Source organism: Centropristis striata, chromosome 18 (genome assembly GCF_030273125.1).
Source record: "Centropristis striata isolate RG_2023a ecotype Rhode Island chromosome 18, C.striata_1.0, whole genome shotgun sequence".
NCBI classification, from domain to species: Eukaryota; Metazoa; Chordata; class Actinopteri; order Perciformes; family Serranidae; genus Centropristis; species Centropristis striata.
The window spans coordinates 24,669,057-24,813,235 of NC_081534.1; the positions used below are offsets into that span (position 1 = coordinate 24,669,057).

The 144,179-nt window shown below is 38.8% G+C and overlaps 4 protein-coding genes and 1 long non-coding RNA gene across 9 annotated transcripts; 3 read left to right on the forward strand and 2 right to left on the reverse strand.

Moving 5' to 3' along the window:
• Positions 1 to 410: 410 nt before the first annotated feature.
• Positions 411 to 7,718, reverse strand: srsf5b (serine and arginine rich splicing factor 5b). 2 transcript variants are annotated; one of them, XM_059356253.1, is made up of 8 exons: positions 7,612 to 7,718; positions 7,175 to 7,327; positions 5,948 to 6,018; positions 5,718 to 5,831; positions 5,084 to 5,156; positions 3,679 to 3,752; positions 3,457 to 3,564; positions 411 to 2,451 (listed from the first exon to the last, which is right to left on the reverse strand). In XM_059356253.1, the coding sequence occupies exons 2-8, from the start codon at positions 7,298 to 7,300 to the stop codon at positions 2,133 to 2,135; spliced, it is 885 nt and encodes a 294-aa protein (XP_059212236.1). In that variant the 5' UTR covers positions 7,301 to 7,327; positions 7,612 to 7,718; the 3' UTR covers positions 411 to 2,132. The 2 variants fall into 2 exon arrangements, with proteins under 2 accessions (XP_059212236.1, XP_059212237.1); XM_059356254.1 differs by lacking the exons at positions 411 to 2,451; positions 3,457 to 3,564 and having other exon boundaries at positions 3,698 to 4,760.
• Positions 7,719 to 9,958: 2,240 nt separating this feature from the next.
• Positions 9,959 to 45,227, reverse strand: susd6 (sushi domain containing 6). Its single transcript, XM_059356324.1, has 7 exons — positions 45,018 to 45,227; positions 38,846 to 39,025; positions 16,137 to 16,331; positions 14,891 to 15,085; positions 14,634 to 14,772; positions 12,492 to 12,973; positions 9,959 to 12,129 (listed from the first exon to the last, which is right to left on the reverse strand). Exons 2-7 carry the CDS (start codon positions 38,982 to 38,984, stop codon positions 12,104 to 12,106), a joined length of 1,176 nt encoding a protein of 391 aa, XP_059212307.1. The 5' UTR covers positions 38,985 to 39,025; positions 45,018 to 45,227; the 3' UTR covers positions 9,959 to 12,103.
• Positions 45,228 to 48,138: 2,911 nt separating this feature from the next.
• On the forward strand, positions 48,139 to 53,968 carry acot20 (acyl-CoA thioesterase 20). 2 transcript variants are annotated; one of them, XM_059355660.1, is made up of 4 exons: positions 48,139 to 48,246; positions 50,607 to 51,150; positions 51,239 to 51,441; positions 52,643 to 53,968. In XM_059355660.1, the coding sequence occupies exons 2-4, from the start codon at positions 50,694 to 50,696 to the stop codon at positions 53,231 to 53,233; spliced, it is 1,251 nt and encodes a 416-aa protein (XP_059211643.1). In that variant the 5' UTR covers positions 48,139 to 48,246; positions 50,607 to 50,693; the 3' UTR covers positions 53,234 to 53,968. The 2 variants fall into 2 exon arrangements, with proteins under 2 accessions (XP_059211643.1, XP_059211644.1); XM_059355661.1 differs by having other exon boundaries at positions 48,198 to 48,273.
• Positions 53,969 to 57,698: 3,730 nt separating this feature from the next.
• gpr176 (G protein-coupled receptor 176) lies at positions 57,699 to 84,042 on the forward strand. The gene is made up of 3 exons (XM_059356579.1): positions 57,699 to 58,370; positions 73,514 to 73,766; positions 81,609 to 84,042. The coding sequence occupies exons 1-3, from the start codon at positions 58,139 to 58,141 to the stop codon at positions 82,855 to 82,857; spliced, it is 1,734 nt and encodes a 577-aa protein (XP_059212562.1). The 5' UTR covers positions 57,699 to 58,138; the 3' UTR covers positions 82,858 to 84,042.
• An 11,512-nt stretch (positions 84,043 to 95,554) lies between these two features.
• On the forward strand, positions 95,555 to 109,762 carry LOC131991241 (uncharacterized). Of its 3 annotated transcripts, XR_009396117.1 has the most exons (6): positions 95,555 to 95,623; positions 96,671 to 96,941; positions 102,504 to 102,588; positions 107,629 to 107,787; positions 108,497 to 108,610; positions 109,351 to 109,762. It is a non-coding gene; the product is annotated as an uncharacterized LOC131991241 (long non-coding RNA). The 3 variants fall into 3 exon arrangements; XR_009396115.1 differs by lacking the exons at positions 95,555 to 95,623; positions 107,629 to 107,787; positions 108,497 to 108,610; positions 109,351 to 109,762 and adding exons at positions 95,642 to 95,912; positions 96,462 to 96,536; positions 103,680 to 104,567; XR_009396116.1 differs by lacking the exons at positions 107,629 to 107,787; positions 108,497 to 108,610; positions 109,351 to 109,762 and adding an exon at positions 103,680 to 104,562.
• Positions 109,763 to 144,179: the final 34,417 nt, after the last annotated feature.

The window sequence follows — 144,179 nt, forward strand, 5'->3', positions numbered from 1 at the left end:
TGCATACAGAATACTGATTTCACCCCTTTACATTAAATTTGATTATATTCTGCTAGAGATCAACCAAAATGAGGTTTTATAGCGTTCTACAGAGTGCCACCTGCTTGTTGGTAGACTTTGAATCTTTTAGAACCTCGATGTGAAGCAGTTTTGAGCACTTTATTCAAAATCCAAGAAGACTTTGACACTGCATTAAAAAGTGTTTTCAAGAATTTCCAGGCCCTTTAAGAAGTTTAGATAACCCACTGTTCTGTCTGACCCACAGAGAAATACCAGGCAGCAGTCACAGAGGACGAGCTGAAAGAGAAGACTGAGGGAGCTGCATGATGGAGCTCTAAACAAATGTATTTTTTAATGACATGGACTGAATCCAGTGTGTTGGAGAGAAAAGCACAGATGAAGAGGATCAATTACGATGTAGTTAAAATCATTTTATTGTTTAAGTCCACCGTTTTCCTACACCATACAAACGTCCATCATATTTTTCACTGAAAATAAAATCCTTACGTACAAAAATGTTGCTTTTTTTTGTCTACATGTTCATTTAAACCACAGTAACATCCGTCACAGTACCAATTGTACACTTATGTAAAACAAAAGTCTGCAATGCTGTACACAAAACCCTAAACCAAAAAAATACAAATAAAAACTTTAATTACAATGCTAGAATTCTTTCAGCAAAAAAAAAAAAAAAAAGCGTTGACCTTATTCCTAAAGGAGAGTTACAACTCCCAACAAAATAAAAACAGTCAACTGTAAGAAAATGTACGATCCGTGACATTAACAGTTAATTTACTGTACAGCTGCTGGAACAATGTGCGTCACTGTACAGTGTCCTTGATAATGCCAGTTATGACGGTGGTTTGTATTTGAGCCTTTAAGCGCCAAAAATATGTTCAATATAATAAGATCCTAAATTTTGATCAAATAAAAAAAATCACATGCAAGCATCTTCAGTTATAGATATCACACACACACACACACACACGCACACACCAGCTGTGGTGGGTCAGAAAATACGAAAAAAAAAAGGAGAGGAGAAAAGACTTGGAAAAGTACAGAAATGTGGAAAGTGATTTAAAAATTCTCACACTGACGAGCAAAAACAAGCAAAAAAAAAAAGTAAAGAAAGTGGTCACACGGCTTATCAAAAGCATCATAATGCTGCCAAAAAATACAGATTCCCTCTTCAAAGTGTTGAGATTAACGACTTTACAGACGCTATAACAGTGAAACCCCGATGCTGGTTCACTTTTTTTTTTGGGGGTGATTTTGTGAGAAGAAACGGTTCTGCAGTAGAAGTATAAATTCAAAGTGTAAACATACATATGGGCTCAAACTTGATGGGTAATAAAGAGACAAACGGCATCACTGTGTAAGAAGCTTCTTCTGTTGAAGTTATTTAACTATAGGGAGCAGTGTGTAGGATCTATTGGCAGAAATGGAATATAATGTTCACAATTATGTATTCTTTAATGTCTCAAATCATGGCTTGGTTCTGACAAGTGATACTTTTATGGGGCCCACTGAATTGCTTCAATACTAAAAAAATAAAAGTAAAAATAAAAAAGCCTTGTTATTGAATATAGAATTTAAATACCTACCCAGGGGCCTGGGAGTCAGGTTGGACTAATTTTCAGTTGATTCGGTTCCATTAAGCAAATTCAACTGTGGCAACTAATGCTGGGAAACTACTGGAATTTGTTTTATGGGACAGAAAAAAACTGAAAAATGAGATCAAGCAGGCTTATTTAGTCAAGGCTTACCTGAAGGCCACCGTAGGTTCAATTACACACTTGGAAAGGAAGGGGCAAGGCGTTTGAGCTGATTGCAATCTGCAACTTTGCCACTAGATGCCACTAAATCCTCCACACTGCTCCTTTAAATGCTCTAAAATGACAATAAAATACTTGAGTGAATATCCTGTCTGGTGATGTATTGGGTGTTTTAAAAGCTTGAGGATAGTTGTGACAATCCAGACAGGAAAAAGCAAACTTTACAGGAGGAAAGCTCTCGTCTCGGCTTTCAGAGACAGATCATGGGAGCTCCAGGTTTCCAACTCCTCCAGGCTGATTCTACTGCGGAGTCAAGTTGTTTCTACTGTTGATTCCCATTGAACTGAAACGCAGCGTTTAGCGCTGGCTGTCAGTGGAAGGAGAGCGAGAGCGGGATCGTGATCGAGAGCGGGAACGGGAGACGGAGGCTCTCTGAGCAGGGGGCGGGGAGGGCGGGGTGGCGGACTTGCTGGTTTTAGAGGAGCGCTTTGCAGGTTCCTTTGATTTAGGGGTTGGGGAGGAGGCGCCGCCGCCAGGGGACCCACTGGGGGATCGGGAACGGTTGTGGGTCTTGTGAGCGGGGCTGCGGGAACGTCTGGGGGAGCGAGATGGAGAACGACCACGAGAACGGGACCGTGAGCGAGAGGAGCTCTCAGACCTGGAACGACTTCTCGACCTGGAACGAGGAAAAAAAAAAAAGGAACAACAGGAGAATCATTATTATTACGTCGATGTATATGATGTACAGACATCCACTACTGGATTTCTGTTGCACAAGTATTTTCAATATGAATACAGTTTTAATGTCAGGTAATGTATAAAACCTACACACATTTAATATGTCATATTTCATAAATTCATTTTTATCTTATCTTGTCTCACATGCTGTCCCAACATGTGAATCTCCATTCTGAAATCAGAAGTCGCATCTCATCTCTCATTAAAAATAACTAAAAAAGTAAGTGAATCGCCAGTGTGATTGGGAACATTGCCCACACATATTATACCGTCTAGTTGAGCCAAGAGGGCTGTACCATGACCCAAGAATAGTGTTAGAGTTTTCTGTCACAAAGGTGGTTTTCATCTGGCTAGATCGGCAAAAAAAAAAAAACACCATCACCTCCTTTGGAAATAACTATGAGCAATAAAGATCATTACAGCTAATAGAATACTGAGAAAATTATATTGTTATTTATTACAGATTATAAATCAAAAATAATTTCACAGTGACTTCCACATCATTATAGGACAGTGTCAGACCTTAATGCAGTTCTCGAGAATAACTAAGTTTGCTGCATCAAGTTGTGAAATGTGCAGCTGTCACATTAGAGATAAACAGTGGACACTCAGTGGTAAGATACAGAAAACATCACTTTTCACACTTGTAATTTCCTGCCAGCATTATTCTGCTGCCTTATCTGCAGCAACAGTGTTGCTTTTTGGTGTGATATTTTTTTCATATTGTTGTTGGAAGAATCGGTTAGTCTAGTAGTAGAATTACACCAAACGCCCCTTTTATAGGAGTGCACACAGACGTTCCGAATACAGCCTGGGTTAAGAAAGAAAGTTGATAAGGACCGTTGTGGTGCCCGTTACATTGTGAGCAAGAGGAAACATAAGTGGAAAGTGGAAGCATTAATCTGTTTGCAGACAATCTTGAGTGAAAGGAAATGCAGCTCACCTCTTCCTGGCTGCCTCAATGAGCTTGATTTTCCTGCCATTGATTTCTTTTCCAGACAGTTTTTCCAAAGCGTTTTTCAGATCACTGCTAGAGGCAAACTCAACAACCCTGGAGGAACAACATCAGATAATATTAATTACAATCTAAGATACGTTTTTCTATTATAAATTGGTCGCAAGTTTCCTCAAATTGTAAGTATCAGCTTTATGTTAATGGTCTTACCCTTCGTTGAGTTTGGGGCGATGTGCGTCTGCAAATGTCACCTCTCCAGCTTGTCTCATGAAATCTTTCAGGTCCTACACACGTAAACATCAGTCAACTTACGGAGAGGCTCAGGACACAAGCACAGCCTGAGACATAAAACAGGACTCATTTACCCAAAAAGAGAGATGGTTAGATTGTCTGAGAGGACTACACACTCTACTGCAGATAAGAAAGATGAGTCCAAGAACCTCGGAGGCCGTTTAATCAGCCGCTCATTCGACAAAGTGTCTTATATTAAGAAATATAAAAGCTTAGTAAATTTGTGTTTGCCAATTTAGATCCCAGACAAATATGACATGTGCTATCATTGGATAGATAAGTTTTTGCAAAAGCTTTGAGATTCTTGGACTCATAACTACAGAGACATGAACACCATCTGCATCAACTGAACTGCAGTGGCGCCACTTGGGCAGCCTTTGGCACCAAGAGCCCCATTTTCCCCTGACAGAGAGGGCACAGGGCTCCACGCCGGGACCGCCCCTGTCTCGGCACCCTGCCTCAGTAAAGAGAGTGAACAGGGTGGAAGAGAGGAAACTACTACCTGAGAGCGAAACCCTTTGGGGTGGGCCGCAGGCTCTCCGAGCCCACCATAACCTCGGGATTACAGCAGATTTTATCCATGGGCACCTGGGAGGAATTCACACTCTCTCGCTCGCGATGTGCGGGAACACCAGAGGGGGGAAGGGAGGGGGGATTTCGATCGACCGAAGCCCCTCAAATTAACGAACCATCGATCAATACGCCACCACCATCACCATCGACTCTCGCTCTTTCCTCTCCTTTCTCTCTGCCAACTCTCTGTTTCCTCTCTCTCGCTCTCAGCCACACACCAGGCACACCCCTGCCTTCGACAGGGGGCGTTGCGAGCGAGCGAAGGGGCCGCCAGCGCCTCTAGTGTGGAGCGATCGCTCACATGACCAGCAGGCATCAACTAGGAGTAGGACAGACTGGCTGACACCACAGGCTCAACCCAGACAGAAGGACCCAGAAGGGGTTAACTCCACCATAAGCGAGCTCTTCCATATGACACAACAGTCAGGCTGGCAAATAAAGGGGTGAAGAATTGGTTAAAATTTGAAAAAAGGAACAAATTAAATGTTTTCTTGTTGTTACTGCTCTTTGCAGGTTAAATAGAGCGGCCATTTTTAAAGAACAATTTGGGCCTTATCACAATAAAAAAGTGTTTGTTTAAACATTTTAGCAAGCTAAATAAATTATGGATTAGATTCTATGTTTTTTAGCAGCATGGTAATCTACAGTTGTATGTGTGTATTGTTGGAGGCAGACTGTTGGAGATGATAACATTTATGGTGTTGCAGCTTGCAGAGACTTGCTCTGTATAAAAACATGTGGCAGTACTAACCTGCCAGCTGACGCGAGAGGACAAGTTCTCCACGATGAGGCGGTTCTCAGTGCGCATCGGAGGAGGATTTCGGCTGAAACAAAAAAAGAAAAAAAAAAAAAGACTCAATCAATTGAGCACTAACACTGTGAGGCTGAACGAGAGACTCAAGCAAAGTCTAAGAGCTCTCATTAGCGATTTGTCAATAGCAAGGCTAATGCATGTCATGGATCTTTAAAATGGAGTAAGCACAGGGCTTGTGTTGTGTTTTAACTAAGACATTTCCAGACTGCAAGTGATGGATCGTAATTAAACTGAATCTCCTAGAGAAGCAAAGAATGACTTGACTGAATCCAACATTCAAGTGACAGGGAAACCTCAACACAACTGCAAGTTGTTTACACACAGCAAAAGGGACAGCCCACATTTTCCCCCAATATTGGTAACACCTGAGGGAACATTACGAAATGTCGTACATGTGGATTTTCAAATTGTTCTTTTTGTTTGAATGGTACTGTAACATTTTTGCTGCACAAAAAAGACTTATTAATCTCTACTTCTTACCATAAGTTATCAGTTTCTATAGAGATTTAACTACATATTGCAGTGAAAACCAAGGCTACAGTAATTAAAGTGTGACACTAGGGTACTTTACCTCCGACTGCTCTGGGAGCCTCGTCCATAGCGATCAGAGAAACGTCCACCTGCACTGCCGCCTCCTCTGCCACGGCCGCCTCGCAGGCGTACACGGGCATGCTCAATAGTCACCCTGAAACACAGACAATGTTTGTTTTGTTAAACCACCAGACAGAGCAGGAGGAAAAGAAATAGCTAATTATCTAAATTTATTTAGATCGTTTAATGTACATCACCACAAATTCCTACCTTTCATTACACAACTCTTTGCCATCAAGCTCATAAACAGCATCTTCAGCATCTCTGGGGTCGTCAAACTCCTGCAACAAACAAAACATTAACAAAGGGTGTTGAATACTTTAGGAATACGCGAAGTAAGCAACACAGCTCAAGTCTCTGGCAATATTTACTATTCTGGAATTTAGGAAGCACTATACCCATGAAGAATATATCACTCAAATTTCATGGATTTTTTTCAGCTGATAGTGTTACTCGATAATCACCCGTTTCTGATAGCTGAGACCAAAAAGATAATTTCACATTTTTGTATTAAAAAAAAAAGTTAATGCACGCCTAAGGGCAAGAAAGGCTCAGATGTAGTCAGCAAGAAGGAAGATTTAATATTCTATAGCTCAACCAAATCTAATGACCACCACAGACATTTTGAAATGTCTTAGTGGGAAAAGCACAGGTGAAATTGATAATGTTAACAATGGCTCAGTTGTTCCAGCAAACTAATCCAGTGAGCAAGCATGCACAGCTGTCACTAATGTTCCTAACTGCACATGAGCCTTTCCAACTATGACAAGTCAAAATGTAGTGCTTTTATAGAGCAATTGTAAATAAATACTTAGACACTAATACTAGATAAAATCTGTCCAATTAGACATGTTAATGTCAATACTGATGACTAACCACCACCACCTGCTGCTGCTTCTGTAAAACAAAATTAAAGCAAATTGGCTTGGAATAATCAGTCTATAATTTATCAGCTACAGTTACATTATCAGAATATATAATCATGTACAATTCCCATTAGCCAAAAATTAATCTGCCCAATATACATATACCATGGAACCTAAACATTTGCACATTTTTATCTTAGATTTGCTATTGTACTTGTATTTCCTTCTTTATACATGTTTCAATTTGTATTGTTGGAGGGAGCTGAATGTTTTCAACTGCTTTTCTGTAACTGTTTTTCATATAAAACAAGAAAGAACTTGAAACTTGAAGCAGTAATTAATTTAAAACGTGTTCAGACATTACAGTGGTTAGTTGATGTGTGGGTGTGTCGTATATATACATGGAGCCAAATGAAAGCTATACATAGCTATTGTGGCTACATGTTAAAATGAATGGGGATGGACTAAAATGTTGCTGTTAAGCGAAATATAAATGGCTATTTATTTAGAAGTAGAACCCTACAACACCCTCAGCATATCTTAGGTGTCCGTGCAACGTTAGGAGGCTCACCACGAAGCCGAAGCCTCTCTTGAGGTCGATATCTCGGATGCGACCGTATCCTTTGAAGAACCGCTCCACATCCTTCTCCCTGGCCGACGGGCTCAGACGGCCGATGAAAATACGACATCCACTCATTGTCGATGTCTTGAAGGTGACAGCTATCTGTAACACACACACACACACACAAATATTATTACGGCTACAGCCAAAACAGAGGCTATTAAAAGTCGGTGACGTATTCACATATTCGGCCAGTTACGTTACTTGACCTGTGTGTCATTTTTGTCGCTAGCTCGGTTTGAGGCCTAGCATCCAAATATCACCAGGCTACGTTTCGTGCTAATTCAAGCTAACGGTTAACACCACACAGCAGATTTTACGCTTATTATAGCAAATCTAAAACATTTTGGTGGCGTTACGGTGCGTTTTTATCGCCGTACACGTACCTTTTAAGGTGGTCCCGGTAGTGTTTCCGTGCAGGCTGTCGACAGTGACCGCAGAAATCAAACAAAATGGAGCCTCAGCTGTTCAGGGAGGGGGCAGCTTATTCTTCTTCTTCTTCTTTTGAGTTTTATTGGCGGTTGTCAGACCAACGTACAGGTGCATTACCGCCACCTACTGGACTACTGGAGTGTGGCGCAGTAGATTGACAGGAAAATAAGGAGAGAAAATAATACCGATAAAAAAATAAAATTAAAATATTTAATAATATAGTACCGTTATTATTATTATTATTATTATTATTATTATTATTAATAATAATAATAATAATAATAATAATAATAATAATAATAATAATATTATATAACAGATCTTGAAGTTTTATAAATAAATAAATTCACACATTTTCATAAAAAAAAAATTAAAAAACCCAATTCATCTAACTGAGAACATTTACTCTTTACTATACTTTTTTTTTTTAACCTTTATTTAACCAGGAAGTCCCCTTGAGATTCAGAATCTCGTTTTCAAGAGAGACCTGGCCAAAATAGCAGCCAAAACTCAACAAAAGTGCCAAAAAAAAAATAACATTTACAATAAAACAAGTGTAATACAACACAAAATTAAAACATAATGAGCCTTATTAAGAAAAACAAGCACATGTCTCCACAGTCTTGATGGTAGCTTTAAATGCATTGATTGATATCAGACTTTCTAGTTTAAACTTTTTCTGTAGATTGTTCCATTACCAGGGTGCTGAGTAAGAGAATGCAGTTTTTCCCAGTTCAGTTGAACTGATATACTATACTATAAGATACTATATATACATACTTTACTATACTATACCTGACCATTATTATACACACGCACTACCACCACAGACTGATAGAACATCTGCAGCATCTTACTACAAATGTCAAGGGATCTGAGCTTCGATATATTGTTCTTTTTAACAAAAAATCGATTTGTCTTTGTGCTGTTGCAACCCCTGAATTTCCCATCTGCGCTCAGTAAAAGTTTATCTTATTTCTACTTATACAGGGAAAAAGGAATCTGAGCAGCCTTCTTGTTAACATAAAACTAATTGTTAATAAAGACTATTTTTTCGAATTACAAGTATTTTTCATTTCCTCCATCGCCTCCGTCTCTTTTCTCTTAAATACATTTCCTGGAAATAACAATCGACTGTTCCAGTTTCAGGTTCCCTGACGGGAGTTGACGCTGCAGAATCCGAAAAGTGCCGAAGTCCGGCGGCAGGGTTTCCGAACATGACGTCACGGATGCGCCGAATACAATGTTCTATTAGTGCCGTTTCTATTTCTGACCACTAGGTGTCACTCAGACATAAAACTACTGTACAGAGAGGACCATAGACTGTATAAATGGAGAGGACGCATGGACCACATACTGTACACCAGCTATATAACTTAATAGGATTCAGGAACATAAACAATATAACAGCAGGCCAGTAGACATAATAATAATAATAATGAACCAAAAGTTCATCCAGAAAAAAAGGAAGAGTTGCAATCATACAAAATTGATTTCAAGAAGCAATTTAAAAGATATTATGTTTTAAAGCTCCTCAGGCAGGTCATTCATTTCTGCAGTTTAATCAAACACAGCAGTGTGATTCAGGGAGTTGTTACAAGAAATAATAAACGACAACAACCTTTGGCCAAGAATAAAATGTACTTCCTCTTTCGCGAGTAAATGATTGATTATGAATTGAGGAAGTGGGTAGAGCACCACCCTATATAATACAGGTTTTACAGTGATCTCATACTATAATGGGACTAATGCAGTACCATATACATAAGGCATACTAGGAATAGCTTTAGAGATATTACATTGATTGCACAGTGCCAGGAAGTAGGCTGGTGCATTCATTCAAGCTGATATTGAACACCGACACCTTTCCATTCGACTTTCAAATCTTCCAGGATCTAATCCAAAAGAAAACATGACCGATAGGTACTGGAAATGTCCTGAGTTCAGTCTGAAAATGTGTGACTTTTTGTCAATTAAATCAACATTTTTAAGAATTACACACAGTCTGACACAGGCTTAAATAATGACACGTCATCTTCCACATTCAAAAGAAAGCTTTAATTAGAAAGTTATATACACACTGTAAAATTAAATTAAACTTTATACAAATATTAAATTACTATCTTCACACCCACTGCCATGTACAGAGGAAAAAAAACAAAGCTGAAAGCATTTGAAACTAAGAATCAAGATGTGTACTTTTTTTAACCTGTTATTTTCAGGGACGCAGCACCGTACAACAGTGCTTCTGCTGAACACAAAGTTAAATTTCTTTGTTTTGTTTTTTTTCTTTTCAATCCCATAATTGTTTAATGCTTTGTCGTAGCAAAGGAGAAGCAAAGGAATAGTGAAATATAGGTGCTTATAGGTTTCATCATCATCATCACCATCATCATCACAGTAGCTGTAAAAGCTAGGGGAGGACAGAGAAAAATGGACATTCGTTTAGTCGTGTCCACAACAAAAGTAAACTGATAAATACACAAAGACAGTTTTATGCATAGAATAGAAAAGAACAGAGTAAGGCCATTGGGAAAACAGAATACTTTGCAATATTGTAAAGCAACCAACGCGGAGGCTTAAGATTATACAAAAACAAAACAAAAAGTACAAGTCTAAGGCAACATTCTGTTTGCATTAATAATGTAGCCGTTGACAATGACGGACAGCCACGAATGCCAAATAAAACGAGAATCAGAGATGTTTTTTTCTGAGCAGTTAAGCTTGAAAAGTAATTCCTTGGGAGTCATGCTTTTTCCAGGGTGACCAGCTCAACCACCAAAGATTTTCAACTGGGAATGGAAAAAAGGATGTTTTCTAACAATGATTCTCTCTTAAATTTGCACTTGGCATTAGGAGGGTGTGTGTGTGAGTGTGAGTGTGTGTGTGTGTGTGTGTGTGTGGCGGGGGTGGGGTGCTATATCACAAAACTTTCAGCGTTTCTCTGCAACCAGTTGCAGTTGTGTCAATAATGCACAAAGTGGAGAGTCTTCGGTTCAGTGTGAAGGTGGGCGAGAGCCAGTTCCTCTGAGGGGACTTGTGTTTTCCAGCCATTCACCAGAAAATGATAAATATTCTAGCTCGAGAGTAGATGAATAATACACACATTGTGTAGAGGAGTTTCTGCCTGAAGTGACGCTGGTTTGTTCATGTGACTTATTCAATGCTGGGAGGGATGCTTTCCTATGGTGAGAGACGGGGGACATTGTGAAGCCGGTCTCTGATCTCAAGAGAAGCAAATCAGGAAATGGCTGTATCGAGGCCGACCATATGAGGACATGTCCTCTCCTGCTTAGCTCACACACACACACACACAAACACACACACACACACACGCACTCAGGTTCAGCAACTCAAAGCAGCCAATAAATACAGTGGGGAAAAAAACTAAACAGCCGAAAAGTTTAGTCACGTGCCTAGTCATCAGGAAAGACGACACTCTCCTCAGCTTTCAGACAAAAATGTGACATAATGTCTTACTCTTTTCTAAAACAAGTGAGATGTAAAGCACAGCCCTGGAACCAAAACACCAATCAATCCCACTCATGCGACAGAAGGAGCACCTTCCAGATACCGGGTGCAGCTGGCAACAGAAAAGAAAGGTCTTTTTATAGTTGTGATATGGTGCTTCGTAAAAACGCTGCACCCTGCTTTTAGCTCTTGTGAAGTGGTTCTCAATCCCACTAATCCATATGCTAGACGCCACCCGCGTACACAGAAAGCTAGAGAGACAGAGAGAGAGACAGAGAGAGATAGAGAGAGAAAGAGAGAGAGAGAGAGAGGAGGCTTCATGCTTCATTCAGAGTGGGCCACCGTGCTGTGACAGCAATAACTAAAAACAACATGCAGCATTCACAAAGCGGGGCCGCAAACACCCAGCCGTCACTCACAACTTTTCAAGTACAGCGGGAAGACGATTCTGATTCTGAGCGCCACAGCGTCTGGAGCGAACATCACAAGGTTTTTTTTTTTCTTTCGTTTTATTTTATTTTTTTCATATCCGCAGTAATCCCAGACAGAGTGTCTCGATGGCTCTCAGATGAAGCCTCTGTGAGCAATGTTTATATAGAGAACGACACCTGGGAGGAGGCAAGTGTATGGTACGCCTATAGTACACCACCATGACTCAGTATGTATGTTTTACATATACATAGGATCTACAGGATTTATGTTGAGGTGGCACCACTGTGTCAGTTTGATCCAGTGGCTGGGTCCAGCAGTGCTCCATCATTGTGAGTGTTGGTTGTTGGCTTTGCTCTGCATGGGTAGCAATGGCAGAAGAGGTTGCATGGGGAATGGGGGCATAAGTTCTAGTCTTTTCTCTGTTTGCTGCTGAAGGGGAGTTTGGGGGGAAAGTAGGTTGACAGCCACAGTCAGTCCTGGTCAGCAGTAAGAGAAAGGGAAATAAGGGCTCTGCTGCTGATGCTGATAGCGGGCTGGGAGGCTTCATGCTTCCTTCAACAGGGGGATATCTGCAGGGGAACAGAGCATACAGACATATTAGAAAAGAGAAGTGGCTCAAGAGTCAGCTGTTCACCCACAACATGAAAATCCCAAAATTACATCTGTAAATTTCCTAGACTTGCCGCACTAGTCACATGGTGTTCAGGCATACACCGATTACATGAATTGCCAGACTTTGTTTCATTGTCTGTTTCATACACACACATACCCTGGTATAAATTCTTTAGAATTATTTAACGAAGTTCTGAGATTACACGTGTTATGTGTTTATGTATGGAAGAAAATCTGCAGATACATAATCAACTCTATCTGTAACTCTCTAATAGCCATATTGGTATCAGTTGTGCAATATCACACAGTTTCCTCTTACCATCAGAAAACTCATCCACAGAGTTGACAGAAAGCAGACTGTGCTGGTCGCTACTCTCAGAGTCTCTGCGGAGAGGTAGAGGGCCTGCGCATGCACCCCCAGGGTGCTCTCTAGCCCATGATGATGAAGAGGAGGATGAGGAGGTAGAAGGGGCCTGATGAACCAGCACCGTCTCTGCATGACGGCGGGAGGAGAAGGATGACGATGAGGACGACGTGGATGGGAGACAGAAGGTTAAGTCTCTGTGGTGGCGGCTTCTGCTGGGGCCTTGGCCTCCCGTGGCTCCCTGAGGAAGACCCTCAGAGAGCACGATCGGGACTCGAGTCTCTGGAGGAGCCGGAGGAGGTGGCGGAGAAGGAGGAGGAGCAGAAGCACCACAGGGACCTCCGCTTCCATAAACAGCCTCTTCATAGGAGGGCAGCGTCACCTGGACGCCCTCGACCATGATGGAGCTGGACTGGCCTGAGACTCCCTGCTCCCTCCTGGTGGACAGAGAGACAGACAGAAGGAGGATGATGACAGCGGCTCAGGTTGATACAGTCGTGTGTGTTGCGTGCCGCAGCAGAACCTCTGAGAGGAGGTGATTAGCGTCGACTGTACAATCCCTTTATAGCAGGCTGCGCTAAACCCTCAGGCCCAAAACACAATCAACAAGAGTGCCAATGAGCATTAGATCAAATCATTGGGGCCTTTTTATCACTGAAGCGGTTTGTGACTGTGATGGGATTAACTCCTTTTTTGTACACTTACTTTCATTTCTCAAATATTTAAAACATGCCAGCTTGTAAAACTAGTCTTGTCTGATGCAAAACTTGTTTATGTAACCAGTTTCAAAACTGAATCATAACAGGTGTGTCCCTGGTGTGTCCATGGAAAGAATGAATCTGCTGTGTCACTTTGCTTTGATTTAATGGCACCAGAATTAAAACAGGAAGTGTTCTTTCAAAACAAACACAATTAAACCTCTCAAGAGTTCTTTTCAACATGTTCACAGTCTGCAGTTAAGCCAAGAAAACACACAAAGCGACATCATATACATACATTCTTCTGACAAAAACAGAAAAGGTCTAAAATAATCAAAGGCACTTTGTTTATATAATGCGGTGAAGTGTCAACTTCCCACGGAAAAACTTCACAATGGACTCCATTGAGTCAAGCAACACAAGAAGAGGATCAGATGTTTTGCAGGAAGATATATCTGCACCATTTCTATCCCCCATCTCATGGATTTAACAGCTCAAATTACATGGTATACAATTTTTTTACACTTCAAATGCACTGCAGACTTATCTTATTGCGATTACTTTGTCCAATGTTGCAATTATGATATGATTCACAATGTTGTATTTTTTAAATGGAAAGGAGAAGAATGATTTCAGCATCAAAATGATCATGATGTGACTTTTTGATGACGACGCTCGTGATTCATTTCCTGACTGGGTCTTAACTGTCGTGATGCGTCCTTTCCCTGATTTGCCTCGCCCTATCACATTCCAAAGAAGAAACTAAATAAGTCTAGACTACTAGTGGTTGTTTTAACATGGATAACAAATTACAGGTGCTGTTGACCTTGTTTTGTATGCTAGCAGTTGTTCTGCATTTTATAATGTTACTGCTGCCTACATGTGCAGGAGGTAAGTTATTATCCAAACGTTTTGGGACAATTCCTGTGTCTAGCGGTGTAATCAGTCCTACACTGCATTTTACCCAGTGTACCTGAATGATTAGGTGATATGCACTTGTTGGTATGGACAGATATAATTATATTTCTTTTGCTGAAATGCTTGTGAGGATGGAGATCCGTATTCTTTAAAGTCTGGAGTTAGAATTCAGATATGGTGATGTTAAGGATTTTAAATATACAACCCTGAATCCGAAAAGTTGGGATGTTGTCTAAAACCTAACAAAACAAAACACCACAATGTGATAATTTGCTGATCCTTTTTGATATATACTCAAATGAAAATAGTATAGTACAGTATATGTAATTTTCAAACTGATAAAAAATGTTTTTTTTTGTGTTAATACTCTCTGAAATTGATGCATTCTGTATTTATTTACATTTTGCATCCAACTTTTTTGGAATCAGGGTTGTATCTGGGGTGAGAATACAGGAATACAGTAATGTGTGTGCATTATTACCTGCTGTGATGGAAGGACTTGAGTTTTGGCTGCACAAGAACAAACAGCACCACTAACAGCAGGATGAGCGCCACAGAACTCGCTGTGGACGCCACAATAGACAGAGCGGGAATACCCAGCGGAGAGTGCGGCTCCTTGTCTGAGGGACAAAAGAAAAGAGAGAGAGGAAGTGAAAATGTGGTTCACCGATTTTGATTTACATTTCCTGCATGAAGTTGTGTGTGTGGGCACGATGAGATAACACAGAGGTGACAGACCTTGTGTAAGTCGGCAGCTAATCTGCATCGGCCCGTCCCACTCGCCGTTCTGGCAGGTGAGAAACTTGTAGTCTCCTTTCAGAGCGTAGCCCTCGTCACAGAAGTACTCGATGACGGTCTTCTGGGTGAGGCGGTGGCAGGGAGACGGGTGGCATCGGTAGCCGCCGTTCTCTGGCTCAGTGGGGGGCGAACATACTGTGAAGAAACGGAGGCGGAATAGATTTTAACGTGGCTGTTGTTGGTGTTATTTCTACCTGTTGTCAGATTTGATTCATGTGGTTAAAAGCTTGTATTGTGGATGAAATCCCCCAGTGGTTCCTGCTGACTCTCAAGGACAATCCTCACTATACGTGTTATGACACTGAACTGATGTGAAATTTCAGTTGCGGTCTTGTATTGAGTGCATGCCCTCAACCTCAAAATTTTCGAAAGCTGTATTTTCAGGAAGTGAGGAAAAAAATAAAGTTCATAATCAAAGTTCAAATGTTTTCACTGGCGAAAAACCACGAAAATGAATTATTCCAGATATAATGAGGGTTTTCTAAAGACAAATTAGGCCTGCAAATGGGCATACTCAGCTGAGAATTAAACCTTTAAACCCACAGGATCCCGTTAAAGAAATGTCTGCACCAAAAAAACTCCCATAAAATTATATATCAATATTATTTTCCACTTTCATTGAGTTAAATCCTTTAAGCAACTTCAGTCCTGATCACAACTAACAAATATTTATTCATTTTTAGACTCTGAACACTTTAAATGCCAGCTTTTCTCAAAATGCCACTAAACTAAAAAAATAAAACAAACAAAAACATACAAAAAATGAATTATTCTCTATGTGCTAAAAGTTAGGGAGGATTTATATTTTTTGTATTTCACAGTCTGGTATATGTCAACCATTAGTGTAAACATCAGTTTGCTTCTTGTGATTACAAAATGGCTTACTCTGGGAGAAAATAGTAAAAAATACAACTTTGAAGCCATGGCTCTACAAGTCTGATATAACAGAATGTATGATTTAATGCTGTAATTGATATATTATGTCAATAAAATGATGCTGTATGTATTAGCTCAGCCAAAATTATTGCATAATTAAAAAGCCAACATTTCCCTATGAATGCACAAGGCTTAGAATGCTGCAAAACAGACCAACAACATAACTTTAAATTGTACTAAAAACAGGAAACACTGAACTATATTCTTGTGTGTTTTGTTTCATATATGTATATTTTTGTGTCCTGCTCACCGCTGCTCCTGATACAGCTTGGAGGTTGATGGGACCAGGCTCCAGAGCTGGTACAAATGATGGTGGTGGTGCCTTCTGCAGTGTAGCCGGGCTCGCAGCCATAAGTCAGCAGGGTGCCCGGGGGGAAAGAGCCCCGGTTAGCTTCGGTCTTGTTCAGCAAGTCTCCGTGCTGCACACTGGGTGGCCGCGCACAACCTAAAGGACACAGACAAGAAAGAGGATGAGAATTAGTTGGCTGCTTGAAGGCGTAAATGATAGAAGGTTCTGCTTTCTGAACAGGACAAAAGTAAGATATGGAGCTACTTCCTCGAGGATGGACTTATGATCATTATGTGAGGAACTACCAGCTGCAGGCCAGCAGCCAAACTGGGACCTGAACCATATTTTAATAATGTAAGGTAACAAGGTAATTATGAAGCATGTAAGTAAACTGCCTGTAGACAGAAGAATATCTTAATTTTCAATTTATGCAGGATCTTAATGTATTACAGCCCCGCTGGGGGAACAAGAAGGATTTGTCTCACATGTGGCCCAGTTCTTTGACGAATAATGTCCCAATGCTGTGTCAAATATTCAAGTATTTAGGATCATTAATGGTGCTTGTTATGGCTGGCTCCATCACAGTCTAATAGAGATAATTTTAGTGTTACATTAATGTGGTGCAGCTGCAATATTGTGCTGTGTTATCATTACGCTGACATAAACTGTCTGCTGGTCTCCTCTGCAGGCAGCTGCCACTGGGTCAAACAACTTTTCAAAGGGAAACTCTGTCAAGTTGACAGGTTGGGCTGATAATTAAAACTCAGAGGGATTGTTACTTGAAACTAGGCTGCATTTTACACAGGCGAGGGGGAAAGCACTGTATCAATATGACAAGTGAGGTGGACACTGCACATGCTGTGCACTACAGAGAATACCTGAAGTGCCCACTGAGGATAAAAATGTCACAAGGAGCTTCATATAGATCCAATTTCTCTTGATTATCTCCCGCTCATTAAACCGTCTTCATCACAGGCATTTGGTCTATCTGTCCGGCGGTGAGACAGGATCTTCAGCTGGGCTCATTTACTCTGCTCTAATGACAGACTTGAAGCTCTAAGCCGGCCAATAACTACAGGATGAGGCAGAAGACCTAAAGTTAATTGTGCTTTGATCCACCTTCCCACGCTCCATCTATGATGTTACAGTGTCACGCCAGCTCCTTGTGTCTGAGTGTGCGTGTCACTGCAGTGTGAGAGGAAAATATCTGAATGTGTGCTGCACTCTCAGGAGCTCCAAACACTGTCCACACACACACGCTCATGGTTAATATACACACACATTTTGAGCTGCAATCTGGCGAGAGCAGAGCATCTAAATCCAGCAGGTCTGACATAACAGTGCAACACCTGTGTAAACGGAGACACGACAGCAGGAGGCTGACTTTAGTTTCAGTATTACTGATTTTTCAAGAACGGCCAACAGACGGTGGTGGAAAGTAACAAAGTACATTTACTCAAGTACTGTATTTGCGTATTTCCATTTTGTGCTACTTTGTACTCAACTACATTTCAGAGGACAGTGGTGGAAGAAGTATACCCACATTCTTTATTTCAATAAAAAATATTGTACTTAGGTGACTCTTTTCATAGAATATTACTGTAAATTATTCTATAAATGTCACTAATGAATAAATGGAAGATAATTTTTAGATTGATTGTGCAGCAATTTCTTAACATAATTTGTATGCAACTTTACCATAGATGTTGTGTACTGTACACATGTAGATAGGCAGGTAGGTTGATAGTAGTACAGTACTGCATCATATCGTATCATGTAAGCATTTTTTTTCTCAATGTAACAAGTGTAACTACAAGTGTGAAAATAGTGTGAAATAAATGTAGTGGAGTAAATTACATCTCAGTTTCCATCTGAAATGTAATGGAATAGGAGTGTGAAGTACAATAACATGGAAATTGCCATGTCTTTTTTAGTAAGTAAAAGTATGTCAAAGTGGTAATTCAGTACAGTTCTTAAGTAAATGTATTTAGTTAAATTCCACGACTGTACTGTACTTTTACTCCTCTACATGTATTTGACACTATAGTTACTAGTTTTAGAATATTTTGCTGAAAATACAACACATATCATAACATTTTAATGCAATACTTTTACTTAAAATAGAGTATTGGGGAACTATAGTATTTCTACTTTTACTTAAGTAAAGCATGAGAGTATTTCTACCAGCACTGACAACAGACAAACCAATTTTATTGCCACTGATCTGGATAATCTGTGAAGTGGTAATGCAAGGCGTTGGGCCTGGTTTCAGTGGAAATGTTTTATAAAAGCCATCTGGGTCTTTATATATATATATAAATTAAGTCTGTCATAATAATTGAAAGATTCCCAGTGTTTTATCTGTGCATCTGATCCATTTGAGTTATTAAATGGAATTATATGTGCAGTGAATTTTCTCATTAACAAGGCCCAGACATAAGTACATTTAAAACACCCCCACAATAAAAGAACATTAATAACACCATCAACAGTAATGGCCATATGGCTCATTATTTAATCCTTGGTCTGAGTATTTATAAAATCATATTAGCCATGGTCTATTGCAGGGTCTTATCGCTTGCTTGACATAAACAAACACACCAACATCGCAAACAGCCACTTTGTCTTGCCTCGGTGTGTGCTTAGAGATTGAAAGAGAGACTATTTCCACAGCAGTGCCTCTAACATCCTCTAATCTCCGGGAAGAAACGTCGCTCTAAGCTGGCAGCACAAGATTAAAAGCAAACACTCAAATGTGCGAGCGCCTACTCACCCATACACACAAACACACACTCCGACTCACACATTTCACACCCACAAACAAAGACACTCCCAGGACTAAGTCGTGTGATACCAAAGGGTGTGTTATTGAATTCAGATGGATTGACAGATTTGGTGTGTGTGTGTGCTCTAGAAGTGCTAACACTTGCTTATCCCAGGTATACAATGGAACTAAAGTCATGAAACAACTATCACTGAAGATACTTAAGACTTTCTTTAACTATCTTTCTCCATCACAAGATTCTTTATTATAGGGATACAGCTAAGTATTATTTTCATTATTAAAATATTCTACTGATCATCTTCCTGATTAATTGATTCATTGCTTGGTCTATAAAATGTCAGAAAGAAGTGAAAATCTTAACATAAAATATTCATAATTTATCCAAATCACTTTATTCTACATGTCACCGAAAATAAACCCTTAGCACGAACCAGATCCTGTAAAAAATACATTACATTACATTCTGCGATTCTCAGCACAACTGAGAGCCATAACTAACCTATACTCACATGACAAAAAAATCAGTGAAACTTTGACTGAACTGCAGGTTGTTTACACAGATATAAGAATGTAAATAGTTGCATATTTATAGCACTTGATCCTTTAAAAAAAACAAATATTAAATCTCCTATCTGAAAAACCAAATAACAGCAACACATTTGATTAAAATTATAATGCAACAGTCCTGCAAACACATAATTGTACTGTGCAATTGAGTGGTTTAGCTGTGATATATAGGGAGCCATATTTGCAGAACAGGGTGCTGTATTGACATTGATTACAGCCAAGACAAACAGTCTGGTTTAATGTCTCAAACAGAAGCTGAATGCGTCTTTAATATGGTACAACATATGCATGGTTTGTGTGTTAAAGCAGTATTAATCTTTCTCACTAAGACACAACCATGCAGAAACACTATCTGCACACCCACACTTGAAGATGCCATTTGACACCGTGACTCGAGCAGTTGTTCACTGAGCCGCTTCAGGGCAACTAAAGGCTCTCTGAGGAGGAGATGGTGTTAATGGAGGTGGTAAAGGTGATGAATTGATGACCCCAGGATGGGAGGCAGCAGGGGACAAAAAAGGCCTTAGGGGGCAGTTTAGGACAATAGCCAACAGCCAACAGCCACTGTTATGATCTTTTGTGGTGCACTGGAGGCAGTCAATACAACTGCAGAAGACTGATGAGTGTTAACGGCATTCATTATCTGACTTTGTTGTTTTCTTTTTTGCAGGATTGCTGCAGAAATGAAGGAATGTGCATACAAAGTACTTTTCATATGAAAAGGTATACAGTAGGAATATTTAAATACCATATATGTGTTTGTATTTAAAACATTCTGACTTGCAAATACCTAAAAATGTCTATAACAAAGGCTTTTTTCCAAGAAAGTCTTTGGTGATGTGATATGTAAATTGCTTGATAAAGCTGAGGAGGGAATGAGACTTATTTCCAGAAGGAAGAACATGGCCCATAATGTTTCTTAAACTCAAAAAGATCCTCATCAAAACATAAATACAGAATGGAACAAGAGTTTTCTTGTAGCTTTTCAGTGTGAGGCCTAATTACAGAGAGACCCGGTCACAGAGGTCATTGAAGTCAGCTCAGTTTATACGAACCATGAAGCCAGTAAAATTGTAAAACTTGTGGTCTTTCCAGAAGCACAATCAACCAGGCTCTTGTGCTGCCTGTACAATCCAAACAGTTCCAGCATCTGAGTTTTTCAAATGTCATTTGCATCTACTGCACTTACACAAGTATTAGTGGTTCTATGGCATTAAGAAGTACCTAGGGAGGCACTTTATTATATTATGTGGAAGAACACAATGTACCATTATGATTTTTTGCTACTGTTTATAAATAGATGCTGCATTCATATGCAACAGGACCATAGTCTGGTATCGAAAGCGTTCTGGTTTCCGTTTGCAGTCCGAGTAGTATTGACTAACCATGAGAGGACTTTAGTTGTCAGAAGGTAAACAGTCCATGTGGGGAGCAAAAGAGACAGAAAGCACTGGTCCAAATACAATCTTGGAACCCATTGGATACCCTTTGACGATGATTTAGCTTTTTATTAGCTTAGCCAAATTAGGTACAGTGGCTACTAAGTAGTTAACAATCCGGTCCTGGACGTCACCTCTTAAGTCCAACTCTATTCTTGGGCATTAAGTTGAACCAAATAGCATGACCAGAACAAGAAAGAGGAAGTCAAATAGAATGTTTTTTTAGTTTTGGGCTGATGGTTGGACAAAACAAATCATTTAAATACATCACCTTGGATGCTGGGAAGTTATAATGGGCATTTCTTTACAATTCTATAGATAAAACAATGAACCCATACCAATAATTTAATCTACAGATTATGTGATGATGAAAATAACAGTTAGTTGCAGCCCTACACTGTATTTTGCTTATTAGTAGCAACTTACTACACAGGACCCGAATATAGACTAGAAATGCATAAATGCATGCAGACTTCTCTTGCACAGTACTTCCCCTGAGAATAGAACTCATACCTATGTCAGCTTAAAAAAAGGAAATGAAGACAAAATATGGAAAGATAAAGAAATGTCAAAAAAAGTGGTTCTTAAACTTGGAGCAGTGAAGAATTTGACTTAAAATCACTGTCCCATGGGATTGTACTTGTCAAAAGAAGTCAGAGCCAACCTAAGAACAGGAATGTGTGACAAATATATAAATATATTAAACGTCAAAAAAAAAAACGACACTACTTTTGCAAATTACCAAGAGATAGAAAGGTGAGGTTAGAAAATAGATAGTAATCGAGAAACAAAAAAGGCAATAAAAAAAATTGTGACAGGGAACGGTAGTCATCATCAGATACACAGACAGAAGACAGAGGGGGGAGGCAGAGAGGAAGAGAGCGCAGGAAAACGTCAGCATCACGGAGCACTGTGGCCCTGAGCAATTACAAGCCAAAAAGAGACATGTCGCGGCAGGTCGACCAATAGTTCTGTGTGCGAGGGAGAGACTCTGTACAACAACAATGGAAGAGGAGGCAGCCGTCAGCTACAGTACATACCACACTGTGGGTTGGGTTAGTACAAACTGAGAGACTCTGTTAAAGGAAAGAATGAATGCTCGTTCAGTTTCCAGAGATGGTAGAGCGGGTAAGATTAATAACCTTGCTGTCTCTCCCTTTTCCATCGCCCTCTCAGCCCAGATTGAATATTGGCTTTGAAAAAACACACAGGGAAAAAAACTGATTGAAGCACTAAGCAATGCCAGAGTGGATTTCAGCACGCCATGTTTTGTGCTTATGAGGAAGGGAATGAGTCACAGTTAAACACAAGCTGTTCTCCCACTGGTCTGATGTTAAGAGTTTGCTCAAGAGAACAGGTTTTCGAGAGATGTCGAAAACAATAATGCCTAAAACAAAGTCACAAGTGCCTTGTGAAAGCTAGTGGGAAAGGAGAGTCAGAAAAACATACTTGCATTAATTAAAAAATTACAGAAACTATTGCAGGACCTTTTCAAAACATGTTGGAACGGGCAGATTGATTGGCTGACGTCACACTCAACACTGTGGTTCATGAGTCCTGAGCAGCACACCTTCCGTGATATAGGTGTGTCACCTTGCTATGCTAGAGAATACACTTCATTTGCTAACATCTAGCTATTTGGGACAACGCTATGCTTGAAATGTTTGAGTTAACTACAATATAACAACTCCAGTCTCTCTGCCCTCTCATTTTCTTATCGAGAAGGGTCTATCTGCAGTCTTTCAGGCCACATAACATGCCATTTAACCCCAAGTGTGATCTTTTCCAAAACTAAACCAGGGCGTTTTTGTGTCTAAACCTAGCCAAACTGCAACTGTTTCAAAGGTGTGTCATGTTGTACTGTGCACCCTCAGTTAGCCCCAATTGTCTTCTGTTTTTAAATGAACTGTAGCGAGCAACGAAAAGCAAGCTGTACCCAGCATGCAATAATGTGGTGTGACGGTTAAAAGAGGTCCCCTCTGATTACACTACACAGTGTGTAAATAACATACTACTAATAAATGTTTCTTTTAGATCTCAAGAGCGTGACTTCAAGAAGTGTGAAGTAGGAGTGGGTGACATGATGATATATTTATCCTCAAAACAATCTAAAAATATCTATTTTATTATTATTTTTATTACATTGTGAGTAATGTGGAAAGACCAGTGGATGACCTATGTTGTGGCAATATTTCAATCATCTGGACGACGATTTACTTTCTGATCCATACCGAGCTAGAGTATGGAGAATACAAAAAGCAGTTTCACCTTGTGGATATTATATGTAGATTATTTTTATTTATTAACCAATATTTATATTGTTATTGAGATATGAAATTCTCTTTATATAGCTAGGATATTGGCCATATCGCTAGGTCATTGTCAAACAATTGTCGAGAAAATTAAAGGACAGAGTCTCCTTCCATTCAAGTTAGGCGTCAAGTACATATGTGTTTAAAGATGTGTCAGAGATGATCCCATGTTTGCTTTCAGTATCCACTGAAGACTTGATCGGTGCTTAAGCTTTGGCCTTTGCCATATTGAGTTAAATAAAGTGGACATATAAAAAGGTTAAACTATTAGAAATCTTCTGGGCACACAACTGTAAGCTGATCAAAGAGCTTAATGCTAAAAAAGGTTGGAGAAACACTTGATGTAGTGGGAGGACTGGGCCAGGACAGAGTGCCCACGAGGCCGATTGCTAATCCCAACATCCAGCGCCTTAAGGCTGCTGAAGGAGACACAGGCTATGGGGGGCGTTAAAATCCCCTGCCTTGCTCCGAAGTGCCTGCCTGGCTGTGAATATCTCCCTTTCCCCATCTGTTAGCGATGGCACTCGCCCGCTAAGAGCTGCAAGGGGGGTGGATTGAGGAAAACACGGTTGGAGGGTGGGAGGGGGTAAGACAAGGGTTTTAGCCCTCTTTGCTCAGGCAAATTAAAATTCTAATTATCCTCTTTTACAAGCCGGGAGCACTCTAAAGCAGATCAGATTCTGATGACTTCTGCAGCCAGCTGTTTTGCTGCTCGATAGAACAATAGGCCATAAAAGAGGGTGTGTTTTCCAGTGTGTGTGTGTGTGTGTGTCAAGAAGCAGGGGAATTTATCTGTGTGAATGTATGCTAAATGGGGGTTGTGTGTTGGATTAAGCTAAAGACCAAGAGGATGATGATGCTCTCTTTGGCCTGGTAAATATGTTTGTGTTCCTCTGTTGGCCTCTGGCCAAGCCCTCTGTTGTTTTTGATGATGTTGCTGTCATTTTTTCGGCTGAGGGTGTTTTTTGTTTTTCTGCCACGTTCCCCTGTCTCTTCTGCTAATCCACTGGATTTTTAGTCAAGCTGTTGTTATTAGAGTGCAATACAGTGCAGCAGAGTGGAGTAGTGTGGTGTTGAAAAGAATAGGAAGGACTCGAGATAATTTTTTGCCATTTTTGGGGAAAGGAAATGGGGAGATGAAGAGAGGGGAATGGCAAGCAACGAAGGAATTACAGTAGTGAATTAATCTACAATGGTTTTCATATCCATAAGGGAATTGTTCAAACCAAAACAGAAAAGATTCCCTGGATCAAGACTCTGGTATAATACAATACTTTTACATTTTATTGAAGTGTTTTTGACTGTTGGGCAGACATTACAAGACATTTGAAGACATCTCCACAGGCTCTAGAACATAAAGTAAAGCACATAGTTGGTATGAATGTGATAGACAAAATAATATAAATATCAGTGTGAAGCAATACAGTTTAACAGCACCACAAACTACAGAATAATCATAGAGTCGAATCAACCCCTCTCAAATAAAGTGGCAACTGAGTGCATGTGTATTACAGGTAGAAAAAAATGCTTTTAAATCAATTTTAGGATGGTAATTTCATTACCTCCGTCAAGGAGGGTACACAGTACACAAATTATTTTTCACTTTCATTAACATTGCACGAAAGGGCATTTGTGGTGTATTCATGTGGTGTAGGAATAATCTGAAAAATGAGTTCCCAACTGGGAAAATTCACATGGACAGCTGCAGTTCTCCAAGTGCCCCATTCATTGATTTAATTACTTGTTTGATTAAGCATTTAATCAAATGTCAGAAAAATCTTGAAGATTTGCCTTCACAGTTTCCAAAACCTCGAGGTAACGATAAAAAGTCCCAAACACAAAGTGATCAAATTAAAATGATCATGTAGTGAGAAAATCAGCACAAGTCCTTAATTAGTTATTCTTTTTTTAACAGTGTGTCAGTTAAATTGTGAATATTACAAACTGACATCAGTGTCTTAAAATTCCAATTTACTAGATCATTGTATAGTCCAATAGAAGATTAGTATAAATTAGAAAGTTAAACTTCAATCTTCATATATCATGCATTCCTTTTAATTCCAGTGAAAATTAAATTATACACTAGAAATGATCAGGCGAGTCATAGTGCAACCGCACCATATGATATGTATTAGTGTAAGCTTCCTGCACTCACTTTCGTTCTTTGACACACACACAAACATTACAGATAAGCTCTGAGTGAGAGACACTTCACACAGTATGAAGTGACACAACTCTGTACGCTGACCCAGATGGTTAACATGGGGTCTGTAACATTGGACACTTAATGTCTGGGCGAGCGCTACTACCAGTGTCATATTCTACAGTGAGCGAGTGCGATGTCCTCATGCTATAACACTGACACACACATTCACAGTCCGACTCATTTCTGCTTTCATATTCTTTCCTCTCATAACAGTTGGGAACTGACTCAAAGAGAAAACTGAAGCAGATTTTGTTGAACGGGGGTAAAGGTTGTGGGAAAGAAAATGTGGAAAAAAAGCACAGCATATAAAGGTGGACTTGTATTACTGTAGGGCAGAAAGAATGCAGAACAAAGCTGAAACCTCAAAGCATGAAATGCACTTTTTCAAATAGCGCTGTTGTTCCATCTCCAGGGCCTCTGGGGGAAGGTGGAGGGACCGAACTGAGGAGGAGGGGGGGGAGGCGGAGGAGGATGAAGAGTGTGAGGGAGGTGCCGGCACATTTATACAAAAGCCTGAGTACACATAGATACAGGCGGACAGTTTACTCGCTATGCAAGTGTAGGTTGTGTCCCAAGGCGACTTTGTAAACAGCGGGTTTGTGTTGCTCACTGACATCCTATCTGTGTTGTGTGTGATTAGGGGTATGAGTGTCAGTGGTGGGCACTCGTATCTTCACCACACACTCCTAAAAAAGTCCAAGCAATGTCTGTACTGTACGTCAGTCCCAAAGTCAACAGTGTCACTTCCACAGTAAACAGCAAGTTTGCCAGAAAACAAGTCAAACAGCTGCCGGCATCCAAGAGAGCGTTTCCAGAGAACTTTACCGTCACATCTCTTCCTGCAGCTGCAACACACAGAAACAAATACACACACGCTGCATACACCCAGGGTGAGGGAAGTCTCCAAACAGACAGAAACATCCTCCCTCTCCCCACCCATTCCTCCCCTGCTGTCGCAATGCATTTAGCAAGCCACGTGTGCTGCCATTACACCCCATTGTCCCCGCTCGCTGAGGGATGGGGCACAGTGACAGATTTAAGCAGCGTGCCTCCGAATGGGACAACAGACAACTTTGCATTTGAAGGGTTAATTATGCATGAGAGGCCAAAATGGGTGAGGGCAAGGGGGGTATCACCATTGTGTGACCCTCTTTCTAACCCTAAAGATACAAGCATACACACACATAGGCGCACACTCTGCCCTCGGGGAACAGATGGGAGGATGTTAGCGGAGGCGAACAGTGAGCTCCCCCTTCTCTCTTCTATCACCCTCACTGCTGAGGACAGCTGGGAGGCAGACATTCCTTCTTCTCAGCTTTCAGAGGAAAACAAAAGAGTGTGTGGGACCCCTCCTATATGCACGTGCATGTGTTCAGACACACACACAACCCCCACACCCCCCAAAAAACTGTCAATGCAACTGTGAGGCTGATCATATTTCAGCAGCCGGGCCTGCCAGCCAGCAGAGGTATGAGTGCTGAGCTTGGGACATTTGTTGAAGGTGAAAGTCAGGGAGATAATCCCAACCCTGCTTACCAGGGCTGGCAGGCTGATATGTTGGTAGTACCAGTGAAAGGAGGGCAGTTTAAGTCTGCTGAGAACTGTAATGGTATGGAAATGTTGAAAAACTGAACTGAGACAAAGCTAAGTCTAAAGCAGGTGTTTCTTTTCTCACAAACCTATCTTTACCTGCATGCTTGGGTTGTTTGGTGAACAGATTCACTACAGCAGCACAGCACATACTGTGCAACAGACAACACAGCTAGGAGAGGAAAGCAACTTTAAATGGTGCAGTCATATTGCAGAGAGCAGGTAGTCTTATAACAGGATTTAGGACAAATGATTGTGGTGATTTATTCCTCTAAGAAACAAAAAAGGCAGGGTAAAACGATATTTAAAACTGAGACTGTGTCACACGCTTTGAATTAGATCTCCAATGACTCAACAATGCAGTCACTGTTACAGCCATCATCACTCTAACACAGTCCAGCTGAACTTTGATAAAGCAACTGCTCTAGCAAGTCACCGAGAGGGTCAACAAATGGCAGCAAGTGTATAACCCCTTAACACATGCAGAACTGGTATGCCGTTTGTTGTTAGCAGTAGGTTCTTACATGCCAACATACCGTGTGTTTAGTAGAAAGTACAGGCTACTGCAGATTTCTGTCAGCTCAAAATACACTAGAGCAGTGAGTCCCAATCAGGGGTACTTCTGTTGTTTAATAACATAATATAGTTCAACTAATTAAAGAAAAATAAATACATTTTCAAACATTAAAACAATATATCCACATATTAGGTCAGCTGTAACCCATAGACACTACATCCTGCAGTTATGTAAGAGTGTGTGAAACCTGGTGAGCAGGAGACAGGGAAGTTTAAACAGATAGCCAAAAGTAATGACTAAACAGTTCAAGTGCTTAGCTAAAAGTAATGGGTAAATGGCTGAAACAGTTAACAGTAATGGATGGCTGAAATAGTCATCTTAATGTACTGAGTAAACAGTTCAAATTGTTAGCTTAAAGTAATAGTTAAATGGTTGAAACAGTTGGCTTAGGTTGAAGGTTAAACAGTTGATACGGTTAGCCTAAAGTAACACAAAAATAGTTCAAATAGTTACTTTAAAGTAACGGATAAACAGCTGAAACTGTGAGCTAGTTAGCTACCGACATAAATAACTGACAATTCACTACATGACATGGCTGTGTGGGTACTTCAGACCTTAAACCTGAAACTGCTACTGATCTAATCATCAGGGAAAGCTAATCAAAGGGCTTACTTGTCAAAAGTTGGTTGCAGATACTGCAAGTGTGCTTACACTGTTGATAGCAAAGTTGCCCCGGGAACAATCCAGACATTATTTAATAGATTGTATCGGCTACATGCCTTAAAGCCTGATCCATTTCTGATTCTTTGTTTGCTCTAGGTATAGCTGTTCCTAATAAACACCATTGTGAGGATATTAACAGTTCGGTGTACAAAATAGCAACCGCCGTTTTAATTCACACATCAGTGTGCATTAGCAAGCGTGTCAAATGCTCAATATTAAAAAGACTTGGATCTGGATCAGAGGAAAAACAAGTTGATCAGGACATCCCCACTCTCTACGTCAGTTACACTGAAAAGAGAAGCAATGGTTTGGCAACAGCCTCTACCTGTATTTGGCAGAGACAGCTAAACATTCAGAAGAAAAAATATCAAGCTCCTGGGAAAGTATCCATTAGCCTCGAGTAAAAGCCAAGCAAGCCACGTCAAGACAAGTTGGATAAAGCTTCAAGTCTTGTGAAACCTAACATTTTTTCAATAAAATAAGGAAAATTTCTGGTGGACAAATTAAATAAAATACTAGATAACTGGAATTTCATGGAGACAGTGAACAGCAAACTACTGTTTATCATCATGATGAAGATACAAAGTACTGTTTACTTCCCCGAGTAGACCTCAAACACAGCAAACAGTTTGTGGACGGAAAGAGATAAGAAAATCCATTATCATCATCATCATCCAAAGCCTGAATGGGCCTGCTGCCAGCATACACGAGCACTGTAACATCACCTACACTCCTCAGTTACTTGTCGCTGTGTGAGCAAAGTGTGAAAGGAAGAATAGCACAATAAACAATAGACAATATAGATGTTAACTTGCCCATATTGATATAAATATTTCAACTGATAAGTCGTCAAGCGTTGAGTCAACAAATACGTCACAAGCTATTTACAAATGTGAGAAGTCATGTAAAATAATCAAATTTGTGACTCAATCCTAACTGACGTCTATGGTTAATAATAATTGTGTTAGCCTACACATGTAAACACAAGCTGTTAAATATGACATGTCACAAAAAAGCAGTTACTTATAGTGCTGAAACCATTAGCAAATCAACAAAAATGTATCATATCATATTTAGAATTGTTAACAGTATTTAGAATTGTTATTGATCAATTAAAAACACCAAATATTTGCAGACTGCAGCTTTACAAGTACAAAGCTTCCTCAATTTCTCATTATTAATTGATTATTTTGGCTGTGGGTCAGACCAAGCCAACAATTTAATGATGTCTTTGGACTCTGATAGCTTGTGATGTCCATTGAATATACATCCAGAGATTAATCTCTACATCTACAGACCTATACAAATACATATGCAAATAAATACAGATAAGACATACATGCACGCTTCTCATAAATCCTGACACAATTATCCAAATGGATTCCAGTGTAGCTCGGACAAAGACCTTCGCCATTTGGCGGCTGCTTGTTACAGAGAGCTGTTTACAGATGATGTAATAAGGACAGAGGGCATTAGAGTGGAGCTAAGCCAACTGGCCACGAAGCATCTCAACACTACATCTAATGGACTGGTTACAGTTTAAAGGATGAGAGTAGACAGAACAAAACAAAAAAACAGGAACTAATGAGAGTGGTAGACAGGAAATATTGAATGTTAATTAGGACATCCTGCTAGTAGAAATGAAATCAAGGCATGTATTATTCACAGCAATATCTAAATTCTGGCTGTGTCAAAACAGTTGTGCAGAAACTAGGGAGGCCATGCTTTAGGTGAGGAACCAGACTCAGGCCTGCAAGTCAGCAACTATGCACAGTACTGAGGTGTCTTTAAAGAAGAAATTTAATCTGTACAGCTCCAGGGATGCTGTTCTGAAACTCTATGTTCTGAAATCAACTATGGGGTGTGGAGTGTCCCTCGTATTTACAATCTCTATTAAACATCTATTGAAGCGGAAACGGCCTAAGACAGCATTGATGAAGCCATTTCTGCTGAAATGCAGTCAGTTAAAGAGAAACAGCTGTACACCACCTCCACCCGAGACAACAAGCAACACAAATGCAGCAGGATAGCACATGTATATAGCCCAGCCCTTCCCCTCAGCTCTGCAAGTCTGTCAGATAAAGTGGTGTATTTTATTTTGCAGCCTGAGACTGACTGTGTTTGAGTACCCTATATGCATCTTGGATAAGTTATTTAGCAAGTAAACTAGAAGAAGCTCTGATGGGAGCTTCTGACAAAGCTAAGGTTGGACTAAAGCTAAAAGCTGAGTCAACAGATTAAGGGCTTGTGCGTGATTCACTACACTATTGCCCCATTTCCCATCTTGCTAAAGCTGTGGCATGTTGAGGCATGTTCATATGTATTTCCACTCTGTTCTTTTATGTGCATTCGCAGCAGGAGATTACCACGCTGACCGGCGACAAACGTGTCAATTACCTCTCCCACTGTGCAAACCTGATGGTCATGCAGGCGGCCAAAAAAAGAAAGCACTTTTTTTTAACACAAAAAGTACAAGTCTTGTTATATGCAGCTGCCAGTACTTTAGTAGCTGCAGAATGTGTGGCTTGGAGTTGTAATTGCTGTTTTAAGATGTTAATGCAAACCAAACATTTACTGCTGCTGCTGCTTCACATTAAAAGCATAGAAACCTACCACTTAAAAACCTTTATTGTGAAGCAGCTACAGTAAGTGCATCTTTATTTGCCACCAAGGTTAGGGAACAACTGCTTTGTCCTTGGTCTTTAAGTAAGATTTGGATATTTTCTGTGCTTCAGTTTACAGTTTAAAACTGTCCCAGTTATATTAACGGAAAATGGTAAAAGCCACAGAAAACTGGTTAGATGAATAAACCGAAAGCCTTCAACTTGTCATCAATATATCACCATTTGCCCGTCTGTACTGTTGGATTGAAAACCATTCATGCTGTACCCGCGTCACGACTTGGTTGCTCACAGTCTGACACAGCGTGGATGTCTCAACCATTGGCAAATTCAGCATGTGTGTAGGATGCTTGTTGCCTTATGTGTAAGCTGATGAACTTGTTTGAACAGGATGCTGCTGTTGACTAACGGTGCAACAAAAAATCAGCCCACACGGTTTCAGTGGGCCTGAAAAACACACATCAAAGAGAAGGGAGAAAAGACAGGACAGATGAAGAAATGGGAAACAGAACAGAGTTTGTTTTTTTTTTAAGTAAAAAAAAAAAGAGAGAATTACATGAATATATACTTTGGCACGATTTTCAGGAGACAGCTTGACAATTCAAATCTAAAAAAATACAAAACATAAAAAGTACAAAGATGGTCAAAAACAGAGAATGAAAGCAAAGAAAAACTAGAGGAAAAGAATGAATAAGAGACCGAATGAAAGAACAGAAGCAAAAGCAACAGAAGACAGGAGAGGCTGGGGGATATATTTAGCAGCTCATTAGTCAGAGATGTCCTCTACTCAGCAGGCTGGTCCCTCAGATGAGGCCCTTTGGAAATCATTATAACTGCCTGCTGCTTCAGACAACCACACACATTTCACTGGAAAACAATTTACAAACTGCCTCGACTCTCCTGAGCCTTAATGTCCCTTCAAAATAATCCTCAAGTTCTTTAGAGAGGCACAAAAACAAAGCTTTGAACAATGCAAAGCAACATGGTGTTTTTATTAATAACTGCACGAGTTTCAACATTACATTCACTGCATTAGCAAGACAAATAACCAGTAATAGCCTGGTTATAAAAGCTCTGTATATCTGAACTTTTTTTCTATGTTATCAGAGTGGATCGTTGGCGCGCCTGGCGCTGCCTGTGCCACCACTTCCTGCTTCTACATTCATTAACCTTTACTTTACAGCTCCTGTCATACTTGGAGAAATAACAAGATGGTGGTCAGCACACTGCACACACAAAACTGCAACCAGAAATATCTGGACCAGGAGAAGAAGGTGAAACACAGACACCCCAAACTCTAATTAAAAGTAGTCAAAAAATATAAATCACATCTCATGCTAAAACTAGTAGGGATGTTACGAGAACTGATTTTTCTCTGAGGAAAAAAAGGTGAGTGACAGCATTTACGGATTTAACTCAGGTTCTATGAAATCCTGCCTGTCATCAAGAGATGTTATCAAAAACTTGGATGACAATCAACTCTGGCGGTCAGGAAGAACCAAACAGGACGACAGTAATGGCAGCAACTAATTGATATCTAACTGGCCAATAATATGTTTAGGACTGTTAAGGAGATGTGATTCTAATTTTGACAAGAATACTATGTGACTTGTACAGCACAGAGTTTGTCACTGTACTACATTTTATTGATACAGTTGATATTGGGACATCAATTCTGAATGACTACCAGAGTTCATTGCCATCTACTAAATTTCTGGTGTCCATAAATCCCTGAAGCCTGGTGTTAGAAGGTGACAGTGCTGTGCTGTGAACGCTAAAGATAGCCGTCTGAGATCTTCGCCAAGGAATGGAACTTTCTGCTCGACTGTTTAAAGTGAATGAAAAGGTCTTGCGACGCCTGTCCTCGTCACAGTATCTGTTTCCATGGAGTATTTCTTTGTCTGGTGAGGCGTTTAAAGTTTCCCTTAAGGGCTTGATTGGGTGGGAGAGCCGTTAAATGGCAAAGGGTGAGAGCAGAGAGTGATGGCTCAAGTGATAAACACACAGGTAATGAAAGAGAAAGGCTGATGGATTCGACCAGACTGCCGCTAATGGGCTCCGGTCTCACCTGGCTAATGGCTGGAGCCTTATAGAGAAAGAGACTGAGAGGGAACAGAGACATCATAGAAAAGTAGCTGTGCCATGCTCAATATACTCAGTCACACACACACACACACACACACACACACACACACACACACACACACACACACACACACACACAACACACAACACACACACACACACACACACACACACACACAGCGTTAGCAGTCCTAATTGCAGACTGGTGATCTAGTGGAGCTGCAGCTTGCTGTGGTTTGGCCTGTGGCTTCCAACACCCCCCTAAAAGCCCTCTTTGTTCTCAAATTTCAGAAAGGAGCCAGTAGCCAGCGTATTGCTTTACTCCTGCCTGCCTGTAGACCGCCTTGCTAACAGGACTTCAGGGGACTATTCTGAACAGTTAATTGCACAGGTCCCATTGTTTCCCCCCCTCGGGCTGCACTGTTTATATACCCAGTCGATCTAGCAAACTTTCTGCGAGGGCTGGAAACCAACAGTGTGCAGGCAGACTAAAACACTGTGGCTTTTCTGTACACACAAACACACACCATTTTGTTTGGCAACAGAAAGCAACAAGTTTCAAAGACTACAGCTGTTTGAAGACGCCTGAAGTAGGGCATGGCTCATTCAGATATTTTCCTCTGTGGTCAGAGCAATGACGCGATGCTAGCCACTGGAGTCTACTCTGTTATTAAAAAGAAAAAGGGAGTTGTCGAGTCTTTTTTCCTTGAGCTCGACTTTCAAGAAAACATCCTCATATCCTTGGGTTGGTCCTTCAACGTGATGCAAGACCTGCCAAAACAAAGTGATCTGTCTGTACAATAGGCCTTCGTCATGTGGAGAAAAATGTATTCAACCCAAGCCAAGAATGGACAACAATCGATTGTCAAAAAACAAACACAAATCCCAGAGGAAATTAGAAAGGCGGCTCTCTGCTCCTTCTCTTGCTCTCCTCCCCTCTGCTCTTGACTTTACCCTATGACTCCACTTTTCTTCCAGGCTGGGGGAAAGCCATTTCCCGTTCTCACACATGAACATACATAAACGTCACCAGCACACAGAGCACACAGCAGGCTTGTTTGTGGGAGACTTCTGGTCCTCGCTGGCACTTTCCTGTACAGCTTTAACTCAACTTCAGAAGACAATGGGTTTTCAGAGGGCATCGTTTATCTATTTAAGTGGACCCACAAGGACGTTCTGAGTCTTTTTGCCTCCTGACATATAACACTGTTAAAGTAGAAAACACGGCATGAGATCCATGTGAATAGACCCTTTGGTGCTCTGAGTTCCCATCTTTAATCTGTCAGTACTGACTCACTGTCTAGGTCCACTTCCTCAGAAACAAACCACAAAGGCGCACTGTAAGAAATTGACACCATATTAGGAGCTAAGCTCTATGCTGCCAACATTAGTGGGATGTCAGATAGACTCAGAAAAGACATGAAACAAGCGATATTTGCACTGTGCCCTGAAAAATCCTCCAGACTGATGCCATTTTATCTAGTGCATACACAAAACTCAAGAGTGCTGCTTTGTTGCTGCATTTGTTTGCTGGCACCCTACTTGAATGCAAGAGGATGTTTTGTTCGGCATGTTGCTACTTTTGGAAAAATGTCCTGGATCATTATCACAAATGTAATCATACACAGTAATGAGAAACACAAATTTGAGCCGGCCATTTACATTTGCTCAGCAGATACCCCGCTGGTAATCTTGTTTACAATGAACAGCTGAACAACAGATAAAAAAAGACTTGGACTGTGATTGGATCTAAAAATACCTCGGCCCCAAAAGGCTTTGTGACTACTTCCTAACAGAGCGTATTAACAGGTACAAGAAATTGTTGTCCTGGCCTTTCTACAGTGAACACAAAGTCTTTTCCTTTCATTGTTAAAGAAACCAAAAATGGGAGCAAAGAGTAACTCAACTGTTACTGTCTATCATCCTGTCTCTCCATCTTATTTCACATCACCTAAAGGTCAAATATCCTGAAAGAGTAATATCGACTTAAAAGACCAAAAGTGACACATAAATCTCCACAGACCAAAACTAGAAGTCAGATGCTGCTCCGTGCTGTCTCTGGTGTTTAGAGCTTTGACTCTAGTATGCAAATGCGGTACAGTATATTTCTTAGTATCCATTTCTATTCATACTGCACACTGCTATTTGTATGAGTCTGGAATAAGCCTGTCAGCAGTGATGACATTTCATATTCATGAAAATTTCCAGAGCAATCTCCATCCCTGGAACACGTCAAGGGATTACCTATGTGAATTATGTATGCTGAGCAGGAGAGAGAGGAGGGAGGCCAGTAAACAGAAGAACTAATAACATCATGACTTTAAAGCTTTAAAATGAGTGATTCACCTTTATGGTAATATTTCTAATTATAGATTTAATTTCAGACTTCCATGGTGTAAACAGCTGTGTCTTGGTTGTTTTAGTGTTGAAGTTGCTGTTATGTCTTTTTATGTTTACATACAGCCCATTTATGCCATTCTGATTTATCTTCACATTTCTTGGCTGTGCCTTTTGTCTACAGAATTAAAAAAGAACTGGGATCAGAAAAAAAAAAGTTGTTATAATACTGTTATCAAGAAGCAAGGACTCTAAATATTTAATTCCTTAATATAAGTAGCTTGTGGTGTGTGATTAAATATTTAAGTTCATACTACAGCGTCTGAATTGAAAAAGGCCTTCATCAGAGATCTGATATTCTGCACTCAACCCTCAAACATATGTTAGGGAAGAGGTTTCTTTCAATAAAGTTTGCCTAAATTTTTTATCTTATATATGCAAGGGCAAATATCAAGAGCTAAGAAGCATTTTGAAGAGTCAGAACTCTTGAACTGTGAGTCAGCATGCATAACTCCTTGTGCACTTTAAGGAAGTAATTATGCTGCATATCTATGACAGCACCTAAAAATAACCTTTGTATTGTTGAGAATTTTCCATTACATGTTTTTAAAGTTAGCTCAATTACTTCATAATATAGACTGCTGGGGTGGTTACATATTTTTGTATGTCAACCTGGAAGTTAGCCTAGCCCTGGTTCCCTTGAAAAAGGAAAGCCAATCTTATTTTGGATTACTGGAGAAAATAATCTCTGGCAAGCAAGAGTTCAGGTCACTCACACATTTTGTTCAGCAAGTTAATACTTAGAAATGACCAGCACTTTTATTCTACCAGGAGTACAAAGTGAGGCTATGAGCAAACTACATCAGGGTAGTATGACTTCAACATCACCACCACCAAGATGATGTTGATTTTTAATGTCTCTGACAACCTCTTAAGTCTCATTAAGTCACTTGTTAGCAACCGCCTTTTTTAAAAGCTGACTTTACTCAGGGCAACTAACCAATTCAAATAAACCCATTGACCCTTGAGATGAGGAAGCTGAAAGTGCAAAAATAGTAACTTGTTTCAGTGTTTTAGAACTCATCCCTCCAGTACTATATAATACCACAGTCAATATGAAAACAAAAGAGACTAAACATAGGTTTGATGGGTGTGCTTTCCTTGTGGATTCTTTTGGGCTGGAAAAGATTCAGATCACTGAGTTCATGAATCGTCTTTACACAAGCCAGTTGAAAATAGTCCTAGTGGTGGAGTCTCGAGAACTATCTGTCCTTTTCCTTCAGTTGACTGGCTGTCTTAAAGGCACAGGTGCATCATGGGTCCTGTAAAGAAATTCTTAGGTGCACATTTGTCTCTACAAAATGCACCAACTGTCACGAACATGGTCAAAGCACGTTCTGTGTATTGTTCTTGAGCCACAGGATTATATTTTATGTCATATGTACAACATCCATAACAAAAGCCAGAGTATGTGGAGCACACACAGAAAAAACACATGCACACACAGATACAGTACACAGAGCACGTGGGCTGGGGATTTGAGGACACATCTCCTTGGTATTGGTAGGCAGTGTATGTGTGTGTGAGTGTGTTGGATGCAGAACGTGAGCGTGATACCAGCCCCTCTGGGCTCCACATGAATCATGTGTATTACATAAGACATGGAGAGAGAGAGATACACTTGGGATCAGCAGTGCCCTCCCTCTGCCCATCCGCCCATCTCGCTCTCCCTCTATTCCTTCTGTTGCTGCTTCTCACACACATTCATTTATTTAAAGGCGTTTAAGAAAGTTAATCAATTAAAGCTTTAAAAACATCCCAAAGCCTTAAACCACCTCTCACATACATTTACTTATTCACACATAAACTGTCTGCCTCCTCGCTGTGGCAAGGACATCTGGCACATTTCACAAGCTGGCTATGTGAGGGGAGAGTGTGTGCGCGTGTGTGGGTCGGCATGTGTGTGTTTGTGCGGGGGGGAGGGGGACTGGAACATTGGTCGGCTAAAGTGAAAGGAAAGCTGGCACAAGTCGGGGTTCAGTGAGTACATGCCATTAACATTGTATTCCTTTAGAAGAAATAAAAAGGACACAGGCCTGTGGTGGCTGATAAATACCTGTCACCTATGTGTTCTTTAAAAGGGATATTCTGGATTTATTGAAGTGGGGTTGTATGATCTACTTATCTATAGTCAGTGTATTACCTAGAGTGTATTGCCGTCAGCATGCCCCCAGTTTGGAGAAGCAGGCAGGAGGACAGGCATGGAAACTAAGCAATGTATTGCTGTGGACGGGGATTGCGGCAAAACATATTTTAGCCACCTAAAAAAAAAATCAATATCAGTTCAACTGACGCAATATTTACAATAATTTCACTGCTTGCCTTGCCATCAGACAGCTCTGTTTAAGTTTACACGGAGGGAAATGAAGCGGTTATCTATACTCTCATCAAAGCCATCTGATTACATTGACAAAAACAGTAATTTTACCTCACAGAACATGAGAGTTGCTGGTCAATTGGTTAGTTTGTTTGTGTTGTTCTCTGATTTTGGTGTTTTAAAGTGTAAGTTCCATTTCACTAAAGTCACACAATAACACAAATAAACTAAACAATCAAAGCAGCAGCAGTCCAGCAACTCCCATGTTCTGCTAGGTAAAATGACTGTTTGTGTCAATGGAGTCTGGTGGTTTTGAAAAGGGCATAGGATTGCCTTCAGTTCTTCCTGCATATAAGGCACAGACACGACTGTCTGACAGCAAGGTAAAGCAACGAAAATGTTCTACATATACCATTCCCATAAACTGATATATTGATTTTTTTTCAGCTGCTGCTCCCATCCTCAGAATTACATTGCTTAGCTTCCTTGTCTGTCCTGCTGCCAGCTTCTCCATCCGGGGGTTGGCCAACTATGATCTAAAACACTGAGTACGAAGTACATTATACAATCCCACGTCAATAAATCGGATCTATCCCTTGAACTTACAAGCGTGGACCAAATTTCCCGTCACTAGATAACAATCGAATCCATTTGAAAACCTGACATCTCACAGTCAAAGATAATAATCTGAGATCAAAACCTGATCTGAAGGTTGCGGGGCAGTAACCAAAGCTCGCTAGCTGCACTAAAAGCTCTCAGAGGACACTAAATGTCATGGCTGATTAAAACCTTATGACAGCAATGTGACCGCAGACAACATCATCTCTCTGTTTCACTCAATAGCGGAGGAAAACTGTTGTGACTCATTAGAGCAGTGAATGGATTCACAGAGTGGGTGGGATTGGGCTCTCAGCTGCCGCTCAGAGGCAGAGCAACCTGACCGACCCAAGGGTAAAGGAAGCCAATTTAATCTAACTGACCTGCAAGACGGGGGGAAAATAACCTCAATCAATTCACAAGAGATGGGCAAAGATGGCGGTTTAGTCGATGTGCATCATGTGGGAGCGGAGACGGAGGGAAAAAAAACTGTGTGTGTGTGTTTGTGTCTTACCTGATGCGTGACCATGAGGGAGCAGGGTGAAGAGGAGGAGAAGCGCGGAGGCAGCCAGCCTGTGGGCTAAAGAGGAGGAGGTGGAGGAAGAAGAGGAGGACAGGGCTCTCGTCTGAAACGCTACCATTCCATCGCACATCTTTTCCTCTGGCGACCAGCGAGAGTCCTCTATGGCTTAACCTGTCCAGGCCACATCGAGAGGAAGGGATAGAGAGGGAGGGGGAGGGAGGACGCGGATTACTATCAACATTCAGTGAGGATTATGTAACCAAAAGCAACACAGAGAGACAGGAGGGAATAGAGTGAGAGAGCCGTAAAGACTGTAAGGGAAAGAGAGAGAGGGACAGAGAAAAGGCCTTCTCTGAATGTCATCAAGTAGCAGTTGGTTTACTGATAATAACAACGGCACTACGTGTATTTCCTCTGCTCATACTTTACTTCCCTAAACAGCATCCTGCTATTTAAACCACCCACCATGCAGACAGACGGCAATTTCCAGCGCCCTTTTTAAAAAAAGAAAACACCAGTGGCAGCCGCAGCAGGAGAGTTCCTCTGATCTCCCTTCGATCCCCACTTTTGGCTCTGCCACAAGATCTAACTAAATAAAGCAGCCATTACACTCTGCTGTAGATGATGTAACAGGGAAACAGATCCCTGCTGCTGATGAGGTAGGAGCATTACAGGGAGAGAGGCTAAAAGTGTATGAGAGAGAGTCAGCGCAAAGCAAAACAGTGATTACAACTGCAACTTTTGCAAAAAAAAATAAAAAATCCTTATGGTCAGGAGAGGAGCTTGCCCAAGAAGCTGCATTTTTCCATAGTTATCCTTAAATTTTCAATAAGTTCATGACTCCAAGCTGTTTAAGCAAAAACTTTTTGTTATATTTGTTAGCATATTATTTATTCAGTCTGTTTATGCAATTATAGATGCTATAACTTTTGTAGCATGGATTCCTCAAATTAAGTTATTAAAGAGTTGTGCTAAAGAGGGTGCAGTACTTCACAGTTGAATGATAAACAGATGCCATACCACCGTCTGCTCAGCTGTGATGCGACTCTGCCATATGCTGCACATTGTTAGAAGCAATAGAGTTTGATGGATAATTTATGTAAAGATAACTTCATCAGGTGCTACTTCATGAAATATATGCTGTATTCTTTCGCTGCTCATACTATAGAAGCTGATGGTAGATGTAAAGTCTCTTTTACAGACAATATCAGCCAACAATTTCAGCCTGATAAGCTTCTGTTTTGTTTCTTGCACCACTTATTGCTGGCAAAATGTTGTTTGTCTAAGTTTGCATCTACTAAATGTGTAAATGTCTACAAAGAAATTGAAAATGTAAATGATAAATCAAACGTTGCATTCAAAGAACAGCAGAAATAAGCAGGGTGCAAACAAAATGAGTTTAAATCAGTGGGAGGAAAAACACAGACAGCAACGCCCCCATCCTCCCTTTACAAATATATCCAACTTAAATAACTTCCTAAAAGCATTTGCTGGTTGATTGGGAGGATAGGACGAGATGTACACTGTCATTACATAAATGAGATGCAGGTGCACATAGTCTTGGTTATGTTGCTACAGAGAGATTGGGATGAAGTAGCTGTAGTTGCGATTTGTGGGGGAACTAGCTTGCTGGCAGGCAGCATATCCTCAAGAGAGGGCAGAGGGCCCATTACAGTTACACAAGGCTGCTGAGCTAATGGCTACAGTAATGGCATGGCTGCACTTAGAGAGCCGCGAATTTGATTGCAGATCTGCTGCGTGGCCACTGGCACTGCCACAGATGACCAGGAGCTACAGTGATAGGGGAAGAAATTAGTTAAACACACGTGAACATTCATGGTTGTTTTTTTGTTACTGCCTTTCATATTTGAGTGTCCTGCACTAGGTCACCAAAGATTTAAATTGGCAGACATTTTCTAACACACACACAAACACACACACACACACACACACACACACACACACCACACACACACCACACACACACCACACACACACCACACACACACACACACACACACACACACACACACACACACACACACAGCAGGGCCTGCCACCTTTCTCATGCCCCCCAAGAGTAGGATGGAGAGGCATACCTGCATGTGGCACATGCCAGTGGGAGAGAGTGACGTTAGCAGGATTTGGCAGGACAGTTTGGGGACTGCATTGAGCCAAAGGGCAGACAGTCAAAAATACATGCAGGGGACCTGTGCCGGAAATTTGAACTATAGACACGTTCTAATTTGTCCATTTTGGGATCAGAGCACTGCTGCTAAGGCCTGGGTTACAGAGAGAACCCATATGCTTACTTAGAAAATGTCCTTGCCAGATGAACGTCTTAGAAATATCAAGGACAAACAAAAGGACAGGCAAGGAAAAAACAAACAACACGTGTTTTGATCAAAGGCACTTGTTGGGATGTAAATAACCACTTGGGATGGCATTTATAATGCAGGGCTGACCTCCGGAAAGAGCTGAGGGCAGAGTATTGACCGGCCAGTATGTTTGCAAAGTGAAAACTTAAGCAGAATTAGCTTAATTGCTTTCACACAAGAGCGTCTGAGAAAGGACAAAGTCATTAACTCTGTGCTAAGGTATCCCACAAAATATAGCCTTCCAATTAGCTGGAACAAGATAGCTTGGAGCCTGGAAGGAAATTTTTGCAGATCTTTTAACACACTGACTGTATGTTCATGCATTTAATTGATTAATAACACAGCAGGCAGTTTGACAGCAAAGCACAAAATACTTCAAGTTTGGATGTCAATTTTATAATTTGCAACTGTGTGGGTTTCCTGTCAGACACTGCAAAAGATGTTGAGCTTGAGAGATCACATTAAAAAAATGTGCTGCTATTTTAAACTTCAAGAGTTTTAGTTTGTGTTTCCTGGAGCAAAATTTTGTGTCAACCCATGTAAACACATGCTTCCTGCCAGCAGCTGCGTGTAGTCAGGTAACACCCGCTTACCCAAAATCAAAATTTTGTGCCTGTAATGCCATTGCTGAATGTACAGTCAAACAGTTTGTGTTTAAATAGCTATCAAGATCACTGCAAAGTCATTCTAAATGGCTGACATTCAAGCCATCATTGCAGTATGACTACTCACAGTTACATTGGTGCCATTGTTAAAGGGTTGTAGAATTATATATCTTATCAAGCTTTAAGCACCAGCAGAAAGGCTACTAAAAGGAATACAAATACAAACAGAAAGCAAAAAGTCATCTAGAGTGACTAAACAGATTTGATTAAGAAATAAAAGCATGTAATGACATGAAACACGTCAGCTTAAACACGTAGATGTTGCAAGAAAGGCAAACACTTGGCTTCAGAGAAAAGACAACTTCCTTGTTTCATTCAAAGAACAGGACGGGAGAGTGGGTTCGCTTCTTTCTCTGTTTTATACAATTGTAAATGGAATATCTTTGGATTTTTACCCGTTGGTCCAACAAATAAGCAAATTAAGGATATTACTTACTTGAAAAGATAATCAATAATATGAATAATGGTTAGTTGCAGGCCTAAATGACATTGCTAAAAATAGCAATCCTATATGTCAGTTGTGTTGGCCATGTTTCAGCCCATTTCATTAAGAAATTGGATGCTTTTCCAGTATGTATACTTTGTCTGTTTAGTCCTCCACTTGGGGGGAAAAAACTATGCAACTCTCCACTTCAGACACCAGTGAGACAACCAGCCAGCCAGCAGGCTGCTACTGCAGTTTTTCAGCTGCCCGAGGCTCCTGGAATGCAAAGGGAGCCAAGGAGAGCAGCAGCGCAGGCATGTGTCCGGGAACAGAGAGCACTCAGTGTGCCAAAGAAACAGCCGGGAGGAGATTTCCACCCGATAGGCCCCAATGCTACTGCTGCTGGTAGAGCCCGCCTGGGCCTGCGGAGGGAGCCCAGAGATGGGGCTCTGCATGGCAGCACAGAAAGGACCCTTTGTTATGAAGTATTATGTAGTGTTAAGCCCCACAGCGCCTGAGCATCTCTCTGTACTGCCGCAAGGAAGGGGACAGAAACACACAGCAAGATGGAGAAGAGAAGAAAGAGAGTGGAAAAAAGAACATAAGGAGAGAGAGAGAGTTAAGATGAAACAAGAGAAACACTGTCATATGTTATGTTGACAGTGGTGAAAGGTGGGGAAATCTGAGAATGGGACTGAAGCCAAACACTGTGTTGTTATCTTTACTCACAAGATGTTTTCCCTAAGCTATGTTGTCAAACAGAAAAATCTTCTGAATGCTGGACTGGGAGTTATAAAAAATCTCACTGCAGTCGCACAATGGGTTTTAAATTGAGAACCATTAAAGCTGCCCATTGTATATCTGCTAGTTCCTCCATGAAAGCCACAGAGTGTGTACAATGTGTAAAAACAAAACAAGTCAATCTGAACAATGGGAATCAAAGGAGTGATTGTGGCAAAAATGAACTCTAATCAGTTCCGCAGTGAAAAACATCTTTAGATTGAATAAGGCCATAAAAAAGTAGAACTCAGTGTTCAACAAAATAAGCTGCCTATAAATATATACACAAACATCAGGTACTGTTGATCTCTAAAAAATAAAAAATCAGTAACGAATACACATAAAATGACTTTGCCATCATAGTTGTTATTGGTCGAATTTCAAGGGACAAAACAGCAATACTAAGGGAAATAGCATACTGCTTTGACAGTTTTAAGATTTGGTTGGTGAACATTTTCCAGTTCGACAATGAAGCCCACTGTCAGGACAATGTTCACTGAAAGTGGAGAAACCATTGGGAGTACACCAATATGATTAAAATCATTCATCACTGTATATAATTTAAACATTATCAATAGGGAACATCACATGATACAGTCATTACAGGGAACTCAATTGTTAATGTACAAAATATCCAGATGTTTTTGGCTAAACCCTGCCAAATCAAGGTAGTTCATCCCATTAATGAAAAAAATCAAATCATACTGTGAAGTAGAGATATCTACCACAGTATAAACAGTGTTTAACAGTATGGTAAATATATCATATTGTCCACCAAAACTCTCACAACAACATGTGGTGCACAATGATTTGATCAAAACATCAGCTGGCCCATTATTAGACACAGCACACCAAAGTATTTGCTTAAAAGGAACATTAGTAATGGATACCTTCCTCGCCCTGACTTCATAGGTCTCTCAAAAATGTTTATTCCATCTCTGTTCTCCATTATGATGATAAACAACAGCTCACCTTTGGACTTCCGCCCCTTTGCTGTGGTTAAGTGCCATATCTTACCCTGCCCAGTTCACAAGAAACGACTCAAACTATTACTGGAACATACGCGAGGGAGTGGGGAATTACAGTGGTAGGGATATCTGGATATCTCTCTTCAATACATCCCTGCAACTGTAGGAAACGTGGTGAACTGCCTTCATGGCAGCTCTAAAGCAGAGTCACACGCTTGGACACGTGCAACTGTACTGCGAGCTATTTAAACAAAGAGTGTGGTGGGCTGCCAGGACTACACACACACACACACACAGGGAGAGAGAGAGAGAGAGAGAGAGAGAGAGAGAGAGAGAGAGAGAGAGAGTACAAAAACAAAGACAAAACCAAAGCAAAGCGAACCCATTCTAACAAAGTAGCTACACATACAATTGTTAGATCTTTGTGTCGGTTAGTATCGCGTCAACACGCCATAAATAATTCGGGCATTGTGCGACAACGTTTTTTCTTTTACTGTATAATTGTTCACAAAACGTAACAATACAGTAACGCTACAGCTGTTAACTGTTAACAGACTGGGCGAACTAGCTACAAGAGCCGGTTTCCTGCTTTATTTTACCTCTAAGCACTTTGTCAAGCAAATACATGTCATCTTATAGAAACCTTAAGCCAAGTGAAAACGTGTCAAGATTAAAAATGTATCCTAACGTTGACAGATATTAGCTTATTAAGGTCTGTCACCGCTAGCTTAATTGAATGTAATAATACAGCTAGTTAGTTGACAAAAACACAACTGACAACTCATTATTCCCCTTGAGAAATTCTTTAATTATACCCAGAGCGTGGGAAACATGTTTTCTGTTTGAAATAATAAAATGAATACATATAAAGGGGAGGAGAAGCAGAAGACAAGAGATCTCGTAGTGGCCTGTGTGTGCTTAGCTTGCGAAAAAACAGACTAGACTCACCAACGTAAAGGTTACAGCGGCGAGCCCTCCTCCAACGGCTTCACATTCGAGGCATTAACGGTCGTAAAAATGGAGAGACGCCCAAAACCAGAATGTGGAGGGATAAAACTGAAAAACGATATAATGTTTTCGTCGTGTAGTTCCGTCAGTGCTGCTCCGTTGTTCCTTGTCTTTATTTGAGGTGAGCGGAAACACTCGCTGTGAGAAACTCTACCAGCTGCCTCGCTCTCGCGCGGTCTCCATGGCTACCTCGTTAAAAGGGCGGATCCTAATGTGTCAAGCCAACCACAAGGCTCGACTTCAAAATAAAAGCACCGAATTTGGTGGCGGTGGGGACAAAAGAAATCAACAAAACAAAAGAAAAATACACCAAAAACCTGAATAATGACAGCTGCAAATGTCCTAATTTGGTACTAAAAAATACATGTGTTGTGATGTATGTGTCATAAAGGAGAATTTTCCTGTCGAAACGAAAGTTTTATTGTGTGATTGTCTGCAGAATATACAGAATCATGTCATAGGCCTATAACAGGGGTTACAGAATTAGAATTCTGACTTTATTCTCAGAATTTTGACTTTTAAGTCAGAATTGAAGTCAGAATTCTGACTTTATTCTCAGAATTCTGAGTTTAAAGTCAGAACTCAAATATTTCTTTCTTGTGTGGCCCTAATCCTCTTCCGTAGGGGTCAACCTTTACTATATATATAAAAAATAAATCTATCTGGAACCTCAAAACAATTTTGATTCCTCAAGCATGCCAACAAAGTATATACATGCAGAATATCATACTAATTTTCCAATTAGATTATTGAACACTTCTTTTAAAGTGACTGGATTGAGACTTATTTAGTTCATAGGACAAAAACATGTTCATGTGAATCGTTTTGTCACCAGCATTCTGAGAAATAAAAAATGACCTGATATAATGCTAAATTACAAAATAACATTCCATAATACATATTTTTTTGGATGTGTGTTACTGTTTGATACATTGATGTTTGCATCCAGAGCTACATCACACAACTGACATCTTATGATGTGTCTTGTTTGCCTCTGCTTTGTCTGAAATGCTGATGTGCAAGCACCTATAGCTATACCATCTGAAAGGTTTTTACTGTCAGCGTTATTGCAGCATCTCTGACAGTTCACACAGAGTAGCTGTTGCCTCTGCTAGTCTGTTTCATTAGCTTATCTGACAACTTATTTCTTTGTAGCTGTTGCTGCCGGGAAGTAGGTCATCACAGTGAACAAATGCATTAGATCTACACTTATTTGCAGCTGATAAACACAAAAGATGATGAATAAATTGACATGTAATCTGAACGTTCATATACGGTATAAATATAATCCATTATGTGATCTGCAGTACTGCACAGTATTTACACAATGTGGTTGCAGATAGGAGATAGAAGAGAACGAGTGGGTGGAAAATTTACTTTCATTCACTCAGAGGGGAAAGAAAGCGAGATCTCTCATTGTACCTAACCGCAGTTCACTCTGCACCATAACCTTGCAAAACATAATGCGTCATTGCAAGCAAACATCAAAAAGATGCAGTCGCTTAGACCTCATGAGAGTTCATGAAGTATTTGCAAACACGTCATACAGCTAGATATCAGAAAACATTGAATTACTCTTGTCTTCCACATATATATGGCTTAGTTGCTTTACAGAAAATGAATGGGTTATTGATTTTCTAGAACCATGAAATACATATAGGGCAGCAATTGCATCCTTATAAGGTTTTGAGATGTTGACAAGGAAGATATAAGATTAGCTCCATATCATAGAGTAGGCCCTAATATATCCTTTTTCATAATAATCTTCACTTTACATATGAAGTTATAGGTGCCTTTAAGAAACAACCCTCATATGACCATTCAGCAAGGTGAAAAAAACTTTAAAAAATTTTAATGGCTTATAATGGAAGGTATTCCTGATGTTTGTATGTTGTTTAATTTTTTTTTCCAGTTTTATCCATCTTCAGCTTATTTTTTATATATTTATTGTACTGTCCTTCAACTGTTGGTCTGAATAATCGGCCTCTGTACTTGTTATGATGTTATTGCACTTAGCAAATGGTGCAAAGGTCCACTCTAGTCCATGAATCATTTCATGCAAGGGTTGTTTGTTGGAAAGGAAATTCATCATACCCCAACAATGAATAAAGAGGTGGTACTCTAACTGTCAAAAGATTACCACTGGTTAAAACCATAACATTTCATTTCATTGGCACACACATAACTGTCGGATGTTTACAAAGCTGTTCATAACCCCACTTTTACTTTCACTTTCTCCAATTCCAGTTAAAACGTTGGCTCCCTCCCTTATCTCTGCTTACACCCCCTCCTATCTTAATTTCCCCTTGTTGTCTATTAGTGATACCTCTGCCGTCAGTGGTTTTGGCACTGGCCAACCAATGATTAATTGGATAAAACCCTTGCTAAACACCTTGACATGTCATTGAGTCCTGTAAACAACCTTTGACAACAACACCCACAGGTGTACCCTAGAGATAAAAATGAGGCAGCTGAGCGCAGTGTCCTGCTATGTTGCTCATTAATATGAAAATATATGCAGCAAGGTGGTCCAACTAATCAGATAATCTATTCCACAGGGGCAACATGTGGTGTAAATGAGTTTCCTATCATGTACTGTCCTTGTCTTACTATGTTCATGTCCATAACACTACTAGTGCATACTCTTTATACCATACACTGTGTTTTAGTGGATCAAAAAACAAACTCTTAAACAGGAAGGGCTTCTTAACCTTTAGAGCTATCCCAAGTTTAAATACTCTTTGCAAATGCTGACACCTAGCGGCTGCTTTACCTTCCTACATAAATATTGTTCCTGAAGCCGAGCATATTTTTTCGGCAAATAATTACAAAATTATTTAATTTTTTTGTTTTTTATCTGGTGTTAATCATCTATTTTTTAAATGTCTTGCTGGTACATTCCATGGGGGGGGAACTACTGCTTTTCTCGTCGCACTCCCTCAAATGTCTCGTTAGATTTTATTTTTGATAAACATATTCTACACGAATGTTTTTACATACGATGATACGATAAAAGAAGCGCACCTGCAAAGCCAACAAACACCAGAAACAGCTGATCCAAAAAGTAGGCTCCCCCTTTTTTGACGTAAGTGGTAGCGTCCACTTGGTGCTTCTGCTTCCATGTTTGTTATTTTCCTTACGTTTCGCTCACTGCATCGTAGTTCTACAGGTACGGTTTTCTGTCATTTTCTGGCTGGTGGGTGAAAATATTCTGATATATATTTGTTCTATATATAGTACGATACAGGCTCTGTCTAAGGATAGCCACTATGTTCAAAACAAAGACCTGCAAAGTTACTTTCTGGCTAACTCACCAAATGAGCTAAAAAGACGGTTTATCCACATTCATAATGTGACGTCAGCTGTCATGTAGTGGTTGTTAAAGACTTGTCGCTGCTTCTTAATACATGTGGAGATCAGTGAGCTGTGTTATCTTGACCTTACACCCAGTTATGACTTTACCGTGACCCTGAATGAACTCTTCTCCACCAACTGAAGACCCCCACAGCATTTCCCAGTTAGCTACAGAGACAACTCCATCACCCCGTCAATAACTGTTGTTGTTGTTTAACAAACACGTGTACAGGTTTAACCAGGTGCGGCCCATGTCACTCTTTCATGGAGTTATAATTATGTAGGTGAAAGGTGATGAGTTGTCTTCATGCATTTTACTCTTAGCTTTGTAAGTTAACCCTCTGGAGTCCATCTATTTATTGAAAATACACATGTTTTATTTACATTAATAACTTTATTTATATATGATATGTAGACAAGCTGAGGAAGCCAGTTTAAAGTGCAATCATAGGCGCTGTCACAGTGTGCCATTTATGTTTCTAGACCATTTTTAAAATGTGAATTTTCTTTCTACAATGAAAACTATTACTATTTTTAATTTACATGCAAATAGACTGTTTTGTAGTTTTATTATTATTTTTCTGCTGTTAAAAAAAATGGTACATTTCCGTAGACACGTGTCTTTTGTTTGTATTTTCGGTCCCTGGCAGCTTTATACTTTGTTAATTAAAATAAAATGAAAAATCTGACTGATAGCCAAGTTTGTGTCGAGGAAAAGGAGCCATGCATGTGATGTAAGGGCAAAACTGAAAGATGCTAAACAGAGACAGAAATGAATGCATAGGAAGTTGACAAATTTGAACCAATATCTCCTGGACTTCAGAGGTTCAAATAGAGTCATTTGTTTACCTGCACCTGCATGTCTGTGCAGGACCTTGTTGGTGCACTCATCTATTCTATAATAATAATAATTATTTTATTTATATAGCAGCTTTTAAAAACACTTTAAAGCACTTTACAAAGTTCTGTTCTCTGTTGAAGCACTTTACAAAGTGCTTCAACAGAGAACAGTTAAATACACGATACAAATGATGCCATACGGCTAAAAACAATTCTTACATTAAAAGTAAAACAATAAGAGAGCAGGAACAATCACAAGACATTCTCAGTTACACATAAAATAAAAGTCAAAGGAGTAAAAAAGAAAACAGTCAAGACGTAAAAGGAGTGGGAAGATAGAAAGCATTACATCAAAGCAAGTCTACAAAAGTGGGTTTTAAAAAGTGATTTAAAAGAAGTTACTGACTCTGCGATTTATCTCCTTCTATGCAGAATCATGTTATAGTATGACTTGGCTTCGGTTAAGAGATGCCACCGTAAACTATACAGGAAAGTTATTTATAGAGAAGTACACAGTCTGTAAACCACACAGTTGGATCGACGTTTTCGTTTAAAAAGCAAAACAACATGCAGTTCTCTGCAACTAGGTAATATTAATGAACAATTCTGCCTTTGTAGATAACAACCTAATGTAGTTATGGTTGATAACTAAGCATCTATGAGCTTAGGACAAATGTAACTATGCTAGATTAAATAGTTTAAGATCCTCTGGTTTGGGCTGGCATGTATTGATTTATCATTATTGTTATATTTGATTTATATATGACTAGATATTGTCTTAGATTTTGTATATTGTAGTATTGTATGTGTTGTCTTTTCGTTGTAACTGTTCTATTATTTACCTTTACCCACTTAGCCATTATATCCACATAATGATGATTATTTATCAAAATGATCAGTGTGACTATTTTGTGAAAACCCCATTTGTCAACACAACTTTTTGAAATATTGTTTTTTCGATATTTGGTACCTTCAGAAGCCATGCAGCATTATGGAAATAGTGGCTTGAAGGAGAATTCTCATAATTTTTTTTCAATCGCAAAATGAAAAGGAATTTGTGTACCTGCACATGATTAGGGTTCTTGCTTTGCTACAACATTTTACCAAGTTTCATGATTATCGGGCGAGTAGTTTTTCCATAATCTTGCTAACCAACAGACATTACCTCCTTGTGAGAAATAAATATACAAATTAGATGACGATCATTTAAGACTTGTCAAAACCCAGCTGCAACGTTTCTTAGTAACACTATTCTGATCCAGCTGAGGCATGAAGAGGTGTTTTTTTGTGTGTGAAAGCTTTGACGTTGTTTCTAATTGTCGTTTAACTTGACAGATGCAGTGACAACACAGCTGTTGCACGGCCTGAGTAAAGGGAAAGGACATTCAGCCTGAGTCACTGTTCCCATTTTGGAGAGCAGAAATGGCTTACTCACACGTCCGCATGAAAATTCTCCCCAGCGTTCGTTGTCTCTTTGATAAAATGGTGCAGGTAAAAGTAGACGGACTCGCTCCGCACAAACAAGTCCAACTGAGGTCCAAGCTAGTCGATGACCGAGGAATGATTTTCAAGGCGTCTGCCGTGTTCAAAGCAGATGAAAGCGGCCAGGTGGATGTCTGCCGTGCACCTTCTCTTGGAGGAAGTTACACCGGAGTGGAGCCCATGGGTTTATTCTGGTCCCTGGCACCGGAGACCCCACACAGTAAACTTCTGAAGAAGAATGTGCTCACTCCAACGTTGGTGGAGATAGAAGCTCTGTGTGGAGAGACTGGTAAGGTCTTAGCCTCTGAAACCAACGAGAGAGGATTCATGACAGAGGGGATGAAGAGAATACCAGTGGAAGAGGGAAGAATACGAGGAGTCCTCTTCGTACCGCCTGGTTAGTTGTGTACCGTCGATTATAGCTGAGAGATCAGAGAGATGTCATCGTTCTACTGAACTTACCCTCTCTCTTTTTGTTTCTCCAGGAAAGGGTCCATTCCCAGGAATTATAGATATGTACACATTTGGTGGACGTCTTACTGAGCCCAGAGCAAGCCTCCTGGCCAGTAAAGGCTTTGTTGTTCTGGCACTGGCCTATATGGGCTACCTGGATTTACCAACAAACCCTAAAAAGTTGGATTTGGATTACTTTGAAGAGGCGGTAACATTTCTGAGGAAACATCCAGAGGTCAGTGTTGATTAAAACAGTAAAGATAATCTAATTCAGAACAACCAAAAAACAAAGAAAGTCAGAATGTATTAGACATACAGGGCTCTATTTGCATTTACTGTGTCAATGATGCCATCTACTGGCTCCTTTCTGATGGCACAAATCTGTGGCTGTAAGACTAATGACCTTTTTGAAGGTCTTTCTTCACAAATTATGCAAATTTAAGATGATTAGTAAGTGGACAGAAAATTATCTGAACTGTTTGTATAGCATAGATTCTGTATTTCCAGCTTCTTCTTATGACCGGTCTTGCACAGATCCTTAAAAAGATCCTTAAAAAATTCTTCTTAAATGACTTCTTGAATCATATTGTCATAGCAATTTTAAAGTTTTAGAGTATTTTAGTTTAGAATTTTCTCTGCTGAGGTCCTTTGAAGGTTTTAAGTATTCAATTTTATTTCAACAAGTGTGCTAAGCTCCTGTTATGAGAATGTGTTAATCTTATGTGGTAAACTCCATTTAAAAAAAAAAAGGTGAGTGTCACCTTGAGCATTAGGTATTATTTTGTTTTTAATTTTTCAGTATTTTCTGCTATTTTATTTTATTTTTTATTTTTTTATGGAACAACAAACGTATTAATGGCAAGGTGTTAAGGCTCTGGTTTCGGTTAGAATTGAGGGATGGTTGTAGTGCTGGAAAACATTTAGGCTGAATATCGATATAAGATATATATCCCAATATTTTTATCGCAAATGTTCAGTCAAAGTCAAAGCAAACCGTTTATTTAAGTGAACATAAATACTTTAAAACAACAGGAGTACCTTTTTAAAAGAAAAAAAAAAATATCAAAGCTCCATAAAGTGCACATTTGAATAAAATAATAAATATCTTAAATAGCTTATAAAATAAAATAGGCCAATATTTTTCTAAAATAAATAAAGTTATATGAGAAAAGAATGACAAACATTAGAAAAGAACTAAATATGACAAACGCTAGTAAGGGCAGCATTTATATATAAATAATTTTTTTCCCAGACTATATCGATATATGCAATATGGTCTAATGCCATATCAAATTTAAAAATATATCGATATATTTTTATATCGATTTATTGCCCAGCCCTAGATGGTTGTTATTAATAGAACTTCTGAAATGGGACATTTTGGCAAAGGTCAAATATTCTAAGCTTCATTATTAACATAAAATCTCTCTGTGCAGGTGAAAGGTCCTGGGATCGGCATTTTAGCAATCTCTCACAGTGGCGGTATGGCTTTGGCTATGTCATCTTTCCTCTCCGGGATCTCAGCAACCGTCTGTATAAATGGGTGCAACGCCAACACAGTGATTCCTTTACACTACAAAGACATTGTTTTACCTCCACTCCCGATTGTCATATGGAAATTAAAAATAAAAAAATTCAGGCTTCTCGATGTAGGCGATATGTTAGCTGACCCTTTCTTAGAAAAGTGCCGGCCGTCATTGTTTCCGATTGAACGTGCCAGCTGCCACTTCCTGTTTGCTGTTTCTGAAGGCGACCGCAACTGGAACAGTGCGCTTTTCGCCAGACGGGCGGCTGAAACGCTGAGAAATAATGGCAAAGAGTCTTTTGAGGTGGTAACATACCCTAAAGCTGGACACTTTCTGGAAGTCCCTCACATGCCTTTTTGTCCGTCTGGGTTTCACGGAGCAGTCGGGACTAATGTGGTGTTTGGTGGCGAGCCAAAAGCCCACTCCGAGGCTCAGCTGGACCTGTGGGAAAGAGTCCAGGAGTTCTTCAAGAGCCACTTGGACAACAAGAGTACTTGTTAGCCAGCAATGCTGCATCAAGTGCATCAAGCATCCCAGAACGGCCGTCATTAACAAAGCTTAACCTTGGCCTTTAGATTCTAATCAATGGGACTTTCAAATGGTCATGGTACTGTTCTTTTCTGTGTCGATGCTTTGGACTTTTCTAGAGATGAACTGTGCATGATTTGGTTCTAACTGACTTTTTCCAATGAGCCTGAATGTGCCACATGACAGAAGACTGTATTGAGATAAAATCGTTTTTACAGCAGATATTTTGACTTGTCATGGCAGGAAAATCACAGGTGGAGCTAAGTCTGATAATAATGATGCCTCTGTTCCAGTGAAATTTCCACTAAGGAAAAGTAAGTGAACATATATGAAACCAGGACCCCGGACCTGATGCTCCTAAAGGTAATGTGCTTTTCTTTACACTGACACGACAACATGTTTCCTGTGAAACACTCCTTACCTCTGTGTCAAACGCCGTATTATCACTCCGCCCTTTTCTATCCAAACACAAAATATTTAAACTTTTATCTCCAACACTGGGAATACAGGGATGCTTTGGATCTTTTAAGTGGTGTTGTATGAGGTGCTTATCCATATTCAGTGCATTCAACCCAGTTTGGAGAAGCAGGCAGGAAGTATAACAGTGTTCTGCTGTTGACAGGGACAACAGCTTAACATATTAGCCACCCCAAAAAAATCAACATTAAGTTTAAGTGTATGACATGTAAAGACTTTTTTAACTGCTTCACCTTGGTTAAATTGTGCGGGGAGGGAACGAAAGCTGCTCTATGATTTTGTAGAAGCAACCAAACTCCATTGACAAAACAGTCATTTTACCTTGCATAACACGAGAGAGTTGCTGGTCTACGACTGCCTTGATTGGTTTGTTTGTTTTAGCTATTTTGTGACTTTGATTAATACAAACGAACTCTGTAAAGCCAAAAGTCACACAACAACACAAACTAACTGAATGATTGAGGTAGCGGTCCACCAGAAACCCCTGTGTTCTGCAATGTAAAATTACCACTTTTGTCAATGGAGCCTGGTGGCTTTGAAGAAAGCCACAAAATGGCTTCAGTCCTTCTGCATAAACTTAAACAGGACCCTCTGAGAGCAAGGTGATGAAGCAGTGAAACTCTCCTAAATATAGCATATACATTACTGAACCTAAAATTACTTTTGGGCAGCTAAAATACATTTATGTAGGTAATTCACTAACTATGGATAAGTACCTAATACAACCCTACTTTACGCTTCAAGTCGTATCATGTTGTGTTACTGTTTTGCACTAACCATTAATGACTGTTATACAGATAATTATGTGTTTATTTTGGCCATATATGATATATACTGCTATCAGAAATTATTGATCTAAGTGTATTTATTTCAACCATATTGCCAAACTAAGGTATGAAAGCAAAACTATTTGAACTGCAGATGATACTGTACTTACTGTTCTTGTGTTTTTTTTACTAACCGTGTGATTTCGCTGCTGTTGGAGGTTTAAAAAACGAAACAGAAAAGAAACAATAAATTACATCAAGCCTATCAGAGAGTTCATCATGTTGTTATTTCAGTCTGTAATAGTGTTTACTCTTAAACTAATTAGAACAGCAGTGAGATTCATTAGTCTTTAATGAATGTAAATCATCATTTGTGTAAATGCTGGCATCTAGTGGCCGCTCAGCCTTCTTACGTTCATATTTAATGACACAAACATAATGACAAATATGTTTTATTACATGCAATAAAATATGAAATGCATGATGATGAAAGCTTGTAGAACAAAAGCGATATATGTTTTTAATTAACATTAATCCCACTGTTGTGGTTTTAGTCCCATGGGAGAGTTCAAAACATTGGAATTTTTACATGAAGGGGCTGTTGACTGTTTCAAAGGCGAGTGGATTGACTTTGATGATGTAAGCTTTTCTCTTGGGGATTTCATTAACAATGTAGCGTGCATCAAAGCATGGAGTCTGATTCTGAAGTTGGAGACAAATACCCTGACCTGTCTCTCAGCACGTCCACCTTTATGAGCTCCTAAGCTGGTGTGGACATGCACGACATCTTGTCAAATCACACAGATATTTGAACTGTGCAGATTAAGGGGTGACAATGCAGGTGAATGGGGTAAAAAAATGTAACTAATAAATATCACGTTGAAACTTTGTCAAACTCAGTTGATTACTTACATAAAAAACAATATTTTCTTTGTATTACAAGTTTTTAAAGATTTTTATTTTTATGAATGCAAATTAAGCCTTTTCTTATTAAATAGTAGCTAATTTGCATACATTTCAGGTTCAGAATTCTTGTTTAATTTCATGACATATTGGAGTCAAAGGTTTTTACAGAAGGATTTTTAGATATCTCTTTTGTTTTTCACTCTATAAATCAGAAAATACTTGCTATTAAAAATAAAGTGTTTACCATGTTTTTTGGGAACAAAATGTTTTATAAGCCAGGCTATAAATGATACATAAACAAACCCATCTGGAGAAAAAACTGGACAGCCTGGTGTATGAACGTGCTACTGAAGAAGATTTTTGGCTCTGCATGAGAAAAAATGTTTTTGTAAAAGTCAGTACTTGGTGCAACATGGGTGCTACTACAATGGGAAAATACTTTTTTTTTTTTTTTAGATATCACCATGAAATATCTTAAGTTAATGACCCATAATAACACAATTATTCTTTGTTTTTACACGTTTTCTGTTAGGTGCAAACAGGTGCACTCTACAGGTGCAAACAGACAAAAGTTAAGTAAAATAAATACCTAATTGTGTATTTTGGATGTTTTCTTTACACTAGTCTGAAAGAAAACATGCTATGGGAGCAAAATAGCCCAAAATAATAAAAGTTCACAGGTGCATGAAAGTGTTTTTACCTGAAGTGTCTTGCCTTAAATATGAATGTTTGAAATTAGAATATAGTGAATGTATTTTACACTACAATGACTATTATCAGCAAAGAAATCACTTAATTTTGTTCTCAAAGGGGATGTAGTTATTGTAGTGCTGTTCCAGGGAGCTTTATTTCACTGTACTTCTGTATGAATAAGTCATTTTTAGGCATCAATCTTCAGCTGTGTGCGGGTGCATATTAACATCATCCCTTGCCGCCGTACACAGAAGAGACCACAAATAGATTTACTGTTTTAATTACAACATTAAGTCAAAATGTAAAACGCGGTTTTGTTTTACAGAGGTATGTCGTCTCCTATTTTGGTATTTTCATCAAACCAAAGAGGAATGTCACAAGTTCCTGTGAGAGAACAGTCTGAGCAAGACAACAGCAGGGTTGTTGTTATGTTTAAACTCCATGTAGCCTAATGTCTGATGTAGAGCTGCAACTAACAGTATATTTACTTTTGATTAATTTAAATTTCACCCATTCTTGATTTATAGTTTAGTCAGAAACAAACAAACCCCAAAGCTATTCAGTTTATTGTCATGTATGACAAAGAAAAGCATCACATTCTCACATTAAAGAAGCTTGAATCCAGCAAATGTTTGCCTCTTTTGCTTAACAAAATGACACAAATGATTATTTGAAAACCACATTTTGTGGTTGACGAACACAGACACTGATAGTGTGCCTAATTATTATGAAATGTATAGCCATGCAGCTTGTTTAACTGGATCTCTTTGGATAAGTTATATTTTCTGAGTAGCACCAAGCAGGCCAATTTGACATAGTGGCCAAACAGTGGAATTACAACTTTTGGGTTTGTAACTTAATGCAATTTCACCATAGACTTACATGGGGAAAGAGAGATGTCCGTAATACAGCAGATCCATTTTTAAAATGTTATAACCCTGAAATGTCTTGTTTTACTATCGGAACGTGATTCATTAATTAAGTCTAGAGGAGCCACATGATTAAGTCATTTGAATCTCATTTAAGTTGGTGTAAAATAGCTAGCTTTGCCAGTGGGCGTCTCTAGTGGGGTTACTCCAAGGGCCCATAGATGCAGAAGATACGGGTAGTTTTATGCGCAGAAGTCAAACCTTTTTCACAACTTTCATAGGAATGAACAGGGCCCCGCCTCCAATGCTCCATTACCAGTGGCTGCATCCATTTTTTTAGAATAAGGTGCAGTATTTTCAATGTTTGATTTTGAAGAAATCCAAAAGAATTCAGATTAAATGAACATGTTTTTTTCAATTGCCATGTAAATTGTAAACAGTAACTGACAGTCAAAGTAATCTGACCCGACACTGATTACTGCTCAGTGTAACTCGGCTGGTTTTCCTCCCCTGCTTGTCATTCATTGATTCAGTGGAGTTTCTTGGTGCTATAAGAAGAGGAGGGGCTCTTCCTCTCCAGTCTTGCACCTCACGCTGAGAGATATTCAGTTGCAAGGCTCCACACCAGTCAGTCTACCAATTAACCGCCTCTGACAGCGCGCCTGGCAGCGGCAGCAGGAATATCAGCCTCACACAGTATCTCTTTATTGTGGACGGCGAGAGGAGATGGTAGTGTGTTCCCGGTGCTGCAAGCTTCTTTTCCCGGAACGGACACTTCGCAACCCGGTGTGGTTTTAGGTGCACCGGGTGTCAGAGAGCAGCCCGCCTCACTGCGCACGGATTTCACTGGTTTTCTGCCATGCATCCGCATTGGGGGATTACGGGTCATACAGCCTGTGCTTGTTATTTAATTTTGCTTTGATGTGTGATCATTTCACCATGTATTTTCCTGATTTATCAGACATATTCACAGACAAAAGATCTGGTTGCTGGCAGCTGTACGCACTGCCTACCTGTGTCACATCTTCATTCACATCTCTGCTTGCAAGCTTGTAGGGTTTTAGTCTTCCTTTTTTTTTTTTTTTGCAAGGCATCACACAGAAATGCCTCTCCAAGGCTGGCTGCTGACATACCGCCAGCCGTCCTAAACCACCGTCAGGATCGACATGGATAGTGGGAGCCGGGCTGAGACGGTCGGGGACGGTGCAGCCAATTTCACAGCAGCCCACCTCTGGCTGGATCTCCTGAACGCCTCGAGCCCGCCGACAAGCTGGGACAGCAGTCCACCTGCCGGCTCGGTGACCGGGCTGGAGGAGCAGCAGCGCCTCATCCGAGAGCAAGCCTACCGGGACTTCACCACCACCATCCAGGTCTTCATCCTCATAGGTTCGCTGCTCGGTAAGTCACTTCATACGAACACGCATATGGTGACAGAAAGGCCCCCCAAACCACCTCCTGCAGACATGAAAACCTCACTCATCTGTCTTGTGGATTTGTAGCTTCACGTTTTTCATGATCCTCAACAGTTTTCTGAATGTAGGTCAGGGGTGTCTTACACCATTTATGCAAGACTAATTAAAATATATGCAACAACAAAGTACCCTTCAAGAAGTGGCCCAATCATCAGCCCAAAAGACTTGAATGTGAAGCAGCAGAATGGTTTCTTCTGTACCAAAATGTGAAAAGATGTTCATTGTCACATTGTAGTGATAGGTACAAGAGTAAAAACAGTCAAACTATAGAGTTGTGTAAAATGTGAAGTGTATAAGGAGTAATGCTAACCAGTGCCTAAATAGTATATACGTTAAGTAAATAAATAAACTTAAACAGACTAAAATGCAATATTAATACACAGAAGATATTGACAGTGAAAGTGATATTGCACATGAGTTGACATGATAATGAAATAGAATTTGATTATATGCATTTTTAGTCATCTTTCTTTTCTTGCATGTAGGTCTTGCATCTAAGATATATGCTGTACATACATTACTGAAAAGAGTGAGCGAAAATTTGGGAAAGCAATCAGCTTTAAAGAGCAAAAATCTGTGAAAATGTATCCAGTGACAGAAACAAGATGATTTTTTTCTGTATTCAAATTTGCTGTCATTTCCCATTCAAACCACTGGTTGGTGCATAATGAACAAACAATGCATCTATTTCAACCTCCTTATAGCTTTACTAAAGACTTATACAGTGCTAATGAAAATATTCAATTCAAAATGCAATCACTGTAACTTAAAAGCCATTTAAACTTGGAAAACGCCCTTTTCCAAACTATTTACATGTGAGTGCAGTTTTCAGACTTTACTGCACATCAGTGTGAGATAAAAGTATCACTCCTGGCGTGATGCAGGACACGGTGTGCTCATTTACCCGACTTTTTCCTCGACAGGTGGTAACGCTCCCTTTGATAATGCTTACATGATTCAGGCTGTACCCGGTCAGACTCGCTGTGCACACATCCTCCACACTTCCATCATAATGAACTCTACTTCCTTCTGTTCCTCTTATAACCATATAGCTGTCGTTTTCTTTAGAGTTGTGTTCTCTGACTACATGTCTGTTTGACTCTCATTAGTAAGTTTGCAGCTAACTTTAATACTGGATATTAAAGGGGCAGTTCTCTCAAAATCAAAAACACATATTTTCTGTTCTTACCTGCAGTGCTATTTATCAATCTGGATTGTTTAGTTTTGAGTTGCAGAGAAGGAGATATCAGCTGTAGAGATGTTTACCTCCTCTTGATTATAATATAACTAGGTGGCACTACTTGTGGCACCCAAAGCACCAAATAAATACATTTTGTCAAACTCAATAGTATGTCTCTTTCCAGAAAGCATGAACAGGATACTCAACATAATCCACAGACCTTGTTGTGAGCAGATTAATGTAGGAACTAGTTTATTTTCTGATGAACTACGCCACCATCTGTACTGTGCTAGCGCAACTGAGCATTAAAGTTCAGCTGAGGTGGACACCATTAATGTTTACATCTTGCACTATCACAAGCACAAACCTTTCTTCTATGAGTAGATAAAAGCTTCCTTTTGAGCCGTGATAGGGTTAGCGGAGTAATTCAATTAAAAGAAAATAGTTCCTACAGCAACATCTTAAACTGCTTTACAACAAGGTCTGTGGATTATCTTGAGTAGCCGGGTCATGATTTCTGGGGAAAATAAACATTATTTACTGCTGAGTTGTTGATGTGTTTATTTTATTTGGTTTTTTTTTTTAGCACTACAAGCTATGTGTTTCTGTTTCAATCACCACCACACCTTTGTTAGCACTTATCATTACACTACTCACCATAGCTTTTATATAATGTTGTATAATCTGTATTTATATTTTTCATTTTTTCAACTACTACATTTTTTCTCCTGTAATTCATATTCGCACCTCTTGCTTCTGTTTTTGCCGCCGTGACAAGGGATTTTCCCTGTTGAGGGATCAATAAAGTATAATCTAATCTAATGTACAGTTTAATTCCATTATATTAGAGAAAAGGCAGATATCTCCAACTCTCAGCAACTCACACCAAAACAATCTAGATTGATAAATGGCACTAAAGGTCAGAGGAAGAATGTGTTTTTTTATTTTTTATTTTGGGATGAACTGTCCCCTTTAAACACCAGCATTACATTAATATGTTATTTAAGGCATACATGATGCAACCATGGATTTAAAAGGTGCATTTGGTGACATTTTTCATTCCAGTGAATGTTTAGTTTGCCAAAGAAATGTTGGTCGTGGTGGTGGTGACACTTGACAGGTGTTAGTCACCTGTTTCACTAAAAAATTGGCAAATAATAGTAGCAATGACTTACCGTTCACATTTTGAGCTTCTTTAAGGCTCAATCTGTCCTGGCTCTGTGACAGATATTCCTCCGTGTGCCAGTTGAAAGCACCGGCATCTGATGATGATGGAAGTGAGGGAGGAGGGAGCTGTGTGAATTGATGGACCGCACCAACACATCACGCAGTTTGACATCCCCTCCATCTTATCAGCAGCCAAATAACATAATCCTCCTGCCGAAAAGCAGCGCCGCATATGAATGTGCTATTTGTCACGAATGTGGCCGTGACATTCTGTTTCCACACTCAGCCATGATTGCGAGAGCTGTTTGGGAAAGTATGGACTCAAATAGTTCGCCATGATGAAATATGGTGAAACTAACTCCAAGATGGGCAGAAAAAAAGGCCAAGTGAGTTCTCCTCTGACTCAGTAACAGCTCCTGCTGTGCAGTGCAGTGTTGCAGGGTCAGGGAAGCATGACAGGACTGGCTGCATGATGTTGCCTTTTGACTGCATGGCTTAAAACGCCTACTTTTCCTCTGTATTTTATGTGTATGGCTTGGTGAACATATTTTTATGAACCCAAAAATGTACCAGGAAAAAAATCCAGCATGTTACTCTTTAAAGGAGCTGCTGTCTTAAAGGTCAGACTCAGACAAAAGATCTGCACGCTGCATTAAACTACCAGCAGAGAAGCAAAGTTCAATCAGTCACAAAGCAGAACAAGCAATGTATAGACAGAAATACATTCATGACTCAGGTGGTTGTCAATCTGCTGCTAAATCGGAGCAATCCGAGCAGAGCTGAACATTGTGTTTTCATTCTGCAAATAGAAACATAAACATCCGTTTTATGTAGGCATGTATTAACGCTCCTGTTATGGTCGTTTTTTCAAAGACAGCAATAACCCAGGGCACGTTTTATTGTCTTAAAGTGACAGAAATGAAAAAATCCCAATAAAGATTGCTTATATTTAATTAATAACTCCATTACTAACCATTTCTATCAATATTTAGTGCAATGGTGTTCTTTACTTCTCAAAGATCATGGTTCAATGAGTATAATTCACTGACTTTTTCATAAAAAAATATATTAAAACTTTTTTATGTACATTGGAAAGACTTGCATATGAAATGCAATGGAAATATAGTTGCCAACTATCAATATTTTATTAAAATATTATAATTATTGCAATACAAATAAAACTTTTAGTTAAATGAATAATGAAATCAATTGCTTTTTTAATCTGCTATATTGTGCTGAGTTGAGATGTTTTATTTTAGTTTTCATTAAATATTGTAATTTAATTAAAATTACAGGGCAGTGGGGGTTTTTAGGGGGGGAAAGTAGGTCAACGGTAGATACCATATAGAAGTGATGTACATCATTTGAAAGCTGGGAACCTGAAGATTAATTTGAGACTGTGTGTCAAGATGCTCTAGTCTTAAATCTTAATTAATAATCAGTAAATTTGAAGTTTCGTTGTATGGGAATGTTATTTTCAGGAGACAGGGTTTCTCCAGCATCAAGAAAGACACTTCAGCAGAAAGAATAATATACTGATTAAGTCTATATAAAACATAAACAGATATAATGATGATTAAGATAATAATAATTTCCCTTTACTAAATAACTAATTGTCTTAGGAGAGTAAACATAAAGACTTTTCTGTGTGTGACTATTGATAATGGAAAGAAAAAGTATTGTTGCTGAATACATCAAAGATCAAATGCATCAAATACCTGAAACAACTTTAAGAGTCACGATTCAAACCCCCTATTGTTAGGCTGATTTGAGAGTTGTTTCTTTCCATTGATACAGCAAAAAGAAGAATACAATATCAAAGCATTTTCATCATCAGGGAACTCTCGACCTGACCATGAATACATGAATAACCCAGAGAGCAAAACAATGAATAATAAAGCTGATGATGGTCCACGGGGCTGTCTTTGAGGTTTAAAAAAATGTGTGTTCTCGACTTTTTACAATATCAAACAGGTTATTGTAGCATGATAAAAGCCAGGGCAAATCATCAGACAACACTTATTATCATATTTTGATTCCATCATGGAGGCACTTTTGTCGTCCTGATGTGGCAGTGTGATTACATTTCTTTCCATCTCCAAATGGAAATCTCTTCCCGTGGCTGAAAAAAGCCTGTAATTTTCTTGCACTTAATGTCTGAAACATGAAATCATGTTTGATACATGATGTATCAGAATGAAAAGAAGCACCATTTATGTCCTTCGAACTTCTGTTCCCTCTCTGTGCCACATTGAGTTGTATGGAGGTGAAGAAAAAATGTGACCTCATGTAACACAAACTGCACATAAAAGGACTCGTGCAACTGCAGTTTTGTCAGTTTGTGCAGTTTGCATTGGTGTTAACCCCATTTAAGTTAGTCTTACCCCATTCATTTTACTTTTCTGTTTATGCCATAGACTGTATATAAATAATGGACGCAGTCAGCGTGACGTCACTCATTGGTTTGTGGACTGCCTGTTTGAGGCATCGAGTTCAGCGTTTCACTCCTCGCCATCTTGCTTTACGTATGTCGCCATCTTTGGACAGACCATATTTGGACTGTGGAGGAGCGAGAGGGATCTGATCACTGACTACAGCCTCTCTACACCTCAACCTGACTGAGAGAAGCCGCTGCTAATTCATGTTAGCATTAACTTGGATGTTCATTTTGGCTAGCAAAAAACAAAAACAAAATGTACTTATGTATGAAAAATTGAATAGCGTTTGGTCTGTTAGTCCAACCAAACGCTGAACAAGACATTTTTGATGAACAAAACATTCAAATAAACTGTCATTAAGTGAAAATACAGTGTGAAAGGGTCAAAGTTATTAGACCAAACCGGTAAACGTCCTTTTAAAAAAAAAAATATTATGCGTTGTTACGCATTGCTTTACTTCTTCTGATGAAGGCTCGCCTTGTTAGTGACCTGTCAATCAACGGTAGCCACGCCCCAAATCATACTATTCTTTAAATTCTATTTTCTTCCAAATAGGGCCATTATTAGACCTATTAACATCAAATTGTCTTGGAAGAATATATTTTTACTAGCGATCGGGACCATAGTGTCCTAAAAAAATTTCTGAGGTAATCAATCAAGTGAGAGGTCGTCTCATTGTGTATTGGAAAGATAGGACCCAAATGCTTCTGCAACCTTTGTCAGCACCTCCTGTTGGACATTTTTACTAGAATGCAGTTTTAGAATGCACTCCCTGGTTTGCCTCACTGCTCAGACCCGGAGGTTGCCGCTTGGTTTATACACAGGTAAAGAAACACGATGCAACAGGCTAATTAATGAGGTTTTGAGGCTTTGACAGGAGCCTAGGCTAGCTGTCTCCTCTGTACTTAAAGGGGTAGTTCAGAATTGTTGAAGTGGGGTCATATAATCCATTTACCCATAATCAGTTTAGAGTACGTGCATGGAAGCTAAACAATGTACTGCTGTGGATGGGGGCGGTAATTAAATACATTTTAGCCAATCAATATCACTTTAAGTGTAACCTGTCACTTATGCTTCTTCCAAGCCACCAGGCCCTATTGACAAAAACACTACTTCTACCTCACGGAACAAAGGAGTTGCTGATCTACCGCTGCCTCTATTAGTTGGTGTCTTTGTGTTATTGAGTGACTTTGGTGTTTTAAAATGGTTTGTTCGATTGAGGCATCAGTAGATCAGCAAGGAAAAACCTGCAAGGTAAAATAACAGTTTTTTTTCAAAGGAGTCTGGTGACTTTGAAGAGAGCATAGCTGAATATACTTGGATTACCTTGCTGCCAGACAGCCCTGTGTAAATTTGCACAGGGGGAACTGAAGCTGTTATCTATCCTTCTTCAAAGCCACCAGACTCCTTTGACAAAAACAGCAATTTTACAGTCACAGAACATGGGAGTTGCTGATCGACCAATCTATCTATCTTGTCTGTATCAGTTGGTTTGTTTGTGTTATTGTGTGAATTTGGTGTTTAAAATGGTTTGTTCAGATTCACCAAAGTCACATAATAGCACAAGAAAGAACTGAGCAATTGAGGCATTAATAGATCAGCAAGTTAAAACTTGCAAGGCAAAATTACTGTTTTTGTCAAAGGAGTCTGGTGACTTTGAAGAGAACATAGCTGAATATAACGGCTTCAATTGCCCATTGAAAAGGGCTGTCTGACAGCAAGATAGTGTGATTAAATTTATATGATTTCTTTATTTTCATGTCATATATGCAAAGTGTACGTTATATTTTGAATAGTTTAACTGCTTTACCTCGATGTCGGACAGCCCTGTTTAAGTTTATACAGGGGGAACTGAAGCTGTTATCTATGCTTCTTCAAAGCCACCAGACTCCATTGACAAAAACAGTAATTTTACGTCACAGAACACAAGAGTTGCTGGTCTACCGTTGCCTCTATCAGTTGGTTTCTTTGTATTATTGTGTAAATTTGGTGTTTTAAATGGTTTGTTCGGATTCACCAAAGCCACACAATAACATAATAAAAAACTGAACAATTGAGGCAGCGATATATAAGCAAGCTAAAACCTGCAAGAAGTCTGCTGACTTTGAAAAGAGCAGAGCTGGATATAACGACTTCAGTTCCCTGTTGGAAAGGGCTGCCTGACAGCAAGGTAATGTAATGAAATGAATATGATTTCGTGTACACTATATTTTGAATATTTTAACTGCTTTACCGGGCTGTCAGACAGAACTGTTTAAGGTTACATGGGGGAACTGAATCTGTTATCTATTCTTCTTCAAAGCCACCAGACTCCATTGACAAAAACAGTAATTCTGCTTCACAGAACAAAGGAGTTGCTCATCTACCGCTACCTCTATCAGTTGGTTTGTTAGTGTTATCGTGTGAATTTAGTGTTTTGAATGGTTTGTTAAGATTCACCAAAGTCACACAATAACACAAACAACCTAGGTAAAAACCTAAACCTGCAAGGTAAAAATTCTATTTTAGTCAAAGGAGTCTGGTGACTTTGAAGAGAGCATAGCTGGATATAAATCAGCTTCAGTTCTCTGTTGGACAAGGCTGTCTGACAGTAAGGTAATGTGATGAAATGTATTTGATTTCTTTATTTTCATGTCATGCACAAAAAGTGGCCAACACTTGTGTTTACAAGAGATCCATAATACACTGAGTTGTCAGGCATTTATCTCCCAAGCTTAATAAATAAAATCTGCTACACAAAACACTCCCTTCCTGGAGCACGACTCAGGTTTTTCAAAGTCGTCCAGCCACACTTAAATTGATATTGATTTTTAGATTTTTTTTTTCCTCTCCAAACTGAGGGCATGCCAGCTGCCATCTACTGTGGATAACACACTGACTGTGGATAAGTACCTCATACAACCTCACTTCAAAAAATCCAAACTATCCATTTAACCTTCCTGTTATGTTTATTTGTCAGGAACAGCAATAATGTTCATGGGTCAATTTGACCCGGGGCATGTTTAATTATCCAAAAGTGCCAGAAACCAGAAAATTCCAATAAACACTGTTTATATTTCATTAATAACTCCTTTACTAACAATTTCAATCAATATTTAGTGCAATGATGTTCTTTATCTCTCATAAATCATGGTTCAACAAGGATAATTCACTCGTTTTTCATAAAAAATGCATGTTAAAACTTTTTTTTAATGTACATTGGAAAGGCCTACACATAAATACAATAGTTTTACATGACTTTCATTTTTTTTAAAAATACATATTTTACAGTTTTAATTTCTTTCTTTTTTGTGAAAAATAGTTTTAACAATTTTTTTTTAGATTTTTAAACTTTAAAATGGGTCAATTTGACCATGTAGGGCATACAGATCTTATCATTAACTGAAATAAAGCAAAAACATTTAATCCCAAAATGTCAAAATAATTCTTATTCATAAGCAGATGATTATCAGTATTTCTAGATTCAGCACAGATCAGATTTTGACTGTAAATCTGATTAACCAGCCCTGCTAATATGACTGATTGTAATCTCGTCTTCCATTAATTACAGCATGTATGTGGATATCTGGCTCTCTGTTCCTCTGTTGGTAACCATTCATAAATAAGTCTCTCATTGAAACTAAAGTCACGATAACACAGAGGATGTGCAACTAAAGGCGTTAATCATGTTAATGATGTTTCACACGTTGAATTTTAACAGCTAATGTTACTATATTTAGACACCTGGATGTTTCACTGATACCAGCACATTATTAACACCAATCCAAAAGGTGTGTGTGAAGCAGACAAACAAAGCCTTTTTTCCCAAAACACATGTAGTTGCACTGCCATTTGTTAAGTGGAAAAAGCATCATGTTTAGTGTTTGCGCTGTCTCCTGATTGGCTGCTCTGAGTGTGGTTGCCAAGGTGTTCCTCAAGTGGCAGGTGAGTATTTCAGGCGCTAAAGGACAAAGTGATTTTTACAGACAATGCCGGCTCTGATTATAAAAGAGTGGAGGCCACACTTTTGTCTGCATGAAAGCACTTTATTACAAGGACATTTTTATTAGTTAGTTACAGTTTTGTGAAGCACTTTCTTACGCTGGACTGAAAAACTGCTGCACAAATAAACCTTTGTTTTTATAGACGTTGTCAAAAAGCACTTCTTACTTATGTAATGTTGTAATGACTTGTCACCACAGTGGCATATAGGGTTATCAGAAAGAAAAATGGTATAATGTATCAGTGGTGAAATGTAACTAAGTACTTATTTCTGTTTTATGTAACTTTATACTTCTAATCCACTTCATTTTAAGGCAATATTGTACTTTTTACTCCACTACATTTAGCTGCCTTCTTTAGTTAATTTTCAGGTCGAGATTTAACATAAAAACATGATGCATTTTAATTTGAGTTTTTTTTCTTGTGAATTTGTGATTTTTTTTCATAAATTTGATTTTTTTTCTTGTGAATTTGTGAGGTTTTTTCTCAGAAAATTCGTGAGATTTTTCTTGTAAATTTCAGATTTTTCAGAGTTTTTTTCATAAATTTTAATGAGAAGTACTTTCACTTTTGATAATTTACGTACATTTTGATGCTGATACTTTTGTACTTATATGTAAGTTTTGAATGCAGGATTTAAAAAAAAATTGACATAACCACATAACAGTATATTTAGTAGTTAAAGTAGTTGTAAAAAAAACCTCTAAAAATTAAAACACTGCTTACATAAATGCATCAATACAAAATCTCTAATAATATATTTAGAAAATAAATATTTAACAATCTATGTGGGGCCATTCTGCATAACAAGTACTTTTACTTTCGTTACTTAAAGTACATTTTGATGCTGATACTTTTGTTCTTTTACTTCAGTAAGTTTTGAATGCAGGACTTTTACTTGTAGTGGAGTAATTTCACAGTGTGGTATTAGTACTTTTACATAAGTAAGAGATTTGAATACTTCTTTCATCATCTGCATAATAAAGAGTAATATATAATGACAAGTCTCATACAAACCATGACTTGTTAATTAGTATTTGAAAGAAATGAACACGCTCCCTGTTTTCTGGGTGTGAAATGTTTAGGTGTGTTTTTATGTTAAATACTGTTGAAACTGTGATCCCACATTCAGTATATCACTTTTTTTTCCACCGCTGTGAAGGTGTGACATCACAGCTGTACTCAACTTAGACTCTCACTTGCACTCGGCTCCTTTCGAGGGCTGTTTTTGTACTAATATCACCTCCAGTGATTTGTTAATACTGGAAGTTATCACTTCGGTTCGCTTTTTTATGAGATATCTCACCAGCTGTTGGACAGATTTAATACAGACAGTTTCATGTTAACAACAGCTGGAATGTTAGAATCTTGGACTTGAGTCGGCTGAAGTCATTTTTCTGATGACGTTCAACTTGACTTGACAGAAAATATATGACTTGAGACTGAGACTTTGACATGATGACTCGAAATTCAGTTTAAATGATTTCTCAATTATTTTAAAATGTTCAATGTTGTTGATGTTGAGGTTCCAATGTTTCCTGTTACAACAACATCAAACTTTGTTCGTCAGTTGAAGACTCATTCAGATCAGTCTGAGTGTCTGTGAGGGCTCATTTAAGCTAATGGGACATTGATAAATTTAATTAGAAACATAACATACTTACAAAAGTATGTTATGCACCCCATCACTCCACTGCAAGTAAAAGTCCTACATTCAAAACTTACAACTGTTTTATTATGATTAATGCATTTATATAAGCAGCTTTTTAACTACTTAATATACTGTTATGAAGTTTACTTTAAAAAAATTGTTATCACTTAACTGTTCATGTTTTTATGTTAGATCTCGACCTGAAAAGTAACTAAAGCTGTCAACTAAATGTAGTGGAGTACAAAGTACAATATTTGCCTCAAAATACAGAAAATACATAGAAATACTCAAGTTAAGTACAAGTACCTCAAAATTGTACCTCAGTAAATTAACTTAATTACATTCCACCAATGATATGTGCAGCAGTTTTTCAGTCCAGTACCAGTACCTCAAAATTGTACTCATGTGCAGTACTTGAGTAAATGTATTTGATTGCATTCCACCACTGCACAGATATTGTAGATATTGCATGTTATCTGGGGTTTTGCAGAGTGGTCTGATATTGAAATTCTAGTCTGAAAATAGTGACTTTTTCTGACAAAGACCTCTACTGACAAATGCAAATTATGACCTTCAAACACTGAAAAAGCACAAATGAAAGTGGCGTGATGTTGTTTTAACAATATAAAACCTGAAGTACGGAGGTCAATCGTGATGCAAAACATGCTTGACACAGAAGCCCGCTGATTCCTATGATATTCCTGATAACCATGACTACAATCTGTCCCATGCAAATATGTGTAACAGACCCATTTGTGCTGGTTTTGAAAGGGAACTGAAAGACAATGTTGACAATAGGAGTGCTGATCAGAAAAGGCTAATTGGCTCATTTTGTGAGGCGGTAACAAAGCAGCTGTTTTGTCGTTTTGTCTGGAGGACGTGCTGCATTGTCCTTATTTCTCCCCTTCTTTTGAAAAAAAAAAAAAAGGTTATTATCTCCACATGTAAGAATCTGGATATATATGCTGCTTTTATGTAATGGTGCATTATAAACAACAAAAGTATTTGTGCTAAATTCATTATCCAGCATGAGTCAGCTTCACAGGATGCAGAGGCTGAGCGGTAATTACAGCTGCATTAGGGTTTCCCCGAAATACTCCTCCTGTGTGCCGCTCTGAAATCCTGCACAGTTAGAAAAAAGCACACCATGTTCCCCTGAAAACAGCTTCTTTCGGCTCCACCTAAAACCTCTCAGGCCAAATTTCCTCAACCGAATCCAACGTAATTGTCCTTATATCTAACGTTGCTTTTATAGCTTTTATCTTTTATTAGCTGTAGCTGTGAGCACATCTTCCAGCCCGCAATTGACAGTGAGTGCTTGTTTCTATGTCTTCAACATTTACACACATCAGAAACAAATCACCTGGTGATGCAATAACAGCGTTTTCCTCCTCAGCAGAGAACATCTTGCTCTGTCTCTGACAATGAGAGCACAGCTAACACTCTGTGGGTAATTACGTTTGGAGGGGCTGGTACCACACGTGTCCCTGTGCGACCTGACATCAGTCAGTGCACCGCAGGGAATATAAGGTTCACCTTTTTTAAATCTAATTAACAACCATTACTGTCTCATTGCTCCATATTATGGAGGGATCTCACCCTGCCTGCACCTGCTCATCACTCTGTTGAGGTTTAATTGATTTATTCAGCATGCAAAGAGCTCTTACATTTCATCTGCAGTAGTTTATAGTTGAAGGTGAAATATTGTTGATTACTTTTGTTATTACATTTCTTACAGACTTCACGAAACGACAATTTAAGAATAATCCTTGTTTGTATTTTTTAACCCTCTGGAGTCTCCAAAAGCGCCAAAGCATGGCTTCTTCATCACATCCAGACATAAAAACAAAGCAGACCAAAAAAAGACACAAAATGACCAAAAAATACACTAAATAACTAAAAAAGACACAACAACAGACACAAAATGACCACAAAAGACACAAAAAGACACAGATGACAAAAAAAGACACAAAATGACCAAAAAAGACACAAAATAACTAAAATGACACAACAGACACAACATTACCAAAAAAAGACACAAAATGACAAAAAGAAGACAAAATAACTAAAAAAGACACAACAGACACAACATTACCAAAAAGACACAAAAAGACACAAATGACCAAAAAAGACACATAGTGACTTACAAAGACACAAAAAGACATGAAAAGGATTCAAAAATGGGCAAAATAGCCCAAGACTCCATAGAGTTAATACAGGTGCATCTCAATACATTAGAATATGATGGAAAAGTCAATTTCAAGTCAAATAGTTCAAGTCAAATAACCCCAACCAAGTATTGAGTGCATATAGATGGACAGAGGCCAACATTTCCATATTTAACATACTTTTAAAATTTGGTCTTTTGTAATATACACATTTTTTTGAGACACTGAATTTTAGGTCTTCATTAAATGTAAGCCATAATCATTATAATTAGAATAAATTAAATAAATTAAGACATGAAATGTTTCATTCTGTGTGTAATGGATCTATATAATGTGGCATTTCCACTTTTTGAATTGAATGCCTGACATAAATAAACTTTTCTATGATATTCTAATTTATTGAGATGCACCTGTTTATATTTACACTGGATTTGAAGACCGTTGGAAGGCTTTTTTAATTTAGTGATAACTGAAATATCTCTGTGCCATCAGGTCTTTACATGCTCTCCCTCATGTTTTTTTCACCATAATGTACTCCGCTATTATTTTAAAGATACAGTGTGTAAGATTCAGAGGCATCTAGCAGTGAAGTTGCAGCTTGCAACTCTGTAGAAAAACCTCCAGAGGCCTTCAGGTCGGCAAGGCAAGGCAAGTTTATTTGTATAGCTCCTTTCAACAACAAGACAATTCAAAGTGCTTTACATAAAACATTAAAAGCATTGGAAAGAGACATATATAAAATAGCATTCAAATATAAAATTTTAAAATTGAAAACGAGCAGATAATATTATTTAAGGAAAGAAATATCAAATATTAAAGGAATATATATGTCAGTGGCAAACAGAAAAGTCTTCAGTCTTTTTTAATTTAAAAGAGTTGAGAGTTGCAGCAGACCTTCTAGGAGTTTGTTCCAGATATGTTGTGCATAAAAACAGAACGCTACCTCCATGTTTAGTTCTGACTCTGGATAGAAACACATCGCTGCAACATGACATGCCACTCTCTTTAGGAAAGGCTCGTTCTAAGCTACACAAAACAGGATTGAAAAAAACAAAACAAGGAACTTAGGCTACATTCAGATTTTGAGCCTCTTTTGGCCTAGTTTGAGGTGACTGTACACTAATGAGAACAAAATATGCACATTATATTCAATTGCTGCCAACTGATCCCCCTAAATCCTACACACTGTGTCCAAACCATGCTGTGTTTCTTGCTGAAATAAGATCACAATAATTGACAATATAAGTTAGAAGGATATAAACCGACCTCTGCCAAGCCCATGCCCTATCTCGCACTGTTAATGAAACTGAAAAATACTTTTCTATATTTGTGATTCAGATCCACTCCAAAAATCAGTTGGTTCTTCCTTGGTCATGAAAACTGGGCCAGTATTTTTTTTAATAATCTTCATAACAAAAACAAACCTAACCTCCTTGGCAGAGGAGACAACGTCCCTTTGCAACAAGCAGAAAGAAAATGAGGTTTTTTTTTCTTTAGCAAATAATTATTTCCCAAATGTGACTTCCCCTGAATTTCTGAATAGTTTGTTGTTGCACTGAACATTAATTATTATTGCCTTCCGTTGAGGCATACAAACTGAAATGAGTTTTGGCCTTAAAAATGCACCAATTTACAAGTTAATTGAAAGATGCTGCAAGATGAAGAGCAGAAACAATTAATATATTATGTCGTTTTACACAGTTAAAGCTTTTAGTCCTACTCCTTGGTTTATGCAGTCCTTTTACTTTAATTGTTTTAATCACAGTCTGTGCTGGATGGACGAGAGGAAGACATGGCAATTAAATCATCAATCATCTGCTAACTCACATAGATTAGACAGAGAGTCGCTTCTTTTCATACCAATGGATGATTTAGGGTCTCCAAGCGACTCAACTATTTTGTTTCTGGACAGTGTGAGGAAAATAACAGACTAAGAGGAACTTAAACTATACAAGAGAGTTCGGAGAATCAAACTTTATGAATATTTTAGTTGTTAAAGGATCCGTTTACACCAAAGTATGGAGACATTTCCTCCAATTTTGAAGGGTTTCATATATTTGAGAAAATGTAGATTCTGGGCCTATTACACAGTTTTTTTATGAGTAAAAATTGAATAAAACTAAAGAATCAACCCCAGAATGCTAACCTTTTAGGATGTATTTTATTACATGCATAATATTTTGTACATATAAACATCTAAGCCATACTTCCCTTATTTAATGAAAGTGAAACAGCAGTCTAAACTGGTCTAAAAATATCTTTTGTTGCCTGCCATCATACCAGATTACTAAAACTCTGTCCAATAAAAAGGATACTTTTGAGGTTATTTAAGTTGTTTAAAGCTTTTAGTGTAAGGCATGTCGAGTGAAAACAAAAAAGAGGAAAAAAAAAAAAATGAACTTGAAAACATAAAGATGCAACATGAAGATAATCTGTGTGTTGGATATTATTCTAAATCTCTGCATATCTTCCCCCTCTCCACAGGAAATGCCACGGTGTTGTGGTGCACCTGCTGCACCAACGTCTTTAAAACCGTGACCAACCGGTTCATCAAGAACCTGGCGTGCTCGGGCATCTGCGCCGGCCTGGTGTGCGTGCCCTTCGACGTGGCCCTGGGAGCCAGCCCTCGCTGCTGCTGGTGGCTTCACACTCTGGTGCTCTGCAAGGCCATCAAGTTCCTCCATAAGCTGTTCTGCTCCGTCACTGTGCTCAGCTTCAGCGCCATCGCACTCGACAGGTCAGTACAGAAAACACAAAATACTCACTAATGCATGGGGAGCCACGGGAATGAGTTCTTAAATTGGCATGATAGCACCCTGGGGTCTCTCCTTTCAAACTCAATGAGGGTTTTAAATGGGTTTGTGGTTAGATGCCTGAAAAAGGTCGGTGGTGTCGTGGCAATTTTGACAACTGCACTAAGTTAATGGGTGAGCTGGCCAAACACAAAGCACTCAATACTCTGTTCAGCAAGTTTTATTAGCACATTCGTATTCCATACACCGCACAATCCCGAATGGCTCTTTTACAATACAACAAAGCCCCATACACCGCTCGACTTATAACTGTTGCACTTTTCAGCATTGGCTCTTCAGCAAGACTCAATGTGGCCCTATCTTCCTGCCCTATACATTACATCAGGACAGAGCCCCCTGATCTACATGTTCCCCTCAATCATGGTGTTATCAGAGTTAAGGCTCTAGTGAGTTCCCACAAGGCCTTGTGTCTTGAATATCAAGTAGGTCGCCGCCTACGTCTTGTACCACCAAGCCAGGAAGTACCAAATTTCCTTCACAGTGGTTAACACAAGCTGAAGAGATGTATTTGTTTTGTTGTACAACATAAAATACATTAATAGAATAGATTAGATTAGGTAATACTTTATTGATCCCTAAAACGGGGAAATGTACTTGTCACAGCAGGAAAAACAGAACCAAAAGGTGACAATATAAACAGTAGTAGTTTGAATGAAAAATGAAAATTATAACTATGTATCAAGATTATATAAAAGCTACAATTCTACAATGTCATTTAGCAGACGCTTTGATCCAAAGCGACATACAAATGAGAGTAATACAACACAAGCAAGGATGAAGTCAATAAACATAGCAGAGTAAGTGCCGTGGGTTAAGTTTGAGTCCATTAGGACACAAGTGCTTTTAGGTCGGTGAGCGGTCAGTGCGATACTTACCGTTGTCATCAGTGTAGGTCAAGAGTGAAGGTGTTCAGTAAAGAGTTGGGTCCTCAGTCTCTTCTTAAAGATTGAGAAGGACTCAGCAGAACGGATGGAGTTTGGAAGTTCATTCCACAACCGGGGCACTACAGAGGAGAAGAGTCTGGTTTGAGACGCAGAGGCCTTCAGCTTTGTTTATTTTGTTAATAAATGTTTCTTTTTTTGTTTAAATTAAGACTTGTGTAACATTTGTTATCATTGTGTCATTTTTATCATGTAAATGGAGGGAAAAAGGCAATATCGGCTTCAAGAATCGGACCAAAAAAATCGTCAGCACATATCGGGGATCGGTTAAGACTTTGTTAACGAGATCAAAATACAGAATCCTGTCACAAATTTTGCTCCTTTCAAAATAAAACAATACGCAGTTCATCCAGCCTAAAACTAGTTCACATCAACATTACGTCTTGACCACGGCCATCAGATCTTCAATCAATCAATCGATCAAAGGGTCTCAGAGTGTTGGAGACATGGACGAGGAGAGTCGGATTGTTGAAGTGGAACAGCATACATTTATGACATAACACATTCTTTCTATAAGGATAGATGGTCAGATCAACCGATCTTCCACGTCGGAGAAGCAAAGTAAGCTGTTTGTTGTTGTTTACCTTATACACAGTTTATCACGGGATCTCGCGGTGTCCCGTACGTTCAGGATTATCGCGTGTTCTCGTTATCTCGCGTGTATACAGCTGGCTCGCTACTGCCGTTACGTGCCCGGTGGGAACTGACGCCGGGCAGAGGACGGAGCAAACCCGCGGCGGAGCCGTTCCGTGCCTGGTGGAAATCCCCAGTAACGTTGACGTGTGGGAGAGCGCACGCACGGACCGTATAGCCGTGTTTCGACTACCACCGGGAAAGTCTCATGCAACATCCTCTCAAATGTCCGCTCACTCTGCGTGTCTCCACAAGAAGTTAGCCCCCAGAGCGATTTAGAGACTTTAGAGGTGACATATCGCAGTCGCTAACTGTGCACAGCAAATGATCATAAACAAAGCAGCGTGGCTAATTATTATGCACAGTGTCTCCGCTGATCATAAACATAGTGATCGTGAATTAACGGTACGCGCTAACTGCGCACAGAGTGTCCGGTGCTTGTTGTAAACAAACGCTAAGTGAACATCTCCTGCAGCAGCAGCACATACACACTGTACTGCTACAGAGCAAACTGTGGCTCTTCTTAACGAGCCGGCCTTTGGCTCGTTAGCGGCTCGTTAAAAAGAGTAAGAAGGAGTCGCTGTATTTGTCTCTAGTCACTTTCTTGAAAAATAGTAATGACGTGGGTCTAAAGCACGCTCGCCGTGTCTTCGAGTCTTCTTCTCCGGCAGGCTATACGCTATCCACCGTAATGCTGCCCTCCCCGGTCATATCCAGATCTAACTAACTAAGGGTTTTTGGTGGGTTTTTTTTTTTTTTTTATAAATATGATTAAAAAAAAAAAAACACCAGAAAAAATCCCGAGCCGGATTTCCGGCACCGTCCGGAGGTCTTCAAGCCCTGATACTTTTTGATGCTGTTACACTGGAACTTTCCCCGTTGTGGGGCTAATAAAAGGAATATCGTATATTATCTTATCTTATCTCATCTCATCTTAAGTGGCTAAATGAGACTACAGTGGTTGTTGGGACATTAAACGCCATCGCGCTGGACACGGACAGAAACTCTCTCACTAGTCCGCCTCACAGCCTCTAGTCGTATTCTTCAAGATTCAAGAGCCAATATTTCCTTCATTGTCATTGCATTAAAAAAATATACAATGACATTTACGTGTGCTTCTCATATATAAGGTGCCTAAAAAAGACATTCTGACATTACGCACATGTAATAAACTAAAAGATAAAATGGCGATGGATGCAAATGATGTGTTATTGTCCATTTAGGGTATGTATTGCTGTGGGAAAGAAACTGTTCTTTTGTCTGTTTTTCCATGATTTGTGTGAGCTGTCGCGTTTTCCTAAAGGCAGCAGGGCAAACAGGTGGTGGCCCAGGTGGTAAGAGTCTTTGATGATGGCTGAAGCTCTGCCCAGGTAGTGTGTGCTGGCGATCTGCTCCAAAGATGGAAGAGGGCAGCCAAAGATCCTGCCTGCAGTGTTTATCACCCTCTGTAGGGCCTTCTTCTCTGCTGCAGAACAGGCAGCACACCATTTTAGTGCTCTAACAATCTCCTGTAGATTGTAGATTAGGTTAATAAACTATTTATTAGGCTACGGTTTCGCAAACTTGTGAAATAAGGTTGGTTAGCTTGTCGTAAACTCCCTGAAGCTAACCGTAGTGATGATGAAGTCATGAGGCCGTGGGGTAGTTAGCTTTTTACTTCTGTCGGCTGCATTAACGCTTCAAACATCGTAAAAGTGGTGTTCATTTGTAAGGATTGTCTTGCTGAACAAAAGGCGTAAACATCAGAAAGGTGTGTTTATTTTCCTCAATGATCCAAAATCCAATGCAAAAATCCCACAGGAGAATTCTCAATGGACCCCATGGAGATGCTACTTCCAGGTTGGCCTACAAAAATACGTAATTTCTCTATACTCATAGTTAAATTAGACAGGTGCTATGGTTTCTCTAGTCAGAGATAACTGTGGTGAGCATTTGGAATTACAAAACAAGTAAAAGGAGATTTTAGAGTAGAACAAGAATAATTTTTTTGGTTTTTCAGCTCTGCAGCCAGAACCACTGACTTTGAAATATGTGTTTCTGAAAAAGGCCAGCGAGGACCTCCCACTCACTTTTTTAGCAACTTGAGAGAAGTGGATGATTCAAATTGATTCTCTGATCAGTTCATCAATACGTTGCTTGTCCGAGTCAGCTGGAGTTCTTCTCTGGCTGACTTGGAAGAACAAACGTTCAGCTGCTGCTCAAGTGGAGCGTCTCTGGAGGATTGTTTTTGTTGTTGTAAAAAAGAAGAAAGAAGAAAAGTCTTTTTCAATCTCCATCAACACCCTGTGGCGTGGACGGGCGGGGGTGGGGGGCGGCGGCGGTCGATGGAGCATGTGTACTCCATGCTGAGCGGCCGTGTCCCGGGCCTCCCTGCAGCGCTGAAAGCTGCAGCCAAAAGAAGCCTGAGATGGCTGCTGCTACCCACATATGCTCACACACACACACACACACACACACACACACACATTACTTACCGGAAGCTAGTTCACGCAGTCTCTCTTTTTGCTTTTAATAGTTCTACTAACACTTTTGCTACTCCTATTGCCTCTACTCACTATCTAAAATCTGTTTTGAAAGACACTAGTCGTGATTCCGTCAATGAATTCCTACACACATTTTGAAGACTTGCATGAGCTTGATGGAAACTCCAAATTATGTTATGTATTTTCCATCTTTCCGGCCTCACATTGATCCCGTCTCTAACAGTCTCACCACTTTAACGCCTCTGTTACTACCTCCAAAGGCAGTACAGAAGGCGAAACGTAAATATCTCTGCTTGAAACGAGATTCAACATGAAAAACATGATCAATTTACAGTGAGTAGACATTTTATTAAATTAAACCACATAACAGTATATTTAGTGAAAAAGTAAAAGAAGTGGCTTGAGAAAATGAACTGCTGCTTACATAATTGCATCAATAAGAATAATCTAATAATATATTTGAAATGTATTTGACAACCTGAGCGGGTTCATTTATTTATACTTTTGATAATTTTGATGCTGATACTTTTGTACTTTTACTTCAGAAAGTTATGAATGCAGGACTTTAACTTGCAGTGGAGTAATCTCACATTGTAGTATTAGTACTTTTACTTAAGTAAGGTCTCTGAATACTTTTTCCACCACTGACTAGGGGGACGTGTCATGTCGTCCATCTTTATATGCGGTCTTTTAACTGAACTTTTGTATTTGCGTGCAGTGGTGGATAGTAACAAGCAGTCTTTTGCAGGTAATTTTTTGCCAAAGTTAAAAGTTGTGATGGAAACCTTTCTAACATGTTTGTACCATTGACTTCTTTCTTAACTGTCTGCAAACCTTTCCTCATTCTCAGGCCTACTAACATATAATTGGCTATAAACCTGAAAAAATACTTTATATGGCTCTCATCCTTGCATTTCCATATTTTTTCCCCACATTTTGAAAGATATGCAAAATATTGCAGTAATACCTCCCATACTACACTTTGCACTCAGTTATCATAAATTAAAACCCCTGCTGTTTGCATGTTCTTAATATTTAATTCATAAAACCAGCATGTATTAAAATCCTTCAGTTTCCTGCAGCTGAATCAGATAAGATATTCTGCACCTGCAAAAAAAAGTTTATATTGGATGACTGCAGTATATTTTACAGGTTTTTACACTATTTAGCATCATTCTGCATCATTTGAAATGCAGGCTCATCACCACACCGACTACAGTGTTTGGACTTTAATTTATTTTTAATGTCGATTGCAGTCAGATGGCGTGTTGTTGCAGCCTCGCCTCAGCCTCGGTTTCACTGCAACAAAGATTATTTTGCCTCCATAGCAACTAATACAGTCAGAATGCGATCAAATGAATGAATTATTTATTCTCAAGGAGGCTGTGTGTGTACAGGCGGGTTGAGACTGCAGCAGTTAACGGCTCCTGCACACACACACACACACACACACACACACACACACACACACACACACACACACACACAGTGATACAGTAGCATGTAACGATGAAGAGACAATCGAGGGAAATAAGCGAGTCCTTCACGCGGTTTATTTTGTTTATTATTAAGGGACGACAACAGGATGAGAGACCATCTACATATTATTATCTGTGAGCCGGTTTCAGGAGATCTAGTTATGTGTTTGTGGGTGTGCATGATTTCAACTTCTGCATCAGGTAATAACACCGCAGAAAGAAAATCCTTTCATCCCATTTAAATAAAATTATGTTAAATATGCACACTTTAGCTTTTCCACTCTATTTCATAATCAGCTTACATGGTTTTATGGCTGCAGTCATTTTCGGGGTTATAGCAGCATTTTAGAAGCCCAATTCAGTCGAGCACGGCACTATTATAAAAGATGATTTTGTTATTTTTATTTTTTTTGGGGGTGGGATTGACAAATTAGGTTGATATAAGCACACAAATGAGCTACTATTTGATACAAAATGGGAAATTTGCTACATAATTGTTCATTTTTCCACCCAATTTTTTCCTGTTTGAAGTATTTTACGGACGTATTATGATTTTTTATAGAGAAATAAAGTGACAAATTATATTAATGAGCTCTTGTAATACTACAGTGACAGCATACATGTGTTAAGGGCAGCAGGGTACAGTTTTCAGACAAAAAAACAGCTGCACCTCTTTCCTTTTTGTCAGTTTTTCTGCTTATATAATAGGTGCATTTATACTGCCTTTTCAGCAAAACCACTTGAAGCCCTGTTTCAGTGAGAGGGTCAGGCTTTCAGTTTTACTCAACTTACATGATTAACTACGCGCTCACTAAAAATAGTGGAAATGTATTTTCAGCGCAGGATATTTCAGCTTCTGTCATGGATGGTAGGTATTTAAGTGCACTTTGAATTCACACTGTTTATTCATCCATATAAATGATCTAATTAGAGGTTATAATAAGCCCATATTGTTTGATGGGTGGGACTCAGAAAGAAGGATTACTGATTGAGGCGGCGAATTATGGACTATGATTCCGATTAGAGAATCAGGGCACTGGGTCAGAGAGATCTGATTTGTCTTTTTTAATAAAGGTTGTTGGACTTCAACATCATTGTACAACATATGTATGTATGTATGTATGTATGTATGTGTGGGTGTGTGTGTGTCGTCTGAAAATATATTTTAAAAAAGTAATTAAAATGTATTAGAAATATGCTCAGAATATTATTCAACAGTTAAATCAGAATAGTCACGTCTAAATAAACTGCTATATGATTTAAAGTTCACCAGTCATATTCATCACTTATGTACAAACTGCTACTTAAGCAAAATACAACAACTGAAAGGTAATATAAGTGGTGGAGGAAACTGTATAATTTCCAACATAATGTTAACAGAGGCAACACATGCTTAATAGCATTGGAGCCTTACATATCAAAGTAACCACAGTAAATAATTCAACAGTTCAACCTCCTTATTAGCAATAAACTTGGTCACAATCACAACATTAACTGAGTTGCAATATTGGTGCTAGCAAATGAAATAAATGGTAAATGGACTGCACTTACATAGCGCTTTTATCCAAATTGCTTTACACTACAGACTGCGCTCATTCACCCGTTCACACATACATTCATACTGGTGGCAGAGGCTACCAGGGCACACTGCCACCATCGGGAATTCATTTATACACCAATGACCACAGCATCGGGAGCCTTTTGGGGTTCAGTATCTTGCCCAAGGATACTTTGACATGTAGGCTGCCATGGTCAGGGATCGAACCACCGATTTTCCAACCAATTGGGTGACCAATCTTTCCCAACTGGGCCACAGCCGCCCGTTGAATGATGAAATACTCATCATTAAGCCATCACAGGCATCCAAACTTAGCTGCAGTGCTAACAAGAGGCAGAGCTAACAACTACTTGGCCACAGGCTATTTTGCTAACTCAAATTCACACAAAATACTTCCATGTAACACAAACTGAAATAAATGATCAAAATATCCATGACTAAGAAGTAGAAAGCACTTACATTCCTCAAGAACGCACACATGGTATAAGAAACACACAGAAAGTTCATGCAGCTTCACAGTCTGCTCACTAGCTGGTCTGCTGCTCATCAGAGTGGTTGGGCATGTCCTGAACTGTCCGGGCCGCGTTACTGCCTTTCACCAGTAGATGGCCTGTTGGGCTTTTTCACACATATGTTCGTATTTATGCTAAAATAATTGTCTTCCTGTGTCCAGATACTACTCCGTGCTGTATCCGCTGGAGAGGAAGATCTCAGACGCAAGATCCCGAGATCTTGTCATCTATATCTGGGTCCACGCGACGGTGGCGAGCCTCCCTGTTTTCGCTGTGACCAACGTGACGGATGTGTACGTCACCTCGTCCTGCTCCGACGACCACGCCCGCTCCCTGGGCCACATGGTCTACGTGCTGATCTACAACGTCACCACGTTGATCCTCCCACTTGCTCTGGTCTTCCTCTTCATGCTGCTGATCCGCAGAGCTCTCAGCGCCAGCCAGAAGAAGAAGGTGATAATCGCGGCGCTGCGGACTCCCCAGAACAGCATCTCCATCCCGTACGTGTCCCAGAGAGAGGCCGAGCTGCACGCCACTCTGCTGGCTGTGGTGCTGGCGTTCTCAGCCTGCAGTGCCCCCTATGGAGCCTTAGTAGTTTATCGCACCATTTTGGCGGACACAACCCAAGAGCTGCCCATCGCGCTGTATCTGACGGCTCTCTGGCTGCCCAAAGTGTCCCTGCTCACAAACCCGGTCTTGTTTCTGACCGTTAACCGATCAGCGCGTCACAGCTGGCTGGACCTGCTGGCGAGGATTCACAGACGATACAGCCGGCGTAACGTGGTCAGCACCGGGGGGCTGGCCTCTTTAGGGGCAGAGGTCGGGATCGGGGAGCCGGTGGGGCTGGAGACGGCCGGGCGCTCTGGGAGCCAGCTCCTGGAGATGTTTAACATCGGGCAGCAACAGATCTTCAGGCCCTCGGAGGAGGAAGGTGAAGAAGAGGAGGTGGAGAACGAGGTCCCGTCTCAAGCATCAGCGGGCTGCTCTGGACCCAAAGAGGACCTCAAGGGTGGGTCGAGACTGGGGAGCCTCAGGGGCGAGGTGATCACCAAAAAGGACCCTCTGCAGGGGACGGGGGGCGGGCTAGTCATCACCAAAGACTGCCCTCCATCAATCATAGCACCCCGGGCCTCTCCGGTCCACACGTGTGCTTACGCCTCTTCGTCTCAGGTGGCACCAGCGACACCAGCAACACCGATAGAAGCTGAGGACTCCACGCAGTTTGGGTTTGGACCCTTCGAGCTGCCACCCCAGTGGTTACCAGAAACCAGGAACAGCAAGAAGAGGCTGCTGCCTCCGCTGGGGAACACACCCGAGGAGCTGATCCAGACCAAGCTGCCAAGGCCGCGGCCCGAACGGAGAATCAGCAGGAACAACAAGGTCAGCACCATCCCCACTGTGGACCCCTGAACAGTCCCTGCTGGCCTCTGATCTGCAACACTGGACACAACTCATCACAGGGACGGCCTCCTGGGTCGGTCAGTCCTTGGCAGATTATTGATGCGTTGAGCTGCTTGGTGAGAGGTTTACTTTCTACTGGTTGAAACCATAGAAATAGAATAAGACTAGAATGGACAGTCCCATTCAAATCACAGCAGGATGGTCAGAGAAACATTTTTTGTGTGAATTTTTGCCTTGGTAACCCGTTGTAGCAGGCTAATCTCTCTATAAACTTATAGAAGTTCAAACAAACTCGTGGCAAGTTGCAAAATCACTGTGGGAAGGTTTTGCACTGGCGACCTAACAAGCAGTGGAGCTGAATGAAGTGTGAAGAGCTAGCTGCTAAAGTAGTGAAATAGTACATTGCTAGTGACAACTTTGTTCGGCTCATTTCCTGTAACCAGTGTAGCATCAAAGCATGGTGGAAACAGCACGCTAGCTAACTAACCAGCCGTCGCAAGTTAGCTGTCGTCTTCCTTTGGAACTTTGAGAAGAAAGCAAACCAATTGAGTAGAAATAGCATTTCTTTTGAATGAAACATTCAGCTTTCAAACATTTAAATAGAACAAATAAAAAGTCAGAACTGTAAGAGTTATACATAAGGTGAAAAGGTGTAGGAAGGTGGTATATATCACTAATTCTACTAATTTTAGTTTTATTGCTGAGGGACCTCCCAAACGCAGCATTGCTGAGTTCTGACTTCTTGACTTTCAAAGTTGTCACATGGATGTGCTGTTCACTCGACACAACATGTTGTAATGTGACTGGCCACCAACAGACACAGTCACATGCTGCACGATCTTTCACCAGGAGGAATCACTGATGAGTATTTGTGTGATGAGCAGTCTGTGGGGGGTGTGGGTTGACCTGTAGGTTGGGTGGGTTTGAGCTAATTACAAAATATCAATGGTTTGAGCGGGCGGGACAAAAAGAGACAAAGCAGCTTTCTGAATAAATTTACTACAGAAGCATTGTGTACAATTATCTCTTTATCTGCCCATCTTCCCTTTCTCTCATTTCTCTCTCTCAAACAGAAAAAACACTCATTCTCTTAATTTAGTCTCTCTTAAAAACACACCCCATCACCACTACGATGCTCAATATCTCTTCTTTCAACCCGTGTGCTGTCATTGGCTATAGATCCCAGACAGATCTAGATATGTTTCCTGCTAGATATCTGGGTAGTGTCTGCGAGGCATCGGTGAGCACCTGCTCTTTGAACAGGTGACACATGCCAATCGTTACTCACATGAGCTGCCAAGAGCCAAAGCTGATTTGCTTGTGATCTGGGGCTTTTTTTGGGTGAGCTCCAAAAGCTGTCAGCGATGGGAAAAATCAGGGCGAAAACCATATAGTTCGACCTACCTATAAAGGAGGGGGGGGCTCTCTCTCGATCTCCACTGACTTTGTATTGAAAGAAGGAGCCTCCTTGACAGTGGAGCAAAAAATCTGGCTGGCAAAAAAACTTGAAAAATGGAGAAAAGCTGTTGTGTGGTGAAATGCACTACCAACACGTTAAAAAATCTAGAACTAAGTTTTTAAAATCATACGGACTGAAAAACTGAACTTTTAAGTGGACAAAAGTTGATATTAGCTAACAGTAGCTTGCTAACAGCCAACTTGTCCTTTCTGGTAGACATAAAGTGCTAAAATAATAAAATTATATGTTCAAATTTCATAGTTTTAGCTAGAAACACTCATGGTTGTCTTAGTTAACATTAAATATACCGAGCGCAGTTTTCCCCATTGTCACTGCTGATGTATCAAGTCTGTTTCCACTTTTGTCCTCTTAAAAGTTTAAAAAAAGGTTTATTAAAAGGAGTTCTGGATTTTTGTAACCTGTTGGTAGTACATTCTACCACACAGCAGCTTTTGACCATTTTTCAGTTTTTGGTAGTGGACGAAACTGTCAAGAAGGCTCTGTCTTTCAATACAAAGTAGAGAGATGGTTTGTTTAAATGTACTTTACGGGAAAGGATTAGGGGCAGGTAGAAGAAAAAAATAAATCATTATTATGTTTGAGAGAAAAAGTCGAACTGACAAGAATAAAGTCAGAATACAATGTTGAGAAAAAGTTTACTTTATACTTGTTATTTCAACTTTTTTCTGGAAATCGTATTTCAACCTTATTCTCATCTCAACTTTATTCTTGTCATTTCGACTTTATTCTCATCATTTTGACTTTTTTCTCATCATTTCAACTCTATTTTCGTCATTTCAACTTTATTCTCATCATTTCAACTTTATTCTCGTCATTTCAACTCTATTCTCATCATTTCAACTTTATTCTCGTCATTTCGACTTTATTCTCATCATTTCAACTTTATTCTCGTCATTTCAACTCTATTCTCATCATTTCAACTCTATTCTCATCATTTCAACTTTATTCTCGTCATTTCAACTCTATTCTCATCATTTCAACTCTATTCTCATCATTTCAACTTTATTCTCGTCATTTCAACTTTATTCTCGTCATTTCAACTTTATTCTCGTCATTTCAACTCTATTCTTATCATTTCAACTTTATTTTTGTCATTTCAACTTTACTCTTGTTATTTCAACTTTTTTCTCAAACTGCATAATGAAAAAAAAAAATCCTCCTCTCATTATTTTTTTCTCCTTTCTGGCCCCAATCATCTTCCGTAGCACTTTGTCTCTATAAGGTGGCAAAGAAATCACCTCCCTACCCAGGCCACTGACAACTCCTGGACACCAGCTGCACCGTCGATGTTAAAACTACTGGTACCTGTGAATGACCACAAAACAGTCTTATTCTGTGTCTATGATTCATTTAAAACTATCTTATTAGATGCAGTAATGGCCTTGTAGAACAGCCTGAGACACCGCAGTTTCTTTTAAGGACGAGAATTAATTTAATATCAAATATTAAACACTGTGAGAAATGTGTCCAACCCCCCTAGGACGCGGACGGATCTAGCTCCTTGATTAAAGACTCCTGCATGATTATTGAGAAGGCAGATACCTGTTGTGATTAGAGCTTGGCGGCCGCGGTTAAATGAACACATTGTACAAATCTAATTACCCAGAGAGATGCACTGATACCGAATAATATATTTCCATAGCAAATAATCAAGCGAGGATATTGAACCTCCAAACAAAACATTTTGTAAGATGGTTTTTGCTGTGATTGCACTCTGTAAATGAACACGTCTCAGTGTCGGTCCTCTCATGTAGTAACCCTTTGTGGGACTGTTTTTTGTAACCATGTTTTACTTCACGTTTTTTGGGATGAACTCGCTGTTTGCTGGCACTTCTTTTTTCTCCGTTTTGGAATATTCACATTTCTTCTAATGGTGGTAGATGTTGTCATTTGTACTTGTGGATTTGATAAAGATGAAAAAATGCAGATGTACTGTATGCAAATACATGTTATAAAAATGTGAAATTTTCAGACTTTAAATGTGTGTTTAGACTTGTTTTCTGAAAGTGCATCAAAAATGGAAGAATATTATGTTTTTATTAGGGCTGGGCGATATGGACCAAAAGTCATATCCTAATATATTTAGGCTGAATATCGATATATATCCTAATATTTTTATGGCAAAGTGAGAGCAAATGTTCAGTCAAAGTCAAAGCCAAATATGACATGTCACAAGTAGTTTTATTGAAACCGTTTATTTAAGTGAACATACTGTAAATACTGAAAAACAACAGCAGTACCTTTTTTTTTTTTAAATAAAATCTCTATAAAGTGCATATTTAGATAAAAAATATCTTAAATAAAAATAGCCTATGAAATAAAATATGCCAATCTTTTCTGAAAGAAATATATTCATATGAGAAAAAAATAAGAAACATTACAAAAGAACTAAATATGACAAACCCTAGTAAGGGCAGCATTTATATATAAAGAAATAAACAAAAATTTAACTATATTGATATATATGTGATATGGTCTAATTCCATATCAAATTAAAAAATATATCGACATATATATATTTTATATTGATATATTGCCCAGTCCTGGTTTTTATAGAACTAAGAAAGAAAAGAAAATCCAGGTCAGGCATCCTTTAGTCTCCTTTAGATCAATTTTATTGATTTCTTTCCAGGTTTCCTGAAAATCAAATGTAAAACAAAACAAATAAGAGCAGAGCACACATCAGAAACTCTGCAAAGGGTTTTTTCAATTTTCAATTTCTCCGACTGATACTGTCTCCTTTTGTGATGCATAATTCAATAGCAGCAGCCTCAACCTGAAGCTTTTGGCTGAGGTAAATAGAGCCGGGCTGCACTTCAAATATTTGTCAAGCCGTAACTCCCTCTGGGGCTACCCACAATCCCCTGCTATGTCCACAAAGAACCTGGATCTATGCTGCATCCTACCCGCCGCTGTTATCAGGCAGAATTGTGCAGTCATGCCTGAGTGGAAACGGTATCCATTGCTACTTAAAGGCGGAAAAGAGATGAGTAATATGTTTATTCTTGCACGTCTGCTTTGATAATGACTGTACGGTTATTGTAGTAGCAGCTCTGGTGGATTTACAGTAAATGCTGCTGTCATTTAAAGCATCACACACACACACACACACACACAAAACAGGAAGATCATTGATTTCTCTGGTGTTAGTGATTCACAAAGCTCTGACCTCGGCTCATATTTTCCACCTGATTTGATTTCAAGCTTATTCAAACAATCTTTTACTCTGAAAGCCATTAGACCTTGACAACAGAGACACGGTGCACCGATATAATACACACACACACAAAGTGAGAGGGTTTAAAAATCATTGGACATTGATCGGCACAAAATATTTCACATTTCTGGTGTTAAAGGAGCTTAAACTGTCAATCAGCTACTGACCGGATTTGTGTTTTTGTTGTTGTTGTTGTTGTTGTTGTTGTTGTTGTTGTTGTTGTTGTTTTCGGGGCAGGGCTCAGCTGGAAGAAGTGGATGTCATGTATTTCTGTACCATCAAAATGTAGCAACATTTCAATCAAAATGATGAGATGGTTTCCAACACAAACCTTAAACCTTGTCTCCTATTTATTATTATTATTATTATTATTATTAATAATAATAATAATAATAATAATACATATTTTTAGAAGGCGCCTTTCTTGGCACTCAAGGACACTGTACAAAAAAGATAGAAAAAAGAAACAACAATAAAATACTCAAAATTAAGAACAATACAATAGGATAGACAGGGCAATTGGCATCAGAGGGAATAGGCAGTTTTAAACAGATGTGTTTTGAGTTTTGATTTGAAATGGGGGTGTCGTGGCAATTTTAACAACTGCACTAAGTTAATGGGTGAGCTGGCCAAACACAAAGCACTCAATACTCTGTTCAGCTAGTTTTATTAGCACATTCGTATTCCATACACCGCACAATTCCGAATGGCTCTTTTACAATACAACAAAGTCCCGTACACCGCTCGACTTATGACTGTTGCACTTTTCAGCAAGACTCAATCTTCCTGCCCTATACATTACATCAGGACAGAGCCCACTGGTCTACATGTTCCCCTCTCTCATGGTGTTATCAGAGTTAAGTTCACAGAGTGAGTTCCCACAATGCCTTGCGTCTTGAATATCAAGTAGGTCGCCGCCTACTTCATGTCCCACCATGCAGGAAACACCAAATTTCCATCACAGGGGATTGAATCAATGTTTCTGAGTTGGGGTGTTAATGAGTTCCAGAGGCTGAATGCTCTGCTCCCCATGGTGGTGAGACGGGCGGAGGGGACAGACAGGTGTATGGAGGAGAGGATCTGAGGGAGTGGGAACATGGAGGAGGTCGGAGCGATATGGGGGGACGAGGTTGTGTGAAGTTTATTGAAGTTTATGGAGTGATTTGTGAGGGAGGGAATAAGAGATATTATAGAGAAATTCTTGAGATTGGAAATTAAGTTTTTTTTTTACTTAAAATGCACAATTTTCTGACACTCAGGGTCTCTCATTTAAAGCAGAGTTTGGTGAAATTGAGAAGTATTGTGGGATCATGGGAGTTGTCCTCATCACCATTAGTCATGTTTGCATCAAATAATTTCTATGTGCATTTTAAAGATTTGCATGAGAAAAGCTTGATGGAAACACACAAATTCGATTTAAGGTAAAAAAAATAAAAAAAATAAAAATGCAGCATAAAAATACTAACGCTGAGGTGGTTTTTGTCTGTTTCGAAAAATAGTTAAAGCGCTAAACAGGAGATGGAAACACTTTCAGACTAAGTTCTGACATAGCGAACATTTAACTCTCATGACTGATCAGCTGTTTCCTCTGACATGAAAGAACGATTATAAGTTGTCCAGTTGAATCTAAGTCCTGAAGACCTCTCTCCATTTTCTCTAGTGGGTGGCTAAAGTTATCTGATTAGCAACCTTTTTTTTGTTGTTTTCTGCCTCGTACTCAATCAATTCTTCTCATGTCTACTGACCGATTAAACTACAGCAATATATTGCACTGCCATCTTCTGGCGAAAATACCTTCATGCAACTTTGTTTATTCGCTCTAAACCAGTTGTTAGAAATGTCCCTAATTTGCATTTTCGCTTATGCAACATTTCAATAAAATTTGCTTCGACTTTAATGGAAACACAGCTTTTACCATCATTCAGTTGGCTTCAACCAGTTAGGATTACTTTTGTATTTATTGTTCAGGAGGTTTTTACTGGAAGCCGAATTATTGCCGTAGCTCTCCTCGTCTGAAAAACAAATTAATCCGGTGATTAAAACCCGTAAAAACACTGAATAAAGCAGTTTCGTGTTAAAACTCAGCGTTTCTCCAATGCTGTTTGGCAGACAAAAGACATAACAAAACTGATTTTTCAGCTTGTTTCTCTGATAACATAAGATTCAGACATCAAATGGCTAAAATCCTCCATCTACTTAAAATATACAGTTAAAAATGATGCAGATCTATCAAGCGTATTACAAAAATGTGGCTTTAACCAGATTTAAAGTCAATTTATGACAGCTTCTTTCAGAAAACCACAACGCCGATGCTTTTGCAGAGAAAAAAGAAGATGCCATTGACGGAAGATCCATTGAAAACGGGCCATTACCTTGATTAAAGTAAAGGTACATAATGCACCACGAGTATGAAAGGACTTCCACAACCGCTGTAAGTGCAAAGTTATTTTTTCTCCACTGACTTTTCACAGAAAGGGATTTCATATTTTCACAGATTTTGTGACTGCTGGGGTCGTGAATGTCTAGACGTATTAATAAGAGATCAGAGGCTTACTGCCTACGCACGAGCTCTAATGTTTTCTGTCAGCAGCACGACCGCATCCAACAGCACGTCGACAATAAAACTCAGGTTCACTTCAGGCTGTAAAACAATCTTTTATTAGTCTGAAGCAGTCTCTCCTGTTAGCAGAAACAGCAGCAGACGTCACAGTTGCAGCTTTTTAATTTATAACAAATTCTAGCAGCTGCAGAATCCAGACTGTAAAAGTTTAATCTTCTTTGCAGGCGGCGTAAGAAGGAGCACATGAGGAGCTTTTCAGCAACAGAAGACGGAGAACAAAGTCTCCGTTTGTTGTCAGATTCAGTTTATTTTAGCCTAAGCAGGAATTGTCGTCAGTGGAGTTAATCATGTCGTCACTTGTGTCGTCATCGTTGTTTTTAACCCCGTGGTTGAGGAAATGGAAAATGGCTCTGTGATCAGAATAAATAATACAATTTAATGCAAAATAGTCTTTAAAAGGGACGGAATAATATGATTTATTCTTTTGTTTTTACAGTAAACATACTTAGCTGCTAAACGAAAGTTTTTGCATAACTATAGATTTTTTCAAGTCTAATTTGTTAATTAAAAATGTCTTGTTCAGCGTTTGGTTGGACTAACAGACACTCCGAGGCGTCGCTGGTCAGTTTTCTGAGGTCAGTAACAAACATTTTGTTTTTGTTTTTTTTGCTAGCCAAAACTGACATCCCAGTTAATGCTCCAGTTAATGCTAACATGAATTAGCAGCGACTTCTCTCAGTCAGGTTGAGGTGTAGAGAGGCGTATAGTCAGTGATCAGATCCCTCTCGCTCCTCCACAGTCCAAATATGGTCTGCTTCCTGTATCGGAAACAAGATGGAGACGAGTGTAACGCTGAACTCGATGCTTTTAACGGGCCACAAACCAAAAGGTGACGTCACGGTGACTACGTCCATTATTTATATACAGTCTGTGGTACAACAAAAATTACTTAACAATTATCAGAGTTGTATTTCATGTCAATCAATCTAATCAACCAATTGTTTTTGCTGTAGATTTTCATGTTTTGTGTGCAAAAAATCTATTAATTTGTAAAACATTGAGTGATTACAGCTGTAGAGTACTTCGAAACAGAAAATAGTGTGATATTAAAATACTCAAGTAAAGTACAAATACCTTAAATATGTACTAAAGTTCAGTAAATCTCTGTAGTTACATTCAATGCTGCCTTTAACTAACAACCAGCTCTTGAGCTTAGCTGACAGAAAAACTGAATAATGAATAAAAGCCTTTATGAAAATCGAGGGGGAGAGACTCCGTGTGAATCATCATTTTCTCCTTGAACTCATAAAACTTGATATAAAGAACCTGATTTTAATTATCTTACAGTTAAAACTCTAAATCTTTGTGAGTCCCACAGCAAAATCACAGAACATGCAATCATTTTTATATTCATTGAAAATGTTTCTGCAGCTGCAGAGAACGACATGTGATTGGTTCATTCAAATGCAGAACACTAATGATAATTTAATATTCTCCCTCTTAAAGCTCATTTCATTAGATGAAATCAATCACTAAATAGTTGAGAGGGCCATTAGTATTATCAGCACCATGGAAAAATTCATGAAGTCCACTCAGATGCAGCAGAAAGAGTTTTTTAATAACTTGTTTTTTGGGGTTATCATTAGTTGTAATAACAGGAAGCAGAGACTGATTTAGCGAGCATGGTTGCGAGGCAACAGGTAACCCAGGTGCTGCAGGTTCTACAGCAGCGACAGTGATTTTTTCCTTCATGCTGGATTCAAACACAGAGCGAGTGTGAGGTGAAGGCCAGCATATAGAACGATGGTGTTAATGCAGCGTGAGTCAGAGAGGAGTCAGTTCAGTTCAAGGAGAAAGGAAAATTACTTTTTTCTTCAGTTTCCTCCTCACAATACAACTGAGCTCCTTTTAAAGAATCAGTTTGACATTTTGTCTGTTTTCTTATGATTTCATTCAGCTTCTTCGAGCTGTTAGAGGGATTAACTTGTTTATTTTTTTCTCCAACTTGCTACGTTTTTTATAGAGCTGACTATCTTAGAGCTTTTATCGACCTTTTACAGCTTTCCTCAGATAGGGAAGTTTTGCTCAGCTGTCATAGAAAGCTCTGGGAAAGGAAGGTAAGTTAAAGGTTTGTCATCAGATGATTGAATAGGTGTTATCAGCTGTTAACAGCACATAAGAATGGGAGAGTAGCGGCCTGCTCTACCTGCTGGCAGGTTCAGTAGGTCGTTTTCAGTCCATTGAGAGGGCAGCTACATATAAGTTGTTTAGCGGTGCCTTCTATTGGCTGGTAATTATGAACAATGCTAGGGTCGAAGTCATGACACAAAGTTTGAAAGCAAAGGGGGAAGCAGGCAACAACCTCTGGTAGTGAGCAGCGAGGCAAACCAGGAAGTGCCTTAAGCTGCATTCTACCAAAAATTCCAGCCGGGGGTGCTAAGTGTGGCTGCAAAAACATTTCTGTCCATTAATTTCAATGCAAAATGAGAAAACTTCTCACTTGATTTATTACCTCAAAAAATTTTTTTAGGACAACACTACAGTCTCAATCGCAAGTAAAACATCTTTTTCAAGACAATTTGATGTTAATAGTGTGAATAATGGCCCCATTTAGAAGAAAATAGAAGATAAAGTATCGAATGATTTGGGAGTGGCTACCTTTGATTGACAGGTTACTAACAAGGCGAGCCGTCATCAGAGAGAAGCAGAACAATGCGTATCCATGGCAATGTGTCAATAAAGTTATATATAACGTTATATAGAAATAAAAAAGGACGTTTACCGGTTTGGTCTCATTACTTTGACCCTTTCACTGTATTTTCATGTAATGACAGTTTATTGGAACATTTTGTTCAGTAAAAATGTCTTATTCAGCGTTTGGTTGGACTAATAGACACTCCAAGGAGTCGCTGGTCAATTTTCTGAGGTAAGTAACATAAGTTTTGTTTTTGTTTTTTTGCTAGCCAAAATGAACATCCCAGTTAATGCTCCAGTTAATGCTAACATAAATTAGCAGTGACTTCTCTCAGTCAGGTTGAGGTGTAGTGATCAGATCCCATTATTTATATACAGTCTATGAGGGGAAGCAAGAAAACAGACTATAAAGCAGGGTTTGTGTATTTTTTATGTTAAGTCACTTCCAGCACTTGCATCATCCTGTTTATACCATAACTTATTGGATTTATTTTAACTTATATCATTTATGTGCATTTATTTTACCGTTTAAACTATCTTTCATAACCGTAAACCAAGATTTTTTTTGTTTTTGATAGTTTTTTTTAGTTTTGTAGCCTATAAACTAAATGCAACCGCTTGATTTCCAGTAAGCATCCATTGAATGGGCTGATAGGAACCTTCTCAACCTGCCAGCAGGTGGAGCAGGCCCCTATTCACCCATTCGTATGGGAATGATAACCACAATTCATGTTTCCATCAACAAACGTGTATGTGCATTCTGAAGATTTGCACGAGAAAAGCTTGATGGACACTAAAATTCGATAAAACTTTCAAAAATGTGCATAAGTTTTAACGCTTGCTTGAGGTGGTTTTTGTCTTTTTCGTAAAATAGTATCTGATGTATCGAACATTTAACTCACATGACAGATCAGCTGCTTTTGCTCTGACATGAAAGAATTATTATAATTTGCAGGATTGAATCCAATTCACGAAGACTTCTCTCCATTTTCTCTTGTGGGTGGCCAAAGTTGTCCGATCTGCAACCTCTTTCTTTGTTGGTGTTATTTCTCTACTTCTTCTAATGTTTACTGAAATATTAGCAATACCTTACACTGCCATCTACTGACCAAAGTATGTTTATGCAGCTTTGTTTTTTCACTCTCAACAGTTGATGGAAATGTCCCTAATTCATATCTTCTTTGATGCAACATTTCAAAATTTTGCTTCAAATTTGCTTAATGGTAACACATCTATTTCTAACATCCATTTGATCTTCTGACAACATTTGAAACAGTCCATTTCGGTCAGAAGACTGTAGGAGCCTATAGTGTGTTTTGTTACTCTCGAACCTTCAGGAGAAAAAGTACAATAATAGTAATAATTATATACTGCTCTGAGGAGATAAATACATATAAGCCTATTTTGAATAGCTAATTTTATACTGTAAGTTCTTACTTTTTTCTGCTTTGTGAATACACTATAACAAGTGTAAAAACCACCATTGTCAGAAATAATTGCTGCAATAAATCACACCTTTAGGTCTATTTTTATAGTTGAAGATGTAAGACGTTGTTACGTTGTTGTTGTTATGGTTGTGATAAATAAATGCAGCCCTCTCTGACAGGTGGCAGGAAACAGTTTGAGAGCCGGAGGGCAGAGGGACTGAACTTCTCTTCTCAGCTCGGCTCAGATTGTCACAGTGAGTCACAGTCGTGTGCTTCACTAGACTTTTTTTGTGTGTTTCTGCCAGAGTTTGAATGAGTCAAACACTTAACTCAGCCTGAAACTCATCGGCCATACGTCACCTCGCTCTATTATTAAACCCGAAAGATGACTAAATGGTCATTTGACAAAAGAATATAAGCGAATGCACGCAATATGTTTAAGAATAATAGAATAATATTGAAAGTGAGAAGGGAATAAAGCTGGATCCAGCCGTTCACTGTGTGTGTGTGTGTGTGTGTGTGTGTGTGTGTGTGTGTGTGTGAGAGAGAGTGTGTGTGTGTATGTATGTGTGAGACCACTCGTGTAAATGTGTGAAAACCTGTGTGAAAGTGTGTGTGACAGGTGTGAGTGTGACCGGGTCGTCTTGACTGCCACACCTGTCAGAGTCCTTCAGCAGCGTTTCCCCAACACTCTGTTTTTCAGGATATGGCTGAAAACCTCTAAAATGAAAGAAAAACCAGATTTTATGTTCAGAGTTATATTCTTCTTCTTCTTCTTCTTCTTCTTCTTCTTCTTCTTCTTCTTCTTCTTCTTCTTCTTCTTCTTCTTATTATTATTATTATTATTATTATTATTATTATTATTATAGTGTGGATGTCCTCAGAGCTCAGCAGGCACCTTATTGCAGCTTCACCTCTTTCATCAGATATTCCTAAAGATATTTCATAAAGAAACGGCTCCTGCAGAGCTGACGTTGGTGACCTCACATCTGGGCAACTGTGCAATTAAAACTAAAAATTTTTTCATTTTTAATTAAAAAAAAAATTAACCCGTGTTCCAAAAAATGTGTAAAGATAATGAATAAATAAATAAAATAAAGTAAATTTAATTTTTTTTTTAAATATAAAGATAAATAAATCAATAAATAATAATGTGTAAATTTGTTTTCTTGGTTTTGTTTATGTTTCATTCATTTCTTTATTCATGTTAAGTGTTTCCTGTTTTATTTTGATATTCTGTTGCTTCACTTCCCCTCTTGTTTCCCGCCTTTGTGATCGTCCCCCTCTACCACCTGTGTCTAATCACCTGCACACCTGCGTTGCTCTTGTCTCGTTAGTTCTCAGTGTTTTATTTTCTTGATTCATGTCCTGTGACTGGCTTTACCAACTCTCAGCTTGTAAGCATTTCTCTTTAATAATTAATTCAGGTTTAACGTAATGACTTGTCAAAAATGTCAAATTTTCTTGGGGGAAAACCTCCAAATTCAATACATTCCTTAACCTTCCACAAACTTTGGGAAAACACTGTACTTGACAAAAACTTGCTGTCAAAAAGTGACATTTTTAAAGAAACTGTGTTAAAGAAACTGACATATTCAGTCTCTTTATTAAAACATGTAGTTTTATGATGATGTCTTTTGACTGGCTTTACTATTTTTTTCCTGTCTGCCTCTGGACTTTCAGCTTGTAAGTATTCTTCAACAATAAATAATTCAGGTTTAGGTGCAGCACCTGTGACATTTTGGTCACCACCTTAGTTAAAAGGTTGTAGAGTAACTGCAGAGAGCCTCAAAACTAACTTTTCATTAGGTTCTAAACCTTTTAGGTGTTTATTTATCACCTGCTTGAGCTTTTCTATATTTTTTATACAGATATTGTAATAATAATGGTCCAGTATTGAGTATTTGGTTACTAAAATGTCAGCTTTTCTTCGGGGAGAACCTCCAAGCTCAATACTTGCCACAAACTTTGGGAAAAACAGTGTGCTTGAGAAAAACTTTTTGAGTTTGCTGTCAAAAAGTGACATTTTTGTACCAGAGACTGACACATTGACAGTCTATTTTATTAAAACATGCAGTTGGCTTCTTGTTTATCTTCTTTGTTTCAGTCTCAATAAAAAAAACAACACATATCAGAATTAAAGCAGCATGAGAATAAACCAACTCACCCCTTACCTGATGAGTTCTTACTGTCCAAACTGAACAAAGTGCACCCTTTTGTTGTGTGTTTTGCAAGAACACCCTCGACTGTGTGTAAAGTGGTGAATGAGGACACGACAGAGATGGTGAAGAGGAACAATTACCTGCGCTGGTGAATGACGACCAGCAAAGATCCCCATGGCAACCTCTACCCCAATTCCTAGAATAATGGCGGTGATGGTGGAAACGCAGACTGACCGTTATATAATCTGTACTGTAAATCTCCTCTCCCTTTTTGTGCCTCAGCAATCAGATTTGCAAGAAGAATCTTCAGGATCCAGTCTGTGTTCAGCAGTGAAGACATGTAAAGTTCGTGCAGACAGACGGAGAGCGCGGGGCACGACCTCACCCGAGTTTGTCCCGGCCTGTCAGAGACGTTTAAGCCACTGAGCATCATCCCTCTGGGAGCCCGGCGCTCGCCCGAGATGTCTCCTGCTCTCTGGGACTCGTGCAGCGCTTCGAGTCAGACGAGTCCAGCAGTCTGCAGGAGGTGTGGAGGTCTCACTGCCTGCTTCAGGTGATTAGATTCACAAATAAGTGGGCGAATAGAATCAATCAATACTGTAAATAGATGAATGTCAGGTGATGCTGACCTTAAGTTTGAGTTCCTAGACTGAAGGTCAGCTGTCAATCAACAGCAGTCCTCACAATTCTTCTTTTAAAGCAAACAAACCCATTTCCTTCCAACAAATCTTATTAACAATTAGGGCTGGGTGATATGGACCAAAAGGCATATCCCGATATATTTAGGCTGAATATCGACATATCCTGATATTTTTATCGTAAAGTGAGCGCAAATGTTCAGTCAAAGTCAAATATGGCATGTCACAAGTAGTTTTATTGAAACTGTTTCTTTAAGTGAACACTTATACTGTATAACAGGAGTACCTTTTATAAAATAAAAAAAAACACAACTCCATAAAGTACAAATTTAAATAAAAATAGCCGATGAAATAAAATAGGCCAATATTTTTCTGAAATAAATATTTATGAGAGAAAAGAATAACGAACATTACAAAATAACTAAATATGACAAACTCTAGTAAGGGCAGCATTTATATTTAAAGCAGCTTGCCTGGAGCAAGGATCACAGCACAAATTTGAATTATATCAATATATGTAATATTGTCTAATTCCATATCACATAAAAAATATACAGATATATCGCCCTGCCGTATTATCAATGATGTTTTGACATGGTCACACTTAACTTTTTAATGTTTGCAAAGGCATCCACTAAATCATAATACAGTAGAATAATTGTAAAAGCACTGTGTATCTAAACCCCATACTCCAGCTTTAAGTGTCAATATCTTCAGATGGGAAAAACGCAAGATTTTCAAAAAAATTGCTGAAAACCCTAATGTATTCGTATGTTTTCACAAATTAACATTATTTTCATGATGTAGACTCACTGTAAAATGTAATTACAAGGAACAAAAACAGATTTCAAACCTCTTCCTTTCCTATTGTAGAACTTGTGATTATACAGTTTCCCTGTCCAGTATTAATCATGAGTGCTGCAGACGGCTCATTATTCATGCTTTAATTCAGAGAGACTCTGTTAATGCGTGCCAGCGTTCAGAAGCCGAGTTCAAAACAAGCTGCTTTGTTCGTTACATCACTGCATTTCATACTTCACATATTTCATACAGCTTCATTTGAATGTGATTTTAAAAGGCTTAGCAATTTCACTTTCTCATTATGCAGCAACCCAGACTGCAGCTGACATTTGGTCCCCAACACGACTGTAATTCCTGATTCTGTTCCTCAGACGTTCAGCGCACGTGGCACTAATCTACTGTGACATTTAATTCTCTGAATTTGTCTTCTCAAGCAGAACCATTAGGTGACATGATTGGATGTTGTATTTTGAGAATCTAATTCACCTGACCTTTTATTTAAACAGCTCACAGGGTACAGAGTGGACTTCACCATCTCTGCAGGGAATTCAGCAACATTATGTAGCAATAACACAGACGGCCATAGTTCAGTTATTAATGTAGACCCAGACACAAAATGATGGAGTATGGAGTCATAGGAGGGTTATTAAAAAATCTAGGAAACAAGGAAATAAATGTGAAAATAGAAATAAAAAAAAGATATGGAAATAAAAAAGACAAAAATTAAGAAAAATATGTTGATATCAGAAATTAATTAAACAAAAAAAAGATAAGAAATTAACTAAAGAGAAATAAATTCATGAAGAAATAAAATGTGTAAATATAACAAATAAAACAAGTCAATTTTGAAAAAGAAAGAAAAAGAAATGTGTCAAAATAATTAATTAACATAAAGTACATTTTAAAAATGAAAATATAAAGAATTAATAAGTAAGTTTGTTGTAAAATTGCGACAAGAGAAAAAAACAAATTAGTCAACTTAAATGTGTAAATATAAAGACAAAAAACATTTTTAAAGAATATATTGTAAACATTTTCATTTAACATGCATTATTAATTATAAATCAATAATAAGACTAAATCAAATAATTAACAAAGTTATGTTTAAAAATGAAAATATCAAGAAATTAATAAGTTTGTAAAATTGCAACTAAGAGAAATAAACAAATTAGTAAATTTAAATGTGTAAATATGAAGACACAAAATACATTTTTAAATATATTGTAAACATTTTTCATTTAACATGCTTTATTGCATCACATGCATCATTAATATATTTGTATTTGTATATTTTTAAAATGTGGATACATAATTCATAAACATGAAAAAATGATTTATATCATGTCATTTATTTATTTTCATCCCTTTTAATTTTTCCTAATTTCTCCAGATTTATTGTCAATCATGGCACTCCAATAGTAAATTAAAACAAGTATGTAAATAATGTATAATATTAAAGATTTTAAATAAAGTAATAAACGCTTTTGTTTTGTTTTAAAAGCCTTTAAAGAAAGTCAGTTTTAGGCTAAATCAAATAAAAACCTTGTCTCTTCTGCCAATAGGGGGAAGTATTGCCCCATAGGAAACATATTTTGACCATCAACTTTTCTTCTTCTGACAGCAGCAACCAGAGTGATGAACATGTCCTCCTTCTTCTTTACAGACAGAAGAAACTATTCATCATATACATATTACATTCTCAACACTTGAAATAAATAGACGTAGATAAATGTGATTTACTGCAGATTTCCTGTCAGTGATCAGTGGCTGCTGCTGCTGTGAGGAATGTAAACTGGGTCAGATAAAGCCAGAGATGCTCTTCAGGTCATGTTGTTGCTCTGAGAGACGTCTGGCTGTGATGACTGCTGGTGATAACAGGCTGTCCGCCCCGTCCTTCAGGCACTTTCCTCCATTCCTGACAATTAAACACACACATTTTTGCTGAACAGCTTTCACACACGAGACTGCCACATTTTCATGTTTTCATGACAGCGACCATCAAAGCTTCAGAAAGGCTCTAACTCTCTGAAATCTTGGGCTATTATGTCCTTTAAAAAAATCAGTTAGAAAATCTTCACCATGCCATGTTGGTATCAGTTTTTTCAGCGTTACCTCACCTATCTGTCCTGATAATTCATTTTTAACTTTGACTTACTTGATAAAAATATTGAACCCAAAAGAAACATAAAAGGAAAACATAAAATCGGGTCTTGAAAATTATATTTCAAAACACAGAATTTTGAATGTTGCAAATATGAATACAGGTTGCAAATATTACATATAACAGGTAAAATGAGGATAATCTTTAGTTCTATATTTTTATACTAAATATATTTGACATTATCTCTGGCATTTACTTGGCCGAATATAAAAAATAAATAAATACAAAATATTATAAAAAATCTGGCATGGAGTTTCAAGCCAGAATTTTAGATGGCAGCTGATGGCAAGGCTCGACGTTGCTTTATTTTATGTCATCACGTCATGAAGAAGTCGTGTCGGTGCCTTCATGGATTCTAGAGCAGGGTCTCAAACTCAAATTACCTGGGGGCCACTGGAGGCAGTATGAAAAAGACACAAAATGACAGAAAAAAACTACATTACTTAAAAAAGACACAAAATGACCAAAAAAGACACAAAATTACAAAAAAAGACACAAAATTACTTAAAAAAGACACAAAATGACCACAAAAGACAAAATTACTAAAAACACTCACAAAATGACCAAAAAAGACACAAAATTACTTAAAAAAGACACAAAATTACAAAAAAGACACAAAATTACAAAAAAGACACAAAATGACCAAAAAAGACAAAATTACTAAAAACGCACACAAAATGACCCAAAAAAGACACAAATTGACCAAAAAAGACACAAAATGACCAAAAAAGACACAAAATGACCAAAAAATACACAAAATTACAAAAAAGACACAAAATGACCAAAAAAGACACAAAATGACCAAAAAAGACAAAATTACTAAAAACGCACACAAAACGACCCAAAAAAGACACAAAATGACCAAAAAAGACACAAAATTACTTAAAAAAGACACAAAATGACCAAAAAATACACAGAATTACCAAAAAGACACACAAATATTTAAAAAAGACACAATTATCAAAAAAAGTAATTAAAGGGACCTTCCACACACAACACTGTTAACTGCCACAGGATGAGGGAGAGGCTGCAGGCTGACTCGCTGACACACATCCATCTCTGTTAACAGGCAGATGATCACAGACGCACACGACCCAACAGGCGCATGATTTATTGACGCGTTCAACCTTTTCTCTGTGTCGTTAAAGTGACATTTCGGTTCAACGATAGCATAAAGCATAAAATAGTCACAATGTCACTTTATGCGCTGACAAACAGTTATTTGAAGCTAAAAGTTGAAGAGGCTGATTCATGATTTGGCCTATAAATCATCAGAAAAATGATGAAAAATGTCCATCCCACTTTCTTAAAGTCTTTAAATGTCTTGTTTTGTGAGACCAAACCCTGAAGATATTCAGTTTGATAAGAGATAAAGCTGAAGAAAGTATAAGAATCTCCATATTTAAGAGGAGGAAAACAGCATTTTTCTGCCATTTTTGCATGAAAAATGACAAACTATTCATCAGCAATGTTGGCAGTTTCTTTCAGCGCCAGTTAAAGTATTAGTTCATATGTCAGTGTGATTTTTAGGCTGGATTTTAAAAAGACAACAGAACTACAGATAATGCATATGTAATATACATAAACAGAACATGCATATAAGCAGCTTGCAGAAAAGTCCATGCAAAACTTTACTTTAAACCTTTAGTTTAGTTTTCTTAATTTGTATCAGTTATGTTCTATGATACCGTGATTGATGATTTAGTTTAAAAAAAACACCCAATCACAGCATCAACCTTGCACAAATAGGCCTGTGAAAATGCATAAATGCAGATAATGATATATATACAACAAAACATTGTGCAGCCTCCAAGATTAAATGTATAATGATAATGATTGTGTGAGATTGTACTCCTTGTAGTTTCTGAGATACAGACTTTTGTTTGAACAAACTATATTCAGTCTTCACAAAGTACACTTAAAAAAATTAAGTATAAAGAACGAAAAATTTAGTAAATATAATATTGAACATATTAAAAAAATGTTAATATAAATAAATAAATGAACAAAGAAATTACATATGTAAATATAAGATAAATAAAAAAATGTATTTGAGAATATACAAATAAAGAAATAAAAATGTTTAAATATAGGTGAAATAAAAAATATATTTATTTGAGGGTATGAAGTTAAAGAAATAAAAATGTGTAAATATAGGAGAAATAAATATCTTATACTATATTCAGTCTTTGGGTACATGGGACTACTGATTTGCTATTTGATAAGAAACACTCAGCCTTTTAAGCCAACAGTTAAAAAATGTCTTCAAATTTGTGTTTGGGAATGCCCCGAGAACTCTTCCACCATAGAAGAAATAAAATAAAATGTAACACAAGTTAGTTAATGGAATGCTTTTTAAAAACAAAGAAACACCCAAACCATGATATCTAATACTTATAAAGCAGGACTTTTTTGCATGCAGTCAGGACCCACATATATATTTATCTGAGTTATTTTGTCTTCCATCAGTTGCTTTCCTGCAGTTCAGTATCTGCTGGTTCTCTTCCACTTTTAGAGCCGGGCTTTATTCCATCTGAGTCCACTGAGACCTGCTGAGAGCGGACGGGCTTTGGTCTTTCAGGCTGCGGTGAATTTATCAGGTTTGTGGATGGGCTCCGGTTCAAAAATGCTGTTGAAAAATGGTGCTGCTGAAAGAAATTCATCATCAGATTTTAATTAGGATTTGTGGGATTTGTTGGGTTTGGCATGAAATGAAGAGTGTCACTGTTTCAGGACTTTTCAGAGTAAAAGTTCTATATTTATATCCCTGCACGAGATAAGAATCCCTGAAGGATCTGAGCTCTGAATGGTTTGTAATTTTATACACAAAGACACAGAATAAAGTCGCAATTATTTCAAATCAAGGACTTGAGTTTGGTAGGAGTTAGCTACCACCATCTGCTGGATAAAATAGGGTAAAACACTTAAATTACTTACTGCAGTGAGTGTGGTTTAAATGTGAGTATGTGGGATACCTTACTTCAGTAAAAGTACTAATACTACACTGTAAAATTACTCCACTACAAGTAAAAGTCCTGCATTCAAAACTTAAGTTAAAGTTCATTACACGTTATGCAGAATGGACTCACTTAGTTTTTTTTTCGCTTTATATATTCTTAATATATAATTAGATTATTTGTATTGATGCAATTATGTTAGCAGTGTTGTAATTTTGTAAAGATAGAGCTCATTTTAAATACTTAATATACTGTTTTTAGGGTTTCATTTAAAAAAGAAATGTTGAATCTCTTGAAATTTATCATGTTTTTATATTCAATCTCATCCTGAAAAGTAAGTAAAGCTGTCATCTTAATGTAGTGGAGTACAAAGTGGAATATTTGCCTCAAAATGGTTTAAAATATAAAGTGACATAGAATGGAAATACTCTACTGAAGTACACACCTACACATACCTAAAAATTGTACTTGTGTACTTATGTATGCAGTTTATCTTTATTTTGTCTACATAAAAATATCTGACACACAGGCCGAAGAAATCTGTGAATATTGGTTTAGAAAAGGGCAAATGAGTCCAAAAAAATAAAAAACTAACAATTGTAGCCCATGCAGCAGCTCAGAAGCTGCACAATTCAGTTTTATGGCTCTGTTACGTGATCCTGATGAAAGATTTATTGGTGCTTTGCTTTTGCACAGAAGTCCGTTTTAATAAAGCGTGTTGTTCTGGGTCACAGAACAGAGTGGACAGCGAGGAACCGGGTCTCACCCCGGTGCCAGAAACACCTCCTGGGTGCCAAATGGACTCGAGTCCCACAAAACAAGCACGACTTCTGACAGCAACATCCATCCAGAAAGCTGTTTTTAAGAGGGGACCTTTAAGTCGAAATGTCCTTTATTTTCTTCTTACACAACCCCAAAGGATGACAAACTTAGAGAAATACAACTGAATACTTCACACAAAACATACTCGTATAATTCACACTAAACAAGAATATTATCGGTTTAATTGTTTCCCATATTGTTTTACTTTTGTAAAGAATTATATATTGTGCAAAACAACACATGCATTCTAAATGAGGTTTTAAAAAAGTTCTCTTATTAATAAATCTTATCATAATATTAAATTGTATCATGGAAAATTTATTTACCGGTATATTGACAAAGAAAAATGTCATCATTTTTAAATTTTTCATTTTAATTGAAATTTAATAAAATAAATTGGTTTTTTTTTTTTTTTTAAATGTCACTCTTTTCACCTGCCATAAATGCACCTCACGATCTTATTCTAAGATAAGATCTAAGATTCTAAGATATTTAATATTTTTAATTTAAGGTTAAAAATGTATGTAATACTGTTTGTTTTGCTTTATAAAAAACACAACTACATCCATAAAGCAAAATTTCTTAATTCAGCTGGTCTTTTAAGTTATTATATAAAATTGAATGTTATTTTAAGCCTCTTTAATTTGCATGTCAGAAGCATACATTTACTGGCAAATGTGTCTGAAGAAGTCTTTTATTTTAATTCAATATTATTCATTTATGAAATGGTATCACCAGTTTGTACAATATTTTAAGCAATTAAAAAAAACGACCAAAAACAGCCCTTTCAGATGCATGTGTGTATTTGTCAGCATGTGTTTATAATTATGTAATTAGGTAATCATAACCATTAAAATACCAGCCAATATAGCAAAATGTTTCTGACCAAAGAAGCCATACGAGGCCTTTTCAAGACTATGATATAATGCTAGCTGCATCCAAACCTCCTGCAGGCTGCAGAGCAATAACAGCTCCGTGTAATTAAAAGCATCTTCATTTGTGCAGCGACCAGCCTTTTGTAATGATGTTCAGAGGGTGTTCCAGCTTTATGGCCTCTCCACCACCACCGCCTCCTCTCTTGTATTTTTCTCTCCCGTCCTGGCTCCCGATCCTCGTCTCTTGTTCCTTTTGGCCTCTTGTAAATTTAAGGGAGATTTTCATGGTTTACCAGCATTCTCCGTTTCCCCACAGTGGCTCAGACTGTGTGTTCCTCTTATTATTTCCAATCCGGTCACTTTGCTCCATGCCACATACCAACTTTACTGAATCTCGTATAAAGAAAACCTGCACAATGACTCTCAGAGTCTCATTCTCAAGGCTGAGTGTTGTTGCTACCAAGGCACGATTTTATCAGCTGGAAAACTCACACTTTTTGTGGCATGGTAAAAAGAAAAGAGGAGAAGGGGCACCTGCAGGTTACAGTCTTGTTGTTGTCCACATTCAAGTTGTTGTATAAGAGCAGAAGAAGAAGCAACACTTCCATCTTGTCAAATCAGGTTGCTTTCACATACACTGTAAAAAAAATAAGGTAACGTTTTATATTAAGGTCCTTGTTATAACCATTAATTAACAAGTAATAAGGCATTGTTCTCACTTTAGATCCCTTTAGCTGCAAAAAGCATAGTTAACTGTTAACAAGTGCATAGTTAACTTATAATAGATGAGCAATAAAGTATATTTTAATATCAAAAAGCAAACAAAAGATTAATAAAGGCATGACAAAGACATAATGGGTGGGTTATGGGTGTTTGTAATGCTATTATGAAGAATTATAAGATAGTCATGAGGCTTTTATTAATGTTCTTATTATACATCCCTTATAGCCTGCTATTAGCTGTATTATAATGCCATAATTAACACTTATATAGGCTTATAAACACACAGTAATGTTAATAAGCATCTTGTAAGGACTTACAAGGGCCTAATAACTTGTCAATTAATGGTTATTACAAGGACCTTAATATAAAGCGTTACCAAAAATGAAAACAAAAATTAAAAAAAGTTTACAGGTTAACTTAAAATTACTTTTAACAAGACACAAATACCGCTCTCCTGGTTAACAGTCCAGTGTTTGACCAATCCACATAATCTTAAACCCTCCTTGAAAAAAAATTTGCACTCTTAATATTACATTAGTTTTGAGCATCTAATGATGACACAGATGGGTTTACATTTACTGGTGTGTCTCATACTGATGCTGCTTTGTCCATCAGTGTCTGGCGCCAAGGAGCACTCCCAGTATTTGGAAGTAAGAACAGGTTGGTAGAAGTTAGCGGAGCCATTTTAGCATTCAGTAACAACAAACTAAGTGGACATTTGGAATTGATGAGTCATTAATATCACAGCCAGCTGGTCAGCGAGTTGTAACACGTTTTGATCAATAGGACCTTGTTTTTCAAGCTTGTGAGGTTAAGGAAAATAATTCACACAGTAGTTTTTCTGTGTCAGCTTCGATCATGTAAGGATGTCTGCTGGATGAAGGATGAGCAGCTCATAAATGTTTCCATTGATTGTTTGTTTATGAATTTGGCTCCGCAGAGCTCACGTGAGGGGAACTTTTTCTTATTTTTGCCAACTGAAGGTGACCTCAGTTGGGAAGAGCCGAAAAGGATTATTCCCGTCTGTGAGGTGGAAACAAAAACGGAGGGCTTCCCATGTGAAAGTGGTTCCCTCGCAGAACGGAGAGAGCCCTCGTCCTAATTAGCGAGAATGAATTACGGCTGGAAAAGCTGAGCTCAGGCAGGCAGGGTGAGATGGAGCAGCAGAAGCAGCAGCAACACTGAGGCCATTGACCTGCCAGCGAGCGCTCTCTGCAGCTCCTGATCCAAAGCAGCGAGGCTCCGAGGCCGACGCAGCGCAGGACAGTGAGGTGAGACTGCAGCCTGAAGGGCCTGACAGAACCTGGAAAACCTTACATGGGAACAATATGAGGTGGTGATGTAGTTAACAGCAGCTTCTGTGAGAAAGGTACAAATGTGAGCGGTTCAGTGTTGGGTCAAGTGTACCACAGGGATCTCCCAGCAGAGCCTGCAGCACTCGGTCCTGGAGTCTGGAGATGATGTAAGACCCAGAAGGAAACACAAAGACTCATTTGTGCCACTGTGCCACACAGAGCCTCTCAGTGCCCTCCGTGTGCACCAGGCTCTCTGAGAGATTATGTTTCAGGAGAAATGCTTCGCAGTGCAGAAACTGTTTCAATATGTATCTTCAAGGTCGGAGAGTTTTTCTGGACAGAAAATCAGAGGATTGGGGTACATTAGGCAACCGCCGGGTGTGAAAAATGTGAAGCCAATGTGGAAGAGCCTTAAACCTGCATTATTTCTTGTGGCCAGCAGGGGGCGACTCCACTGGCTGGAAAAAAAGAAGTCAGATTGTGCATCAAGTTCTCACTTTTTTTAAATTTATTACCCTAGAATAGATTTTCTTAATGAATTTATCGTCTCAATCTCTAGTTTCAAGTCTTCTTCATTACAGCACAATGTTTATTTTGTAAATTATGGTCCCATTTAGCGTAAAACAGACGTTAAAGCAGGGTGCGCTTTAGGGTGTGGATGCATTGTGATTGACAATTCGAGAGCAGACACTACTTCTCCAACAGTTAAGTTCCTGACAAAGGCCACTGAATTCATCTATTGCACATCTGTTCGTCTTGGGAGGGGGATCCCTCCTCTGTCGCTATTTGAGGTTTCTTCTTTTTCCCCCCCTGTTAAAAGGGTTTTTTGAGGAGTTTTTCCCTGGCCGTGAGGGTCAAAGGACAGAGTGTCATACCATATACAGTCTGTAAAGCCCTTTGAGGCTAATCTGTTATTTGTGATTCTGGGCTATATAAATGAAATTGACTTGACTTTTTTTTTTTCCCAGCATCCCTTGCAGTGCCAACCATTGCAGCCCAAATTGACTCCACCCACTCAAATGGATGGGATTATTGGTGTTTTCGCTACACTGCCTGATCTGGTCTGAATGCAACCTTCCCATTTAGCTTCATGCTCAGCCCCAGCTTCACTCTCTACTCCAAATATGGTAACTTTTTGCTTTAAAAAAATAGAATGCAACAGCCAAAACGCCAAACTCGATTCTTCAAAACATCTTTTCTGCAGCCTATCAACCAACAGAGGACAGGGACATCGTAAATACATTTTATTGGTAATCCACAAAATCTCAAAGTGCTACAAAAATGAGAGTAAGATTAAAACAGTTACAACAACAATAAAAACGTGGAACTGTTTGGACTCTGCACTTCTGACAGAAGACCAACCTGCCTGCTGTGTCTCTGTTGGTCCAGCTGCTCTATTCACATCAGCAGCTGCTCGGCCGACATTATTTTTTAGCAGCTCAACACTAAATCAACCAATCAGGCCAAGCTCCGACAAACATGTTTCTCCCCTGCTGCACACTGAGCTGCCATGACATGATGATGATGTCTCCTTTATGTCCTACATTACATACAGTAACTCCACCTGTCACCATAGTGTTATTACTTTCACAAACCAGATGTGCTCTACATGTGACCAGAGCCACACCTGGTGATAAAGCTCCATATTGTTTGAACCCAACATGCCAGTAAAACTTCTTCTTCTCCTTCAGAAGAGGTTAACGGGTACTGAACCTTAATGAATAACTCACCTCTCAGGTTGTCTGATCAGTGTGTGTGTGTGTGTGTGCGTGCGTGTGTGTGTGTGCACACTGATGACCAGCTTTGTGTGTCTGAGTCATTTTCTTCTTGGCGTAGAGCCACTCATGTGGTGAGACTGCTGCAGCTGTTTGTAAAGAAGAAGATGAAGAGGGGCTCGTCTATCATCTCTCCTACTTAACATCCATTATAACTGATGCAAAGAGGACACAAGTAGGTAAATACATACAGACAACTGTAGGCCTGACAGCAATTAGACACAACCACTATTTTTTTAAATTTAGGATCTAAGGATGCAGACTGTAAAGTTCTCAAATCCCTCAAATATTTACAGTTAGATCTCTGTAGCACCCTATAATGTAATAATTTCCTGATAATGTAATAACGCCTGAAAATGTAATAAAATTTGCACTTAACTCAATCGAAAAATGTAATAAAACCCATTATTGTAATAACGTCACCAATAATGTAATAAAATATCCTGACTGATAGAATTCCAGCTCAGATAAGCTCCTGAGCAGCACTGGAGAGCCCAGGTAACTCTTCCCTAAACGTACCTCTTCACAGATTTCCAACAAAACCACTTCCTGAAAATGCAATAAATTCAGAATAATTTAATAAGGTATGACATTATCGGTAAAAATGTTATTACAATATCAATCAGGATATTTTATTACATTATTGGTGACGTTATTACATTATTGGGTTTTATTACATTATTGGGTTTTATTACATCTTTGATCGAGTTAAGTGCAAATTTTATTACATTTTCTGCCGTTATTACATTATCAGGAAATTATTACATTATAGGGTGCTACAATTCTCTTAAAGCTTCTATCGTCAACATTTTTATATTAGTAATTTTTGTTTTATTTATTTCTATAGCACTGATAAGCAACAGAAGCTATTTTAGGACACTTTTCATACTCACCATACTATATTTTAATTTACAGAGATACAACATTTCCTTATGAATGACAGTGGGAAGGAGAAACTCCAAGTCAATGGGAGGAAACTTGAGCAGAACGTGGCTCTGGGTGGGCGGTCAGCTGCTTAGTGGTCTGGTTAAATGAGATTGTAATGGATTAAATTATTATGTTTGTGTGAAAGGAGTTGCACATATTTCACTGCATTGTACGACTCGGCTTGACTGGTATCAGGTATTTTGTTACAATTTATTTTTCAGTAACGCTTTATAATAAGGTCCTTAATAACCATTAATTAACAAGTAATAAGGCATTGTTCTCGCTTTAGATCAGGTAGTTGCAAAAAGCATAGTTAACTTATAGTTAACTTATTATAGATGAGCAATAAAGTATATTTTAATATCAATAAGCAAACAAAATAAGATTAATAAAGGCATGGCAAAGACATAATGGGTGGGTCATGGGTGTTTGTAATGCCATTATTAACACTTATATAAGCTTATAAACACACAATAATGTTAATAAGCATCTTGTAAGACTTACAAGGGCCTTATTACTTGTTAAATAATGGTTATTACAAGGACCTTAATATAAAGCGTTACCTATTTTTCTACTGAAGCTCGTTCCTACTCAGTGTAGGTGGTATTCTTAGCTGATCTTTTTAACTACACAATGTGAAACCGCCGTGACATCATCTTCAACACCACGCTCGCTGAATCCTTTCACCTGCAACCAAACAGAACAGCACAGGAACATCTGCAGGTTTCAGCTCAGTTGGTGGCAAAAAATGTTGGCATTGTATGTTTCAGCAAACCACATTTATCATCAACTTTTTTTTAATAATATGATGTTAAAAGTTGTTTAAGTCTGCAGGTGGGTGGGAGGGGAGGTGGATGGGTCCAACAAACAAAGGACTTAAAACCTGAAGACTACTGTTCGTGTCTCGCTGCTGGAAGTTTTGATCTGAAGTAGTGTTTTTGTGTCCTCTTGTTGGAAGTTTTAAAGCCTTACCCTGTTATTTTACTTAACCATAACCAAGTGGTTTTGGTGCCCAAACCTAACCAAACTGGTTTTAGCTTTTTGAGTGCTTAAAACATTGAAACGATTTTGAAAACATGTTTGCAGCCTGTTTTAAGTGGCCATAGTCATTGGTCACAATGAGAACAAGTATTGATGTAAATGAAAACAGACTGAAAACTCATTATCACAGTGAATACGTTCACATGTACTCAGTGTAATTTATGGTTGACACGATGCCACTCTTTTGCCCAGGTGTTCCATTTAAAAACAAAATAAATGTAATAAAATAATAAAGGCAAAACACTGAGTCCTGTTTTTCCAGACTGGTAATCATGTGACCAACCTTTAAAATCGAAAACATCTTACAGATTGTCCCTATTTTATTGCTTTTCCATTCATTTTCAGGTATGTCTGTCTGTTAATTGTGTGATTTTTAGTGCGTCACTCACATTCTTCTGTGGATTGGTAAAGGGCAACGGATTTCACGTTGGAAGCGGACAGTGATGTTTTTTTCCACAACACGTGCAGGACGTCCAGGAAATGTCTGGCTGCAGCTGCAGTAACAACACGCCACGGCCCGTGGACTCCCCGCTCTGCAGGAGCCTGTGCAGGGCAGAGACCTTCTGCACGGCTCAGGTACGGGCCGTCATTTCTGCTGTCGCTGCAAAAAACCTCATCTATAATAGGAGGTAAGTGGTGCTGGACACAAGTGGGAGCTGTCTGCAAAGTAAATGCTTATGAATTCAGCTTTTCTACATTTTAATTAGCAGAATATATGCTACATATATAAAATATTCAACATGGATTTAGTCTCTTACAGCTCTCTGCAGGATTTGATTAAAGCCTCACTGGGCAACTGAACGTCAGTAACTGGACTAAAACACCCAGAACTCATGTCACATCACAACAAAAATCTGCACTACTGAATGTTTTATCAATCTGCTTTTTTTATTGGCTGCAAGATTCAGCAATCTTTGGTGTGTTCTTCTTTTTAACAGATTTAAGATGCAAAGTTTTATTGTCATATGCACTGACGACAATGAATTCTCATACACATAGAGTAAGAATATTTAAAATTTAAAGGTGCTGTGCATGACATTCAGAACAAAATTCAGTCTGAGGCTGGATTGTTTGTGCATGGTACATGTGTATGATTGACATGGCTCTCACTAGATATCACAAGAAAACATTGAGGTGGCTGAGCCGAAATGGCGACAGCTAGCAGTGCCAGCTGCGCTGTGACAGAAATATTCACATACTTTCCACGAAAGTACTTTTCACAAAAGTTTCCACTAGAGGGCACACAAGAGAGGTCGGACTGTATTTTTGCAAAATGTAAATAACAAACATGGCAACACTCCAGGAGGTTACTATATTGTTAATTCTGAGATAACGGACAAAAAAATGACAGCAGGGCTATCTTAGATAAATGTAAGCCCCTTAAATCAAGCACAGCCTGAACAAAACAAAGAAGAAGAAGAAGAAGCTTGGATTTAAACACACAGAGAAAGACAACATGACTCCACTTTATCTTTACATTGAACATTTATGTTTACTCCTATAGTAATGTTCTGAATGTAGTGTAGAAGGGAAGTTAAAGCAGAATAACTCAAAAATGAATGTAAGAAAATCACTTAAATGAACAGTAAAATAGATAAAGATGATAAAATGGGTGTACAATAAGAGGAAAAGGAACACCACTGTCACTAAGAGCCACAAAAGGTTAATGAAGAATGTAAACACAATCACACTGGGGACTAAAATTAATCACAAAATGGATATTTAAAAAAAAAAAAAAAACTAATTTTCTTGGACATCACCAGCTTCAGTCTCCCCCTGAGATCCTCACAGGTGATCAGGGACTTCTTTAGGAGAAGTTTGACCCCAGCAGTCAGTCTGGGAGCTTCGTCCACTGGAGTCCTTTCATCTGTGAGGGTTCCTGCAGGCAGCAGACAGGCCTTATTAGGCAGCTTGAAGAGTGACCCCAGGCTAGCATTCATCAGCTGTTGATTAGCGACAGGCACCCTGTGGACTGTGAGATGTAAAGATGAGTCGTCTCCTGGCAGACTTAATCAGTGACCTTTGACCTCTGTAAAAGGACAGAGTTGTTCAACCTGATACAGCCTTTATGGGAGGCTGCATGTTGGGTGTGAAAGTGTCCACTGATAAAAGCAGTATTTATGAAAAATTCTCTTTTCTGTACATTATTTTATTTTATTTATTTATATTTATATTTAAATATATATTTTATATATATATTATATATATTCATATTTTTATTTTATAGTTTTCAGTATTTAATATATATCGCCCTACCTTTTCTTTAACTCAATTCTCTGCATTCACAATAGTATTTTTTTTAATTCCAAATTGTGGGTTGTATTGTACTAAAAAAAATAAATCATGCATTCAGCATGATTTTTATTTTTTTAGTAAACATAAAGTTAAGGCTGTTCTCATCCACTGTGATACCTATTCAAAATAATGCACTATAATTCGTATTTAACCCACGTAATTGTGAGCGATTAGCCAAATCTTTATTCCTGGGATGGAAAAATCATGACCAGTGGTGTAATGTAAATAAGTACATTTAGTCAAGTAGTGCACTTAAGTACAAATTTGAGGTACAAATTACTCAAGTTTTTCCATTTGATCTAACTTTATACTTCTACCTCATCACATTTTGAGGCAAATATTGTACTTTTACAAAATTAATTAAACCTCAAAAACAGTATATTAAGTAGTTAAAAATGAGCCCCATCTTTGTTAAATTAAAACACTGCTTGCATAAATGCATCAATACAAATGATCAAATAGTATCTTTAGAATATAGAAAACAATCTGAGTGGGTCCATTCTGTATAACGAGTATTTTTACCTTTGATACTTTACGTACATTTAGATGCTGATACTTTTGTACTTTTTGTACTTTTGCAGGTAGATTTTGAATGCAGTACTTTTACTTGTAGTGGAGTAATTTCACAGTGTGGTATTAGTGCTTAAACTTAAGTAAGGGATGAATACTTTTTTACTTTTTCAACAATAGTCATGACCCCGCTGCAGTAATCAGAGGCAGATTAAGGGCATGCCTCCGTCATCCTGAGAATAAAATATTACAAGCCTGGGGGAAAAGCTAATTTACGACCGATACTGACATATTTTGTTAGGTTACGGCCTCTAGTGGCTGTATTAGTCATGACAGGAGCAAAGGAAGTCAGGTGATGTAGTATTAAGAGTGATAAAGGCCACATAGGGACTAGGTCCGGATGAATGGATGGTTAAAAAAAACCCACAGGACTTTGACCCAGGAAACCACTTTTTGTCTCCTATGAAACCAGAACTCAGTTATGTTATGTTACGAAGGACATAGTTGCATCACATTCTAGCTCACCTACAGTACATACTGTAAATACGTCATCTAGTTGACTATGATCATACATTTCATAGTTAAATGGAGGGGTGACGAGACAGTTTGGCACCAGAAATCACTATAAATAAAGGTGTTTATGTTTATACATGACCCTGAATATCTCTTTGTTCTTTTTAAAAAATCTGAAGATGTCTGAAAAGATCTGAAAGCCTTCCCTCACAGCCGTGGCCTTGTGCCATTACCAATTTTTTCAAATGTCTTCGTCAATCAGCTCTTTACTTTGAGGGAGTTGGAACAAAGGTTAATGAGGGGGATTCATGGTCATATGCAGCCAGAGAGAGAGAGAGAGAGAAAGGTATCTGAGGCAGAGGGGACATGGAAGTTACGATGCTGCAAACCAGTGAAACCACATCTGCTACTCCAGAGCAGCCGTTTATTCATAATCAAATCATGTTGCTGGAGTCAAGGTCTTCGTGTGCCTTCGTGGTGTTTTTTCACATTGGCTTCTGCTCCATTTGGATGACATTTTTACTGTTTTGAAAATGAAAACTGGGACATTCTTTCATGCATAACTGTGTCACTGTGATAAACAAATACTGAAATACATGACTGGTGACGTCTATCATAACTCCAGAGGTATTGTTAATGCTCATGTTTCTCCAGTTAGAGACCACATTTCCCATGAACCCTCTCTTCTCTACATCAACAAATATAAACCCTGGCGTCTGATGGTTAAACACATGCACGGGAAAAGTCTGTGCCACCACCCTCTTGTTATGGGCCACATCAAGCCAGGGGGCAAAAATCTGTAAACGACAAGGAAGGACACGGAGCCGGCGGCTGGTTTTGGGTGGTGCGCTGCTGCTACATTTACGCTTCTATTTTGGAAAGCTTGGTAATGCCCAGATGGGAACTTCTCTGGCAGTGAAGAAGTAATGGATAGAGAAATGTAAAGGAGGAATAATAACGTAACAGCTGGCACCTGTTTGCTGTTTTCTTTGTTTGTGTAGTTATCATGGTGGGTTCAGCCACAAATGGATGTAAAGTTGTGATATTATTAAGACCACCTCACAGAAAACAGACACAACTCCAATAAACAGACCAACGATGCAGCCGTTCAGTTAACTGTATACAACCAATGAGAAAGTTAGGCCTAATCATACTGAAATTGCTGTGCAATACAGACCATGTTAGTGTGCCTTATGGGAAGTTTTGGGGAGTACTTTATTATCTCCACCAATGGGATCACTTTTTCAGTTGGATTGTTTGTCAGTAGGATTACTGGAAAAACTACTGATCTGATTTTCATGAAACTTGTTAGAAGGGTTTAGCATGGGCCGAGGAAGTACCATTCAATATTCCTTCTATGTTGTTTTTGCTGTTGTAATTTATATGGAGCAAGCATTTTCTATAAATAGATTTTTTTGTTAAAGTGTAAAAATTTGGACGTGCATAGTGCACCTTCCATGCAACAATGTCAGAGGCACCCGATTTGACTGTAGTTGGACTACATTTTATTTTCACTTTCTTTAGGTTTAAGCACCAAAAAGGTAGTTGATTGTTTAATTTATGCAGCAAAATTCTCTAATGTTGGGGCTAAAAAGTTCCTTCTTAGGTTTTTTAAAACACACTTCAAAAAGTAAAATAAATGCACAATGCATAATGCAAAAGGTGAAATGACACAGTTATATTACTTACTAAATAAGTTATATATAAATTAAAAAATCCCCAAAAAACATTATATTGCCTTTATAATTTTAATACTACCAAATGATACACTAAAGTCAGGTTGGGAACCTTTATATTAAGCATATTTCTTGTTGCATTTAGAGTTTTTTCCCAATGTGACCAATATGGTGTGACTGTAGTTTAAGTTATACCTTAAAGACAAGAAATTTTCCCAGTATGCTTCTGCTCCCAGGTCAGAAAATGTCTATTTTTCAAGAATAACATGAATCCCAATTTTGCACGAATTCCCTGTTAATTAAAGTCTAAATGCCTTTATTAGCTTGCAGGGACCGGAGTCTCTTATACATTGCAATTCAACTTCATGAGTTCAGCTGCTGTAATGGGTGCACCTCATATAAACCCATCACTCGGGAAGCTTAAAAGTTCTACGGTATGTGACCTTAAAAGGCAGGAGACATCACGTGTCATAAACATACACCACTGGTCGATATGAGTCACGTCCCAGCGATCACGTTTTAATTTATAAACTGCACCATGACCGAGCGCTAGCTTTTGGGAATTCCCTCCAAACAATTAGGCGTTTATGTGGAAACCTTGTTGATGTTTTCTCTTAGCCGACAGCATCGATACATGTGGTTATGAAGTCACAGTTACCCGCTGAGTGCATGGGTTGTGTGGGGAGGCCACGGCGTGGCAGCATCCAATTAACGGTTCAGACTCCGGCTGACCATAATGATGGGTCCGAAATTTAAATGTTCATGGAAACACAACAAACAAGAAATTTAAGGACAGTCGGATTAACACTGGATTACATTGACATTTCTTGTCAAATATGAGTTCCTAATGCATTAATCGCATTAAATAGCTTGTTGGATGATTAAAAATCTTGACATTGGTTAAGCTTTTGGTGTCTATTTGCTATTGTAAATGTCTGTCCAAGATTACTACAAATTCAGACTTAATTCCACAGAAAGAGTCACATTTTAGAGGTATGTTTGTGATGTTTTTTACTTTTGAACTGCAGAAATGCTTCAGTATAACAAAATGTCTATGTGGGGTAACACCAGGACCACCAAAAGTAATCACGGAGTACCATGGCCACAAAAATCTCTGCCTGAAGAGGAACAGGAGTAGTTAATTTACTGATTGTTGTGCATCTATGACCTTGCCGGCCGGCCTTGTGTAAACTTTATAACAGATTGTGGGGCCTACATGTGCCCTGCATATTTTATTTATATAGTAATGCATAATGCAATATCTCAGTTCTATTGTATCAAAGATTGCATTCCTGGTCAAGTGCAAATTGATTTGCCGTTGAAAGGTCAGTAAGGCTCCAGCCAGCCGGCAAAAAAGAATTAATTTTCTCTGTCAGATTCTTGGAGGAGCGAGGTGAAGACAGCATCTGCTCAGAATCACCCACCTGTCACTGAAACTGCTACGAAGTGCTGGATGGACCAAGAAATAAATAAAACGGCGGCTCACTGATGTGCAATAAAAGCTCTGTTTAAGCCGAGGTAGAGTTCAGGTAACTCCAGTGTCAATCAATGTCTGTGTTTATGTGTCACATGTTTCAGGGGTGAGAAAAATGCCGACTTTTCCCACTTTTCCCACTTTTCTTGGACCACAAAAAATCTTTCAGACTTTATGATATTTCCGTTTTCATTCTTTATAGGACATTTATGGAGAAGGCTGGCGAGCTACTTCAGGTGGACAACTCCATTCTCCAGTTTGCTGCTGCACCGGGCTGCTCCGTCAGGAATTTCCTAAAGATTTAAGAGTGTTTAATATAAGCATGCATGGCTTAATAGCTTACAACCTACAGTAGTAATCTTACTTTACTTTCAACGCCACTACATTACATTATTCTATTTCTCTCAGATCAAGACAGAAAACTTAAACGGAAAAAGATGGACCTGGATCACTGATTGATTTGCAGCCTTTAAATGTGCAAACAGACAGAAAAAATAACATTTCAGCACTAATGTTACTTATTGGATTCATACTTTTAACACAGTTGAGCCCTTTGCCTGAAATATAGAACTGAATTTGTCATTTTGCTATACTGTGTTAGAAATAGCCCAGGTCAGAATTGGAAGAACTATATCACAGTTTAGGGTAATTTAAGTTTGTAAATCCTGCTCTGGATTGGTTTTGGGGAAGTTTCATCTTCAAACTCCAGCTAATTTTTGTTGCACTTTTCAGTTATCCAAACCAGCATTGCATTTGCCAGTGAGTCATCATTCTCAAAGAATTTGGAAATAAATAAAACAAACAATAGAATATAAATCAAACTGTGTTGATTGTCCAAGTGTGTCTTTTTTATGTTCATAATCAAAGCAGGAAATAACATTTCTTGTGTTAGCTGTCTGTACTAAAACTAGGTGATATTATATATGTGCATATTTAAGATCCTTTTGCAGTGCCACAAGTACTGAATACAGGCAACAGAAAGAGGAAAACTGAAATACAGACAAACACGACAAATAGGTCAGATGAGAGGAAGTTACTTGATGCAAGAGACCTTTTTCACTGAAGACATTTTGACAAGTCATCGAAGGAAAACGAGTAAAACTTATTTACCTTGCGACTGTTCAGGTCCATTAAATGTCCCAGTAGCCCTGATAATACGCCAAATATATGCACGATACCAGCATCCTGGAACTGGCTCGCCTAAATGGAATGCTGTTCTGTTTCATGTCATCAATTACATCTTAACTTTTCCAAGTTGTAATCCTGCGTTCCAAATGGCATACTTTTTTACTTTAAGTATGTCCTGTTGCATGCAGTATGACATTAGGATATACTACTTCATCATTACGTTGTTTAAACATTAATGATGCAGTTCGACAACCTGGTCATTTGGCATACTATGTATTTGCTTCACTGCTCAGACTAGGAGGTTGCCATCCTGAGCATGTGATGAATGGATGAAGTATGGCAAGTTTGGAGGAAAAGTAGCGGCTGGGAAAAGTAAAAAGTGAGCAGAGACACGGACCAAGGTAATAGAATTGATTGTCACTATTGAGGCACTTGAGGCCAGCTTTATCAACCAACTTACAGAGCTAACATTAATTACCTAACTAGCTACAGCCCATAAACTATGATAGAAGGCTAACTGATATTATTTTCAAAAGTTGAGGGTCCCAGCTAGAAATATATAACAATATAAAATATAGAATAATTGTGTTCTTTTGACTAAATAAAAAGACCAAAGACTTTTTGATAAAAGCGATTTCTATGGGCTGAAATATCTGCCACAAGAAACTGAATTTAAATCACATAATTTGAATTTGTATTGTTCAATTTGAATCATTGCATTGCATTGAAATTGAATTTATTAGTTTGGAACTGAACATTCAGTTCTCACAATTTAAAATCAGTTTGCAAAATTCAATTTCAATCTTCTGTGACGAACCTCCGGGTAGTTGAGGCAGAGCAATACACAGAGCGCCTCTTTGGCCAATCAGCACCTCCATTTTCTTTTGTAACATTATTGCCACCCGGTTTCCACTTGCCATGAAACGGAGGAAGAAAATAGACTGGCTTGACCATGGATTGGCCGAAGAGGCGATTTGGCAACCGGGTGCCGGATGCAATGATTCAAATACACAATACAAATTTAAATTATGTGATTCAAATTCAATTTTTTAATGCAATTATTCAAGTTAACCAATTTAAATTAAAATATAAATAATTCAAATTCAGTTTCTGGTGGCACATATTTCAGCCCATAGATATCTCTGTAAATTGCACGTGAGGCGTCTTAGAATATTCTAGAAGGGAACGTTTGACAGCCGTAGCAACAGTAACTAAGGGGCGTGGCTCTAAGAACATCACCTGCGCTTTAACGTTTACGTCGCGTCTGTCGCTGTTTTTAAACTGAGAGATTCATGTCAACAATTTATGTCAGCAGTCTATACTTTCCTGTCCAATTATGGACACTTTCTAAAGTATTTTACATCTTCCATGAGGAGACACAGGGACAACCACTTCACGTCATAAAGCTAAGTGTTGCTGCTTATGCTAGCTAACGTGTTGTTGTGAGTCTGAGCTGTGTTTTGCTTGGTTTGAAGCTAATGTTGCCAAACATTACCTGGTAAAGTTGGCGGCTTTTTGGCTGACAGATGGATACTCACTATTTGCTTATCTCTGGCTGCTTACATCCACTCATGTATTATTTGTGTTTGTAGTTATTGTGAATTAATTTCTTGTCTCAGCTTATTGGTCGTTGTTATTGTTATTTTGTTATTTTTGCTATCAACTCAGTTTTGCCAACTACCACAGGGCCACATATAGGACCGTGCACTGAACCAGATATGATGAAACTGCAATTTTAAATATGTTTACAGTGCAGTAATTTAACATATTTCATGCTCAAATGCATGTATAACAGTATAAATAGGAATACAAAAGGTTTGAACCAAAAAAACCCCACTTACTGTGATTTCTTGTTTTTTTTTCAGTGCAAGAACAGCAGACCAACATTAATTGCAAGAAGTAATTTTGTGCTTTTTTACACTGCAGATTTAAAATTTCATGCTCAAATGAATGTAGTTTTACTGAGGGCCACTTCAAGTGAGGGTGCTGGCCTTATGCGGCCCCCGGGCCTCCAGTTGCCCGTCCCTGCTCTAGTAAGTTGTAATGTCTATTGGCTTTGGTGATGAAAGTTGACATACGGGCAATTATTTAACTGAATATTGGCTTCATGTTAAACTCGGCATGGCTTTTGTCTCACTTAGTAAAATTCACATTTTCTCTTTACACTTTAGCATTAAAGAAATAATTTAAGAAATAATTTAATAATTATTGCTGTCCTCTTTCTATCATTATTACATCCAAACTAATGCTTCACTGTTTACAGAGTTGTTTATGAAGTAATGATTATCTGCTGCTTATCAATGTTTTCTTCACTATGTGCATGGCTGACACGTTTAACCAGCTGCTGCATATAATGTGAATTTCTTGGCATATATTTATCACTCTGAGTTTACTGGGTTGTGAACTCTTTGCAGGAACACTAGTTGGAGGCCTCTTTGTTTGGGGTTTGGCAAGATCTGCCTTTTTGTATTTTGTTTTACAGCATCTGTTCTGTGCATAATATTGGTACGACATAAATTTTGCCTGGAATTGATTTGTCAATTTTCTGTAGGTTCATGTGAATTATAATAAGACATAGGATGGCCATATTAGTGTTGATATTACACATGCATTAGCGACACCTTTGATCCTGTTTTGGTATTTGGCTTCTCTTAGAGAACAAGTTATTATTTTGATGAAGTGATTTAATTAGGCTCAAGTTGCAAAAGAACTATTGTAAAGCTCATCTTGTTTTGCGTAACGCAGCTTTCATGCCCTGCCAGCAGTCGCCAGGGGCTCAGTGTGCTCTGCAGATTGTTCCCATTCTCCAATTTATACTGGTTATGCTTTATGAGAAGCTATTATCTGTCTAAAAAACAATGCTGTGCCAAATGCAAAGATAAAATATGCATTTTTGAATTAATTTTGTACACAGTGATGCAGATTTTAGGCCAAGTTTACATTCTTTCATTTTGTGGTTTTTGCAGCTAGTGTGGTCTGTTATGGTTAAAAGGAAATGAGGAAACACCTTCTTGAAATCACTTCATTGTCATTTATAAATGATGTCCAAACAAAGTGGCCACATTAAACAAAATTAAAGTATAAAGTGCTGCTTTAAACGAGCAGCTCCGTTCGTATCTTAACACAATGTGAACGCCTTGGCAATTTCCAGCTTGTGCGTGTTTTGATGGTGACATTGATGCTTTAATAATGTGTGGCCTCCGTGTGTGTGTGTGCGTGTGTGTGTGTGTGTGTGTTTGAGCTCCTACATCAATGGGATCCACATCCCTACCCCAACCCCTGGCCTCTAATCCAGACTCTTGTAATCTGGCCAGTTGCGGCTTGGCTGAGAGGACGACAGGCAGCCCTCCGCTTCTGCTCCTTCCCTCACATTCCCTCAGCCACATTCGAACCCCACAGTGACCCATATAGATGGCGAGCCCTGTTATTCGCCACCCCTCACAGTAACTCCGCACACCATCAAAGTGTCGGCTATAATGTCTAATCATAAGCAGCAGATTTGGCTCACATGTGCCCAACTGAGAATTTACAATATGCCCATATATATTTTAGAGACATCCACATCCTGTACGTTTTTTAACTTGACCTACATAACTTATACCAACTTCTGTTGGTGGGATGCAAGAACACAACTCTCCTGATAAGACTTAAATCAGTGTGCCTAGCTTTTTATACATTTTGTCTTTAAAATGTCAGGAAATTGTGAATAATGGCCATTTTCACATTCCAGAGACCAAAGTGATGTATACAAATTGCATGTTATACATACCATCAGTTTAAACATCAAATATTAGTTTACTTACGTGCAGTGCACATTCAGATTTTAACAAGATCTTATATCGCAGTTCTTGCATGATATCGTGAGAATCCAGCTGCAGTGCAATTGCAACACTTGCCACTGATCGTTACACCTGCCATGACATAGCTGTGTCCACTGGCAGAGTATTCTCATCATTTGTTAATGTTTGGGACCAGGCTATTTCTCAATTTTAGTATTAACAAAAGTGTTCATTCCGAAAGTTTTCTCTGATCTCTCTTTCTTCATCTGTTCTCGAATGTAATGAGTAACCAAGAGCGAGCTGTACCCAGCATGCCATTCAACAGTTAATATGGGTCCTCAGTAAATACACTACACAGTGTGTACATAATGTACCAATGATAAATGTGTCCTGTAATTGTCTATAGCTCACACTGTGCTTCCTTGGGCCCTTAGCTATACACCTGCCAAGTGCAAAGTTTTTTAATATTTTGTGGAATAAATGAAGTTGATATATTTTCACAATATTTTTACACTGAAGAAAAGCAAGCGAGAAATCCAACGGTAACATATTTTGTTGTTTTGAGCTTGAAAATTAGGCTTTTATAAAAACATTATTTTTTGTTTTTTGGGAGAGATGGAAGGAAACTTGGAATTTCTCCTACTGTTTTGGTACATTAGGAACTGGACAAGAACGTGAAATCCAAAATCCATTCATGCTTGGCGAGTGATTGTTGCATTACTGGTATTGATTATGGGTCCAATCAGTTATTTGTAAAATGTATTGTAATATGCACATTTTGAACTAAAAGTCCCAACTATATCTTTGGGTTTCTTCATTCATTTTTATTGAACATTCAGTTCTAACAGCTCGATCAATCACTCTTGGTGCTGGAGTCGTTGAGTCAATAAAGTGAACACAAATCAACAACAGTAATGAGAGAACAGTTTTCAGTGGGTGGCACTAATCTCATAATTCAGCCTGTAGTATTTCAACTGCACCCAAACACATAAAAAGGCTTTTTGTTTGTCTGGCTGTGGTGGAGAAAAATTGTTAAAATCACAAAAAAAGTGAATATTCTTCTTGTAAATGTGAATGCACTGCTGTTGACCTAGATATTTATGAAGTGATGCTGCCATTGTTTTCAACATTATATCAGAATCCATCTGCTTTTACTATCAATCTGGCAGATTGAAATGGATCCCTTTCTGTTTGTGTTTGTGTGGTCTTTTTTATGAACAGTTTGTCTGTGTCACTGGCAGCCATGACACCAGGGGCCATCACGGCTCACTGAGAACATTTTGAAACATTTGAAATTGTGGCTCACGTGGTTATATGCTGTGTAATGTGTGGTGTGATCAACTCCCCCCCTCCGAGGCACATCAGGAATCTGAGCAGCGTATTATTTCATGGAGACATCGTATGATAATGGCTGGTTGGTTTGTGTAGTCCTAAATAGAAGTGGGGAGTAGATGACAACAACATCCGTGTCTGGTGTGGCTCAAAAACGTTGTGGGGAAGGAACCGGCTCTTTACAATGTGCCACAGCTGGACTGAGGTCAAATTTGACGTGTTAATCTGTTTCTTTTCATGCTCTCACTTTTTCCATTTGATGTACATTTTTATCCACAACTAGGGTGAGGATCTAGTTAGAAACAGTAAGCTTTAACAGCACTATGTCCCTCCGGTGCTTTCAACTCGGAAGCACTGCTTTGAAGAAGTTTATTTAAATTCTAGTGTACTTAATATTTTCTTTTGGTCTTTTTTCCCCAACGTGAACAATACAGTTCAAACTCAGTCTGTTTGCATTGTTTCTCTGGCAAGACAACATAATGGAAAGCAACTACAGGTGACAACCCCCAAAACATGCGTGTTTATGAGGATATAGAAACAGATGTTGACATCTGATAGCCACAAGTTCCTCGTGTTCAGAAAGCTTAGCATAACAAAATGTACTGAGGGCAAAACGTGGAGTCACATGAGGTGAAATCTGTTCAGTTTATTCGCCAAGGAATTACCGGATCACCTGAGGTCAGTTAGAGCATAAAGCACAGATTAGTCTATTATGCAAAGCTAAAATTACATGCTAACAGGAAACTAAATCTGCATCCAATAAACAAGAGTTGTGAAATAGGTCAATTCCTTTTTTGGCCTAGTTTTTCTTTTAATCATATCCACAACGCTTCTCAACGTAAACACGCGAGTCTTATGGAAAACCATTTAATTTATTCCAGTTTATTCCTGAGAACTCACATTTCTTCCATATGGTTTGTATGGCAGATGGCTCTAAAGATACCCATGAACCTCCACCAGTGTTGTTATGGAGAAGAAGCCAGTCAGAGGCAAATGGAAGCCGTAACAAATTCAAAACGGTTCTTGTTGACTGTTGGAAACAAAACATGTTGCAATAGTTTCCAAATTCATCCAAATTCAGAATCCTAAAAGTACATTAAAATCACTAATGCAGAAAATGTAGAAAAAATAAATAAATATATAGATAGATATTTTGGGGTGCACAGTTTGCTATTTTACTGTCCAAATTTTATATGCTGAAGATTGGCTTCAAGAAGTCAAATTCCAATTTTATGGAAGTGGCCGGCACTTCTGACACTTATTTTATTGAGGAACTGGATTATTACTTTTTTTATTTTTTTTTTTAATATTTTTTTGACAGTTGACTGTCACTGTGTTTCTATTAACTCTATTAACTCTGTTAACTTCTACTTATATATACTTTTGCTATATAAACTTATATATCCATGCTTTTAAAAAAAATGTTTTCATATTGAAAAGCTGAATGGAAACAATAACATTTAAAAAAGTTTTTCACTCCTGTGTTGATCAAGCAAAATAGGTTATAGAGACACCTACGAATTATGAGAGACATATTATATATCCCCCTGCCCAGTTAATGTCAGTTCAGTGCACCCGCCAACTGTGGCCCCCCCACACTTGACTCATCATCCTATGTTCGTCTTGTGTTGCACCTGTAAGAGCCGTGTTTTCATGCCATTTTCTACTTGTGATGTGCAAACATCAGATTTCCACCTTGTCAGAAAAAGTAACTGCACCGTCCTGCCTCACACTGCCTGCTGCCCTCCTTGTCCTTAACCCTTCTCTGTTTCCAAAACAGTTAGTTCTATGGTTTGGTCATTTTAAGACCGGACTGTGTTTGTCTTACGGCTTGCCATGCCGTTGCTCCTGCACTGCTCTGTGAACAATGATGTAGTGCAATGATTCAACTAATAAAACATGCGAGTGAACTCAGAGACTGATGACTCAAATAATCAACTTTCAGGGGGCGTCCTTAAATGGCACCTTAAATCTATTAACTTTATTTCAACGGCCCATCAGTCAACTTAATGCAATCCAAACTTTGTACTAAAAAACTTTAATTACACACATTTCGTTCTTTTCTTTGTGTGCCATTCTGTTTCTCAATATTGTGTGATATATAACCTCCTGACAGACCTGGCTTCATGTTTTCATCAATAACACAAACGTAATAGTTTTTAATAGCTTCTGTGAAAGTGATGCAGGACACTTTATCCCCTCTGATTGTACGAAATGTGCAGAGCAACCTCTCTGCTCTGTTCGCTTGCCTGCTAATAATTCTATTTTGTCCTGGCCTGCTTCGGCAGTAAGGAGGAAGCATGACGACAATAATGCAGCCCAGGCCAGGGTCTTGAATATGGGACAGTTTTGACAATCAAGTGCGTGTTTGTCCGTGCAAGAAGTTGGCCGTATGGCATTTATACCAACTGTGATCTTGATGCTTTGGACAAACATTAGAAGTCAGTTCTGAGGAGTTTTATAGTCGAGCCAGTGTTCGTCACTTCCTGGCAGATCCATTTGTTATTCATTCAGGTTCAAGAGAACATACCAAGTACAGATATTATCCAAATGTCGATTATCTTTGCTGCCATGGACATAATGTTTCTAGTTGAGTAGGATCGTTTTTTTTACATTGATTTGGAATGTCTTAGTCATTTTTGATATTAAGTTATATTTAAAAGTCAAGTTCAGTTTGAGATTTAATGGGTCATTTATTTATGCATCAAGAAAATGTTGGTTTTTGTTTAAATGTTATGATTTAGCTTGTGAATAATTGTTAATAATTAGAACTTTCTGAACTTTTTTTGTGACTGGGTCACAGAGCAGCTCTTCTAACAGCTGCTGTCTTTGTGTTGGCAATTCATTCCTTTCGCAACTTCTGCAGATTGTTTTCAGCCTGAAATCCAACAAACTCTACTGTCGGGACAATACAAGCCTGAATGTAGTTACGCCTTGTGCTTTTGGAAGTGTTGGAAGATTTGGTGAACTGTGAAGCCACAGGCGGTGATCTGACTCAAACTGGAATCAATCACCTCAGCTCTTAAAACTGAACATTTAGTCCCAACGCTTGGATGAGATCCTCTCTAGTATCTAGGTCACCCACATTGCAGCTGATAAGATAATTAATCAGTGTAATTCTTGTTATAAAACTGTTATATTTAGTAGGTCAAACAGATTTTTTCAGCTTGTTTCATAACATGATGCTTGGAAACGAAAAGTGTTTCAGTTTATTTGTTGGGGCTGGCTGTGAGGAGCAATAAAGACCTCCTATGGCTTCTGTTGATGATAGACTTTGGTTTCCAAACACTTAAAAGCACAATAAACCCATTAACAGCATGGAGCATTAAAATGCTGAGTAAAAAACAAGACTGGCATCTTTTCAGGCAGCGCTGCCAGTCATTGACTGCAGAGATGTGGCAGTAACGTGGCATACCCTCTGCAGAGCAAACTTCTCTGTCTGTCCAACTTCCTGCATACATACGACTCTTTGTAAGGCTGGCTGGCGGAGCGGACTCCCTTGCTGCTGTGTTTCCTTGTCTCGGTTTCCAGCCCCGAGGTGAGATCTCAGAGCAGAGCTGAGGATCATACAAGGACAGGCACATCTGGAAAGTCTAACTGGCTGCACTTGCCAGTTAGCAAGCTGGTGCTAATGAAAAGCAGGAGCCTGCCTACCGCTCACTCTGCCTGGTTAGCATTAGTTAAGCCAATCATCTGTGCTTCTTACTGCACTTCCATACTCTCCCATTCCGAGCACGCTTCAAAACTTTTTTTCCAACTTATATATACTTACAATATATAACCTTTCTTTATTCAAGATTCAAGATTAATTTTATTGCAATTTCACTGAGTATTTTCATATACAAAAGAAACAAAATACAGTTTCTCCCCAGCTCCAATCAGTGCATTAAAATACATTTACATTTACTTGCCTTTTCCTCTCTGCTCTAAAAGAGCCTGCAGTTCTGTCAAATTTTCAGTGAATCTTTGTAAGGTAACCGTTCATCTCAGTTAAATCAATCATGGCTTCCCAGTTGTGCTGAGCAGCACATAATTTAATGTATTTAACAGGATCTGCTTCATGCAAATGGTTAATTTTTTGGCAATTTTTTATATGCAATACTTCGATTAAAATGATTGTGAAGAAATATCACAATTTAAAGCTTCCTTTTAGTTGCTTTTTCCCACGGAAGCGTTCGTCATTTAAGGATCATCCAAAAGTTCAAACTCAGACGATAATGCCTGTTTTTGCAGTTTCTTTCTAAGATAAACTATATTTTTGTCGATATTTAAAAGAAAGCATCCTTTTCAGACCGGTCGGTGGGTTTTGTGGTTATGATGTCAAGACAGCAGGAAATTTTTTTTACGAGAGAATTATATGCTTGCACTCTTCAAGTTATATTTTGCTTGCTTCATATTGTCTGCAAAATCATTGCATGCTAATGTTAGACAAGCTGTGGCTAATACAGCACGTTCTGTATACATATAGCTGCACAGTGAGAGGGATTGTTAGTGGTTTTGAGAATGAGTAAGTACACAAGTTTTTTCCTCTCCCTTGGAAGTCAGAATAAGTGACATCCCAGTCACATGGCCGTGCATTTGTGAATGCACTCTGCACGGCTACTTGAGACTATATATTGTGTTTATTTAAGCCTTTCACAAACTGCACGCTGTGTGGCTTGTTCTGTTCGAAGTGTGCCAGCATTCACTGCTCTGAAATCCACCGGTCATGAATCTTTCCTAAGCACGTGACAACGCCCTCGCACATGACTGAAAACCACAACCAGCGGTTCACACAGCACAGAGCCAGAGTCATTAGGATGACTTCTTGGGGTATGCAGGGTCATTGCCCCTCTCCAAGCCGTCCAAGGCCTCCCCCTCTTCTCTACTCTCATCTCAGCCTCGGCTCACCCCCTGTCCCAGGCCTGCAGGCTGAGGAAGGTGAGCAGGTGTGACTCAAACACTGAGCCCCATTCAGAGGACGAGGCCACAGGGCAAAGAGGAGCGAATGATTTACACCGTGTCCACATCTTTACTGTATGCAGGGATTTATAGCCTCACCCAACGTAAAGCAGATTTAGAAGCGGCAGTCAGTTGTTTACAGAGCAAGCTGGTATTTTAAGGAGGAAGTCAGACCTCAATGAACAGCAGTCGATTCCTTGAATTAGGTCCTGCAGGTATTTATGATTGTGAATGTAATTTTGAGCAGGCGTGCAAATTTGGCAAGGTCACAGTCATGCTGAACCTACACTGCATCAATTTACAAGTCATGCAAAGTAGTGCTGTATGTAATATTTCGGAGCTTCATTCATAACTTTGACATTTTAATTCTAAATCAGAGTTTAAATCCTGCATGGCTTTTTTGTTTGCATGTCTATTCATTCTGTTTAAACCCAGTATTTCTGCACAGTTGCAGATAGTTTAATTAAGCTACATTAATAGTATTAGTATTAAACTATTTTGTAGAATTAGATTCCAGTGGTGGCTGCATTGGATTGTTTCTGATGTGTGTGATCTGGCTCAATGCCCGCCTCTAGGAGACTTTGCTGTCGCAACTTGAATTGTGTATAGCGGAATATAAAATATCAGAAAATATTTTTTTGTGTGTCTAAAGAAACTGACTCAAACATGACTTTGTAAATGTACTGATATTTTGTGTGTTGTTTTGGTCTATTTTGGTCTGGATAGTCTGTTTTAAATAATTTATTATTGGTTTTAATTTAATGCTCAGAATGAAGTGCTATAGTTGACTCCTGCCCAGGGACTGCAGATGCAAATGAGCTAAGTAGCTATTATCATGTAATTAAAAATAGTAAAAAAAATTAGAAAATCAATATTTGGCTGTGATTTTCTTATTTTTTAAGCTGATGACATCATAAAATAGGAAGACAGATATTCCATAAACCATCATTCGAAAAAACAAGTTAGTCATATAACACCTGAAATTTAAACTTAATACCACATTTCACGTCACCTGACCCTCTGCATTATTACATGTCATTTGGTCCTGATATCATATCCATTTCACTGTGTCACTGTCAATGTTATTCTCATCCTCTGTTGTGTTTTTGTCTCCGCTCCATCAACACGGCGAAGCTGCTATGGAAAGGACTGTTGAGCACACAAACACAAGGCCCTCCGTTTATTTTCAGCAGTGGCATGAACGTCAACCAAAAACAAACCGAAACATTGCAAACATCTCTTTTTAATGTCGGCTCAATTGGGAAGACAGTCAAAGTCTGTAGCCTAAACAAAAGACTTTGAGAAATAGTGTTTGTGTCAGTTGTTTAGGGCTCGGAAGAAACCAACATGGCCTGTTCTTAAGTTTCTCAAAGTCATGTTTATGGTCTGTGCTTCTGTGTTTGCTGGAGTCCTAACAAAGATTAAATATACCTCTCCAGACAACTCTTTGGTTTGCATTTGTTTAATTAAACAGCTTTACGTTAATCTGTCATGTTAAAACTTCTGTTTTGGCCCACGTGAATGATTAAAGCACGTGCATCTCACTGTCAGGATTTTCCTTGAATACCACAGTCACAACTCTGATTGTTCCCTGCAAATGAATTGTAGGATTAAAGTTTAGACTTCCACTGAAAACATTTAAGCAATGCATTTGCAGTTGTTAATTTAAGAGGAATTAATTTTTTGTGATAAAACAAAACCAATATGTCTGATTGAGGTGGAGCATGCTCAGTAGCACCCCCTAGAAGCCACATGAAGGTTGTAACGAATCATTAAGTATGTCAAGCTTTTGAACCATCAACATATTGCACACAGACAGAAACACTGAAGGTTTTGCACATATGTTTATGCTTGTGATCAGATTGTTTGTCAAAAACAAAACACACTGTTCTGAATTCAGTGCATTTCTTGACATCTAATACCATGCCAGTGACGCAAACCTCGCTTTGAATTAAAGCCCTGATTGTTTAGCTCTCTGTCTCTCTGTCAGTAGTCATTATGATGAGTAATTGTGCAATGCTAGTAATTACGAACCCTTACTGTCTTATCATCTGTCCTTGCTATCATTTAACTTTAAAAAACAAACGTTAAAAATACAATAATTAGTCTGGCTGCCTTGGATGAGCAGATGTAATTTTCTGTCTGTTTTATATGCTAAAGGACCACCTTAGTCTGTCAGTCCTTGTTCTGGTTTCCGGACAAACTAAAGATGTGATTACTTCTGCCTCCAAGGGAGCAAAGACGAAAGGAAATACCCAAAGGTCCCTCAAGAGCCAAGCCTTGACTGTTCCCATCCTTTTCAGATAGGCAGAGGAGATCTGCATCATATTAAATGCCTCGTGTGCCCTTTGTAGTTGAGTATCAGTAAGCTGCAGCGCTGGATCTGCGTTTCCGATTTAATTTGAAAAGAAACATGTCGAGGTGAGCTTTATGCAATGTAGATATAAGGTTGTCTTAAGCATTCTGAAGCTATAATAATAAACAGGCATGGCGTTTCCTAAAGAGAAAGAAAAGTAATTTTCGGATCTGCTCAAAATCTTCCCTGATACCTTTTTATTCTCATTTAGACCTTTTCTTTAGAGGAAAAAATTAGGACACTCCAAAAATGCCTCAGTGGTGCCATAAAGACTGGGAAACTTGTAAACCTCAGGGCCAGGAGTGTATAGGAAAGTATTCAGCAAAAAGAGCCTTTATAACAGGCGAGAGGTGGATTGAACAAGGGCCAAACTGATGCAGGGAGGACACAGAGCCAGACACGAGGCGACTACAACAACAGCAGCAGGCTTCATGCACGTCAGATTGGACGTTTTCTGAAAAATGTGTTTCTCAGAGGAAAAATAACCTGACTAGTTGAGTTAAACCACAGAAAAAGTAAAAAAAAAAAAACGACTCACGTTTTGGAGCACAAAAGTCAGTGAACAGCTCAAAAATAACTTTTTTTTTTATTAAATTTGGAAAGACAATCTGTTAAATATCCTAATGGTCTAGTATGGTCTTTAAGAGTCTGTGAGGTTGCTAACTAAAATAATTGCACAAGGGCGTCGACCTACCCCGAGGGCAATGGTGCATTCATGTCCTTCTTGAGTGTCCCATAGCCCGAGTCGGGATGTGGTGTGTTCATGAGCTTTAATGTGAAAGCAACATGGTTGCTATAAAGAAGATGAGTGTGTAGAAAGCATGTTGGTAGCTGTAGCTTCCAGTAGTAGGAAATGGATCAGATGAGCCATTAAATGTGCACCAGAGTTCTTGTTCCCACTAAAGGGGCCATCCGACACCCCATGAAATGGAGCACAACTGTGTGATCTGGCAATATTAACAAAAACTAAAATAATTTGTGTATCCTTCGGGTCCAGAATTTAATGAGTTCTTCCTTTGCCCATGCTTCACCCTCCATCAAGTTTATTGAAAGTTGGGCTGATGTTTTTTTCCATAATACTGCTGACAAAAAGATAAACAAACCAAATTGATTGGCAGAGGTAATAACTTGACAAGAAAACACTGCTCTGCTCAGGTGTTTTTGTTAAGGATCCTCAATGGAGTCGACTTTATCTCTATTATTCCGTCTTGCTTTCACTGAGGATTAGCCTATTATTAATTAATTCAATATCCATAATAGCTAGGGTGGCGGGGGTGCTGAAGAATAAAGGCAGAAACTATTAATTAAGCAATCTGTGATTTAGTTATTCATAATGGGACTCTCCATATTGTTGTTTCTGATGTGCCATGCCAAAAGTACCATCTGGAGTCTCTGTGTGGATCCGTGTTTGCAGCGCAAAGTCGTTAGATAACATGAATAACAAGTTGCAGCATTTCTTTGATGTTAATTGAACATAATAAAGCAAAATCACTAATTATGCTACATTATGTACAGTTCTTGTTTAGCTTGATTTATTTTGTGGGCCAATCCGCAGACTGCATTCCTTCATAGTCGGAGCATCATTTTGGTGAAATATGACTGCATTGTTGCACGTATAAAATGTAGATTAAAAACCACTAACTTGCATTTGCAACAAGTCTAGACTCCAGTAATGATAGGTTGTCACTTCTTAATGTAAATGGTGTTCTTTGTCTTAAAATTTGACTGTAGCTTTGTTTTTGTGATATATTTACATTGATATTTATAACTGCAGAGGGTTCAGCTTGAACCGAAAACAAAGTAAATATCACTTTGTTCATTCATTTATTAGTCTTAGTAACAAAATGTGAACATTTCAAACATGCATAGGACCAGTAGACATATGGTAGATGACTGTAGTATTTCCTTCAAAATACTGAAATCAAAACATAATGAGACTTATTGTTTTAGAACATAATTAACATGAATAGAAATAAACTTTGAGTCTCATTTTTGCAGTGTAGTATTCTGCCTTATTGTAATAATTGGCACTATAATGAAATCTGGGTATTTGGGTGTTCCATTTTCATATTTCAGACAACTTTGGGAGGATTTTTTTTGCTCTGGGCCTTTTGGGATCAACAATGTTGCAGACTTCATCTACAGTGATTGCTTTTTTTCTGCGAGTCCTGGTTATTTGTGCACAAATTTGCATCTATGTTGATTTAAAGTACAACATACCTTTTGGAGTTGGGGCATCAATTATTCTGCAGGCATTCCTTCTCTCTCCAGACCTCCCTGGGCTTATGCATTGCAGTACATTAGATCCACAACCAGGCCACAACAGACAGCACCAGGGCTCCATCACCATATTGTCTGGAGTTACACTCCAGAAATGTCTGCCTCTGTGGTCAACATTTTCTTTTCTGCTTTGCTTCCATGATAAGCTGACAGAGTCAACCTGACATAATTAGTTGTCTGGGGTTTGTTTGGGTTGTGAATTGCTGCTGTGGTGTAAATCAGCAAGGAGCTGGCGGCCAATGAGACAGCTCGAAGCCACATGAAAGGACAGGGGCGGCTTTTCTGCCGCCGACCACATTCACTGCTCAGCCGCTTCCCCATTGTTTTCCCTCCAGAACCTGGCAACCACAGCTGCAGACTTGGACCAAAGTTTTGGTCATATTTCTTCTCGCAATTTGTCCCCTGTGACACCATGTAATGTTGATTTGGTTTCTCAGAGTGAGTTTTAATGTGTCAAGATTTAGCCGGACTGCAGTGCGGGTCATTCATTGTGGAGACGGTTGTTTAATATATGTTTTATTGTATTTGTGCCAAAGTAAAGGATATTGTTTACATTAATACTCTGTGTGTGCATTCTAGTGCACACAAACTATAAATCTTCCATACAGTGTCATGCAAACATATAAGAGGGAATGCCAGAGCGTGTGCATAAGGGTCACATTCAGTCAGAAGCATAAATATAGCCACTTTTCTCTTAAAATTATGAGGCCGAGTCATAGACAGGGAGCCAGGCTGTCTGAGGGGACCTACTTTTAGTCGAAGGGAAACTCTCGGCACGTGCAGAAACAGTTCACCTTACAGGTCAACAAGCCTGAGAGAGAGGAAAGTTGTTAGAAACATGCTAAATAGAAACATGGAAGAGAAACTGTGGCTGTCAGGACGCCCCTCCCTCCCATTGGAGATCTTTTTACAACACTCCCCAAGCTATAATCGCGGTCTCTTAACTATGTCTTTGGGATTGTGGAATGGAAGTGTTTATCTGAGCCCCGCGGAGAAGTGACAGGAATAGCTAAAGGCAGTATAACATGAAACAGCCCTCTGCTGGCCGGAGCGGAGCTCGAGTTAGACTTGGCTATTTTGGGTCAGGAACCTCTGTGCTCATTTTAGAGCCTTTCCAACTGGCCCCATCTCTAATCAAAGGATCAAAACCACTTTATTCTGAATATGGGCAATTACAGTACCAACTACATAAAAATGGCATCAAAGACCTCAGCATTTTAGCTTCTGCTGAGTTGTTGGTACAGTGGGACTTTCAGCACAGCTGGTTATGTTTTTAGGATAACATGCTGACAAGTCATTTTTCATATTTAGTCAAGTGGCAATGTTTGACATTTCAATTTGGACAGTTTGTATTCTTGAAATGTACATTCTTTATCGGTTTTTGTTCTAGGCTTGTTATTGTTATTGTTTGCCATTCATTTTGGAAAAGAAATCACTACTGGTGTCACTACATGTCCATCTTTCTAGACAGGTTTGGAGCATTGATAACTGCTTTAGGGTTGCTTCTATGTGCTGTCAACACACTTAATTGAACACTGGTATCAGATCAGTATGAGCCGGAGGATTAAGTGTAAAACGGAAAGCAAAAGAGTGCTTGTACAGATCAAAAAATCTGATGGGAAGGATCAGAGAAAATGCTCTGATCAGGAATTGAGTACCATCGACAGTTCTCTTCTTTTGGAAAATACTTGATCTGTTACATCAGTGCTGTCACAAGTTTATTAACCATCAGGAAACATTTCCTCACCACTGCATCCCTATTTGCCATCAATGTGAAGTCACTGTTTGATTTTGCATCAGTTTAATTTGCATGTTGGATTTATTCACTTGTCTAAAAAAATAGATATAAATCTGTTTAATTTCAAATGTAACTTAAACATATGATGTCAGTTATCTAGGAAACCTGTTCTCTTCTGAAATCCGCCATTAGGCCTTAATATTTGAACAAAATTATTAGTTTTAGATTTACCTCATGCAGTGTGCACTCATCACAAAAGCAAAATATGACCCCTGTAATTGACCTCCGATTTTTGACTGACAGTTCAAAGCTATTTGACACTCATGAACTTGAATCTGAAGACTTTGAATGAGTGATTGGATCAAGTAAAGCATATATTTGGTCTGAGTGTTGTGCCACTACCCCATAAACATGTCTTTCAGCTGTCAACATAGGCTCAAAGTGGACAAAGAGTCCGGTCCATTAATCAAATTTGTTACCTTGTTTTGATGTTCTGCAGAAAGACCATTTGAGTCCCTGGCCGTTGTGTTTTGATATTAGCTCACACCAGCCTTCCCCCTCTCCACCCAAACACCGTCCATAGGGGGTCCCCCATGAGAGGCGGTCAACCCCGCCCTGAGAAGCACTAAGCTCAGTGACACGGCTGTCAAACAAAATCTCTGCGCTTCCCTAAGTCCTGGTTGCCAGGGGTGAACATCAGGAATGTCGCCGGGCGACAAAGGACGATTAGTGGCCTGATTTCTCCATATGCTGACATTTGTGAGTTTTCATGTGTTGTATGGGAATTCTCTGCATTGAGGTTGGTTTGGACACCACAAAGGGTCCCGAAGGTCCTCTTTCAGACACGACACACAAAGGATGTTGTTGAGACACATGTGAAATTTTTGTCTCAATCTGACAAACTGGAGAAAGTAGATGAATAACAACCTTAATTCTTGTTTTCCTTTAAGGCTGGTGTTGTGTGTATTTACAGCTATGCAACTTTTTTAGAACATTTTTAGCTACTTTGCTGTCACTTTAAAAGGAACTGTAACAAGTTAAAGTCCAAAGTCTCTCCTGTTGGCAGTACACGTTTTGCTTTACCTAACATACTGTAGCAATACGCCCTGTTCCTCCAAATCAGGGTTGGAAATGTTATTGTATTTGCCACTGTGGCTGGTGGATTCCAAAATGTACCAGTCAATAGATTACCATTGATTTTCTTGGATTTTTTTGGCTGGTGAGTGAAGCAAATCTATAGCAGCCATATTTAACCAAGCATTGGTGGCTGGTGATATTTTCCAAACCTGCTTGAGATGCAGTGATTTCTAGTGGAGGTCATCCACAAGGCCTGCTATTATAATGATAATCTCTGTTAAAATAAGAATAAATTACATTTGATGAAATGTACACCTTAACAGGGGAAATGGCCAGCGGTGCTGCAGGAAATGGAAAAAGCCAAGTAAATAATGAGTGAGGAGATTGTTTAAAATATCATTTGGACCCTGAAAATGTGTTGACATCATTGTTTTTAAGTTTTCCCTTCTGATTGCAGTAAGCCAGTGTATTTTATATCAAGCAAACTTGGATTATGTTTGTTGCAAAACTTGTGATCTGATCAAAACTGGTCCCATGGGAAACCTTCTGAAACAGACCTGCATTTAAATGACCATTCTATGATCAAGCTGCACCCTGGTTACAGCATGGTGCACCTCCAATTAATTACCAGCTGTTATGAGGATTAGGTTATACTGTGTGATCTGAGCTGATAAATCCACCAGGATCCATTGTGGTATTAGATTTATTGACTCACAGACTTGAGACCTTGAGCAATACAACTGACTCTGACAGCATTAATTAAAATAAACAGTGTGAATGGAACATACATGGGACACCAATATCATTTAGAAGAAAGGTAATAGTTACACTGAACTTATCATAATCTTCCTGTAGCTGATTTACTAAACTGTTCTTCTTTTACAGTTGAATTAGTGGCATGGTTATATGTAGGAAATGCATGTCAGGCTCTAAATAGCAGATGATCGCTTTATATAACAGGACTGAAATGCCAACAAAGTTATGAAAATCTGCCCAGAAGGCACTCCCGTTCCTTCCGTATAAGACATAAGGTCCTTGTTTACAGGATGAATACTTGACCCTTTGTTTAGAATAATGAATCTCTTTGCATGCTCCAGGGACCCAATCTGATTTACTTGTGTTACCTCAGTAGCTAATCCCGTAGTTAATCTTCACCGGACCTCTAATGGTAAACTTGGGTGTTTTGGGACTTCCTGGTGAAGCAAAGCAGACTGTAATCACTTCTCTGAACTGCGAGTCTGCGCAATGAAGCGATGTAAACCACTTTTAGTAAAGTCTAGCCTTAATCTGATCCTTTGATATGACATGTGCAAGTGGCAATTAGGTGTTTGCTTATTTCTTTTTACAAAATGAGTGCCCTGTGTGAAAGCAGCTTGAAACAAAGGCCGTAATCTACCTACAAAGACAGTTATTTTTTAAGCAAACAAAAACCCCCACCTCATTTCCTAGTTCAGATTCATGAGTTTGGATTCATACTTGGAAAGCACTTATTGGATGGCATTATGCTGGAGTTAAACATTAAATAAAATAATCACAAAGCTTTCACAATAAAACCCTTAGCATAGCTTGAAAATGATTCAAAAATATCCCTGAAAATCTCTAGAAACTAAAAGCTGAAAGTCTTGGTACGAGTGCCACAATGATGCTTTTTGATATAAGTTCTAAGATACAAACATAAAACACAATAAAGAACTTCAAAAGAAGCCCAAACCTTTAAATGTTGTCCTTTCCTTTGCCTCAAACCTGAACAAAAAGTAGGAAAAGGTTATCAGACAAGTAAAAATGAAGCTGAATACATTGATGAGTAATGCTGTGGAAGTGCCTTAAACCTGTATTCTTTAAAATGGCCAGCAGAGGGCGACTCCACTGGTTGCAAAAAGAAGTCTTGATTATATAGACGTCGAGAAAATGACCCCACTTCTTACCTGATTTATAAGTTAACAATCTCCAAATGAGTTTATGGTCTCAATTGGTAGTTTCAAGTCTTCTTTGAAATTGCATGCTGTTATTTGTATGCTTTAGGGCGTGGCTACCTTATGATTATAGTATTTGACCTATTCTAGTGTTTTCAGTTCATGAAAGTTAATTGTAACATTTTTTGTCACCTAAAAATGTCTTGTTCAGTATTCGGTTGTACTAAAAGACACTCTAACGCCTGGATTCCACTGGATGCGTAACGACTCCGACAGGGGTCTGTCCGCAACGGCTGCGTATCTACGCAGTCCGTCAACACCCACCGGATCCGTCTGTGTCGGAGCTGTTGCGGACAGCAGAGTCCCGAGGACGCACGAGATCTCGCGAATTCACGCCTAATCAATTGATATAACTGGAAGATAATCAACATCTCCTCATTAATGACTGGAGACAAATCCAGCGACTCCGTCTTAACGAGCGCTAACGAGGTCGGCCGGCTTGTTAACGAGCCGGCCGACCTCGTTAGCAAACCCGAGGTATTTTATTTTGAAAATATACCGGTGTTTTATTTTGTGTCTGTGCAAGACTTCCTGTCCGGAACGATCTGCTCTGTGCTGAATTTATGCGTAGTGCTCCGTCGTCCGACAAAAATAGAAGCTCTGCGCAAGTGTTGCGAGGGCTGTCGGATGGCCATGCGTTGTCGGACTCATTACGCAGCGGATCTGCAGTCGGTGGAATCTCACACATTGATTATAATGGGTACGTAACGGCTCCGACGACGGATCTGCAGCCGTTACGCATCCAGTGGAATCCAGGCGTAACGTGTCATCTCTGGCTCCAAAAAACTAAGATAGCAAAACTCAAGGCTTCAAAACAATAGTCAACAAATCAATCAGTGACATCATTGTGACCACGTCCACTTCTCTTATACAGTCTATGACTTTTCTCTTAGCATCCAATCATTTGGTTAAAGATGAAGACTTCAAACACAAGAGACCAAACAATACTTTGCCAAAACACAATACAATAGTCTAAAATGTACAAATTAGCATTTAAATCAAGAACAGTTTTATCACAAAATTGAAGTATACAAGACTACCCATTTGGTCAGACATTCCATGGCTACTTTATTACTCTGTGCTGTGGGCACATTTTAGTCTGTACCAAAAATGTTTAGATTTAATACACACCCCTAGTATTTACACAGGTTTTAAACATTTGGTTCTATATGTCGACAAGCTATACGTTTTGTCCCAAGTTTAGCTCCAGCGTTGTATGTATAAGCATTTTTATATTTGAGGTGTGTAAAACCAATCGGGTTAACCTTCGCTTAAAGGGAACATGTGGTCTCTGTGATTTCTATTAGCACCCATTTACCACCTGGAACACCCTGGAGCTGTGGCATTCACCCCCATTAATAGCCAAGTGGTTTGTGCCAGGCCCCGGAGCAGGCCGAGCAGGATCACATCTGGCCACTGCAGCCGCAGCCTGGTTATACTGGGCACGTCTGACATGCCTGCCTCTCTCTCTCTCTCTCTCTCTCTCTCTCTCTCTCTCCCTCTCTCTCTCTCATATTGGACTTTAATTGCATCCAGGCCGTCCAGTAGCCAACGGAGAGAGGGGTTTCCTCAGGCTCGTCCAGAGAGTCGGCCTGGCAGCAGCAGCACTTCCATTTAACTCCGTCTAATGTGAATGGCAGAGGGAAAAACACAGATGCTGTTATGTACACACATGCTGAGACTCGAACAAGCGCAGACACACACGTACAGGCTGATGCACTCTCGCTTGCACAGATTTTACAGCTCACAGTAAAAAATAAATATTGCTCTCTGCATGACTCTGAAATGAGTCCTTAACGGCTGTCATTTTAGATCTTATTTTTCATTTAAAAAGTAATATAAGTTTTGTTTGGTGAACCTGCAGAAGTTATCAGTAGCAACATTTACTGGGTTTTCCCGAGTTTTTAAATGACGTCATGCGATCATTTGCATATTGGTGACATCATGGCATAATACTTTATCTAAAGCTTAGTTGCAGCGATGGAGAGATCACCTAAGGTCATGTAAGATAATAAGCCAAACAATCACAAAGTCACCACAGTGACATAGCCTATATAAAGTAATAACATGTATAAATAAATGGAAATCCACTTAACCACTATTTCCTTAATTTCCCTGCTTTGTTTCTGTTTTTAGTATCTCCCTATCTCCTTCTCTACCTTCATCCAAACCTCTTTATTTTGCTTTCCAAAGTTATCCGTCCTTCCTCTCTCCCTTCTTTCTGTCTGTCGTCATACCTTCTGTTTGACTACACTAATTCACATATTCTGTTCCAGTAAAACGCCTGTGGCATTTAATGACAGCACTGGCATTTGATAAATTCCCTAATCTGTGATAAGATAAAAGGAATAAACTTCAGTCGTCCACTGCGCCGGCATTGTCTCTGTCCAGCAGAGCACGTAGAAAGACGACAACAGAGCATGTCAGTGGAAGTGGAGATAAGTCGAAGCTGATGTAGCGTGGTGACCCTGCTCAGAGGGCAGTGTTGACTGACGTACAGCGGTGTCGTGTGCAGACAGAAACATGTCAAACAAGGGAATATCTCTTTAACTCTTTCCAGGGGTGTGAAAGGAGAGTGAAATTACCAATGCTCAGTTTTTGCAAAAGCAAATAGTCACATTTAAAACATCTACTGACATTTACTTAGGAAGACACTGAGGTTATCCTATGGAACAAAGGCCTATGAATTTTGAAAAAGGGCCTTCAACTCAATAGCAGGAAGATTCAACTCTTACCTTACCTTGCAGGTTTGCTATAGGTCATCATAGCAAAGCAAACCAATAATTGTTTGAGGTGTGATGACCTGCAGATTACAGTTTTGTTGAGCATTAAGAGTAAAATTAGTAGAATAACTAAAGGAAACTTTGTAGGCGTTCAACCATTTTTATAGCATTGCAGTGCGGGGGGGCTCAAGCTCAAACCAAAAAGTGTTAATCTGGGTATAAAGTACTACCCAGACTGTAATGGCACAAAGTTTCGGCAAAGTTTCACTTCAATTTATAAGCTTTACTCAAAAGTGCAACTTCAGAAACATGCTTTCTTTCTATCAAGGAAATATGATTGATTTGAATATTTTTAGTTAAGCAAAAGTTAGCTTGCAACCTTGATTTAAAATGATCTTGTCAAACTACTATCCTATAAAGTGAACCTTTGCTTAACGCTGCTCCTCCATTTTTAACTGCTGCAGCTCCGTCAACCTTTCGGAGCTAGCATGGAGCCCACACTTTCACTTACTCAGCTTCCTGAAGAAATGTACTCAAATTTTTGCAAAAAACAAAAAATAACTTCAGAGAGAAGCAGACAGAAGGGTCCAATATGTGTTTGAAGAATGTCAAACTGGCTCAGCAACGAAAAAAAGGATGTAGGCCGGTCTGCATTTGGGAACTAATTTTCACACAATTAACATTTTCTCGTAAACCCAAATAAATACAGTAATTTTAAATTCAAACAGACAAATTTAGTTGGGAGTTTAGCTGGTCCCTCATATTTGTCTAAAAGCTGGGACCACACACTTCTGGCAGACAGCTGTGTTTTGTTTTTAGCTCTTACAAACCCCATCAAGCTTATTTGTGGTGCACTGAAACCACCCACTCCCCTCAGCGTGGCCCGGCTAAGCTCTGGATGCACCCCCGTCCTCACACGAACAAACCAGCTATGTTTAAATGGATCGTTTCCACACTGATAATCACAAACCAAGATCGGCGTGGCAGATTAAATCTAATTCTTTGGCCTCGTTAAGACCTTAGACACATTTGAGTGTAATATATTTGGACAAGTTTACAGACATGATGGTTACACCAGGCTTAAGCCTCATCAGGCAGTGTGCTTTAAATGGCTTCATTAGTGGGGATGCTGACTCCCCTGCACTTTTAAGCACACTGTTACTTTTTGGTCACCGTTTTAAAGCAAAAGGCTGCACGCATACTTTAGATGATGGAAAAATTAGAGCAATTCTTTGCCTTTTTGTGGTCGGCATCCTAAAACTCTTTAATTCCTAAATTGCTGCGTAGATAACAGCATAAATACATGGTTGGTAAGTGAGCGGAACGCTTTAAATGTTACAAAGTGTAATTACAGGAACCTTAGTGATAAAAATAGCAAGTATGTATGCTTTTTTGGCAGATTTGTTGAAATGAAGGCAGAAACATTATGCAAACACTTAAAGAAAATACAAATTTGCAGTCTTTATGTGAGCTATTTTTTATTCCTATTACCTCCATCTTTCTTCTAAATTAGTCTGTGGGTGCATTTAGTTTTTGTCCCCCCCATTGTGGCTTTATATGAATTCTTAGATGGCTATCTAAAAGATTCCAACAGTAATTGAAAGCTCACCCCTGATTTAAGATTAAATAAAATGTCTAGGGCTGCAATAATGATTATATTCATCAATTATTTTCTTGACAAAATGTCATAAAATGTAAAAAATATACCCTCACATTTTATCAGAGTTCAAGGTTAAATATTATAACTATATCCCAAAAGTTTTCTGTTAACAATAGGGTTTGATCTTGGTACTCAATACCTCAATACCTTTCTTTGTATCCATCTATGATATTTCCTTTGTAAAATATTTCCTCAGTTTTTTTGCTTGAAGTTGTGTTTTATGTCATAAATGTGATTTCAGCGTAGGTGGTCTGCAAATATCAAACTGTTTATGTATTTGCTTTTTATTTAATGTTGGATGGACATCTGATCCAAAGCCTGTGGTAATAACAGCATCTTCCCCAAATATCACTTCTCTACCTTCTCTGCATTCAGACTAAACTTTTCATGCCCCAACTGATTCACCTGGCCCCCCGTCACATGGTCATTAACTCCCCAAGCCTCCATGTAATTATGAGGGGAGTCCCACTCAAGCAGATGACAGCTGAAACAGTTTAGTGGCTCTTCAAAATGAAGGTCAGATTTGTTCTTGTTTTCTACTACTGAGCTGTTTGATGACACAAACACCAAAGCGTACAGTAGATGAAAGACGCCGCTCAGGATTGTACCATTACAACCCATCTTTGGGTTGTACTGACATTACCCTGTCATTTTCAAAGGCCCCACACCGGACGCTTGTGAATTAGGTCACAGTGTCTGTCGCCTGTGAATGGGAAGCAGCCAGTGTTTTGGTTTGTGTAGCATTGGATTATTAACCACAGACTGCAGAAGACTCACAGATGGGGAATCAAATCAAGTCCTATATGGAGGCGATTGGGTAATGTTTTATAGTGGTTGCATTTTTCTGTCATAAACACTTATATTTCCCAGCCTCTAAACTGAATGGTTACATTTTTTGTAGTCATTAATGCTGTGCCTTTATCCACAAAACTGTAATGGTTAAAGTCAGCTGCAGGGCAGAATATCCCACAATTTTATTGGCCAAAATGACGCTTCTGTGTAGTTTTGGGAGCAATTAGTTTTGGATATTACTGGTTAGACATCCTATCAAGAGCAATATACCTCCACTGAGAGAAGTGCTATCTCTGTGCAAACTGGTGACACAGATCAGGGTTTGGTTTGGTGGTTTATAATACTATAAATATAAATTACAGAGTAGTTTCTCTTGTCAAATTGTCTTTAGTTTTCTACGGGGATCGGTGAGGTTAAAACAATTTCACGAGCATCAGGATCTTATTAGGACATTTAAAGTTACACCACGTAACCTCACATGTCTCCAAGCTGTAACATGAGGTTAATCCTGAATATTTTGAATTTAAATACCTAGGAATCATATACAGTTGGTTCCAGTTGAGAACCGGTTCCAAATTAATAATAATAATAATCCATTTTATTTATAAGCTCCTTTCAGAACACCCAAGGTCACTTTACAACAAAACATTAAATAATTTTAAAACAGTGGCAACAAAATAAAACATCGAACAGTATTGACATGGTGAGTGAGTGACGAGGTGGTGTATGCTTGTCTGAACAGATGAGTTTTGAGTCTGGATTTGAAAAGTGGCAAGGAGTCAATGGTGCTGTCACAACTTCTGCCAGGCTTTAGTTTTTCATTTGTCTGTTTCCTGTTTTGCCACACTAACTTTCATATCATTTCAGACTCGGCCACTCCCTCCTGCTCTGCGTCACCTGCTGATTTCATTCACCTGGCCTGCCCCACCCCCATACTCACCTGCTCCTCATCTGCCAATCAGTCCCTCAGTATATATACCGGTCCATTTCCCTCAGTTCTTTGCCAGATTGTCTAGTGTGTGAACCTAGCTCTCCAGCATCCTGTTACCCTGATTCTGATCGTGCTTGCTCGTGTACTGACCTGCCTGTTTTGGACTTTGGACCTTCCCTTTTGCCTGCTCCTTCTGGATTTGTTTGCCACATGGACTGACTTCCTGGTTTGACCTCTGCTTGTATTAAACGTTTATTCTTCACCTGAACTGTTCCCTGTGTCGTGCTATTGGGTTCTTGCCTGCCATTTTGTGATACCTGACAGGTGCAGAGGTCAGGAGGGAGAGTGTTCCAGATTGTCCAAATTGTTCAATCCATCGGTCCGCTTGGACCAAATTGCATTTACAGGACTTTGAGAGCATGAGGGAAAATATTATTCTGATAAGATAAAAACTGAACTCTTTGGACAGAACTCCAAGCACTACGTCTGGCGAACACCAGACACTGCTCATCGCTTGGCTGATACCTCCAATACAGTTGTAGGTATCCAGGTCCTTGAAGAAAACCTGATCCAGATTGCATTCAACCTGAGACCGGTG

Excerpts from the sequence above, each read along its gene's own strand:
- susd6 (XM_059356324.1), bottom strand. The coding sequence starts at position 38,984 with ATGTGCGATGGAATGGTAGCGTTTCAGACGAGAGCCCTGTCCTCCTCT. Across the intron at positions 14,773-14,890 it reads TAGCTGCCGACTTACACAAG|ACAAGGAGCCGCACTCTCCG; the intron begins GTCTGTCACCTC and ends TTTGTCCCTCAG. Across the intron at positions 12,974-14,633 it reads AAGTCCTTCCATCACAGCAG|GAGGGAGCAGGGAGTCTCAG; the intron begins GTAATAATGCAC and ends TCTGTCCACCAG.
- acot20 (XM_059355660.1), top strand. The coding sequence starts at position 50,694 with ATGGCTTACTCACACGTCCGCATGAAAATTCTCCCCAGCGTTCGTTGT. Across the intron at positions 51,151-51,238 it reads AGTCCTCTTCGTACCGCCTG|GAAAGGGTCCATTCCCAGGA; the intron begins GTTAGTTGTGTA and ends TTGTTTCTCCAG. Across the intron at positions 51,442-52,642 it reads TTCTGAGGAAACATCCAGAG|GTGAAAGGTCCTGGGATCGG; the intron begins GTCAGTGTTGAT and ends CTCTCTGTGCAG.
- srsf5b (XM_059356253.1), bottom strand. The coding sequence starts at position 7,300 with ATGAGTGGATGTCGTATTTTCATCGGCCGTCTGAGCCCGTCGGCCAGG. Across the intron at positions 3,753-5,083 it reads CCTCTCGCGTCAGCTGGCAG|GACCTGAAAGATTTCATGAG; the intron begins GTTAGTACTGCC and ends TTACGTGTGTAG. Across the intron at positions 3,565-3,678 it reads CGCCCCAAACTCAACGAAGG|GGTTGTTGAGTTTGCCTCTA; the intron begins GTAAGACCATTA and ends TTGTTCCTCCAG.
- gpr176 (XM_059356579.1), top strand. The coding sequence starts at position 58,139 with ATGGATAGTGGGAGCCGGGCTGAGACGGTCGGGGACGGTGCAGCCAAT. Across the intron at positions 58,371-73,513 it reads CCTCATAGGTTCGCTGCTCG|GAAATGCCACGGTGTTGTGG; the intron begins GTAAGTCACTTC and ends CCCTCTCCACAG. Across the intron at positions 73,767-81,608 it reads AGCGCCATCGCACTCGACAG|ATACTACTCCGTGCTGTATC; the intron begins GTCAGTACAGAA and ends TCCTGTGTCCAG.